The 136,644-nt window shown below is 51.4% G+C and overlaps 4 protein-coding genes, 2 long non-coding RNA genes and 2 other non-coding genes across 14 annotated transcripts in view; 4 read left to right on the forward strand and 4 right to left on the reverse strand.

Annotated features, from left to right (window-relative positions):
* Window positions 1–2,220: 2,220 nt before the first annotated feature.
* Window positions 2,221–25,288, forward strand: LOC118706384. The gene is made up of 4 exons (XR_004984007.2): window positions 2,221–2,382; window positions 18,532–18,538; window positions 23,573–23,579; window positions 25,277–25,288. It is a non-coding gene; the product is annotated as an uncharacterized LOC118706384 (long non-coding RNA).
* AP3B2 (adaptor related protein complex 3 subunit beta 2) lies at window positions 2,976–32,934 on the reverse strand. Of its 2 annotated transcripts, none has more exons than XM_036415634.2 (26): window positions 32,639–32,934; window positions 23,310–23,385; window positions 22,058–22,132; window positions 21,683–21,778; window positions 20,592–20,752; window positions 19,420–19,486; window positions 19,131–19,313; window positions 18,769–19,052; window positions 18,230–18,284; window positions 17,830–17,901; window positions 16,618–16,680; window positions 16,203–16,335; window positions 15,908–16,017; window positions 13,825–14,001; window positions 12,010–12,196; window positions 10,690–10,808; window positions 9,675–9,783; window positions 9,194–9,317; window positions 8,605–8,788; window positions 7,368–7,428; window positions 6,124–6,230; window positions 5,712–5,940; window positions 4,750–4,834; window positions 4,405–4,502; window positions 3,458–3,596; window positions 2,976–3,350 (listed from the first exon to the last, which is right to left on the reverse strand). In XM_036415634.2, exons 1-26 carry the CDS (start codon window positions 32,749–32,751, stop codon window positions 3,200–3,202), a joined length of 3,258 nt encoding a protein of 1,085 aa, XP_036271527.1. In that variant the 5' UTR covers window positions 32,752–32,934; the 3' UTR covers window positions 2,976–3,199. The 2 variants fall into 2 exon arrangements, with proteins under 2 accessions (XP_036271527.1, XP_045429418.1); XM_045573462.1 differs by lacking the exon at window positions 32,639–32,934 and adding an exon at window positions 25,866–26,128.
* A 5,299-nt stretch (window positions 32,935–38,233) lies between these two features.
* Window positions 38,234–41,488, forward strand: LOC118706382. Of its 4 annotated transcripts, XR_006740131.1 has the most exons (4): window positions 38,345–38,378; window positions 38,721–38,804; window positions 40,950–41,067; window positions 41,324–41,488. It is a non-coding gene; the product is annotated as an uncharacterized LOC118706382 (long non-coding RNA). The 4 variants fall into 4 exon arrangements; XR_006740129.1 differs by lacking the exon at window positions 38,721–38,804 and having other exon boundaries at window positions 38,234–38,373; XR_004984005.2 differs by lacking the exon at window positions 38,345–38,378 and having other exon boundaries at window positions 38,423–38,811.
* Window positions 39,928–40,054, forward strand: LOC118706393. The gene has a single exon (XR_004984016.1). It is a non-coding gene; the product is annotated as a small Cajal body-specific RNA 15 (non-coding RNA).
* Window positions 41,489–42,916: 1,428 nt separating the features above from the next.
* FSD2 (fibronectin type III and SPRY domain containing 2) lies at window positions 42,917–60,720 on the reverse strand. The gene is made up of 13 exons (XM_036415640.2): window positions 60,447–60,720; window positions 56,020–56,683; window positions 55,545–55,640; window positions 54,198–54,428; window positions 51,743–51,765; window positions 50,273–50,394; window positions 49,624–49,779; window positions 48,836–48,970; window positions 47,824–47,974; window positions 46,807–46,940; window positions 45,820–45,952; window positions 44,161–44,337; window positions 42,917–43,326 (listed from the first exon to the last, which is right to left on the reverse strand). Exons 2-13 carry the CDS (start codon window positions 56,479–56,481, stop codon window positions 43,074–43,076), a joined length of 2,073 nt encoding a protein of 690 aa, XP_036271533.1. The 5' UTR covers window positions 56,482–56,683; window positions 60,447–60,720; the 3' UTR covers window positions 42,917–43,073.
* On the reverse strand, window positions 47,018–47,152 carry LOC118706391. Its single transcript, XR_004984014.1, has one exon. It is a non-coding gene; the product is annotated as a U4 spliceosomal RNA (small nuclear RNA).
* Window positions 60,721–61,953: 1,233 nt separating the features above from the next.
* WHAMM (WASP homolog associated with actin, golgi membranes and microtubules) lies at window positions 61,954–82,456 on the forward strand. 3 transcript variants are annotated; one of them, XM_045573464.1, is made up of 10 exons: window positions 61,955–62,737; window positions 63,903–64,076; window positions 66,039–66,189; window positions 67,527–67,696; window positions 69,615–69,780; window positions 72,961–73,148; window positions 74,898–74,984; window positions 75,164–75,259; window positions 78,543–79,032; window positions 81,774–82,456. In XM_045573464.1, the coding sequence occupies exons 1-10, from the start codon at window positions 62,159–62,161 to the stop codon at window positions 82,109–82,111; spliced, it is 2,439 nt and encodes an 812-aa protein (XP_045429420.1). In that variant the 5' UTR covers window positions 61,955–62,158; the 3' UTR covers window positions 82,112–82,456. The 3 variants fall into 3 exon arrangements, with proteins under 3 accessions (XP_036271532.1, XP_045429420.1, XP_036271531.1); XM_036415638.2 differs by having other exon boundaries at window positions 78,543–79,025; window positions 81,761–82,456; XM_036415639.2 differs by lacking the exon at window positions 74,898–74,984 and having other exon boundaries at window positions 61,954–62,737; window positions 78,543–79,025; window positions 81,761–82,456.
* A 17,012-nt stretch (window positions 82,457–99,468) lies between these two features.
* The window catches only part of HOMER2 (homer scaffold protein 2), a 63,409-nt gene continuing 26,233 nt past the window's right edge, over window positions 99,469–136,644 (reverse strand). Inside the window, 8 exon segments of the mRNA XM_036415660.2 lie at window positions 99,469–100,330; window positions 102,046–102,126; window positions 103,315–103,425; window positions 106,508–106,664; window positions 110,084–110,190; window positions 113,150–113,242; window positions 120,710–120,841; window positions 131,018–131,174. Of these exon segments, the coding sequence (XP_036271553.1) occupies window positions 100,142–100,330; window positions 102,046–102,126; window positions 103,315–103,425; window positions 106,508–106,664; window positions 110,084–110,190; window positions 113,150–113,242; window positions 120,710–120,841; window positions 131,018–131,174 (1,027 nt within the window). The 3' untranslated portion in view covers window positions 99,469–100,141.

The following is a 136,644-nucleotide window of genomic DNA, read 5'->3' on the forward strand; positions in this document are numbered from 1 at the left end:
CCGGTGTGGCTCAGTGGGTAGAGCATCAGTCTGCGGACTGAAAGGTCCCAGGTTTGATTCCGGTCAAGGGCATGTACCTTGGTTGCGGCCACATCCCCATTAGGGAGTGTGCAGGAGGCAGCTGATTGATGTTTCTAACTCTCTATCCCTCTCTCTTCCTCTCAATAAAACATATTTTTTTAAAAAGGAAATAAACTTGCTTTAATCCATGATTCCTTGATGTATTTGATCAGACTTTCTTTTTTTAAAAAGAACATAGGCTAGCCCTAGCTGGTTTTGCTCAGTGGATAGAGCATCAATCTGCAGAGTGAAGGGTCCTGGGTTCGATGCCAGTCAAGGGCATGTACCTGGTACCTCAGTTGCAGGCTCTTCCCTGGCCCCTGATCTGGTCGGGCTCATGCAAAAGACAACCAATCGATGTGCTTCTCTCACGCTGATATTTGTCTTTCCCTCTCTCTCTTCCATGTTCTACGAATCAATGGGAAAATATCCTCAGGTGAGGATGAAAATTTTTAAAAAATAAATAAAAGAGCCAAAACCGTTCGGCTCAGTGGATAGAGCATCAGCCTGCGGACTGAAAGGTCCCAGGTTCGATTCAGGTCAAGGGCATGTACGTTGGTTGCGGGCACATCCCCGGTACAGGGTGGGCAGGAGGCAGCTGGTCGATGTTTCTCTCTCATCGATGTTTCTAGCTCTCTATCTCTCTCCCTTCCTCTCTGTAAAATATCAATAAAATATATTACAAAAAATAATAAAAATAAAACAAAAGAACATGTGCTAACGGAACACCTCGTATACCTTTTGGAAACTGCTCAGGCGGCCTCTTTACTCACCGGGAAAGGAATCAGCAGGGCCCAGATCCTTATGGCCACCCCAGAAGCCTGTCCCAGGTGGAGGACTCTGTATCCTCCCTACTCGGTGTCTGTGGGGCAGCAGCGTTGATGGCTGGGACCTGTGAGAAATCCTGGACCTCGGGCCCCATCCCCACCTCCCGCTCTGAGTCTGTCCATCCCTGGGGGATGGGACAGTGTGAGCAGCTGTCCACACCTGCTGTTCCTCCCCCTCCCCAATGGCTGGCTGATCACCGCCCCACCAGGTGGGGGCTCCGGGCCTGTTTTAAACATGGTAATTTATTTTACTCAATTGTTTAAATCCATTATTTAAAAATGTTCAAAAGGCACTTTAAAAAAACATATTTAAAAACACATTTCTCTGACTTATCGGTGATCACTTAAAATAAGCAAGTCACCAGACAGCATTAAACCATTCATGACACTATTACCTTACATAGTTTAAAAATTCCAAAACACATGCCGAAACCTGTTTGGCTCAGTGGATAGAACGTCGGCCTGCAGACTGGAAGGTCCCAGGTTCGATTCCGGTCAAGGGCATATACCTTGGTTGCGGGCACATCCCCAGTAGGAGGCAGCTGATCAATGATTCTCTCTCATCGATGTTTCTAACTCTCTATCCCTCTTTCTTCCTCTCTGTAAAATATCAATTAAAAAATAAATAAAAATTCCAAAACACAAACATTCACTGTAATATAGCACACTGCTTAGCAGTGAGATTAGCTTCCCCTCTAGTAATATACTTCTATGAATTATTCATTTGCAGGGCCCCACAAAGTTATTTAAACTGAACTGATATAAACTGAAAACTAGAGAGGTAAAAAAGTTGAAATAGGACACCAGTGTTAGGTTGGTTTCTCTATAGAGAATTGGTAAAAATGTCTTACTGTAATCTGTATTAAAATTTCTATTTCAACATAAATACTTATATAAACAGAGTTTCGCACCTGATTGGAAAACTCCCCGTATCATGAATTCTCCTTACAGAGGACCCGTGAGGGGACTGGCCATCGGAGAGGACTCGCTTTTAGAGGCTCAGAGGAAGGACTGCGTGGCCTTTTGTTCCTGCTCGGATGGATGTCTCTTCCGCAGAGACGCCTGGGGACTCGGAGACCGTCCTCCCGGGGGCTCTGATCAGAGTCACCCCAGATTCAGTCCAGCCTCCCTGGTCATTCACAAGGGTCTAACGCAGTGGTTCTCAACCTTTCTATTGCCATGACCCTTTCATACAGTTCCTCATGCTGTGGTGACCCCCAGCCATAAAATTTCCATCGCTCCTTCATAACTGTCATTGTGCTACTGTTAATGAATCGTAATGTAAATATCTGTGTTTTTGATGGTCTCAGGTGACCCCTGTGAAAGGGGTCATGACCCACAGGTTGAGAACCGCTAGCAGGGTTGCCTGAGACCATCGGAAAACACAGATATTTACATGACGACTCATAACAGTAGCACAATGACAGTGATGAAGGAGCAACGAAAATGATTTCATGGCTGGGGGTCACCACAGCATGAGAAACTGTATTAAAGGGTGGCGGCAGCCGAAACCGGTGTGGCTCAGTGGATAGAGCGTCGGCCTGCGGACTGAAAGATGCCAGGTTCGATTCCAGTCAGGGGCATGTACCTTGGTTGCAGGCACATCCCTAGTGGGGTTGTGCAAGAGGCAGCTGGTTGATGTTTCTCTCTCATCGACATTTCTAGCTCTCTATCTCTCTCCCTTCCTCTCTGTAAAATATGAATAATATATATATATATATACACACACACACACACCGTATTTTTTGGCGTATAAGACGACTTTTGAAACGAAAAAAAGTCGGGGGCAAAAGACAAAAATTGCACAAAAATTACCTGCAGATCTTGACAGCAAAGTAAGTCTTTTCTTTGAAGTGGGGGGTAGTCTTATACAGCGAATATAGGCCTAAACCTATGTTTTAACTGTAAAATTAGGGGGTAGTCTTATACACCGGAAAATACGGGGTGTGTGTGTGTGTGTGTGTGTGTGTGTATTTTTTTTTTTTAAAGGGTAGCGGCATTAGGAAAATTGAGAACTGGTCTAACGGAACCCTTAGCCACTCCCCCAGCCCCTTAGAACCCGGGAGAAAGGAGAGGTGAGCTGGCCTCTAGAGAGAAGAGCTTTATTGAGAATTTGCTCCATAAATAACTACAGAACGCGGGAGTCAGGGGGGAGCTCTGAGTGCTGACATAAGGAATCTTATCTGAAAAAAGGAGGGGAGAGAGAGAGAGGGAGGGAGGGAGGGAGGGAGGGAGGGAGGGAGAGGAGGGTGCTAACAGCCCAGGTGTCATGAGGGAGAAACAAGTGGCAGAGCAGCCGGAGCACCGGGGGGTCACTGGGTCAGAGCCTGCACCACGTCCTTCACCAGCATGGTGCCGATCACCATCTTCTCGCTGTTGACCGTCAGCTGGGCCGGGCCAGGGGGCCGCGCGTCCAGCGTCAGCAGGACCAGGCTCCCGCTGGTCAGCGTCCTCCCTGCAAACCTGAGGGGGGCGGAGGGAGGGGCTCAGCCCCTGCTGCAGGGGGGCCCTCCTTCACACCAGGCTCAACAGCCCCTCTCTTTCCTGGGGGGGGGAAGGGGCCCCGGTACCTGTACTCATCAGCCGTCCCACAGGGGACACGGCCCAGGTTGGCCGTGGCGGTCACCTTCTGCACCACAGTGTGGTCGCCCCGGCAGCTGTCCGGCAGCGTGAGCTTCTCGGTGATCTCGTTCATGCCCGTCAGCTTTCCTGGGGGCAGAGGTCACAATGAGGGCAGAGGTCACGATGAGGTCAGAGGTCACAATGAGGTCAGAGGTCACGATGGGAACAGAGGTCACGATGAGGGCAGAGGCTGCACTGGGTTCACCGGGGTCTGCCCCCTGGAGCTGCCGACCAAGTTCTCGGCCTGGGCAGGCCCAGAGCCCTCTCGTCCTTGGGTAGGGGGACGTCCCTCTTGGGCCCTGCCCTTCCTCGGGAGACCTCAGGGGTCTCCCCACCCGCCACCCATGGCTCTGTCCATGTCACTGATCGGAGACTCGGTGGCCACTCCTGCTCCCGAGACCCCACACCCAACCAGGTTCAAATCCCTCCCCGGCTCCTGCGGCTGAGTCCTCGCAGAGGGCACTCACTGGTGGCTGCTGCCCTCCTGACCGAGGCCTGGTCCTCACCGGGCCGGCCAGGGTCCAGGCAGCCTCACAGGCGGACCCGAACCAGACCTGGCCAGGCGCTCACACCACCCGGGAACGCCTCACTCAGCGTGGCTGACCTCTCCGGCAGGCCAACTCACACGCTCTCCGGCAGCCGTAGGAGTCCCCTGTCCGCCCTCCTGCCCACCTTCTCTGCAGCCTCTGGAGTGCTGGCCCAGAATTCCCGGCCTGGCCAAGTGCCCGCTCTCTCCACAGCCTCGCTGAAGTGTCTCGGCCCCTGCGGAACCACTGAGGAGCCCCCGCGGCGACCCCCACCCCCACCCCCATGAGCTGAGCATCCACTGCGTGGCTGTGAGCTGGAGCTGACAACCCCAGAGGACGGCTCTGAGCCCCGCCCCGCCCACACTCACCCTGTTCCTTCTTAAACTCATTCTCACTCATGAACACCGGGGCCATCAGCTCCCCGACTGGCGGCTGAATGGAGACGTAGAACTGTCGCACTTGGGTGCTTGGTGCGGGGGAGGGGGGAGAAAAGAGGGGGAGGCAGTGAGGCCCATCTCTCCCCTCGCCTCCCACTTTGGGGGCAGCAGGAGTGGGAGGGGAGGCCGAGGGCCTGGGACGGCTCCCAGACCCTCTGGATCAGGACGTGCGCCCGTACCCCCCGCTGCCACCACCTCCAGCACCACTCCACTGGGACCCCACCACCTCTCCCCGCCCACCCTCTCCCTCACCCCCTCCACGGGGTGGGCACGCACCACAGCTGGAAGTTGGCTGCCTGGGTGGAGTCACAGAAGTTAATGCCCATGACAGCGGTGGCGGACTCTCCGGGGGCCAGGGACTCTGCAGGGGATGAGGCGGGAGGGGGAGAGGGAGAGAGACCGTCACCAGACCGGTCTGCATCCATCCCAGACCCATCCTCCCTCCTCTGCCAGAGCCGACCACCCCCCAGCTGCCCGCCCTGGGGAGACTGTTCCTGGTTTTCTCCTGAAATCTAAACACTCCCCACCCTCCCCACACACACACTTATCCTCTGAAATCAGTCAGTCTTTTCGTTTGTTTTGTTAATCCTCACCTGAGCTTGTTTTCCCATTGATTTTTAAAAAAATATATTTTATTGATTTTTTACAGAGAGGAAGATAGAAGGATAGAGAGTTAGGAACATCGATGAGAGAGAATCATCGATCAGCTGCCTCCTGCACACCCCCTACTGGGGATGTGCCCGGAACCAAGGTACATGCCCTTGACCGGAATCGAACCTGGGACCCTTCAGTCCGCAGACCGACGCTCTATCCACTGAGCCACACCGGTTTCGGCTTTCCCAATGATTTTTAAAGAGAGTAAAAAAGAAAGGGAAAAACAGAGAGAAATACATGGATTGGTTGCCTCCTGAGCCAACCAGGGCTCAGGCTCGGGGAGGAGCCTGCAGCCGAGGTACCTGCCCTGGACCGGAATCGAACCCGGGACCCTTCGGTCCCCAGGCCGAGGCTCTATCCGCTGAGCCACATGGGCTAGGGCTGAAGCTAGTCTTGAAGTGACCGAGCCCAAGCGCCCCCTGCCCTGATGGGGACCCACTCGCTTCCTAGTCTGTCTTGCCCACCACCACCAGGCATGGATCACGCTAGACGCCCGCCCTCTCTGTGCCCCCAGGGCCTGGCCCCCGGCCTGCCAGGGAGGGGGCATCAGCAAGCTGCAGAGAGTGACCGCCCGGGAGCCGCACCGATTTCGGGGAACGCCTGGATGCTGATGCCCGCGGGCAGTTTGGGGGTGCCCACGCGCAGGCCCTTGATGGGGTTGTCGGAGCTGTTGGAGAAGTGGATGTGCAGAGACACCATGTGGGGGTCCCCGGGGAAGGGCTGGCGGCTGAAGGCGTAGTCCACGGCCAGGCCCTCGCCCGCCACGCGGTGCAGCAGCTCCTGCCGCCCCACGCCCGACACTGGGCTCAGCAGCTGGACGGGAGGGAGGAAGGGACGGGGGGGGGGGGGGGTGAGCGAGCAGCAGCCGGCCCAGCCCTGTGTCCCCCTACCCAGGGTCACAGCCACAGGGGCTCAGCGCTGTCCCTTCCATCACCCCCACACACAGACCCACACCCCAGGGCCCAGCACGGAACTGGGGGGTCCCATCCCACTCACCGAGGGCACCAGCGGGGAGTCCGTGAGGGTCAGGCCCTCCAGGTCTGCGGCCAGACTGCTGGACACGACCGTGGGGGGAGACACAGGCTGGGCGCTGGGAGGGGTGACTGTGGATAGATAAGGAAGACTATGAGGCGGGGAGGGGAAGTGGAACTGGCCGGAACTGAGCGGGGCTCCGGGAGCAGACGTTTCAGCACCATGGACAGCGGGGGCAGGTGGCAGCCTGGTGGCTCTAACCACTCTCCACCCCAGCCCCACACCTAGTGCTCTCTCAGGCTTGAAGATGTGCCCTTTTTTATTTTTATTTTTTAATATATTTTATTGATTTTGAACAGAGAGGAAGGGAGAGAGATACAGAGTTAGAAACATCGATGAGAGAGAGTCATCGATCAGCTGCCTCTTGCACACCCCCTACTGGGGATGTGCCCGCAACCCAGGCACATGCCCTTGACGGGAATCGAACCTGGGACCCTTCAGTCCCCAAGCCGACGCTCTATCCATTGAGCCAAACTGGTCTCGGCGATGTTCCCTTTTTTTAAAAAAATATATATTTTATTGATTTTTTACAGAGAGGAAGGGAGAAGGATAGAGAGTCAGAAACATCAATGAGAGAGAAACATTGACCAGGGGATGTGCCCGCAACCAAGGCACATGCCCTTGACCGGAATCAAACCTGGGACCCTTCAGTCCGCAGGTTGATGCTCTATCCACTGAGCAACACCAGCTAGGGCGATGTGTTCTTTTTAAGCATATACATATACATACATATATATATATATATATATATATATATATATATATGTTCTTTTTAAGCATATACATATATAAGCATATACACATATATAAGCATATACATATATATAAGCATATACATGTGTGTGTATATATACATATACATATATATATACATATATATATACATATATATATATACATATATATATATTGTTGATTTCAGAGAGAAAGGGAGGAGAGAGATAGAAACATCAATGTTGAAAGAGAATCATGGATCAGCTGCCTCCTGCATGCCCCCTACTAGGGATCGAGCCTGCAACCCACGCCTGTGCCTTGACCGGGAATCAAACCGTGACCTCCTGGTTCATGGGTGGATGCTCAACCACTGAGCCACACTGGCCAGGCTGTCTGCTCCCCCCACGTCCAAGCCCTGAGGACCCTAACCCAGAGCTCCCTCAGAGTCCCACCCCACAGGCCTCCTTCCCTGTGACCTCTCCCCCGACACTCACAGTCCTCGAGATCCAGCAGGGAGACCTCCTTGGCTGCGGGGGCGCTTTTGCTGCTGGGAGGCTGCAAGAGAATATGGGGAGATGCAAATCAAAACAATAACGCAGTACCATCTCACACCTGTCAGAATGGCCAACATCAACAAATCAACAAACGACAAGTGCTGGCGAGGATGCGGAGAAAAAGGCACCCTCGTTGCACTGCTGGTGGGAATGCAGCCACTGTGGGGAACAGTATGGAGCTTCCTCAAAAAACTGAAAATGGAACTCCCATTTGACCCAGTAATCCCACTTCTAGGAATATATCCTAAGAAACTAGAAACACCCATCAGAAAGGAAATATGCACCCCTATGCTCATAGCAGCAGAATTTATAATAGTAGCTAGATTTGGAAACAGCCTAGGTGCCCGTCAGCAGATGATTGGATCAAAAAATGATGGTACATCTACACAATGGAATACTATGCTGCCATAGAAAAAGAAGGAATTCTTATCATGTGTAGCAACCTGGATGGAATTGGAGAACATCATGCTGAGTGAAATAGCGTGTCAATGAAAGAGAAACACCACATGACCTCACTCATTTATGGATAATAAAGAACATTATAAGCTGATGAACCAAAAGATAGATATGGAGACAGTAAAGCAACAAGCAGACTGTCAAATGACAGCGGGGAGGGTAGAGAGATCTGGGGGAGATAAGAGATCAACTGAAGGATTTGCATGCATGCATATAAGCATAACCAATGGACACAAAACCCTGGGGAGAGAGGGTATGTATGGGAGGTGGGGGGGCAATGATAAGATATGTACACAGATAATAATTTAATAATAATAATAAAAAAGGGGTGTTGCCAAAACCAGCTTAGCTCAGTGGACAGAGCGTCGGTCTGTGAACTGAACGGTCCCAGGTTTGATTCCGGTCAAGGGCATGTACATTGGTTGCGGGCACATCCCCAGTAGGGGGTGTACAGGAGGCAGCTGGTCGATATTTCTCTCACATCAATATTTCCAGCTCTCTATCCCTCTCCCTTCCTCTCTGTAAAAAACCAATAAAATATTTAAAAAAAAAAAAAAAAAAAAGGAGGGGAGTGTTGGACTTTGAAAGAAAAAAAAAGAGAGAGAGAGAACATGGGGTGTGGGCACCAGAGGGAGTGCCGGGGTACAAGGACACGTTGAATGTTCCGGAAGGTGGGAGGGTCCTGTCCCTGAGCCCACCCCCTTCAACCCCAGACCCTCACCGTCTTCTTCCTCCAAGATGCGGGTTCTGCCCGCTCCTCCTCGCTCTCCGACGACGCCTCGGACCCCGAGGAGCTGCTGCTGGAATCGCTGCCCTCCTCCGAGGACGAGCCGTCTGCTCGTCCCTCCGTCGCCTTCTTCCTCTTCTTCCTCTTGCTCTTCTCACCTTCCTCCTCACTCTGGTCACTGCAGGATGGGGGGCGGGGGCAGAGGGTACTCAGGCCCAGCCTGGGATCCCACGCTTGCCTCCCAGAAGCGTTGGGGAAGCCCTGAAAAGTGGGGGTGAGGTGGGGAGCCTGGGCCAAGTGGGGTCCTGGGCCAGCCCGATTGCTTCTCCGTGCTGCATCCTTGGGACCTCCTGCGGCTCTTAAGGGCAGCCTCGCAGGAGCCGGCTGGGGGGTCTGCAGAAGCTGGCTGGGGACTGGGGGTCTGTGAGAGCTGGCTGGGAGTCTGTGGGAGCTGGCTGGGGGGGCGGGTCTTCAGCCCCCCGCCCCCAGCTCACCAGGCTCAGGGGCTCTTAGGAGACTGCCCTGGGCTGTGTGGTTAGCCCATCTTTTCCATAAGAGACCCCAAGCCCCACCCTTCTCTTACCTCTCGCTGCTCCTCCCCTTCTCCTCCTCCTCCTCCTGGTCTTCGTTGTCAGACTCGCTGCTCGACTCCCCAGAGCCGCTCTCGCTGCTGCTGTTGCTGTCCGGCTCGCTCTCGGACTCGGGCTCTGCGGAGGAACCATCTCGGGCTCTTCCCACCTGCCCCCCACCCTCACCCCCCCCCCCCCAGTGCGGGCCTCCCAGGCCCCAGCAGGTGCCCTGGGCTCGAGGCTTCAGATTCAGCTCTGACGCTGCAATCCTCCCCCGACCTGGTGCCACCCAGACCAACGGGACAGAGACCTGCACACACACACACCCGGGACCTGCCATCCCGCAGGTGAGTGAACACACAGGCAGGTGCACACCCCCTTGGATACACAACCAGGTCTCACACACACACACACACACACACACACACACACACACGGGCCTCAGGCAGCACACGTGTGGGCAGCAGCACGGGGCCCGGCTCTCCATCTCCTCACCGCTGTCTGCGGACTCCGTGGGGCCCGACTCGCCCTCCGAGTCCGAGTAGAAGGGTTTCTCCTTCTCCTTCCTCTTCTCCCGGTTTGAGCTCTTGGTCCATTCAGGTACCTGGAGATGGGGGGTGGAGGGGGGTGGCGGGTAAGAGAGTTATTAAACTGGCTGGTGGGGTGGGAATGGAAGCACAGAGCCTCCTGATCCTTCACCCCACCTCTTCCGGGGCCCTGGTCCTGTCCCCCGAGGAGCTACTGTGTTTCCCCGAAAATAAGACATCCTCCGAAAATAAGACCTACTTACAGGTTTCCTTCTGAGTGAAAGTATAAGGCATCCCCCCGAAAATAAGCGTGTGTCCCCCCGCCCCAGCTAACCATGAGAGATGTGGTCCACTGATTCTGAAAGAAATGGAGTCACAAGAAATTCACCAGAAAATTCAGGAATTGGATTGTTAGGATGATGCTCCAGAAGATGATGCCATGATTGTCACTGAATAAATGAGTACATTCTTGATGCTGTAGGATTCACAGTGTGTCTGGTTTGTGTTGACAACGACCGTACTGCCGTACCGTATACAGGGAATAAATTTCCTTTCTTTTCATTTAACAATAAATGTGTGTACCGTATTCTTCTTCATGGAAAAATAAGACATCCCCTGAACATAAGACCTAGCGCATCTTTGGGAGCAAAAATTAATAGAAGACACTGTCTTATGTTCGGGGAAACAGGGTAGTGAGGGGGAGCTGCCCGCAGAGGGGGGCACCGACAAACCGAGGGAGAGAGGGGGGGGGGACAGAGCACTGCAGGCCGAGCAGAGGGCACACGGCACACGGGCGTGGGGACCTCAGTATATTCGCCCAGCAGGCCCACGTGGGTCTCAATAAGGGAGAGATCTTCTTCCTGTGTGCGTGCGGGGAGGGTGTCAGGAGGGCGTGGCCGGCACCCGAGACACCAGGCTCCCTGCCGGCATCGTCGTCGTCTGTCCCTCCACCTGCGCGACTCAACCCCCAACCCCCTGCTCACCTCCACGTTGCGCACGGAGGGGTCTGGGGCCTCCTCGGGCCAGTCCGGGAGCTCCTGGTAGCCCGTGGCCTTGGCATTGAGCAGGTGGGACAGCGAGCCCAGCTGGAAGTGGTCGCGGTCTGGGGGACAGGGTGGGAGGTCAGCCTGAGAGTTGTTTCCTAGGGGCTGGTGTGGATCCTGAATTGGGGGGAGGTGCCCTAGCTGGGTAGATGAAAGGGTGGATGTGCACCCCCCCCCTTTTTTTTTTTAAATATATTTTATTGCCGGGACCGGTTTGGCTCAGTGGATAGAGCGTCGGCCTGCGGACTGAAAGGTCCCGGGTTCGATTCCGGTCAAGGGCATGGGCCTTGGTTGCGGGCACATCCTCAGTGGGGGGGGGGTGTGCAAGAGGCAGCTGGTCGATGTTTCTCTCTCATCGACGTTTCTAACTCTCTGTCCCTCTCAATTCCTCTCTGTGTAAAATCAATAAAAAAAATATATTTTAAAAATAAATAAAATAAAATAAAATGTATTTTATTGATTTTTTTTACAGAGAGGAAGGGAGAGAGATAGAGAGCTAGAAACATCGATCAGCTGCACTCCTGCACACCCCCTATTGGGGATGTGCCAGCAACCAAGGTATATATGCCCTTGACCGGAATCAAACCTGGGACCTCTCAGTCCACAGGCCGACGCTCTGTCCACTGACCCAAACCGGTTTCGGATGGATATGGCCCTTAATCGCTCTTCCACCCCGACCGTCAGGCCCACACGCTAGAGCACATGTGTCAAACACAAGGCCCGCGGGCCAAATCCGTCCCGCCAGGCCTTGCAATGTGGCCCGCACCGCGCTGTCATCACTGCACTCCGCTGCGTTTCCATCACAATGACAGTTTATGACTGTTCAGTAAACCATTCGGCTCGCGATTAGGCTGGATTTTAGATTTTGGCCCCTTCTCTGATTGAGTTCGACACCCCTACGCTAGAGGGAAGGTGGTCTGGCCTGACCAGAGCAGGCTGAGGGGTGGAGGCAGGTGGGGGCAGAGGAGGGTGCGGGCCCCCGGGCGCTGCTGGCCTGTCTGCTTGGGTCTGGCCCTGGGTGGTGGGAATGAAGAGTCTCGTCTCTTCCGGGGGGGGGGGGAAGCAGTAGGGGCTGGGTGCTTGGTACTCAGTACTGGGTGCTCAGTACTGCCAGGCTCCACATGGAGGCACCGGAGGGGATGAGCGCAGAGACGGGGAATGAGAGGCTGGCCTGGCTGGGTCAGGGCCCGGAGGGGAGAGAGGAGATTTTTCCCATCTGCCCCTTCCCTCCGATGGGGGGGTCCCCACGTCGGCTCCCACCTTTGAAGGATGACTCCAGGACGGGGGCGGGCTTGGGCGCCAGGAAGAGCTTCTTGGCGTGGCGGCTGAGGGCCCCGCCCTGCTCGGAGGGCACGATGAGCTGCCGGGTGAAGCGGGCGCGGTCCCGGATGTCGTAGTTCTGGTCGTACTTGGCCAGGCTCAGCACGTACTGGGTCAGCAGCTTGGTCTGGGGGTGGGGGGGGGGGCGAGAGAGGGTCGGCACCCGTCAGAGTGGGTGGGGAGGGGCACGGGAGGTCCCGGGCCAGGCTCTGAACGACACCTCTGCATGGGGCTGCCCTCCCTCTTAGACCACTGCCTTCCCTCCCTCCATCCCAGTCCTTCCCACAGCCTTTGTGTCCCCTCACCTCCCTGACTCTGGACCCCAACTTTTTTTTTTTTTTTTTTTTTAATATATATTTTATTGATTTTTTTTTTACAGCGAGGAAGGGAGAGGGATAGAGAGTTAGAAACATCGATGGGAGCCGAAACCGGTTTGGCTCAATGGATAGAGCGTCGGCTTGGGGACTGAAAGGTCCCGGGTTTGATTCTGGTCAAGGACATGTACTTTAGTTGTGGGAACATCCGCAGTAGGGGGTGTGCAAGAGGCAGCTGATCGATGACTCTCTATCATCGATGTTTTTAACTCTCTATCTCTCTCCCTTCTTCTCTGTATAAAAAATCAATAAAATATATATTAAAAAAAAAAAAAGAAACATCGATGAGAGAGAGTCATCAATTGGCTGCCTCCTGCACACCCCCTACTGGGGATGTGCCTGCAACCAAGATTTATGCCCTGAACAGAATCGAACCCGGGACCCTTGAGTCTGCAGGTCATCGCTCTATCCACTGAGCCACACTGGTTAGGGCCCAACTTTTTTTTTTTTTTTTTTTTTTTAATCCTCACCCGAGGATATTTTTTTCCCATGATTTTTGGAGAGAGTGGAAGAGAGGAGGGAGAGACAGAGAGAAGCATTGATGTGAGAGAAACGCATTGATTAGTTGCCTTCCTGCATGTGCCACGACCAAGAGGGAGGAGCCTGCAACCAAGGTACGTGCCATTGACTGGAATTAAACCCAGAACCCCTCAGTCCACAGGGCAATGCTCTATCCACTGAGCTACACCGCCTAGGGCCTGACCCCAACTTTGACAGCTGCCTGTTGGGCCTTGGACTCCATTCATTCGTCCTCAGACTTGTGGTCCCAGGTCGGTGGTCTCCACGGCCATGGTCCTCCCCGGAAAGGCTCTGCTGAGAGCACAGCCAGCTGCAGAGCCTCTGCCGTGGGCTTGCTGAGGCCCCAGACCCCCACCTCTCCATCTCTCCATTTCTGCCCGATCCCTGCCTAGTCTACCTGTCTTTTTCTTTTCCTTTTTTAAATATATTTTTATCGACTTCGGAGAGGAAGGAAGAGGGAGAAATAGAAATATCACTGATGAGCCGAAACCGGTCTGGCTCAGTGGATAGAGCGTCGGCCTGCAGACTAAAGGGTCCCGGGTTCGATTCCGGTCAAGGGCATGGACCTTGGTTGCGGGCACATTCCCTAGTAGGGCGTGTGCAGGAGGCAGCTGGTCGATGTTTCTCTCTCAACGATGTTTCTAACTCTCTATCCTTCTCCCTTCCTCTCGGTAAAAATTAATAAGATACATATTTTTAAAAACAAAGTGATTGTGTATCATAATTTTTTTTAAAAAAATTTAAAAAATCAATGGAGCCGGGACCGGTTTGGCTCAATGGATAGAGCGTCGGCTTGGGGACTGAAAGGTCCCAGGTTCGATTCCGGTCAAGGGCATGTACCTTGGCACCCCTCGATCTGTACCTGCTTCGAGTTGGTCAGGTAGAGCTTGGCCGCCAGGTTGATGACCTGCAGCTTGACGATGTCCTCCTCGGCCGTGAAGGACTTGGCCATCTTCCGGAGGACGTCGGGGGCGATCTTGGGGACGTGCTCGCAGTACTCGCCGATGAGCCACAGGATGCTGGCGCGGGCCATGGGCACCTGCGGCGGCGGAGGGAGAGGCGTCGGGACCTCGGGGAAACAGGGCACAGGGGCAGGCACAGAGCCTGCCAGGGTATCGGCGTCCTCCCATCTGCACCGGCCGAGGTGTGATGGGCTCCTCCGGAAACGAGAGTGGGGGCAGCGGGAGAGGTATTAAAAGGTGGGCAGCCTTGCCAAAACCGGTTTGGCTCAGTGTGTTGGCCTGCGGACTGAAAGGTCTTAGGTTCGATTCCGGTCAAGGGCATGTAAGTTGGTTGTGAGCACATCCCCGATAGGGGGCGTGCCAGGGGCAGCTGGTTGATGTTTCTCTCTCATCGACATTTCTAGCTCTCTCTCCCTCTCCTTTCCTCTCTGTGGAAAATCAATAAAATAAAATAATAAAATAAAATAAATAAAATAAATAAATAAAATAAAATAAAATAATAAAATAAAATAAAATAAATAAAATTAAAATAAAATAAAATAAATGAAATGAAATAAAATAATAAAATTAAAATAAAATAAAATAATAAAATAAAAGGTGGGCAGTCCGATTGATGTAGCTCAGTGGCTGAGCATCCACCTTGGGAGTTTGCGGTTCGATTCCTGGTCAAGGGCACATGCCTGGGTTGTGGCTCGATCCCCAGGGTGGGGTGTGCAGGAGACAGCCAATCAATGACTCTCTCATCATTGTTGTTTCTGTCTCCCTCTCCCTTCTCTGAAATCAATAAAATTATATATGTTTTTTAAAAGGTGGGCGTTTCCCGGGCAGCACAGCCCTTCTTCCCTGGGGTTCCACTGGCTTCTTTTCTTTTTAAAATACATTTTTATTGATTTCAGAGAGGAAGGGAAAGAGGGAGAGAGATAGAAACAACAATGATGAGTGAGAATCATGGATCGGCTGCCTCCTACACGCCCCACACTGGGGATCGAGCCTGCAAGCCGGGCAGGTGCCCTGACTGGGGAATTGAACCTGGGACCCTTCAGTCCTAAGGATGATGCTCTATACACTGAACCATACTGGTCAGGTTCACTGGCTTCTTCAAGCCCTAATGTCAGTCCAGGTTTTAAAGACTGATTTCCTGGATCCGCTATGTCCTCAATGCTTTTGCTCCGTGTCACTCTTCCTGAATCTCCAGGAACACCTCGTTTCAAAGTTTCAACTTGCCAGGAAAACACAGGACCTGTCAACCAGCCACCCCTGGCGAGAGGGTTGGAGAAAACACAAAAGGGGTGCTCAGTGAGGGATCCCCAAGGGGAAGGTGAATCTTGGGCAGTAAGGTCAGAGCCACATGACCCCAGCTTTCCCATGGGGGGGGGGGAAGGAGAGAGAGAGAGAGAGAGAGAGAGAGAGAGAGAGGCAGAAAGAAAGAAAGGAAGGAAGGAAGGAAGGAAGGAAGGAAGGAAGGAAGGAAGGAAGGAAGGAAGTGCCGAAACCGGTTTGGCTCAGTGGTAGAGCGTCGGTCTGCAGACTGAAAGGTCCCAGGTTCGATTCCAATCAAGGGCATGTACCTTGGTTGCGGGCACATCCCCGGTAGGGGGTGTGCAGGAGGCAGCTGGTCGATGTTTCTCTCTCATCGACATTTCTAGCTCTCTATCTCTCTCCCTTTCTCTCTGTAAAAAAAAAAAAAAAATCAATAAAATATATTTTCAAAAAAAAAAGAAAGAAAGAAAGAAAGAAAGGGGAGAAAGAGAGAAAGAGAAAGGAAGGAAGGAAGGAAGGAAGGAAGGAAGGAAGGAAGGAAGGAAGGAAGAGGGAGGGGGAGAATGAGAGGAAGGAAGGAAGGAAGGAAGGAAGGACCTATTAGAGCCAGTGTGGGAGGACTGGAGGTTGATTTTGTTAATTCTAGGGGCTTGGGATCAGGGAAGGACGCAGGGGTGGGTAAGGTGGGGAGCGGAGGGGGCGCGGCGTCACTGCGGTCCGCACCTGGATGTTGTCCGTGAGCTTCGCCAGGTGCTTGATGATCTCCCCGTGCTGCGCCGGCTGCATCTGCAGCAGCTTCTTAATGACGACCACCGACTCCGCCACCACCAGCTCTGCGGGACGGGAGAGCCGGATGGACAGGTGGACGGACCCTGCAGCGCCCCAGACCCCGGCTCTCTTCTCCTCACCCCCTGCACTCCTCCGGGGGCCCTGAGAGACGCAGGGACACCTGGAGTGAGGCGGACAGACGGACGGGCACGCCTGGTCATAAACGTAGGACGCCCGGACCAGCACTGACCGTCGCGGTTGGACAGCAGCTGCACCAGGCCGTTGAGGCAGGTGTCTCGGACCCGGCCGATGTTGGTGGCGCAGCGTCCGATGGCCTGGATCGTGGCCGCCACGAAGTCCTTGTCCATGCTGCGGATGTAGGTCTGCGGGACATCGGCGACGGGGTGACCCCTCAGGGGCCCTGTCGCTCCTCGTTCAGTGACTCCTCGCGCCGGAGACTGAATTCCGGGAGGGGAAGTGGCACCCTCACCCGCTGCCCAGGGATTCCCTGGTCTCATCGGGAAAGAACCTAAGATACAGTAACCACCGTTTCTCCACTCGGGCCCCTTAAGAGACAGACGGTCGGCCCACAGGGCGACTCTCGCTGCACGGGAGCTGCGGGCTGCTCACCGGGCACCCTGGATGGGACCGGCCCCAGCCCGTACCTGGAATTCCCGCAGGACCGTGGGAATGTTGGTCTCATTGGCCAGGTTGGTCAGCACTTCCAGCTGCAGGAAAGGCAGAGAGCGGGCAGGTCCTGTGCTGTCACACCAGACACATCCTACACACCAGCAAACCCTCCTCAGGCAGCCCCTGGCCAGGGAGCTGACAGGTCAGAAGCCTGTCCTCGCCGAAACCGGTGTGGCTCAATGGATAGAGCATCGGCTTGGAGACTGAAAGGTCCCGGGTTCGATTCCGGTCAAGGGCGTGTACCTTGGTTGCGGGCACATCCCCAGTAGGGGGTGTGCAAGAGGCAGCTGATCGATGACTCTCTCTCATCGATGTTTCTAACTCTCTATCCCTCTCCCTTCCACTCTGTACAAAATCAATAAAATATATTAAAAAAAAAAAAAAAAAAAGCCTGTCCTCACCGCATGAGGACCTTTTTTGCCTCTTAAATGGATTCCCCGACAGATGCACTGACAGCCTGAGCATGTCACCTCGCCCCCATCCATTGAAAACGGAAAGCCTGCCCTAGCCGGTGTGGCTCAGTGGATAGAGCGGTCCCGGGTGTGATTCTGGTCAAGGGCACGTACTTCGGTTGCAGGCTCCTCCCCGGCCAGGGCCCTGGTCAGGATGTGTGCAGGAGGCAACCGATGGATGTGTTTCTCTCACGTTGATGTTTCTCTCTGTTTTTCCCCTCTCTCTTCCAGTCTCTCTAAAAATCAATGGAAAAAAATATCCTCAGGTAAGGATTGAAATAATAATAATAATATTAATAAAGAAAACATAAAGCCCCGGCTGGTTTGGCTCAGTGGATGGAGCGTTGGCCAGCAGATTGAAGGGTCCCACGTTCAGTTCCGGTCAGGGGCGTGGGTGCCTTGGTTGCGGGCACATCCCCGGTAGGGGGTGTGCAAGAGGCAGCTGGTTGATGTTTCTCTCTCATCGACGTTTCTAGCTCTCTAGCTCTCTCCCTTCCTCTCTGTAAAAAAGCAATAAAATATATTTAAAACAAACAAACAAACAAAAAAAAAACGGGCAGGTATAGAACAGGTCGAGGCAACAGGTCGAGGCAAAGGTCAGTTCCCTTCCCCATCGCCCCCCACCCCCCACACACATGGGCAGGCGCCCAGGGGGCCACTGTGAATACCTGAGTGGGTCTGTGGGGACGAGGGGCGTGGCCAGAGAGGCCACACCCACTTCGGTACGTCACTCACCTTCAGGATCTTGATCTGGGTGGGGTCGGTGGACCGGATGTAGAAGCTCTTCAGGTAGGGCTCGAACATACCCTGGCACGGGAGAGGCAGCCAGGGAGTCAGTCCCCCACAGCCTCTCTTCCAGGGCCCCCTCCCCCTGCTCCCCACTGCCCCTCACTCCTCAGTTTCCCCCTCCTCCCTCTGGATCTGACCGGTCTTTCTTCATGGCCTTTCCTTCCTAAGTGGCCCCCAGGATCCTGCATTTGGGGTCTCCCCTCCCCCACGCCGCACTGCCAAAGCCCTCTCCCAGCCTGCTTCTCCCCGGAAGCCCTGGCGCCATGAGCTCATGGTGCCACCGAAGCCACCCTTGGACTGGACGGGGGGGACGGACGGGGAGGGCAGTCCTTGGTCACTTGCTCACCCGGCGCTTGATGGACATGGTGGCCACGTTCTGGAGCACCACGTACTGCACCTCACTGCGGAGGAGGGTCAGAGGTTAAGCGGGGCCCTCGCTGGGGTAAGAGGCAGCCGTGGGGGGAAGGAAAGTGGACCAAGTGTAGGAAGGAGGAGGGGACCGGTGTGGCCAGGGCACCAGTAAAGAGGAGATGTGCTGGTGTGGGCAGGTAGGAGGTTATGATGGGGCTCAAGGCCCAGAAATGGGATGGTCCAGGGCAGGGTTGGCCAGGCGAGTGGGAGGGGCCAGGGCCAGTTGGATGGGACCAGGGCCAGTGTGGGCGTGGCCAGGAAGTGGACGGGACCATGGCTGGCGTGGGCGTGGCCAGGGCGGGAGTGGCCAGTGGGCGGGGTGGGCGTGGCCAGGGAGAGGAATGTGGGTGTGACAGGGCTTGTGTGGGGCGTGGCCAGGGCAGGTATGGGCGGGGCCAGGGCGAGGAATGTGGGCAGGGGCCAGGGCTGGGGTGGGCGGGACCAGGACCGGTGTGGGCGGGGCCAGGGCCGCACCTGTGGCTGCGCAGCAGGCGCACCAGCGCCTTGGCGATGACGCCCACCTCGGCCTTGGGCGCCAAGTGGAAGTAGAGCTGCGCCACGGCCATGACCACGGCGGCGCTGCGGCTCTGCAGCAGCGGCTTCGTGTTGCGCAGCAGCAGCCGGTGGTCGGGATCCATGACATAGGGCTTCCGGGCGGGCAGCGCCGCGGTGGCCGCCTCCTCGGACCCTGCGCCCTTGGCCTCGTCCTCCTCCGAGCCATAGAAGGCTTTCTCGGGGTTCTCCTCCAGCAGGGATTCCTGCAGGGAAGACAGGGGAGTGGAAGGGGTGCAGGCAGCGGGCGTGGGTGGGGTTGGGGGGATGGGGCGGGCACTCACGTTCTGCGTGGGGCTCAGGAACTGCGTGCGCGCGTAGCGGGTGAGCATGCTGATGATGACCACCTGGCCCCACTCCTCCACGTCGATGAGCAGGTTGCAGAGCTTCCGGTAGTTCTTGTGGATCAGGTCGATGCGCTCCGGGCACACCTCCTCGAAGGCCATCACCACGCTGCCCGCCACCAGCTGAGGAGCGAGAGGGTCATGGGGAGGGTGGAGGGAGGGAGGGCCGAAGGGCCTCCTGTCAGGCTCCTTCCCGCCGCCCAGCCAGCCTGTGCAACCCTGGACGCACCGTGGTCTTGTCGGCCAGGAGCTTCTCAATGACCTCGATCAGTTGGTCCTTCTGGTCGGAATCCAAACTGCGGGAGGAAGTGGTGAGAGGGCCCTGCCCCACCCTTCTCCATCCTTCTCAGCTGCCCCTGCCTCCTCCATCCTTGCCAGCTGCCCCTCCCTTCTCCATCCTTCCCAGCGTCAGCCCAGGTTGTGCTCACCTCCCTCACCCCAACCCTGGTAGGAGCGTGCTCCACGGTCCCCCATCTGTCAGTTCCCAACACAGGGCCTGCAACCTGGGCATCTGCCCTTGACCTGAATCGAAGCTGGGACCCTTCAGTCCTCAGGCAGACTGAGCCAAACGGGCTAGGGCCCCAAACTGTCTTAAACCAGCTGAAGAGTAAAAAAAAAAAAAAAAAAAGAAGAAGGGTATGCCTGACCGGTTTGGCTCAGTGAATAGAGCGTCGGCCTGCGGACTCAAGGGTCCCAGGTTCGATTCCGGTCAGGCGCATGTACCTTGGTTGCGGGCACATCCCCAGTAGGGGGTGTGCAGGAGGCAGCTGGTCAATGTTTCTCTCTCAATGATGTTTCTAGCTTTCTATCCCTCTCTCTTCCTCTCTGTAAAATACCAATAAAATATATTTTTTTAAAAAGGAGGGTATGTCTGACCAGCATGGCTCAGTGGTTGAGCATGGACCTATAAACCAGGAGGTCACAGTTCGATCCCCTTGGGGACACATGCATCCCCAGTGGGGGGCGTGCAGGAGGCAGCCGATCCATGATTCTCTCTTATCCCACTGATGTTTCTATTTCTCCTTCTCCCTTCCTCTCTGAAATCAATAAAATAAAATAGAAATACATTTAAGCCAAAACCGGTTTGGCTCAGTGGATAGAGCGTCGGCTTGGGGACTGAAGGGTCCCGGGTTCGATTCTGGTTGAGGGCACGTACCTTGGTTGCAGGCACATCCCCAGTGGGAGGTGTGCAGGAGGCAGCTGACAGATGTTTCTCTCTCATCAACCTTTCTAGCTCTCTATCTCTCTCCCTTCCTCTCTGTAAAAAATCAATAAAATATATTTTTTAAAAAATACATTTAGAAAAAAAGCAAAGCAGCATGCAAGACCTGGGACAGGCCAGGGGTGGGCTGGGGACTTGGGGAACCCCCCCCCAGGAGTGGGGGCGGGGCGGGGGCACACCTGTAGAGCTTGGGGATAGCGTGGGCAGCCGTTTTCCGCACGTAGGGCGACATGTCCGAGGCAGCCTCCTTGATGGCCAGCATCATGATGGGCACGATGATGGGCACGCGGATGCTGGAGAGGACGCGGAGGGCGCTGGCGCGGATCAGCTGGTTGGGGTCCTGAGGGCAGAGGGGGGGGCAGCGCCCTGAGAGGCCACCCCCGAGGACTGCACTGCCCCTGGCTACCCCCAGCTCTGGCTTCCTTGCCCCGTTCTGACCCTGGAGGATGTGCCAGGGGTGGGTACCCGGGTGGGGGGCGGGGGCACTGCTTGAAGGCATGGACTCTTGGCCCTGGCTGCACAAATCGGACATCTAAGCGGGTGTGGCACTGGGCTGCTTTGTTTTTAGGAAGAGGGGAGAACTCTCGGAGCACCTAACGTTCCTACCCGGTTTCCCCGAAAATAAGACAGTGTCTTACATTAATTTTTGCTCCCAAAGATACGCTAGGTCTTATTTTCAGGGGATGTCTTATTGTTCCATGAAGAAGAATACGGTACACATTTATTGCTAAATGAAAATAAAGGAAATTTATTCCCTGTATACGGTACGGTAGTACGGTAGTTGTCAATAGAAACCAGACACACTGTGAATCCTACAGTATCAAGAACTTACTCATTTATTCAATGACAATCATGTCATCATCTTCTGGAACATCATCCTCACAATCCAATTCCTGAATTTCCTGGTGAATTTCTTGTGACTCCATTTCTTTCAGAATCAGTGGACCAAATCTCTCATGTTTAGCAATAGCATTCTGAGACAGAGCCTGGGGGGGGGGGGCTTATTTTCGGGGGGGTGCCTTATATTTCACTCAGAAGGAAACCTGTAAGTAGGTCTTATTTTCGGAGGATGTCTTATTTTCGGGGAAACACTGTACACGGCCCCTGTTCCTCAGTTCCCTTGTGCTCATGCATAGGCCGCTCCCAGCAAATGCAAGCTGCTCTCCCTTCTAAGAGTCCGTCCTTCCATGCCTCTCCCCAACGAACCTCTCCTCCAACACAGCACCATCGGGGCCCCGCCCCATGGAAGCACACGCACCCAGGCACTGACCTTGAGGCCGCGCTGAAAGGTGGAGATGGACAGCAGGGCCAGGTCTTGCTGCTCCTCGGCGTAACGCACCAGGTACACGTACACCAGCTTCTTCACCTGAGGGGGGGGAGGTGAGTTTCCAGCGGGGACCGGTGCCCCCTCCCCATGGATGTCCTCAGCCCGGCGGGCTGCGGTCCTCGGGGACAGACCCCCCCGGTGGGGAAGAGCATCCCTTGGGTGCTGCCCACCCACCTTCCCTCTGACCCACATCCAGTTCAGGGGCAGGTGGACAGGACCGGGGACATTTCCGAGCCGGGCAGGCCCCCCCGGGGAGGGGCTGGAGGCCCCCTCCCTCACCCCGGACCGGCAGGAGGCCCCTCGCCGGGGAGCGCTCACCTCGATGTTCTTACAGGCCACGTTCTTCACCACCGCGGGAAACAGGTCTGAGGCGTTCTTTCCCCGGGCGATCATCTGGATGGGGAGGTCAAGGTCAGGAGGAGAGGAGGAGATGGAGGAGATGGAGGAGATGGAGGAGGAGGAGATGGAGGAGGAGGAGGAGGAGGAGGAGGAGGAGGAGATGGAGGAGATGGAGGAGGAGGAGATGGAGGAGGAGAAGGAGGAGGGGGAGGAGGAGAAGGAGGAGGAGGAGGAGGAGGAGGAGGAGAAGGAGGAGGAGGAGGAGAAGGAGGAGGAGGAAGAGGAGAAGGAGGAGGAGAAGGAGGAGGAGGAAGAGGAGAAGGAGGAGGAGGAAGAGGAGAAGGAGGAGGAGAAGGAGGCGGAGAAGGTGAGGAGAAGGAGGAGGAGAAGGAGAGAGGAGGAGGTGGATAGAGAGATGGAGGGGGAGGAGATGGAGGCGGGAGGAGGAGAAATGGAGGAGATGGAGGAGGAGGAGATGGAGGAGGAGAAGGAGGAGGAGGGGGAGGAGGAGAAGGAGGAGGGAGGAGGAGGGAGGAGGAGAAGATACGGAGGAGGCAGGAGGAGAAGGAGGAGGAGGAAGAGGAGAAGGAGGAGGAGAAGGAGGAGGAGGAAGAGGAGAAGGAGGAGGAGGAAGAGGAGAAGGAGGAGGAGAAGGAGGAGGACGTGGAGGAGGAGGAGGACGTGGAGGAGGAGATGGAGGAGATGGAGGAGGAGGAGGAGATGGAGGAGGAGGAGGAGGAGGAGGAGGAGGAGGAGGAGATGAAGGAGGAGGAGGAGGAGATGGAGGAGATGGAGGAGGAGGAGGAGGAGGGGGAGGAAGAGAAGGAGGAGGAGGAGGAGGAGAAGGAGGAGGAAAAGGAAGAGGAGGAGGAAAAGGGAGAGGAGGAGGTGCAAGAAGAGAAGGAGGAGGAGGAGGAGAAGAGGAGGAGGAGGTGGAGGAGGAGGAGGAAGAGGTGGAAAAGAAGGTGGAAGAGAAGGAGGAGGAAGAGGAGAAGGAAGAGGTGGAAGAGGAGAAGGAAGAGGAGGAAAAGGAGGAGGAGGAGGAGGAGGAGGAGGAGGAAGAGGAGAAAGAGTAGGAAGAGGAGAAGGAAGAAGTGGAAAAGAGAAGGAGGAGGAGGGAGGAGGCCAGCACTTAAACGAAGATGGTCCGGAGATGGACATGCTCTTTGACCCCAGGCCCCTTCCCCAAGGAAGACCCCCTTTTTTTCTCCCCCTCCCCCGCCACCCTTACCGCCACGATCCTCTTCATGGCCTCCAGCTTGAGGGAATCCTTGTTGCTGTCCAGCATCTCCTTCAGGTCATCGTGCCTGGCGGGAGGCACAGGGAGTCAGCGGAGGCCACAGGGTGGGGGTGGGGCTGTTAATCCGGAGGGTCCACACAGAAAGAAGGGGTGTGGGTGGGGCTGGCTCAGGCAGGACCCCGTCAGAGGGGGAGGGGAAGACATGTGAGTCAGACAGCGATATGGGTTGGACTGTGTCCCACTCCAAAAAAGAGATGTTGAGTCCTAGCCAGTGTGGCTCAGTGGATAGAGTGCCAACCTGTGGACCAAAGGATCCCGGGTTCGATTCCGTCAGGGGCATGTACGTTGGCTTCAGGTTCTTCCCTGGCCCGGGCCCTGGTCGGGCTCATGCGGGAGGCAACCAATCAGTGTGTTTCTCTCACATCGATGTTTCCCTCTGTCTTTCCCTCTCTCTTCCATTCTCCCTAAATGTCAGATATTCGAGAGAGGATTAACAACAAACAAAAACAGACATGCTGAAGTCGTAATTCCTGAGCCCCAGAAGGTGACTTTATTTGCCGTTTTAACTAGTAGTTAGGATGAGGTCATACTGGAGTAGGGTGGGACCAGTGTTCTTATAATAAGACTAGAGGCCCAGTGCATGAAATTTGTGCATGGAGCGGGGTGTGTGTGTGTGTGTGTGTGTGTGTGTCTCCCTCAGCCCAGCCTGTACCCTCTCCAACCCAGGACTCTGGAATTGGGCCTAAACCGGAAGTCAAACATCCCTCTCACAATCTGGGACCGCTGGCTCACCTGCCTGCCTGATCGCCTCTAACCGCCCCCGCTGCCAGCCTGGCTGCCCCAACTGCTCTCCCCTGCTGGCCTGGTCGCCCCATGCAGCCTACTGTTTGGTCATCCGTCTGGTTGTTTCGGTGGTAACGGCCCCTGGCTTTTTATATATTAGGATGACCCAGGTGGGGGAGGAGCCTGCAACCGAGGTACATGCCCTTGACCAGAATCAAACCCAGGACCCTTCAGTCCGCAGGCTGATTCTCTATTTCCCGGGAGACAAACCCGCTAGGGCTTTATTAACATTCTTAACTTCAAAAAGAAGCAGTAAGAACTTATTCATTCATTCATTCACTCACCATTCAACAAATACTTTGTTGCTAGGCTGCCCTGTGAGCATAGAGACTGAAACCTGGGGCTCTGATCCACAGGCCGACTCTCTAACCACTGAGCCAAACCGGCTAGGGCCTATTTGAGATTCCTGATGATGCATTTTAGGCTTCTAAGTTCAGCTGCATCAGCCTCAAGAGATCCTGGGCCCTCCTGGGGAGCCAGGTGGGTGCCCTCGCTGATAGATCCTCCCGTCCTCCAGTTGATGGACAGACATAAACCCCACCTGTGGCCAGACATTCCTGAGCTCTGAACCACCAATCAGCACCTGCCAAATACCCTAAGCCCCCCCCCCCCATTCCTAAGTCCCTAGGTCCCTAATCACCAATCAGTGTGTGTGCTGAGTGCCCTAAGCCCCGCCCCCTATCCTTAAAGATGCTTGTACGCCCACCTCGCCCCGTTGCTGGCTCTCTTCCGCCCCTCTCCTTGGAAGCAGCCGGCAGGGGTACCCTTCCCTCCAATAAAGCCTGTGTGGGTCCTGCCATCCCGGTCTCTGGCTACCTTCTCTATCTAATCTATCACTTGCTTGTCACTCCTGGGAGTAGGGAGGTTGGAGATTTCTTTAAAACTGGGTGTTCTCTATAGAGCAGAGCGCTCCTCACACCCAGGTGTCCTCGCCGCACCCACAGATGCCACAGGCACTTGTCAGAGGCACCCCCCCCCCCCCGGCCCCAGGCCTGCGCTAGGGCACCCACACCACTCCCACCCACCCAGCTTGCTGCACACACTCCAGGCCCCTGAAGGTCCCAGGCCCTGGGCCACGGAGAACTAAAGGGGGGGGGAGGGGAGGGGGAAGGCAGGAACCACTGGGTGTAGGCAGGAGCGCAGGCAGGCAGGACTGTCAGATGCCACCAACATACACAGACCGCCTGGGGCCCCTCATCCTCACTCTCACCAGCGACTGCTCCCCAGAGGGAGGGGACGGGAGGAGCACAGCGGCTCCGAGGCCTTGAAACCTTACTCTCCGAGGTCAGATCCCCTTACATCGCTCCCTGACCTGACCCCTTGTCTGGCCGGAGGGACTCTCTGGGGTGAAGCGAGCATCTGAGGCCAGTCATGCTCCCTGCTCACCCACACGTTCCAATTCACAAGCCGGGAAAGGCTGGCCAGACTCTGTCTGAGCTTTATCCTGTCCCTAAACCTCACCTACAGCTCGTTCCAACCAAGGCCTGGGGGAGGGAAAAGGTCAGTATGGGACCTCAACCCTCCATCATTTTACTACCCTCCTCCCCCCGCTCAGAATTCTGGGGATTTACGCTCCCGGTCACTTCCTCATATTCAGGCCCCGTGTCCCACCTGGACCCTAAATGCCAGCCCAGTCCTCCTCCCTCTGAGCAGGTGGGACCATCCCTGGCCTTCCCAGGTGTGGTCCCCGGGCTTCCTCTGTACCGTAGTGGCTGGCTCGGACTCTGGCCTTGGCCGGGCTCAGGGCTTGGTCCTTCCTGGGATGCCTCTGGGGTCGTGTCCTCCTCTGGGGCCTGCAGCCAGCGGAGCTCCTCGGGCTGCAGGGCCTGGTACCATGGCGCAGGCCCGCCCTCTGGGGCCAGCACGGGGCTGGCAGCCTCCTGGTCGGCCCCGCCGGCCCCCCGGACCCCTGTCCTGGCCACGGCCGCCGGGAGCTGCAGGAGCCGCTGCATCGGGACCAGATCCTGCCCTGGGACGGGATGAGCTGGCCGGGGAGGTGGGGACGCCTGTCGCTGCACCAGACGGCCCGCCCCCGAAACTCAGAAACCGGACACTGGCGGGGGGAGAGAGGCTCTTGTTTCCTCTCTGCGGCTCGGAGACAAGGACCGAGGGGAGGGGAGGAGACTGGGCACCGAGCCAGCCTCAATCTCTGAGCTGGAGGCCAGAGGTCCGGGGAGCTGGTGCGGAGGGAGGTGGAGGGGTGCCCTCCTCACCTCCACTCACACCCCAGGGGGGACCTCTGCCCCCTCAGGACTGCTCTTCTCTATCTCCTCCCCTTCTTACTCTGATCCAACTTTTTTTTGTTAATCCTCACTCGAGGATATTTCCCCACTGATTTTTAGAGAGAGTGGAAAGGAGGGGAGGAGCTAGAGAGAAACATCGATGTGCGAGAGACACAACGACTGGTTGCCTCCTGCATGCACCCCCACCAGGGCTGGGGATTAAACCTGCCACCGAGGTACATGCCTTTGACCAGAATCAAATCGGGACCTTTTAGTCTGCAGGCCAATGCTCTATGGTAGGGGTGTCGAACTCAATCAGAGAAGGGGCCAAAATCTAAAATCCAGCCTAAATCGCGGGCCGAATGGTTTACTGAACAGTCATAAACTGTCATTCTGATGGAAACGCAGCGGAGTGCAGTGATGACAGCGCGGTGCGGGCCACATTGCAAGGCCTGGCGGGACGGATTTGGCCCGCGGGCCTTGTGTTTGACACGTGCTCTATGGACTGAGCCAAACCGGCTAGAGCTTCTTGCCTCTTCTTTTTTTTTTTTTTTTTAATTTTATTTAATATATTTTGTTGATTTTTTACAGAGAGGAAGAGAGAGGGATAGAGAGAAACATCCATGAGAGAGGAGAATCATCAATCAGCTGCCTCCTGCACACCCCCTACTGGGGATGTGCCCGCAACCAAGGTCCATGCCCTTGACTGGAATCGAACCTGGGACCTTTCGGTCCGCAGGCCGACGCTCTATCCACTGAGCTAAGTCGGTTTCGGCTTCTTGCCTCTTCTTATCTCACCTCCTGCCCTACCTGGCCGAGGCCTCCCAGGTCATCCCTCCGCCTGCTCACTCAAACCTCGCCCTCTGGTCCTCGCTGTCTCTACCCTGGCTTTATTCACTGTTAATTAATGTCAAATGCCCTTAACCTTCCTCAAGTTCCCACCCTCACCTCTGCTTTTGATAAAATCCCTCGCGGCTCCCAACATCTATGCTCTCCTCTCCCCCCCCTCTCTGCCAGGAAGAGCTGATCTGCCTTAAAGCCAGGCCACTCCTCCCACTCAGCTCTAGAAACACATCCCCCCACCCCCTCCATCACCTAAGTACCCTGTTTCCCCGAAAATAAGACAGTGTCTTGTATTAATTTTTGCTCCCAAAGATGCGCTAGGTCTTATTTTTCAGGGGATGTCTTATTTTTCCATGAAGAAGAATACGGTACACACATTTATTGTTAAATGAAAATAAAGGAAATGTATTATCTGTATACGGTACGGTAGTGCGGTAGTTGTCAACACAAAGCAGACAAACTGTGAATCCTACAGTATCAAGAATTTACTCATTTATTCAATGACAATCATGTCATCATCTTCTGGAACATCATCCTAACAATCCAATTCCTGAATTTCCTGGTGAATTTCTTGTGACTCCATTTCTTTCAGAATCAGTGGATCAAATCTCTCATGTTTAGCCTAGGGGGGGGGCCTTATTTTTGGGTGGGATGCCTTATATTTCACTCAGAAGGAAACCAGTAAGTAGGTCTTATTTTCGGAGAATGTCTTATTTTCGGGGAAACACGGTATTTGTGCCTCCTTCCATTCCCTTCAGCTTCTCCCACTTTCCTGGCCCTTTCCCACCTGCAGCTAAACTTGCTCTAGGCACTCCCATCCTAATAAACAAACAAAACAAAAATAAAACAGACTATGGAAAACAGTATGGAGTTTCCTCAAAAAAGTAAGAATGGAACTTCTGTTTGACCCAGCGATCCCACTTCTGGGAATATATGCTAAAAAGCCCAAATCACCAGTCAGAAAGAATGTATGCACCCCTATGCTCATAGCAGCGTTATGTACGATAGCTAAGATTTGGAAATGGCCCAGTGCCCATCAGCAGACCAATAGATAAAAAAGCTGTGGGACATTGGCACTGTGAAACTATGCAGCTGTAAAAAAAAAAAAGAGGGCTCTCACAGAAACCAGTTTGGCTCAGTGGATAGAGTGTCGGCCTGCAGACTGAAGGGACCCAGGTTTGAATCCGGCCAAGGTCATGCACCTTGGTTGCAGGCACATCGCTGGTGGGGGGTGTGCAGGAGGCAGCTGGTCGATGTCTCTCTCTCATCCATGTTTCTAGCTCTCTATCCCTCTCTCTTCCTCTCTGTAAAAAATCAATGAAATATATTTAAAAAAAAGAGGGCTCTCTTACCCTTTGGGACAGCATGGAGGGACCTAGAAAACATTACGCTAAGTGAAATAAACCAAACTGAGAAAGCCACATATCACATGACTTCACTTATTCGTGGGATCTAATGGACAAAACGAACTGACCAACAGCTCTTCAGCTCTTAAAGGTGTACCGGTTAATAATGAGGATTATTTTTTTTCAATATATGGAGTTACACATATGTTAATATATGTTCAATTTGATATGTATGTTAACACAACAAAATTGATGGCAAGTTTCAAAACTTCATATGTCAAGTTTTCTGAAGGTGTTAACATCATAAATAATTTGATGCTTAAAAATGTCAAATTTCACCGAAACCAGTTTGGCTCAGTGGATAGAGCATTGGTCTTCGGACTGAAGGGTCCCAGGTTCGATTCCGGTCAAGGGCATGGACCTTGGTTGCGAGCACATCCCCAGTGGGGGGTGTGCAAGAGGCAGCTGGTCAATGTTTCTCTCTCATCGACGTTTCTAGCACTCTATCTCTCTCCCTTCCTCTCTGTAAAAAATCAATAAAATATATTTATAAAAAAAAGAAAGAAAGAAAAGACCTGGAGGAATGGGTAGAGGCTGGGAGAAGGGAGAAAATGGGGGGGGGGGGGGAGGCGGGGAAGAGAATGGGAGACATCAGTAATATTATCAACAATAAAAAATACATTAAAAAATAAAGGATAAACTTCCCTGAACCTGCGTTCTTCTCCAGAAACTCTTTTCCTCCTTCTCCTTTCCACTCAAACTTCTTTTTATAAAAAATAAAAAATAAATTAAAAAATTACATTTTTATTGATTTCAGAGAGGAAGGGGAGAAAGAGAGAAAGGGAGAAACATCAATGATGAGAATCACTGATGGGCTGCCTCCTGCATGCCCCCTACTGGGGATCGAGCCCACAACCCAGGCATGTGCCTGACCAGGCATCAAACCATAACTTCCTGATTCACAGTTCGATGCTCAACCACAGAGCCATGCCGGCCACACCATTCAAACTTCTTGAGAGCAAAGTTCCCATTCACTGTCATTCACTGTGTTTTATTCATTCAGCTGCTATTCACTTATCTATCACTTTAATCTGGCTTTAGATGCTGATTAGAAGTTAGGACTGAGCCGAAACCGGTTTGGCTCCTGCGGACTGAAAGGTCCCGGGTTCGATTCCAGTCAAGGGCATGTACCTTGGTTGCGGGCACATCCCCGGTAGGGGGTGTGCAAGAGGCAGCTGATCGATGATTCTCTCTCATCGATGTTTCTAACTCTCTATCCCTCTCTCTTCCCCTCTATGAAAAATCAATAAAATATATTTTTTTTAAAAACAGAAGAAGAAGTTAGGACTGAGAAGTCATGATGTCTGCAGCTTTCGTGATTCAGCTAAAAACCAGTATGACTAGGTGGCTGGACAACATGAATATGGCCCAATGTCAACTATGGTTGAATCGAGGTGAAGGGTGTACACATTCCTGCATTACTCATTCAGCTTATCAGTAGGTTTAAAATGTTCATAATAGGGTGTTGGGGAGGGGAGAGAGGAACGATCTAGCTCTTCCTCTGACTTTGCCAGAACTGGTCTCCCATGGCAGGAGGTGCGGAGTGAAGCAAGGAGGGGTTGACCTGCTCTTTGTCAAATCAAGGGTCACACATCTCTTGCCTTGTCTGACTTGACCTCAATGGGCACTGACCATACTGGTCACTTCCCTCTTCTTGCTTTATTTTCCTCCCACCTTACAGAGAGGAAGGAAGAGGGATAGAGAGCTAGAAACATCGATGAGAGAGAAACATCGATCTGCTGCCTCCTACATACTTCCTACTGGGGATGTGCCCACAACCAAGGTACGTGCCCTTGACCGGAATCGAACCCGGGACCCTTCAGTCCCCAGGCCGACACTCTATCCACTGAGCCAAACCGATTAGGGCCTTCCTACTTTTTTAAAAATATATATATTTTTTCATTGTCTTCAGAGAGGAAGGGAAAGGGAGAGAGAGATAGAGACATCAATGATGAGAGAGAATCATTGATCGGCTGCCTCCTGCACATCCCACCCTGGGGATTGAGCCTGCATGTGCCCTGACAGGGAATCCCACAGTGACCTCCTGGTTCATAGGTTGACACTCAACCACTGAGCCACGCCAGCTGGGCCCTCCTGCTTTTTGGTTTACTTTCTGTTATTTTGAAACACTCCGCTGCTCTCTGGTCACTCCCAATATCGGTGCCCTAGCTGAACTTATATACCCTCCCTGAGTTAATCTTTACTTCCTTCTGTGGCCACAACACACACACACCCCTCCTGGAATGCAAATCCTAATATCCACCTACCAACGCGACTCAATGTCTTCCGTTTACAACGTCAGCTTGTCCCCAACCGGGCTCAGCACTGCTTATAACATCTTTACTTCCAGCCACACGGAATAGCGCCAACATCTCTCTGGCTGGCCACACCAGTAACCCAAGTATCATCCTTATCTTCTCCCAGCGCCTTCCTCTCACCTCTTTCCAAATTAACCATCGGGTCCTGGCTTCTGCCTCCTCAGGAGCCCTCAGATCCTCTGTCCCTCATCTCATATCCTCCTCCCTACTTCAACCCCCGCCCCCCCGCATACACACATACTTATCTCTGAACCAACCCAGCACACCCTTCAATCTCATCTCTACAGTCCAGCCTGGGATCCTTCTAAAATGCAAATCTGATATCAGTAGCGCCCCCATCACCCCCCAAAAACCTTGGCATCTCCCCACCCTCATTTCTCCCTTCCTCTCTGTAAAAACTACAATGGTTTTCATGGTGGTTTGCATGGGGATTCTGGCCCCACTGTACCTGCACCTGCAAAACCTGTGACCTGACTCTCCTTCACCTCCCCACCTTTAAAAAAAAAAAAAATATATATATATATATATATATATATATATATATATATATATATATATTTTATTGATTTTTTTACAGAGAGGAAGAGAGTTAGAAACATCGATGAGAGAGAAACATTGATCAGCTGCCTCCTGCACACCTCTTACTGGGGATGTGCCTGCAACCAAGGTACCTACCCTTGACCGGAATTGAACCTGGGACTTTTAGGTCTGCCGGCTGACCCTCTATCCACTGAGCCAAACCGGTTTCGGCACCTCCCCACGTTTCTATAAGCTCTTTGGTAGCCATGAAGCATCCCTCAGTCTCCACCCTCCAGGCCAGGGACCAGCTCCTCCTCCGGCCCTTCCCTCTGCCCGCACTACACTGAACTTCCTCATTGCTCCCCTCCAGACTCCACACAGTGAGCCCTTATACATGCTTGTTACAGAATTCACAGATAAATGGAGAAAGGAATGAGGAGGGGAGGGGCAGAGGGAAGTTGAGGTGGGGCTGAACGACAGGAGCAGCACACCAGGTAAGAGATGAGGATGAGAACCTGGGGGGGGGGGGGGGTGGAAGGCTGAGAATGAGGGAACTTGGCTTTGTAGCAGGAGCCAGGCCTGGAAGGCTCAGAGTCTACACCCATCAGCTTTCCTCGCCACCTGGGACTCCTCCAGAGTTCTTTTGGAACCAGCCTGACTTGTGGGGGGTGGGGGGGGAAAGGTAGGAAACCTGGCCGAAACCGGTGTGGCTCAGTGGATAGAGCGTCGGCCTGTGGACTGAGGGGGTCCCAGGTTCGATTCAGGTCAAGGGCATGTGCCTTGGTTGCGGGCACATCCTCAGGAGCAGGAGTGCAGGAGGCAGCTGATGGATGTTTCTCTCTCATCAATGTTTCTGGCTCTCTGTCCCTCTCCCTTCCTCTCTGTAAAAAAACCAATAAAATATATTAAATTTTTTAAAAAGGTAGGGAACCTGCAATCCACAAAGCAGGGCCCCAGGTCCGCCCCTGGGTGGGGACTGGGGCGCAGCAGACAGGACCTGCGGGCTTAGGCTCAGCCCGGTCGCCAGGGTGGGGCCTGGTGCACGCACGGTCGCTGTCCATGGTGCTGGCGCGTCCGCGGGGAGGCCAGGCGCAGGCGCAGGCGCAGACCCCGGGGGAGGCCCCAGCCCCTGCCCATGCCCCTGCCCACCCTCCTGCGGGTCCCCTCACCGCTTGTAATCGGAGGAGAAGATGCCGCCGCTGGCCGGGTCGTGGCCGTACTCGGGCTCCCCTGGGCCCGCGGAGCCACCCTTGTCCTCATTGTAGGCGGGGGCCACCGACATGGGGTCGCAGCAGAGAGACGGGGCGCGGCGGGCGGGAGGACAGGCGAGGTCTGTGGCTGCGGCTTGGGGTGCCGCGCCCTGCGGGGTGCTGAGGCTCGGGGTGCTGTGCGCTGCTGCAGAGGCCCGGTCCCTGAGGCGCAGCGAGCGAGCGATTTATCAATCAGGGCCCCGGCGGAGGTTCTTAAAGGCGCAGGAGCCCGGCCGCGGGAGGGAGGCGTGTCCACGGAGGCTCGGCCCCGCCCGGACGCTCCGCAAAGCCCGCCCTCCCGAGAGGAGGGTGAGCGCCCTGGGTGGGGGAATGGCTCTCCAGTTCTGCCAGAGGGTTCAGGCTGCTGAACTGAGGATGCGATTATGGCCGAAACCAGTTGGCTAAGTGGATAGAGCGTCTGCCTGCGGACTGAAGGGTCCCGGGTTCAATTCCGATCAAGGGCATGGACCTTGGTTGTGGGCACATCCCCAGTGGGGGGTGTGCAGGAGGCGGCTGATCCGATGATCCTCTCTCATCGATGTTTCTAACTCTCTGTCCCTCTCCTTTCCTCTCTGTAAAAAAAATATCAATAATATATATATATATATATTTTTTTTTTAAAAAAGGATGCAACTGCGTTCTGGGGGTGCAGGCCGCCACCTTCGCCTGCCCTCCCCCCCACAGCTGGCCCTGGGGACCGGCCTCTAGGGGATCACCTGAAGGCTGGGGGTGAGGGTGGGGACCGGGTGGGGTAGACCAAGGTCCCAGAGACTGACCACAGAGACCAAAGACGCAGGGGAAAGAGATGAAGGCAAAATAGAAGGGTGGTGAACCCAGATTTCACCTTTGGAGAATCGTTTCATGACCATTCCTTTTTTCCTTTTAAAAAAAATATATATTTTATTGATTTTTCACAGAGAGGAAGGGAAAGGGATAGAGAGCTAGAAACATCGATGAGAGAGAAACATCCATCAGCCGTCTCCTGCACCCCCCCCCCCCCCCACTGGGGATGTGCCCGCAACCAAAGTACAAGCCCCTGACCGGAATCGAACCCGGGACCCTTCAGTCCGCAGGCCGACCGACGCTCTATCCACTGAGCCAAACTGGTTTCGGCAGGATCCTCCACTTATTACTGGGTGAGTCTCATGTTCCCACACGGCCGCTGTGGGAGATCAGGTGACCTACTCCTCCCAGGTGGCCTTGGGACTTTCCAGGTTTTACAGGAGAAAAGTCCCACATCCCGGGAATCCAGGAAAACCCGGATGGTAGCTCACCCAAGGCTCCGGTTTCCTCGCGTCCATCTGCCCTTGACCTCAGGAGGCCACGGGGAGGACCAGGTCGGTGCAGGCCTGTGGCCATGCTCTTCTGCACTCCGCCTCGGTTCCTGCTTCCCAGTCCCCCCCCTCCCCCTGCACCGTGCCCACTGGGTGAAGCAGCAGGCAGAGCTGTGGGAGCGGGTGAACTGTCTGTCCTGGCACCCGTGGGGGCAGCGGGCACCCCCTACCTGGGCAGAAGACAAGCTGAGGACGTCTGGTCCACTTTCCCGGGAGGAGAAGCTCATCTGGAGAGGAAAGAACAACAGCTGTCACATCTGGCTGCGCTGGAGTGAGGTCCGGGCCGCACCCCGCCCGCCCCTCCCCTCAGGCTGGGACGTCGGCGCGGCTGTGCGTGTATTACGCCGGAGAGTCTGTGCTGCAATACTGGACGCAGGACCCGTAGACCTCGTCCTGGTAAGGCACTTCCTATCTAATAAAAGAGTAATATGCAAATTGACCATCACTCCAACACACAAGATGGCTGCCCCCATGTGGACACAAGATGGCCACCGCAAGAGGGAGGGCAGTTGGGGGTGACCAGGCCAGCAGAGGAAGGAAGTTGGAGGCAAATGGGCTTGCAGGGGAGGGCAATTAAGGGCAATCAGGACAGTGGGGGAGCAGTTAGGCGTTGATCAGGCCGGCAGGGGAGGGCAGTTAGGGGCAAACAGGTTGGCAGGGGAGCAGTTAGACATCAATCAGGCTGGCAGAGGAGTAGTTAGGGGGTGATCGGGCTGGCAGGCAGAAGTGATTAGGGGCAACCAGGAAGGCAGGCAGGCGAGCAGCTGGGAGCCAGCAGTCCTGTATTGTGAGAGGGATGTTCCAGATTGGAGAGGGTGCAGGCTGGGCTGAGGGACACCCCCCCCCCCCAGACCCCCATGCACAAGTTTTGTGCACTGGGTCTCTAGTTTTTAATATAAGACATCTTGTTCCCTCTGGGCCTCAGCTTCCTCATCTGTGCACTGGGGATAATAAGCCTCTTTGTGAGCTGGACAAGGGGAAACAGGCCAGGTTTGTTTGCCTGTGGTTTGCTCCTGAGGGTGCAGAGTTGGGCGTCAGGGGAGGAAGTGGGGAGAGGAGAACAATGGGCCCTCCGAGCCGGCTGCCTCCCTGCGACCCCGGCCCCAGAGTCTCAGGGAATCAGCCAGCTGGGAAGGCCCTGGCTCTCCCGCTGCTAGTTCCCAGTGGGAGAGGGGGGACCGGGGGGATGGGGGCAGAAAAAGGGGAGCTACTCCGGCCAGCAGCAGCCGGGCCCCTGGACTCAGTCAGGGTCTGGGTGAGAAGATGCCCATTCAGATAGTGGATCTAGGTCCGATGTGTTGTTGCTCTATTCATAACGATGACATTTATTTATTTTTTATTTTTAAAAATATATATTTTATTGATTTTTTTACAGAGAGGAAAGGAGAGGGATAGAGAGTTAGAAACATCGATGAGAGAGAATCATCCATCAGCTGCCTCTTGCACATCCTCCTACTGGGGATGTGCCCGAAACCAAGGTACATGCCCTTGACCGGAATCGAACCTGGGACCTTTGAGTCCTCAGGCTGAGGCTCTATCCACGGAGCCAAACCGGTTTCGGCAATAACGATATTTACTGCCAGATACTGCGCTACAACCCATTTATCCCTAACAACAACGTCATGAAAGATACTGTTGTTGTCATTCCCGCTTTCCACGTGGGGAAACTGAGGCAGGCAAAGGCTGCCGATGTTATAAAACTAGTAAGTGGAGGAACCAGGTTTCGGGTTCAGGCAGCCTGGCTCCAGTGCCCATGATCCTAACCTAACCATTGCCCAGAACTGCCTTTTCCTGCTGCCAGCCAGTGAGTGCTGCCCTTCCCCAGACCCCATCGCCGGGAGGGCCTGGCCCCTGTGCCCTCCCTGCCCTGGGTAAACCTTTCCCTTGGCTTTCAGCGACAGGAAAAGGATCAAGGCCAGGAGCTATGGCAAGAACCCACGGACAGCCGAAACCGGTGTGGCTCAGTGGATAGAGCGTCGGTGTGTGGACTGAAGGGTCCAGGGTTCGATTCGGGTCAAGGGCATGTACATTGGTACCAGTAGGGGGTGTGCAAGAGGCAGCTGAGCGATGATTCTCTCTCATCGATGTTTCTAACTCTCTATCCTTCTCCCTTCCTCTCCGTAAAAAAATCAATAAAATATATTAAAAAAAAAAAAAAAGAACTCAGGGACAGACATCCCCATCTCTGGCACCGCCTGAGAATGCTGCCCACCTATCAGGGCCCCTTGCTAGAGGCCCGAGTGCTTTCTCCTCGCCCTGAATGGTTGAGTGGCCCTGAGATTGGGGGTGGGGGTGGGGGTGGCAGGCAGTCCCTGGGATCCAGGACCCTCTCTTTCCTCCAGAGGCCTCTGCAGGACCTCAACGCAGTGGGGTCCTGTCACTGACATGTCTTGTGGGCCTTTCGTGTCAGCCCTGGGCTCTGTGGCTGTGCTCTGACCCGGATTCCAGCCCCTCCCGCCCCATTTCAGTCTCATCCTGGACAAAGGGCTCCTGTGTGAGAGGCAAGGTTTTGGGGTCAGTGCTCCCTGCTGGCAGCCTGGCCGGCCACCTTCAGTTAGAAAAAGGGCTGGGGCCGAAACCGGTGTGGCTCAGTGGATAGAGCATCGGCCTGCGGACTGATTTGATTCCAGGTTTGATTCCGGTCAAGGGCATGTACCTTGGTTGCGGGCATATCCCCCGTAGGGGATTTTTTTACAGGGAGAGGAAGGGAGAGAAATAGAGTTAGAAACATCGATTAGAGAGAAACATTGATCAGCTGCTTCCTGCACGCCCCCTACTGGGCCTGCAACCAAGGTACATGCCCTTGACTAGAATCGAACCTGGGACCCTTCAGTCTGCAGGCTGATGCCCTATCCACTGAGCCACACCGGTTATGGCTAGACTGTGCTTTCTTTAATCAGAACAGAACCATCACGATTAACAGGGCATGTTTAATATATTTTTAAAAATAAATAACAGAGGCCTGGTGCACAAAATTTGTGCACTGGGAGGGATGTCTCTCAGCCGGGAGCCCTCTTGCAGTCCGGGAGCCATCAGTCAGACATCCTTAGGGCTGCTTAGTTCCCAGCCTCCACTCCATGCTCACCAGCCCTGGGGAGCTGGCTGGGCGGTGCTCCCCTCATGGGAGCGCACTGACTACACCAGAGGCAGCTCTTGCATCGAGCGGTCTGCCCCCTGGTGGGCAGTGTGCATCATAGCCACCAGTCATTCCCTTCTGCCCATTTGCATATTAGCCATTTATTATGTAGGAGGGAGGATAGCTAGTCCCCAATATTCTATTTCTGCCCCTGACATATTCAGTCCCTCCCTTGGCAAAGGGACGAGCGAGCCACCAGCAGTTAAGAGTCCAGAACACGCCGAAACCAGTTTGGCTCAGTGGTAGAGCGTTGGTCTGAGGACTGAAGGGTCCCAGGTTCGATTTCAGTCAAGGGCATGCACCTTGGTTGTGGGCACATCCCCAGTAGGGAACGTGCAAGAGGCAGCTGATCAATGATTCTCTCTCATTGATGTTTCTAACTCTCTATCCCTCTGTAAAAAATCAATAATATATATATATTTTTTTTTCTTTTTTTTTTCTTAAGAATCCAGAACAACCTGGTGCTTAGGGGCGCCTGCTGACACCATGCACAGGCAACGGTAAGTGATGGACATTCTTTTTTTTTTTCCTCACCCAAATTGATTCCTTCCATTAATTCTGAGAGAGTGGGAAGGGGCGGGGGGAGAGAAAGAAACATCCACGTTGAGACACATCAGATGGGTTGCCTGCCACACGCGCCCCAACCAGGGTCTGCAACCTGCAACCCAGGCAGGTAGGTGCCCTTTGACCCGGAACCCAACCCGCGGCCCCTTAGGTGCGCGGGCCGGCGGCGTTCTCACCACTGAGCTCACTGGCCAGCGGTGGGCATTCCTCCAGCAGCACCTGGGGCGACACGATACCCCAAACACAGAGAACCCAAAAGCGAGGGGCCGCCGAGGGGAAGGGGTAGCCCCGAGAGACCGAGGGCGTTTTTTTGAGGTGACGGAGTCTCCGAGCCTCTCCGCCAGGCCCCGCGGAATGGCTCCGGCCCTCTCCCCACGCCTCGCACCCGGCGACATGACCTCCTGTCCGGCTGTCCCTCTGTCCGAGCCTCGGGGGGTGACACTGGGTGACACTGGCGCGCCTCAGGAGGAGCGCCGCCTGCTCCTCCCATCTGAGTTCCCGCGCGCCCGCGTCGTCCTCTACGTCATCACGCTGTGGCGTGGGGGACGGGACTTCCGCCCCACGACCCGGAAGCGGGGAGGACTCTTTTCCGTCGTAAAGAAACTGGACTCGTGGTGGAGGTCAGGTACGGGGAGTAAGGCCGCTGTCTGGCCACTCGGCGGGGCGGGTGACAGCGGGTTTCAGGGGGTGCGGCGGGGACCCCGAGTTTAGGGGGAGCGGTTGGCGACACCAGCGAGCCTCCTAACTCATCCTAACTCCCATGGCGCTCAGCCGGCTCGCCCTCTTTTGAAAAAAAGGGCGGGTAGCGGTGGTGGGGAGAGACGTGGAAGGGAGAAGGGCACGGAGTCAAGTTTAATTTTAAAAACTCAGTCGATGGGCTTCATATCAGGGATTCCCTGTGTCGCATAAGGGATGTAACGGGAGGGCCTGCAGGGACCCGGATCTTCTGAATCTGTGACTTCTCCAGGCGTCAGCATCTGCTGCATTCGTTTGGACGAGGAAGAGGAGGGCCATCTGGGTGCCTAGGGAGTCTGTGGCCGGTTTCTGAACTGTAAGTTGTACATAAGACGGTGTCCGGTGTCTTATACCTTTCTCCTTAGCTCTGAGCTTACTTACTTTCGGATGGTGCTTCTCGTGTGTGTGTGTTTTAAATCTCACCGTCCCTCTCCCCCTTAACTGGATGGGATATGAAAGGAAGTGCGAGGGTAGGAATCTTTCTCAGTGGCAGAGTGGTAGGACAGATTTACCAAGAAGTAATGTGTATACTCAGTAAGTCTGCCTCCCCGAAAAACTAAGTTCCTGCTTTGTTAGAAAGCACTCCTGGGGTGCCCGGCTGGCATGGCTCGTTGACATATGAACCAGGAGGTCAGGGTTCGATTCCTGGTCAGGGCGCATGCCCGGGTTGTAGGCTCGATCCCTAGTGTGGGTGTGCAGGAGGCAGCCGATCCATGATTCTCTATCATTGATGTTTCTCTCTCTCTCCCTCTCCTTTCCTCGCTGAAATATAAAACACACACACACACACACACACACACACACTGGGGTCTAGCTGGTTTGGCTCAATGGATAAAGCGTCAGCCTGTGGACTGAAGGGTCCCGGGTTCAATTCCAGTCAGGGCACATGCCTGGGTTTTGGGGCTCGATCCCCAGTAGGGGGCGTGCAGGAGGCAGCCAATCAATGATTCTCTCTCATTATTGATGTTTCTAGCTCTCTCCCCCTCTCCCTTCCTCTCTGAAATCAATTAATATATATATGGAAAAAATATATATATGTGTGTGTATATATTTTTTAAAGCACACTGGGGAAACCTCAAATTTGTTTGGTGGATGCATTATATTCTTGCCTCCAATCCAGTCTGTTTGAATCTAACAGCATCTCCTACGCTCCTTTTAAAGAAGAGACTCCCATCTGGGCTTAGGAATGAGCACGAGGGGCAGCAAGATGAGGGTCCACGCTCATACTACAAAGAAACGATGCTACCTGGCTGGAATTTTCTTTCCAAATCCTAAATTCTTTATCTTGCATTTAGATTCATTAACCACTGATTGCAGCGAAGCAGGCATATATAAGAGTTCAGGCCTCTTAAATAAGCTTGAACAGAATAGATGGCCATTCCATTAAAATCTTGACATGCCAGAAGTGTGTTTTAAAAGCTGGACTTGGTGGTGTTCTTCTGGAGACTAAGAAAACAGAGTCCTTGAAGTCAAGCTGACTCACCTTTTAGCCTCCTAAATTGAAAGGTAGATAGAACAGGTCTTGTTTGCAAAGTAAATTCGAGACCTACTGATCTACCAACAGCAATTATGCACTTTCCATTGCCTTACCATAAGACAGCAATGGTGCCCTAATCAGTTTGTCTCAGTGGATAGTCAGCCTACGACTAAAGGGTCCCAGGTTCGATTCAGGTCAAGGGCATGTGTCTTGGTTGCAGGCACATCCCCAGTGGGGGTGTGCAAGAGGCAGCTGATAGATGTTTCTCCCTCATTGATGTTTCTGACTCTCTATCCCTCTCCCTTCCTCTCTGTAAAAAAGTAATGTTTTTTTGTTTTTTTTTTAAAAAGATAGCAATGGTAAGTTTATAGATTAGAAAGGGTGGTAAAGACAGGCTGAACCCAGGAGAATCTACTGTACTCATTGATAGGAAGTGATCAGAAATTGGAGACATTTAAGAAAGGGGGAGAGGACCTTTCCTGTAATGTAGTATTGAGTGTGTCCAGGAAGTTTTCTGGCAGCTAAACCTCCCTGGACAGAGACCCACATGTCCATGCAGTTGCTCTGCTTCAGAAGTATTTTATTGGATGTGCACAAGTGATTACATATCATTTGAACCTGCAGGAAGTCACTATTAAGCATCCACTTTTCCAAATAAAAGGTAATTTAATTATACCAGAAACCAGTGTCATTTTATGTGCCAAGTCTAACTTTCCAATCCCAGGTAATAGGGTGCCGTACATTCTGAATCACCAAGCCCACGTTAGTTTATAACCAAGATTCTGTGCTTTTCCCCACATTCTTTCTCTTTTGTTGATGGAAGCCAAAGCTTATGTTAATAAACTACTCAGGAGTTATAAAGTGACAAAGGGAAAGCCAAGAAAAGAACAGATTTTGATGTCTTTTATTTTAACTACCCAGTGTCAGGAATTGTGGCTACAGTGGTCTGGCTTTTTTTAAATCTTTTTTTTTTTTTTTTAACAGGTTGCAGGTGAACATGGCCTTGAGGTAAATCCTGCCCCTTGTTGAAGTCTAGTCTCAGCAGATTATTCCTGGCTAACACGGAATTGGAATATTTTACAAGAAACTAAAGTTTTTTTTTGTTTGTTTTTTTTTGTTTTTTAAATATATTTTTATTGATTTTGTACAGAGAGGAAGGGAGAGAGATAGAGAGCTAGAAACATCGATGAGAGAGAGTCATCGATCAGCTGCCTCTTGCACACCCCCCACTTGGGATATGCCCGCAACCAAGGTACATGCCCTTGACCGGAATCGAACCCGGGACCTCTCAGTCCCCAAGCCGACGCTCTATCCATTGAGCCAAACCGGTTTCGGCAAGAAACTAAAGTTTTATTTAGCTTCTGTCCTAGACTTAATTTTCCTTCTTGTAGAAGATGAGAAACAGTTTAAACAAATATTTTTTGTGGTAAAATAATTATGATGCTTAAATTAAATGGATTTTAAGTGTCAAAGCCACTTGTAGATGGTTTTATTCTTGGTCAAATAAAATTTTACAAAATTCTGGGTGTTAAGGTTTTATCCTTTTTAACCATGTTCGCATTGTTTGTGAAGTACACCATAAAACCTACAAGAACCCTGAATTCCACCGACCTTATCTGTGATGTCCTACTTCCTACTCCATAGTTTTTGTTGCAGTAGCTAAGAACATTTTTCAGTATACACATTATACAGACACACACACACACACACACACACACACACACACACACACTGGTTAAAAGGCTAAGCGAATGGCCAGTCAGCCAGTAGGTATGATGTGCACTGACCACCAGGGGGCAGACGCTGAACGCAGGAACTGCTGAGTGGCAGCAACTTTGCAGAGTGCCCTCTCGCACTCCCCTCGGAGGATGTTGGGAGGGCTGGTTTCACCTGAACCCTACAGGTCAGGCCATGGGACCCCACCTGCTGGAGGGGGGCCCCCTCGCCCCCACACAAACACACACACACTCCTCAGACATCCTTCGAACGGTGCCACAGCCCCAAGTGTGGCCGGCCAGGGAGGGACCACTGGCCATGGGAGGTTGGCTCCAGGGCGTGTCCAGCCTGTCTCACCCTGCCCTGCTGGCCACCTTCATTAATTTCCTTTCCGTGTGCATGAATCTGTGCACCGGGCCACTAGTTATAATTATTGACAGCTTGAAGCATCTCGGTGCCTTCCATGATTTAGGACAGGACAGGTGTGTGTGTGTGTATAAAGGTGAGTTGTTCATTTAGAAATCTGAGCTGCTGTTTATAACAAGGCAGAGTTGAGATAGATGAGACTTGGAGCGAGCTGGAAAACACGAATGGTCTGGCTCAATGGACAGAGTGAAGTCATGCAGTCTGAAGGGTCCCCTGTTCAATTCCGGTCAAGGGCACATGCTCGGTTGCAGGATCGATCCCCACTCTTATCATTGATGTTTCTCCTCCTCCCTTCTCGAAATAAATTTAAAAATATATTTAAAAATTAAAATAAGAGTGTAGTTTGGAGAAACTGCAAACACAGCGCTGCTAACTACTGGGAAAATGAGAGGACACACGGCTTCCGGTTCTCTGTGGACGCCTGCCTTCTCAGGTCTTTTTATTTAAATATATTTTATTGATTTTTTACAGAGAGGAAGGGAGAGAGATAGCTAGAAACGTCGATGAGAGAGAAACATTGACCAGCTGCCTCTTGCACACCCCCTACCGGGGATGTGCCTGCAACCAAGGTACATGCCCTTGACCGGAATCGAACCCGGGACCCTTCAGTCCGCAGACCGACGCTCTACCACTGAGCCAAACCAGTTTCGGCCTTCTCAGGTCTATTCTTGGCTGGCTAATGAGATGTCACGCGTGAGCAGGGGCTGCTGCTGGCCACGGACACTCCTGCGTCTCTCCCCCAGACCGCCAAGCTCTGTAGGCCTTGGGGACTCAGATACTTTGCCTGAACGCAAACAAACCAACACAAGTTGACCAACTAAAGAACTGCTGAGTTTATTTAGCCTGAGCCCTCGCTTCACAGCCGGGCCTGGTAATGACTAACAGCACGAATCCAAGCTGTGCTGGGTGCCCGGTGCTTGAGTGCTGAGGCGGGAGTGGCTGGGGGAGGGTGGGCACCAGCACTTCCTAGTAGAGAGCCACGTGCTTTGGCACCGGAATGCCATTGTGTATCTTTAGACGCCCCGGCTTTTCCAGAGAAAGACAGGGGTGCACAAACTGGGGAAGCTGACAGCTAAAGGTGTAGAGGTGCTGAGAAATGTCCACGTTGAAAAAGGATAATGTGGAGTTTTCATAGTCTAACAGAATGCCAATCTTCTTAGGGGGGACTGTGATTCTTATATCTGGGGTCGTCTTGTTGTGCAGAAATTCATACTTGTGCCTAAAATGCATACAAACAGATTTTCAGAAATCCTGTAGATGAGCTGATTTCAGAACATTTTATGTAGCTTTATTTAAATACTCCTATGGCCCTAACTGGTTTGGCTCAATGGATAGAGGGTCGGCCTGCGGACTGAAAGGTCCCGGGTTCGATTCCAGTGGGGAGTGTGTAAGAGGCAGCTGAATCGATGTTTCTCTCTCATTGATGTTACTAACTCTCTATCCCTCTCCTTTCCTCTTTGTTAAAAAAAATCAATAAAATAGCCCAAACCGGTTTGGCTCAATGGATAGAGTGTCGGCCTGCAGACTGAAAGGTCCCGGGTTCGATTCTGGTCAAGGGCATGGACCTTGGTTGCGGGCACATCCCCAGTAGGGGGTGTGCAAGAGGCAGCTGATCGATGCTTCTCTCTCATCGATGTTTCTAGCTCTCTATCCCTCTCTCTTCCTCTCTGTAAAAAATCAATAAAATATATATATATTAAAAAAAAAACAAAACAAAAAAAAACAGGACATCTGGGGCCTGTCACCGGTCAGCGTGACACAGCTCCAGCTGTGTCCTGTGGACTTTGAAACCGGCTGAAACCAAGACCAAGCACAGGAACCCCCTAACCCTGCCACCAGCAGACCTTTGAAGAGCTGTGTACCAACATGCTGGTCCATGCGACTGGGAGGGGACGCTCAGAGTACAACCCAGACGTGTCAGCGGGCTGGAAGCGAGCCCTGCAATGTCTGAGGCTTTTATAACATGCACTGCAGGCCTCACTCTGTGTGCGGAGACCTCTCCCTCTATCCGTCCAGAGCCAAGGCCGGCCGCGGGCATCCGGCTGCGCTTTACCTGGGTGCCGCCCACGTGTGCCTCATGCACCAGGACAGGCGGTTCGCTCCCAGGTCCTCCTGCTTGGGGACGTCTTCAGAGGCCACGCCCACCGTGTAGTCCGACCGCTCGTCCACCTCCACCTCCCAGTAGTGGCGCCCTCGGACCGGGATCAGGTTGCCCATGACAGCCACGCACCTGCATGTGCAAAGCAGAGATATTTACCACCATGTGCCCACCACCCAGAACTGAAATACCATGGCTGACGTGTACACAGAAGGAACTGTTTGACATTGAAATCGGGTCTCAAAAGAACTGGTGGCCCAGAAAGAAACTCACTACAGACTGATTCATATGCCTCTCAGCATAATCATTATTGCTTGTCTCATTTTTTTATTCTTATATTTCCAGTAGGACATGATCTCACTCATCCAGGGGAAATGGTGAACAACATAGACGGATGAACAAGAACAGACCCAGAGAGAAGGAGCCATGGGTCAGACTGTCGGACCTCAGAGGGAGGGTGGGGATAAAAGGGAGAGATCAGCCAAAGGGATTGTGTGCACACATATGAGCCTAACCAGAGGTCAGGGACAATAGGGGGTTGGGGGATTGGAATGGGGGGTTGAGAACAAATATGTGATTCCTTAATCAATAAAAAAATTTTTTTTAAAAGTGGATACACATGGGATTTGAGGTGGTCCCAGCCTGGCCGTGTGGGTGGGTGACATGACCGTCGGGTGAGCCAGCAGCTGGTCTATGCAAGTGGAGGCGGTGTGAACTCCTCGCCCGTACAGCGGACACCCTGAGCTCTCCAGCCTGGCTGATGCTAGAGGTGGTTCCTTTCTCCCCCTGCCTGACAGCGTGACCCTCATGCCAGAACTTGGTGGGTGGCCTCCTCCAGGTGAAAGGGCAGAGCAAGGCTATTGAACAGAGCTTCCCTTTTTGTTGAAGAGCCAGCCCTATGTGCACTAAGCGGTTATCTCGATGCTGGCCTTGAAAACAACCCAGTTCTATCCAATTGAAAAGTGCACCTAGCATGGCATTGAGATGATGGGCACATCTAGTCTATAGCCTTCAAGGTCACACAGCTGAGTTTATCTTCAAACAGGCTAACGCAGGCTAGAAAGCAAACATTTTTTAAACAGGTTTTGTTTTTTTTGTTTTTTTTACAAAACAGTTCCAGCTGCCTAACACACCCTTAAATCAGCCAATAGGAATGCAGAAGGCCAAATCAGCTAACTGCATCCAGCCACCTGTGTGACTGGCCCCTGGCCCTCACCCACCACCCAACCCTAAGCCCTACAGAGAAGCTGTACTTCGGAGCTCGGGGCGCTGTGCATCCTGCCGCTGTGTCGGGAGAGGCGGAGAGACCGGGCTTGGGCTTGAATAAAGGCTCTTTGCTTTTGCATCGCACTCGGCTCCCTGGTGTTCTTTGGGGATCTCGAAATCCGGGCATAGCACAGGTCCTGCAGCCCAGGGCAGGACCTCCGAGGCCACGACAGGTCTCTGCTGCCCCCACCAGCCTCGCCGCCTCACCACCAGCCCCACTAGTCCCTGTCTCCGGGGTTTCCTTCCCCCTTCAAGGTGGCCTCTGCCTTAATCCAGTTTTCCTGAGTTAACAGCGCAGACTGGGGAGGTTCACAGCGCACTCCGGTGAGCGGTGGAAACAGGACCCACCTGGAAAAGCGGGTGCTTCTGGGGGGCGGCTCCCTCGTGGGGGCCTTCCTCTCGCTCCGGACGGCCGTCAGCCCGTCTTCGGAAATGGCCAGCCAGGGGTGGCAGGTCTGCTCGTCCAGGCGGAAGTAGCTGCCTGGAGGGGAGCAAACCCAGGGTGGGAGGGTGTCAGCAGCCGGTCACTCCTTTCTCTGCATCACCGCCACCCGATGAGCTCCCCGCACATCGCCCACTTAGCTTCCGGGGCGTTCCCTCCCCTGGACCTCATGTGACCACCCTTGTGCTCATAGGAATGGCAGAGGTGCCTCGTTAATGCAGTAGGTGCCAGTCTCCTGATGGGGATGGCAGCTCCCTGCTTCTGCTTCTCACGGGCGCGTGACCAACCGCCTGAGCTGGACCTGCCCGGGGAGGGACGTGCAAAGCTCAGCACCAGAGCCACGGCGGCGAGGGACAGCCAGAGCGCAGAACGTCTCCGACGCCGTCCCTGCCGACTCAAGACTTGGACGTGAGATGTGACAATCTGACGACACGATGGTGGCAAGTGAGAAGGGGGAGGAGCTGGACGTGGGGATGTGGGCCCCCAACGGGGCCCGAGAGGGCCTGGGAGGAGGTGGATGGCCAGGTCTCAGGGGGCCTGAGGGTGGGGAGATGACCCACAGCAAAGGGCTCCTCCTGGAATGTCAGACAGACCTGCCCTGGGGTGGGGTGGGGTGCTCAGGCTGTGAGACAGGTGGTGTCTGGGCCACCCAGGTCCAGAGTGACAAGGCCCTAGTCCACCTGAGGAGCGTGGGGGAAAACCTGGAGTTCTAATGCTCGCTCCGGCAAGACCTGCCGTGCGACTCAGGCCTCAGTCTCCCCACCTGTACAGTGAGGCTGCCCTGACCGGGTCTGGGCCCCTCCCAGCCTGGCTAGCCACGTGTTCCCGTCTGCGAGCCTGTGCTTATTCTCGCGCGAAGCCTGGGCAGCACTGGCTGTCGGCGGGGCGCGGACCTGTGGTGTGCACCGTGGCGGGCTCGCTCCTGGCGCTGGGGCCCCCCACGTTGAGGGCGCGCACGTAGATGGCGTAGCTCTGCCGGGGCTGCAGCTGCACCAGGGCCTCGCAGGTGGGGACGCCCACGACGGACCTGGGCGGGGAAGCAGAGCGGCGTCACCGCGAGCCCACGCACCGGCCTCCCCTTCTTGTCGTGTTTTTTCTCTCAGTCTCCACGGAGACGTCAAAAATTGCCGGTGCCGACGGTATGTCAAGCCGTCACGGCGGGCACTGGGAAAAGGTTTGTTAGCAGTGATCGCGCCTCCGAAAACCTCTCTGGCCGCGATACCGCCCCTGCGCAGAGCTCAGGCCCCCTTTCAACCCGGGGGATCCCCGGTTCCCGCACAGCCCCCCCCCCGGCGCGGACACCTGGACACTGCGCTCCAGCCCGAGTCTGCCTCATGCCGTCCTCCTCCCCGCTTTCCGCCCAGCAGGGTGGGTTTTAGCTCCGCCTCACACCGAGCCATACCGTCCTCACACCCATGGTTCTCAGACCCCAGTCCCTCCCCTCCCTCAGGTCTCAGCTTAATCATCTGCTGGATCCTGAGGCGTTTTCCACCTTCACCCCAGTCCTGTGTCACTATATTCCTTTCTCATCAGAGACCAACGTATGCACTTGTTTTTATTTCTTGTCTGCTTTCCCCCCTCAACTGCCAGATCCTGAAGGGGGCAGGGCCCTGGCACCACCAGGGCCCGTGTACTTGTTGAACGAATGAATGAATGAATGAATGAATGAAAAATCTTTGGGCTCCAATAGCAAACCTGAGGCTCAACGACTTATTCACTTAGCGCTCACTCATCGTTCACCTCCGGAAACGCATTCCCGCTACTTCTCACTGAGCACATCCTGAGGGGCACCGGTTCTGACCTCCACTGCAGCCCCCACACACTTTCCGGGCGGCCGTGTCTCCGTGTGTCGGTCGGGGTGAGGCCTCTCGTGCCCAGGAGGTGCCCCCGCCTCCCCCCATGGGACTCACTCCGTCACGCCCGCGGCTCCCGGCGCCTCCGCCTGGGTCAGCTCCACCGTGTAGGAGTCCACGGGGTTCAGGTTGCCGGACTCCCAGCGGATCAGCGCCGCCTCCTCGCAGCTCCGCACCTCCTTGCTCTTTATGACGGGGGGAGATGGGGCTAGAGGCGAGGAGAGGGGGGGAGGTGAGCCGCCGTTCTGTCCACACCCGGCCTCGCCACCACACTTTCCACAAGATAGTCGGGACAATTGCATGCGAGACTGTGTGTACTGCCGGGACCGGTGTGGCTCAGTGGATAGAGCGTCGGCCTGCGGACTGGAAGGTCCCGGGTTCGATTACGGGCAAGGGCATGGACCTTGGTTGCGGGCACATCCCAGGTAGGGGGTGTGCAAGAGGCAGCTGATCGATGATTCTCTCTCATCGATGTTTCTAACTCTCTAACCCTCTCTCTTCTACTCTGTGAAAAATCAATAAAATATATTAAAAAAAAAAAAAAAAAAAAAAGACTGTGTGTACCCCACAAACTCCTATGCTGAGACCTCCCCAGCATGTGGAGTCTTGGGGGGAAGGGGTGATCATGAGGTTCGAGGGGATTATTTTTTTTAATATAATTTAATGATTTTTAAAAATATATATATTTTATTGATTTTTTTTTTTTTACAGAGAGGAAGGGAGAGGGATAGAGAGCTAGAAACATCGATGAGAGAGAAACATCAACCAGCTGCTTCCTGCACGCTCCTTACTGGGGATGTGGCAGCAACCAAGCTACATGCCCCCGACCAGAATCGAACCTGGGACCCTTCAGTCTGCAGGCTGACGCTCTATCCACTGAGTCAAACTGGTTTCAGCAGGAGCAGTGTTTTTGACCTTTTGAGACCAACTACAAGGTGTCGGGCATGCGGATTTGGTGTACGGGATAAAAGGAAAGAAATACACAGCTACTCCCGTCCATCCCAAAGCCATCGAGATCGCCCGCACTAAGGAAGCCGCGACCGTGTGCTGGAAGGAACGGGGCCGGTACCTGTCATGTACACCGCACGCTCGCTGGCGGGGCTGAGGCCGGCCCTGTTCTGAGCCGTGACCCGGAACTCGTACTGCGTGTTTGGCTCAAGGTTTGCCACCGAGCAGTATGTTTCTTTGACGGTCACTGTAGACTCTGGAGAGAAGAGAAACAAGGATTCAACCCTCAGACAGGCCGAGCGATTCCTGTTCACTGTGCCCTCCCGCCTCCCTGCTGAAACCCACTCTTACTTTCCCGATGCTGGGCAGAACCCTGCTCGCCGTCAGCACTCGGACCCTTTTCTGCGTGGCCTGGCGCAGTGGCCAGGGCTCTGGGCGGGAGCCTGTGGACCCGATTCTCATCCTGGTGCCACTGTAATGCACGCTGTCTCCATGGACAGCTCATTTCTCTCTCTCTCTCTCTCTCTCTTAAAATATTTTATTGATTTTTCACAGAGAGGAAGGGAGAGGGATAGAGAGTTAGAAACATCGATGAGAGAGAAACATCCATCAGCTGCCTCCTGCATGGCCACCACTGGGGATGTGCCCGCAACCAAGGCACATGCCCTTGACCGGAATCGAACCCGGGACCCTTCAGTCTGCGGGTCGACGCTCTATCCACTGAGCCACACCGGCTTTGGCCCAAATTGCCTTTAGAGCCCCCTTCTACCCGCTCTACTTGCCGGCCTCACATCGTCTGGGTAGTTCCCAGGCGGCGACCGCTCCAAGGCCTGGGTGGGCAGTCATCCCATCCCATCCCCGGCTCCGGCCGCCAGGGGGGGCCCCTGATGGCTCCCGGCGGGGCCTCACCTGTGTGGTCCGTCCCGGGCGAGCCGTCCCGCACCGGCCGGTAGGACAGCTGGTAGCTCTCCACGGTGTCGTCGGAGAACAAGCTCCAGCACACGCGGACCGAGGAGCCCGTGGCTGAGCTGGGGGCCTGCGGGTTTATCACCGGGGCAGAGGGAGCTAGGAAAGGAGGCGGGAGGAAGAGGAACGGTGACGAGGGGGCTTACGGAGATGGGATTGGGGGGGGGGGCCCTCTCGCTGATCCCCCAGTGCGCCCATGGACTCGGGAAATGGAGAGGGACCCAGGGTGGACAAGGATAGAGGCCAAACCTCCCAACCACATGTTTTCTTTTCTTTTTTTTAAAAATATATTTTATTGATTTTTCTCAGAGAGGAACGGAGAGGGATAGAGAGCTAGAAATGTCGATGAGAGAGAAACATCGACCAGCTGCCTCCTGCACACCCCCTACTGGGGACGTGCCCGCAACCAAGGTACGTGCCCTTGACCGGAATCGAACCAGGGGCCTTTCAGTCCGCAGACTGACGCTCTATCCACTGAGCCACAGGTTTTCTAAATCTTTTGTGTTATTTCTAGCCATCCACGTTTCTACCTCGACGCTCAGGGAGACCGGATGTGCCGTGACGGTGCGACGCCCCGCCCACAGATGGGCACCTGGGATGGTGTTGATGGAGCCCAGCAGCTGCTCCACGTCGGAGAAGTCCAAGGTCTGGTCCTCCAAGGCCGGCTGGGCGGCGAGCTCCACGTCTGTTTTCGTCTCCAGGAACTTCCTGAGTCTGTGGGCATTAAAGGACACACGAGTCGCCGAAACCGGTGTGGCTCAGTGGATAGAGCGTCGGCCTGCGGACCGAAGGGTCCCGGGTTCCATTCCGGTCAAGGGCACATGCCCAGGTTTCGGGCTCAGTCCTCCGTAGGGGGTATGCAGGGAGGCAGCTGATGGATGTTTCTCTCTCATCGATGTTTCTAGCTATCTGTCCCTCTTTGTAGAAACATCAATAAAATATAGCGTGCTGGGCCGCTAGTGACACACGATGAGGGTTCGCTGCTTTGGCGGCTGACCTGGCAGGCCACCAGTGGGGATGGGTGGTCTGGTGTGCGCATGACAGCAGAGGAGACGGGAGACACGCACTGAGCCCCAGGCCCGCACCCTCCGAAGGCCCCTCCGGGGCTGACCTGGGCGCTCCCTGCCCACACCGCCCTGGGCCCGAGATGGACACACGCCTGGGGGTTCCTCTCCACGGGCCATGCGCCCTCGGCGTGCCCGCCGTGCGGGGGGCTCTGCGTCTTCTGTACGCCTGCTTCCTGGCAGCCACAGGCTTTGAGTGCCAGGGGCAGAACTGAAACCAGATCTGTCTTTTTTTTTAATATATTTTATTGATATTTTACAGAGAGGAAGGGAGAGAGATAGAGAGCTAGAAAACGTCGAAACCGGTTTTGGCCAGATCTGTCTTTTTTGCCTGTACTCATGCTATTAACTCTTACACCACTAGGCTTTACCGTTCGTGTTGTTTTTATTTTTATTTATTTATTTTTTTAATATATATTTTATTGATGTTGTACAGAGAGGAAGGGAGAGAGATAGAGAGTTAGAAACATCGATGAGAGAGAGTCATCGATCAGCTGCCTCTTGCACATCCCCTACTGGGGATATGCTCGCAACCAAGGTACATGCCCTTAACCGGAATCGAACCCGGGACCCTTCAGTCCCCAAGCCGACGCTCTATCCATTGAGCCAAACCGGTTTCGGCTCATGTTGTTTTTAAGACACTGCCTCTTTGAACTCCCACAAAACCACCTGTATAAGGAAGGTGGGTCCTAGGCTGGTCGGACCCGCGAGGGCACAGGGAGCGGGAGTGCACGCCTGTCTGACTCTATGCCTGTGTCTGGGTCCTGACAGGCTGGGGACACTCTCTGGATCTCCGTCCCTCCAGGGGTTTGCTGGCTGAGCCTTACTACACACTCCCTTCCTGCCCTGAGAGTCTGAGATTCGGTGCCAGAGGGTCCTGTGACCCCACACCATTGTGCTATTATTTAATCTTCGGGGTTCACACAAAAGCTGAGACTGCGAGTACACAAACAAGGAACAGAAGGAAAAAAAAATACACATGAGAACAAATGCATTACCTGTCGGCCATAGCCACAGCATCCTAAAAAGGAGGAGAAAAGAAGACAATATAAACATATTGAAAAACAGGGAAATTAGCCCTGGCCAGTGTGGCTCACTGGATAGAGCGTCAGCCTGTGGACTGAAGGGTCCCAGTTTGATTCTGGTCAAGGGCGTGTACCTTGGTAGCGGGCATATCCCTAGTAGGTGGTGTGCAGGAGGCAGCTGATCAATAATTCTCTCTCATTGATGTTTCTAACTCTATCCCTCTCCCTTCTTCTCTGAAACCAATAAAAATATATATATATACCTGAAAATTAATAAAAAGAAAAAAAACAGCCATATTCCACTCTCTAACAGTCACTCTAACGCAGCCTGTATAGTTTCTTCCATGTAGCCTTTTTTAAAAATATATATTTTATTGATTTTTTACAGAGAAGGGAGAGAGTTAGGAACATCGATGAGTCATCGATCAGCTGCCTCTTACACGCCCCCCACTGGGGATGTGCCTGCAACCAAGGTACATGCCCTTGACTGGAATCGAACCCGGGACCCTTCAGTCCACAGGCTGACACTCTATTCACTGAGCCAAACCGGTTTCGGCTTCCACGTGACCTTTTCCACATTAACGTTACGCAAGCACTTCCCATGCGATGAATGGTCTCCGGACCATGGCTCTGAGGACTTCACACCAGTTCACTGAACGGGAACTGCACCGTGGATCTCACCGCTCTCCTGCCGGCCACTCTGGCTGGCTCCCATTTCTCTCCATCACACACGGCAGTGGGAAGGGCCGCCTCTCGCGTCTCTCTCTCTCCACCTTCTGGATTACGTCTGGAGACGCAGGGGATTGTGGGGCGAGGGGCCGCTGGTTCGGGTCTGAGCACTGAGGTCACAGGGCCCTCGCCCCCAGCATGGCCAGCAGGAGGCGCTGTGGGGCCGGGCGAAGCAAGGGGACCGATTTGGACTGAGAGGAAATTCCCGCAGCCCAACGGCATCGGGGCGTGGCATCAGATGTAGCTTTCAAGGAAATTAAGAAATGGATTTTTTATATATTTTTTTGGCATGTCTGAGTTCACGAGTTAAGAATTATTTATAATTGCTGCACTTGTGACCAGGACACTGGAGGTGACTTTCCATTTGTTTGGTTTTGTTAATCCTTACCCGAGGATATTTTTCTTTTTTTTTTTTAATGTTAAACTTTAATTAACAAATATGAATGATACTGTACACATAGATCTAGGGCTTAGTAACTTCATAACATGTTTTATTTGTTTATCCTCACCTGAGGATATCTTTCCATTGATCATTTAGAGAGAGTGGGAGCGAGGGAGAGACAGAGAGAAACATCGATGTGAGAGAAACACATCGATTGGTTGCCTCCTGCAGGGCCTGGGCTGGGGAGGAGCCTGCAACCAAGGTACATCCCCTCGACTGGAATCGCACCTGGTCTGCTGGCTGACACTCTACCCACTGAGCCACACCGGCTAGGGCTGGAGGGGACTGTTTAGAACCTGAGAGCCTTCTTCCCAGAACCCCAAAGGATGGCCAGGAAACTCAGAGCACTGCTCTGGCTCAGCCCAAGGAAGAGGGGGTGGGGGACGGAAGGAGGTGGGGGACAGAAGGGGTGGGGAACAGGGGGGGGGGTGACAGAAGAGGGGGTGGCACACACCAGGCGGCCAGGACAGAGGCACGGGGGCCCTGGTGTCACCTGAGCAATGGCGGATGGAAAGCAACAGCTGTGCGTGAGCCCACCTGGCCCCTCGCGGGTGACAACCCCCTGCCACGAACAGCCAGAACGTATGCACCCCTGTGTTCATAGCAGCACAATCTACCATCGCTAGGATTTGGAAACAGCCTAGGTGCCCGTTAGCAGATAACTGGATCAGAAAACTATGGCACATCTACACAATGGAATACTACGCTACCATAAAAAAAGAGGGAATTCTTATCATTTGCAGCAACCTGAATGGAATTGGAGAACATCATGCTGAGTGAAATAAGCCAGTCAATGAAAGAGAAATACCACATGACCTCAAGCATTTATGGATAATAAGGAACATTATAAACCGATGAACAAAAAGAAAGATACAGAGACAGTAAAGCAACAAGCAGACTGTCCAATGACAGCGGGGAGGGGAGGGAAAGGGGGGAGAGATAAGAGATGAACCGAAGGACTTGTGTGCATGCATATAAGCATAACCAATGGACGCAAAACTCTGGGGAGGGAGGGCATGTATGAGAGTGGGGGGGGGGAGCAATGGTAAGATATGTACACAGATACCTTAATTTAAAAATGGAAAAAATAATAAATTAAAATTAAAAAAAATTTTAAAAAAAGAACAGCCAGAACAATCAAACGGGTGCTGACAGCCAAAGTCGATTCCAACACCTCCCGCGGAGAGGGGACCATCTAACCTAACCCCGCCCGCACTGTCATGTCAGCGCACTATTTCATCTCACTTCCCGACTGACCTTTATGAAGTCAACCTTCTCCTCGTGGCAGATCTCCTCGACCGTTTCCATCAGTTCCTTGCAGGTGTCCAGGTTCTCTCCGCAGCTGACCAGCTGACCATACAAGGCTTCCAGCTTCTCCTTCTTCTTCTCCCCCAGAGCGAGTATTTTCTCTTCGTATTTCTGAGCGAGCGTCTCCAAGATCTCGTTGTAGTGGGACTCGAAGTTCTGCTCCTGTCTTCCAAAATTCTCCTGCGGCACAATGGACCCCGGCCGTCATTCCGGTGCATCAGCCATCATTTGGGGCATAAACATGTATGTACCCTAAGGTGACCAGATGTCCCGCTTTTGGCAGGACAGTCCTGATTTTTAACAAACCTTTCCAAAAATCGGGACTTTTTTTAAAACGCTGTGGGACGCGGGACAAGTTGTTAAAAATCGAGACTGTCCCGCCAAAAGCGGGACGTCTGGTCATCTTAACCTATGAGCACCCCCTGGCTCTGAGTGAGTGATTGGGGACAGACATGGAAACTTACTGATCTTTTTTTTTTAAATATATATATATATATTTTTAAAAATATATTTTATTGATTTTTTACAGAGAGGAAGGGAGAGAGATAGAGAGCTAGAAACGTCGATGAGAGAGAAACATCGACCAGTTGCCTCTTGCACACTCCCTACCGGGGATGTGCCCGCAACCAATGTACATGCCCTTGACCAGAATCGAACCTGGGACCTTTCAGTCTGCAGACCGACGCTCTACCACTGAGCCAAACCAGCTTCGGTATTTTTAAAAATATATATATTTTATTGATTTTGTACAGAGAGGAAGGGAGAGAGATAGAGAGCTAGAAACGTCGATGAGAGAGAATCATCGATCAGCTGCCTCTTGCACGCCCCCTACTGGGGATGTGCCCGCAACCAAGGTACATGCCCTTGAGCGGAATCGAACCCGGGACTTTTCAGTCCCCAAGCTGATGCTCTATCCACTGAGCCAAACCGGTTTCGGCGGAAACTTACTGATCTTATGGGAAACGGGTAACAGCTGAGAAAAGGAGCACGAATCAATGACAGGATGGGAGTCTGCAAGACCTTGTCACAGTGGGCCCAGGCAAGAGTCCCGCCTTGTAGCCAAACCGGAGCTAGAAAGAGGCAGGAGACACAGCCTCCCTGCTGAGAGCTTACCTTTCTGTAGGGAGGCTGTCACGTGATGGCTTCCAGGAGGCTGCCGTGGGAACGCAGGGTCAAGGGCAACAGTGACAGCACGTGCTCTAAGGACAGGACTCTCCCCCTCATCCGGGAGCCGCCGCCCCAGACGGTGCTGGGCGCCGCGACGTGTGCCCGACGGGCTCGGCTGCTTGCGCTTACCTCCACCGTGATGAAGACCTCCTCGAGGTGACAGGCAAAGTTCTCCATCTCAATGATCTGCTTTTCCAGTCTGCACATGTTCTTGTGAATTTCATCCTGTCGAACAGAGGAGCGCAAGCCGTTAATGACACATCCTTCCTCTCCCTTACTCCTTGCCTGATTGCTTGAGCAGATGCAGTTATCAAAAGAAAGAAGAGGCACGTTTGCCAAAACCGGTGTGGCTCAGTGGATAGATAGGGCGTCGTCGGCCTGCAGACTGAAGGGGTCCCAGGTTCGATTCCGGTCGAGGGCATGTATGTACCTTGGTTGCGGGCACATCCCCGGTAGGGGGCATGCAAGAGGCAGCTGATCGGTGATTCTCTCTCATCGATGTTTCTAGCTCTCTATCCCTCTCTCTTCCTCTCTGTAAAAAAAAAAAAAAATCAATATATTAAGAGAGAGAGAGAGAGAGAGAGAATGAGGGAGAGCTGCTTACCTTGGCGCTCTCCAGGGCTTTACTGAGCGGGGTCACCTCATGCCCTTTGTGCTCTTCCAGAACCTTCTCCAGCGCTCTTAGGGGAAGCTTGCAGGTGGCGCAGAAGACGTCGGGGGCCTCCTCCTCGTCCTCCTCCTCCGGGATGACGTAGCACTCGTACTCCTCGCTGGCCCGGCCGTGCGCGTACCGGTAGGCCTCCCGCAGGTCCTGGCACTGGCCCTCGGAGCCCCAGCCCCCGAAGCCCAGGTCCTCGGCCTCCGCTGCCTCCCCGCTGAGCCTCCAGTCTCTCTGCTCCGCGGCGGGGTACTCCGAAACCTCTATCCGGGGCATGGTTTCGTCCGCAAACTCGTCCCCTAGCTCGTCGTCGTCCTCGAGGCCGTATAGATGGACGAGCTCGTCCGCGTCCTCCTCGAGGTCTCTCTGGGACGTCCCTCTTGCTGCCCCTCTGGGCGCGCTGGTCATTGCAGCTCGGATGGCTTCTCACCAGACTGTGTCCTGGGAAGATCTGGGGTCTGTCTCCAGAGTCAATGCGAACCTACGGGATGTGGCCGGTCCCGTGCTGGTACCCTCCCCGGCTCCCTCCTCCGTTGCCCGGGCAACCCTGGGCAGCACCGATGCGCGACAAGGATGCTTCCTGGACCGGGAGTAGTGGGTACCCGGGGTCCTAGAACACAAGAGAGAGAGAGAACACTCGTTTCTGAGAAGATAGGTGCAAGGAAGAGGTGGTCATGAGACTGGGCTCATCTCATTCACAATCTGTAAAAACCTTCTGAGCAGCTCAGTTGTGGATTTACTTAGAACCATATGTGGCCCTAACCGGTGTGGCTCAGTGGATAGAGCGTCAGCCTGCAGACTGAAGAGTCCCAGGTTCGATTCCGGTCAAGGGCATGTACCTTGGTTGCGGGCACATCCCCAAGTGGGGAGTGTGCAGGAGGCGGCTGATGGATGTTTCTCTCTCATTGATGTTTCTAGCTCTCTCTCTCTCTCTCCCTTCCTCTCTGTAAAAAAGTAATAAAATATTTTTTTTAAAAAAAAAGATGTGCTTTCTACTGGAGGACTTTTGAATAATGTACACGTTGTAAGGGTGTGCACAAGCAAAAAGTGTTTGAAGACCATTGATCCATGCACCCAGAAAGAATGACCCCTTTTGCCGAAACCGGTTTGGTTCTGTGGATAGAGCGTCAGTCAGCCTGCGGACTGAAAGGTCCCGGGTTCAATTCCGGTCAAGGGCATGGACCTTGGTTGCCAGCACATCCCCAGTTGGGGGTGTGCAGGAGGTAGCTGATAGATGTTTCTCTCTCATCGATATTTCTAATTATCTCTCTCCCTTCCTCTCTGTAAAAAATCAATAAAATAAAAAAAAAAAGAATTACCTCTTTTGTTTAGAGAAGCAGGCTTTCCCCCATTTAACTGAATGTCACAAACAGGGATAGCTAACGGGCAGATATTGGCCGAAATTTCCATCCACCGTATCTGTAACTAACCCGCACAAATATTTTATCAATAACATATTCCTACATAAAACTAGGAATTATGTGAGCTGCTAACTTTATTCCCTGATATTTTTAAAAGCTGACTTTATTGAAATATAATTTACACGCCATCAAATTTACCTGTTTTAAGTGCAAAGTTCAATATCTTTCAGTAAATACCCCCAAGTTACGCAAACATTATCACAATCCAGCTCCTAAGGCCCCCTTTTAAAATACTGTGGTAAACCCAATGGCTTAAAAAAAAACACACACTAATATTATTAAACCACTCCAACATGACATAAATGAAATAGGTTTCGGAGGAAAATAACAACAGGAAAAATAATTTCTAAGATACAGCTTAGCACTTTCTCCCCCTAGCCGTAACTTTTATGCCCAAATAGCTTCTTAGCTAAATATTCAGAAAAAGGAAAAAAGGGAGGAAAAGGAACATTAATAATAAAACGGCATTTTATAAACGGTGATACTGGGACTTAGAGAAATGAAGTAATAAATCACAGTCTATAATGAATATATTGGCTAGATAAACTTCTACTCTCTGTCATAAGCTCCAGTTAAAAATAAAAAGACTTTTGCAAGTCTCCTATGGAAGGTGGGTCTCTGTGCTTTAACCCCAAAAAATGTGGGGGTTTTTTTGTTTTTTTCTTACTTTTTATGGGTCATGATGCCTCTGAGAAGCCACTAAAAGCTGTGAATTCTCTCCCCTGAAGGGAGCCCATAAGGGCACAAACAGTTTTGCTATCTTTTTATTTATTTATTTTTTAAAATATATTTTATTGATTTTTTTTACAGAGAGGAAGGGAGAGGGATAGAGAGCTAGAAAACATCGACGAGAGAGAAACATGGGCCAGCTGCCTCCTGCACACCCCCCACCGGGGATGTACCCGCAACCAAGGCATATGCCCTTGACAGGAATCGAACCTGGGACCCTTCAGTGCACTGGCCGACGCTCTACCCACTGTACCACACCGGTTTTGGCTGTTTTTTGTTATCTCTTTTCGAAGCTCAGCCGTATAACCCGGAGCAATTCCCCAGCCACAGCTACAGACACCTGCTCCGGAGCGTTGCCTGAACCGTGACACAAAATGGTTCAAATCAAGCTTGACAGGCGTAGTAGTCCGAGCCGAGCGCCTTCCATGGGAGGAGGGGGCCTGCGCGGCAGTGAGGCGCGATGACAGTGCTTTTTCTCAGTTGAACCGGAGCAGCGGTGGCGCTGCGCTTTGTCAGCATGTCCACGCAGGGTTCCAAGCTGTTCTAGCGCGCGGACCCCGGCACTAAAAATACCCCCAGGCCGCCTGGCAAGAGAAGCCCCAGCATCCGAGCTGTGGGGGCGGGTCCCTGCCGCGAGAAGGCGCAAAGCATTCACCCCTTCTTGCCGCTCACCCGTCTGCGATGCCCACCCGGCACGATCGCTCCCCACACACACACACACACACAAAAAGGAAATAACGTTGCATGAACACGGTGGCCTTACATTAGTGGGTTTTAATAATGCGATTAGCATTGGCACAGCGCCACCCCCAAACTTGCCTGGGACGTTAAGGGTCCATGAACGCTTCGTGTGGGTGCCGGCACCCGGGGTTCGGCGGTGACCTCTGCGCGCCCGCGGGCCGCCCCTGCCCGTCACACCGGGCTCTGCGAGGGGCCAGCGAGGGCGCCGGCGGCACCAGCTGGCTCCTCCGGCTGCAAATAGCAACCGGCCCGCGGCGAGGGAGGGAGGGAAAAAGGGAGGGAGGGAGGAAGAGCCCAAATATAGCCGTGCCCGGGCGGCCCTGCCACTTCTGCTCGTGTGTCACCGGGAGGGGTCACGTGGGGACCCGGTGGCTGCCGCTCACCGTGGGGATGGGAGGCCCGCGGCTCCACCACGGGACTCGGGCGGCGGCTCACGTGCGGCCACGCGCACGGCTGCTGAGACCCTCGTGCTTTGCACCGTGCACCTGGGCTGAGGGTTTTTTTTTTTTTTTTTTTCTCAAAGCGTTTTGAACAAGCAAGGCTCGAAAGGCAATCGATCAAACGCAACTTGATCTTTCCCTCCGCTGTTCCTTTAACATCTGGTCAGGGTGCGACCGTGTTCCCCACTCTGGATAAAAAAAAAAATCCAGGCAAAACCGGTGTGGCTCAGTGGATAGAGCATCGGCTTGGGGACTGAAGGGTCCCGGGTTCGATTCCGGTCAAGGGCATGTACCTTGGTTGCGGGCACATCCCCGGTGGGGGATGTGCAGGAGGCAGCTGATCGATGACTCTCTCTCATCGATGTTTCTAACTCTCTAACTCTCTCCCTTCCTCTCTGTATAAAATCAATATATATGTAATTTTTAAAAATCACAGGTTTAGCCAGCATCAAAATCTCCCTTCCCCGGGGGGCGTCTCTGGCTGTAACTCTGCCCTAGGAAAGGAGGGATGCGGTGGCCTCTTCTCTCACCCCTCCACCCAGAGCTGCTGGTTTGGAGGTCTGGGCAGAGGCGCTAAGGTGATAAGACAGCTCCTATTTGAGCGGTTGTCACACTGGTGCAGCTGCAGGCTCTGTGGGGCTGGCCGATGCTTAGAGTTCTTTTTTTTTATTTTTAAAAGATATTTTATTGATTTTCTACAGAGAGGAAGGGAGAGGGATAGAGAGTTAGAAACATCCATGAGAGAGAATCATCCATCAGCTGCCTCTTGCACACCCCCCTACCGGGGATGCGCCCGCAACCAAGGTACGTGCCCTTGACCGGAATCGAACCCGGGACCTTTCAGTCTGCAGGCCGACGCTCTATCCACTGAGCCACACCGGTTTGGGCTAGAGTTCTTAAACTTTTTCCCTTTCACGAGGAGCAGCTGTACTTCTCTGGGGTTTCCCACTGCGGACACCTTTCCCCTGACGTTCCCACAGCCGGGCTGACAAACCCTCTATCCCAGGAGGTCCCTGGCGGCCCCCCCGTGAGGTCTGCTCACCCACGCAGCCGGTCCTCTTAGGCAGGACGTTGGTGAGTCCTTTGCTGGCTCTGGCTTCCTGCTGGCCCACGTCTGGAGCTCGGGAAGCGGGCCCATCCTCGGTCCCGGCAAACTCTGGGAAGCAGGTGTCCCGGTGCAGCCACCTCCCCTGGTTCTGCCACGGAGGCAGCCAGTCCTCCAGCCTCGGGCCCCCACTGGCCCACCTGCGGGAAAGACAAGTGAGCTCTCTGAAGACCCCTCACTGAGCTTAGGGGTCAAGGGTGGGTCTTCCGCCCGGCTGGTGTGGCTCAGTGGTTTAGCAGCGACCTAGGAACCAGGAGGTCATAGTTCCATTCCGGGCTTGATTCCCCAGTAGGGGGCGTGAAGGAGGCAGCTGATTAATGATTCACTCTCATCATTGATGTTTCTTTTTTCTTTTTTTAATATATTTTATTGATTTTTTTTTTTTTTTTTTTTTTTTTTTTTTTTTTTTTTACAGAGAGGAGGAGAGAGGGACAGAGAGCTAGAAACATCGATAAGAGAGATACATCGACCAACTGACTCTTGCACACCCCTAATGGGAATGTGCCCACAACCTTGTCCTTGACCGGAATCGAACCTGGGACCTTTTAGTCCGCAGGCCGACGCTCTATCCACTGAGCCAAACCGGTTTCCACTCATCATTGATGTTTCTCTCTCTCGCCCCCTATCCTTTCATCTCTGAAATCAATTGAAAAAATATATTTTTTTTAAAGGGTGGGACTTTCAACTCTCCCTCTCAGCCCAACAACAGCTCTTTTCAGAGAAATTGCTCCACTAATCTCTTGGCTTTTAAAAAAATATATATATATATTATTGATTTTTTTTTTTTTACAGGGAGGAAGAGAGAGAGATAGAGAGAGAAAGAAACATCGATCAGCTGCCTCCTGCACACCTCCTACTGGGGATGTGCCCACAACCAAGGTAATGCCCTTGACCGGAATCGAACCCGGGACCTTTCAATCCACAGGCCAAGGCTCTATCCACTGAGCCAAACCACTTAGGGCACAAGGTTATCTTTTCAGATGGCCCCTGTGCCCCAACCCAAAACACCTAGGTACCCAGCACCCCCTCCCTCCCCAATAGCCCGCTTGAATTGATAACAATAAATCTGTGGCTCGCATCCAGTGGCTGGCGCTCAATAAATAACTCACAGCCGAAACCGGTGTGGCTCAGATTCTCTCTCATCGATGTTTCTAACTCTCTATCCCTTTCTCTTCCTCTCTGTAAAAAAGTCAATAAAATATATTAAAAAAAAAAATAACTCACGTTTAATTTAAGGCTTGGTCTTTCCGGGAAAGCCTGCACCTTTCTTGGGAGCAGCCACTGAAACCTCGAACTTTGAAAAGTTCGCAGTAACTCCGTTCACCTTTGACAGATTCCTTTCCCGTGACGTCAGCGTGTACCAAGGTGTGGAAGGTGCAGCCTGGAGGGAATTCCCCGGCTCCCGACGAGGTTACGTCACAGCCTTCTCATTGGCTGCCGCGGACCCGCCCACTGGGAACCGGCCAATCCCGGACGCCGCTGGAAGCCTCTCAGCCGGCCCACAGCCATTCAGAAGAAGCGCAGGAGGCGGGGCGGAGGGGGGAGGAGGGCGCTGACGCGATGACGGCCGAGCGAAAAATGTCGCTGCGCGGACGGTCCCGTCGTCGAGGGGCTGACAGGCGGCCGGGCCTCTGACCGTCGCGCGCGCCATGGACGACGAGCAGCCCGACAGCCTGGAGGGATGGGTCCCGGTCCGCGAGGCCCTGTTCGCCGAGCCCGAGCGGCACCACCAGCTGCGCTTCCTCGTGGCCTGGAACGACGCGGAGGGCAAGTTCGCCGTGACCTGCCACGACCGTACGGCGCAGCGGCAGCGGCAGCGGCGGCGCGAGGGGAGCGCTCGGCCGGAGGGGTCTCCGCCCAGCTGGGCCGGCCTGCTCTCGGCCGCCGGGCTCCGCGGCGCGCACCGGCAGCTGGCGGCGCTGTGGCCGCCGCTCGAGGGCTGCTTCCCGCCGCTGCCCCCGGAGCTGGAGGCGGCCGGCGGCGGCGCCTGGGGCCTGTGGACGCTCGTGTGGCCGGCGCGCCCGGGCCCCGGCGAGGCGGCGCTGCAGGAGCTGTGCGCGCGGCTGGAGCGCTACCTGGGCCTGGCGGCCGAGGGCTGCGGCGGCGCGGCCGTGCGTGACGCCCTACTTCCGGCCGACGGCGGCGCGCCCGACTGCGAGAGCCCGCGCGCCTTCCGGGAGCGCGCCCTGCGCGCGCGGCTGGCGGAGGCGGGCGCGCGGCTGCAGCAGGTACGCCCGGCGCGCCCCCCTCCGCCCCTCCATCCCCGTTAGTGTCCCTGGACCATTGGAGGGCGACAAGGGGGAGAGGGGGGTGTCTTCCCAGGGACCCGGGCTGCGGAGGAGCAAGTTCATGGTCCGATGTGGGGAACGGGGCGCGGGGTCACCTGCCCCGAGCAGCCAGGGGGAGTCCGCGGGGCGCGATGGAGGTTCAGAGAGAGGGCGCGTGAAGTTAAACGGGAGCGCAGTTTATTTTCTAACCGGTGTCGGGAGAAGCGCTCTCCAACATAGGAAAAAGCCCACACTCAGCTGCAGGCTTGGTGGCACTGTTTTATATATATATATATGTGTGTGTGTATGTGTGTGTTTGTGTGTGTGTGTGTATGTATATATGTATGTATATATGTATGTATATATACGTATATATGTATATGTATGTATATATATATGTATGTATGTATATATAATTGATTTCAGAGAGAAAGAGAAAGGGAGATAGAAACATCAATGATGAGAGACATCAATCTGCTGCCTCCTGCCTGCTCCCTTACTGGGGATTGAGCCTGGCACTCCGGCATGTGCCCAGGAAGTGAATGGAACCTGGGACCCTTTAGTTCGCAGGCCGTCCGTCACTCTAGCCATTGAGCCACACTAGCTAGGGTTAGTGGCACTTTTTAAAATATATATATTTTATTTTTTTTTACAGAGAGGAAGGGAGAGAGATAGTTAGAAACATCCATCAGTTGTCTCCTGCACACTCACCACTGGAGATGTGCCTGCAACCAAGGCACATGCCCTTGACTGGCAGGCGCTCCATCCACTGAGCCACACCAGCTAAGGCTTGGTGGCACTTTTCACCGGAAGAACTGAGAAAATTTATGCACCAGAGAGTTAGCTGGAGGCACCTCTATAATTGTAGCTTCACAAAACCTTTATCATCAGAAAAGCAGCGAAGAAACATCATCCACAATCCACACCCCAGCGATCACCCCTTCATATCTGATGAGTCTTTGGTGTCCTCTTCTCTGAGTATTTTGTGCGCAGTTAAGATAAAATTGTGGACTCTGCTTTCCCCCTGATCTGTCGGGTTTAGAACATTGAGGTGTGTTTAGAATTCTTTGTTTGGCCTGACCTCATCCTGTCCACACCTGAGCTTTCCCTGCACTTTGCCTTCCAGATTCTTCAAGGCCATGAAAGAGCCAACACCATGGTGGCGCTAATGGACGTCTACGGAGAAGAAGATGAGGTGTACCAGGAGCTTGTTACCGTGGCAACCATGTTCTTCCAGTATTTACTGAAGCCGTTCAGAGATATGCGAGAAGTTGCAACTTCATGTAAGCGTGATATTTTGGTATGTTTTCTTTATGTTTTTACTTTATCTGACTTACTGTTTGTCACATATTATTATATTTATTTAGTCACATTTAAGATTCCATCTGTGTTGGCCTATTAAGTTCACCCTTATGTTTGTTTTTTTTCAAATATATTTTTATTGATTTTAGAGAGGAAGGGAGAGGGATAGAGAGCTAGAAACATCGATGAGAGAGAAACATCCATCAGCTGCCTCCTGCACCCCCCACCCTGGGGATGTGTCCACAACCAAGGTACATGCCCTTGACCGGAATCGAATCTGGGACCCTTGAGTCCGAAGGTCAACGCTCTATCCACTGAGCCAAACCAGCTAGGCCTGAACTTCATTTCTTTGTATTGCCAAATAATATTCACTATAAGGAAATACAACTTATCTATTTAACAGTTGATGGACTTTTGGGTTTCCATCTTTGGGCTATTGTAAATAATGCTGTTATGAACATGTGTGTACAAGTTTCTATGTAGATATGTATTTTCATTTCTCTTGCCTAGGAATTCTGGTGTCATATGGTAACTCTGTGCTTAACCTTTGAAGCCAACTGCCAGACTGTTTACCAAAACCAGTGCCCCATTTTACATTCCCAACAGCAGTAAATGAGGTTTCCAATTTGTCCACGTCATTGCCAATACTTGGCATTATGTCATGTTTATTATATATAGCCGTCTGAGTGGATCTGAAGGGGTAGATCATTGTAGTTTTGACTTGTATTTCTCTGATGGCTCACCTGAGTATATTTCTTTACATTATGTAATGTATATTTCTTACATTACTACCGTTGCACGTCATTGCCAATACTTGGCATTATGTCATGTTTATTATATATAGCCGTCTGAGTGGATCTGAAGGGGTAGATCATTGTAGTTTTGACTTGTATTTCTCTGATGGCTCACCTGAGTATATTTCTTACGTTACTACCGTTGCAGGAGAATTGGATTATGTATGACAGAATACATGCCATAATCATGAATGTATAGATTTTACTATCTTTTGGGTTATTTTTTAAATTTATATATATTTTTTATTTCAAAGAGGAAGGGAAAGGGAGATAGAAACATCAGTGATGAGAGAGAATCATTGACTAGCTGCCTCTGCATGCTCCACTCTGGGGATTGAGCACGCAACCTAGGCATGTGCCCGGACCGGGAATCGAAGCGTGACTTCCTGGTTCGTGGGTCAGTGACACAACCACTGAGCCATGCCAGCTGGGCTCTGTTGGGTCATTGTATTATTTTTTCCCTTTAGAAAATAATCATCCTATTGAAAAGCTTCATGTTCCTAAAAGAAACCATAGCAACAGCTACCACTTGAGTGCTGTGTACCAGGCCCATGTTGAGTGCTTAACACAGATCTCATTCAAACTGTGTATTATTATTATTAACAGAGAAACATAACTTGACTGCATTTCTCTTTAGAAAAAAATTATATATTTGAATAATGCAAAGTAAAAGTAAGGTTTTGTGTTCTTTTTTCCTTTATGTCCTAGAGAATCGCTTTGACTTCCAGCCACCTTAAAGCCTGATCATTCTTTTTTAATTTTTTATTTTATTTATTTATTTATTTTTTAAAATATATTTTATTGATTTTGTACAGAGAGGAAGGGAGAGAGATAGTTAGAAACATCGATGAGAGAGAGTCATCGATCAGCTGCCTCCTGCACACCCCTCACTGGGGATGTGCCCGCAACCAAGGTCCATGCCCTTGACCGTAATCGAACCTGGGACCTTTCAGTCCACAGGCCGACGCTCTATCCACTGAGCCAAACCGGTTTCGACAAGCCTTATCATTCTCAATAAGGACTTGCTGAATTGATAAAACTCTATTGGCAGAGTAATAGCAATAAATGTAGTTGAAATAATCCATGCGACCAGTTTCCTTTCACTTTCCCGAAGTCCGCACATGGCTATTCTTTCTTACTTGTGCGATTTCCCGTTCTTTCTACAGAAATCCTTGGAGGAGGACGAGCTGGGTCCTAAGAGGATAGTGGCTCTGCAGAAGGAAGCCCAGGAGTGGGCCAGCCAGGCTGACGAAGCCATAGTCTCTATTCAGGACATCACAGTGAATTATTTTCAAGAAACAGTGAACGCATTAGCAGGTAATCGTTTAACATGCTACACTAACATAGATGCAATTTTCATTTTATTAAAAACAAAACATCTGAGTGTCTCTTTAGTACCAGACACTAGGTCCTGGGGGTCCAACATAAGGCTGCATATTATTTTCTTTATATATATATATATATGTGTGTGTGTGTGTGTATACACACACATATATAAATATAAAAGATATTGACTCTGTAAATATAAATATATATTTATATATATATTGAAATATATATTTACAGAGTCAATATATTTTATTGACTATTTTTTTACAGAGTCAATAAAATATAAAGCATATATTTTATTGACTCTGTAAAAAGTCAATAAAATATGTTTTATTGACTTTTTACAGAGAGGAAGGGAGAGGGATAGAGAGTTAGAAACATCAATGGGAGAGAATCATCAATCAGCTGCCTCTTGCACACCCCTTACTGAGGATGTGCCCGCAACCAAGGTCCATGCCCTTGACCGGAATCGAACGTGGGACCCTTCAGTCTGCAGGCCGACGCTCTATGCACTGAGCCACACCGGTTTCGGCTATTATTTTCTATATGAACAACTGTAAAGCTGCCCCCACCCTACACTGTGGGGTTTTCTTGTTTAGACTATCTCTATCACCTTGTCTGTCTAGAGTAGGGGTGTCGAACTCAATCAGAGAAGGGGCCAAAATCTAAAATCCAGCCTAAATCGCGGGCCGAATGGTTTACTGAACAGTCATAAACTGTCATTGTGATGGAAACGCAGCGGAGTGCGGTGATGACAGCGCGGTGCGGGCCACATTGCAAGGCCTGGTGGGACGGATTTGGCCCGCGGGCCTTGTGTTTGACACATGTGGTCTAGAGGTATATGCACCAAAATGTAAGAAGCAATTACAAGAAGGTGAGATTTGTGATTACTTGCCTTGTTTTTGAAAAACGATCAGATATCTGAAATTTCATACCAAGGACCATGTATTATCTGTGTGATAAAAAAGTCATTCAGCCGAAACCCATTTGGCTCAGTGGATAGAGCGGATTGAAAGGTCCCAGGTTCGATTCCGCTCAAGGGCATGTACCTTGGTTTAGGGGATGTGCAAGAGGCAGCTGATCAATGATTCTCTCTCATCGATGTTTCTAACTCTCTGTCTCTCTCTCTTCCTCTCTGTAAAAAAAAAAAATCAATAAAATATATTAAAAAATATATATTTTTAAAAAGTCATTAAAATAAACTTTCTTTTTAAAAGGATGTTTTGCAGGTAAGATGAGAGGGAATAAAGAATTAGCTCGGACTAAAACTTGCACTTTGTCGTGAGCCGCAGTTAAGTTTCCTTTTCTTCGTTGTGCTCCGCCAGGGATGCAGAAACAGATGGAGCAGGATGAGAAGAGGTTTGGCCAGGCTGCCTGGGCCACGGCAACTCCCAGGCTGGAAAGACTCAAGCTCATGTTAGCTCGGGAGACGCTGCAGCTCATGAGGGCCAGAGAGCTGTGTTTGGATCGCAGAAGAGCCGAGATCCAGGGGAAGGTAAGACCCAGAAAGGTGGCTTTGTTTTAGAAAGAGACACTTCTTTTATTATTTTAAAATAGATATTTCACTGAAACTGGTTTGGCCCAATGGATAGAGCGTCGGCTTGGGGACCGAAGGGACCCGGGTTCGATTCCGGTCAAGGGCATGTACCTTGGTTGCAGGCATATCCCCAGTAGGGGGTGTGCAAGAGGTAGCTAATCGATGACTTTCTCTCATTAATGTTTCTAACTCTCTATCCCTCTCCCTTCCTCTCTGTACAAAATCAATGAAATATATTTAAAAAAATATATATATATTTTTTTTATTAAAAAGAAAATATATATATATATATTTTTTTTTACTAGAGGCCTGGTGTACCATATTTGTGCACCGGGGGTGGGGGGTTCCCCAGCCCAGCCTGTGCCCTCTTGCTCCTTACTGCCTGCCTGCTTGCTGCCTCTTTCACACTGGCGGGAAGGAGAGGGGGTATTTAAAATTAAAGTCTTGCCCTAGCTGGTTCAGTTCCGAGACTGGAGAGGCTCCTGCGCCCGCTGTGCTCGCCAGCTGTGAGCCCAGCTTCTAGCTGAGCGGCACTGCTCCTGTGGGAGCGCACTGACCACCAGGGGGCAGCTCTTGCGTTGAGCGTCTGCCCCCTGGTGGTCAGTGTGTGTCATAGCAACCAGTCAGATTGCTCATCAGTCAATTTGCATATTAGGGTTTTATTATATATATAAGTGGCCCGGTGCATGAAATCTGTGCACGGAGTGGGGGGTTCCTCAGCCCGGCCTGCACCCTCTCCAATCTGGGACCCCTCGGGGGATGTCCAATTGCCGGTTTAAATTGGCAGTCGGTCATCCCTCTCACAATCTGGGACTGCTGGCTTCCAACCGCTTACCTGCCTGCCAGCCTGATCACCCCGCCCCTAACCACTCCCTGCCAGCCTGATCGATGCCTAGCTGCTCCCCTGCTGGCCCGATTGCCCCCAACTACCCTCCCCTGCCAACCTGATCACCCCTAACTGCCCTCCCCTGCTGGCCTGATCACCCACAACTACTGTCCCCTGCCAGCCATCTTGTGGCAGCCATCTTTGACCACATAGGAGGGGTAGCCATCTTGTGCAAGGGCATGAGGGTCAATTTGCATATTACCTCTTTATTATATAGGTTAATGATTGATTCCAGAGAGAAAGGGAGAGGGAGAGAGAAATAGAAACATCAACAATGAGAGAGAATCATGGGTCAGCTGCCTCCTGCATGCCCCCTACTGGGGATCGAACCCACAACCAGGGCATGTGCCCTTGATCAGAATTGAACCCAGGACCGTCCAGTCCGCAGGCCAACGCTCTGTCCACAGAACCGAACCAGCTAGGGCGAGACTTTTAATTTTAGATATCCCCTTTCCTTCCGGCCACTATGAAAGTTTCCTTTCGTATTCCAACACCGTCTTTTGGTTGATGAGAATTTCAGGACCAGGGAAAGATGGCCATCGAGTTTCCCATTGCTCAGATGGTTTTGAAATGCTATGTTGTAAGATTCACTTGATGATAGCATTGAGCTCAGTACTGAAGCAGGCAATATACTTTAAAATGAACATTCTTTTCAGCGCGACTTTAGAATAATCAGAGGTGCTTCATTCCAAGATCATAGTCACTTACGTTTCTTCCCGCGATGTTTGGATGTTAAAGCAGAAAACACTGTAAAGAATTCACTGCCATTTTTCTCAAAACCTGAATGTTTCGTATGTTTCAAGGATGAGGTGAAGAATTGGTAAAAATGTTTAATGGGGCTTTTTTTGTTCCATTAAATGGAATGCAGGAGTGTTTCCTTTCAATTTGCTTTTTCCTATTTGGTACTGAGCCAGGAAGAGAAAGTAGCTCAAATGCTTTCAGTACACTAAATACTTTATCTTGTTCTTATTCTTTTTTCATGTAAACAAGTTGGAAGACCTTCCAGAACAAGAAAGAAATATAAATGTGGTAGACGAACTAGAAATAAAATATCATGAAGTTCAATTAGAACTATATGAGATTCAACTTGAGATACTAAAATATGAAGAAATACTACTGGTTACACAGTTGGACTCTATTAAAAGACTTATAAAAGGTAAAACTTATATTTAAAATATATATATTAAAATGTCTAATAAATTGCACATTCAAGGAAATACCATGTTATCAGTTCTTGTAAATTGTATAAAATATCTGCTGAAATTTCCTAGTTTCCCTTCAGTATTTTTATCATTCAAATAGTAAATAGTATAGTCATTGTTAAAAATACAGCAAAACAAAGAAAGAAAAACCATTATTACCCCAGTTCCATCAGCTAGAAATACTTAATGGTAACAATTTGTTGACTGGCTTGGTAGCCTGATGTATATAAATATCAGTTTTTAAACGACAACTATATATCCTGTTCAGTATTCTCCTTTTTCTTTTAACATATAATCATCGTCATTCCATCTCAGTAGGCAATAAAAATCTTCAAAAATTTTAATGGCTGCATAGTATTCCATTACATGGATATACCAGCTGTGATGTTCAATGTTTCACTGTTGTGAACAGCACAGTAGTGAAGAACCGTTATTTAAACATGTGTTTGTGTTTGTGCCTGTGTATAGGACAGATTATTTCCTTGGAATAAATGTCTAAAGATGTAGTCACTGGGTCAAGGACAATGCAAAATTTCCATTTGACAAATGTGTCAAAACAACACAACAGTCATGTGATATATATTTTTCCTCACCTCTGTTATTTTCCAATTTCTAAATTTCATACTACGTTATGGTCCTCTAGATAGGCTGTACAAAATGACACTCCCATCAGCAGATTATAAAAATACCCTATACTTTCACAATTCGTTTAAATTCTTGCCTAATGGATAGAAAAAAAAAATGGCATGTTCTAATTTTTTAAAAAAATATGTATTTATTGATTTATTTCAGAGAGGAAGGGAGAGGGGGAGAGAGAAAGAAACATCAATGTTGAGAGAGAATCATTGGTCAGCTGCTTCCTACATGCCCACTACGCAGGTATGTGCCGTGACCTCCTGGTTCATAGGTCGATGCTCAACCACTGAGTCATGCCAGCCGGGCATTCTGATTTTCATTTATTCCAGTTACAAGTGCCATTCAATGCAATTTTGTATGTTAACTGATAATATATATATATATATATATATATATATATATATATATATATATATATTATGAAGTGTCTATTCATAGTCTTTGCTAATTTATCTTTGTGTTTCCTTTACATATTAAGGCTATTCCTCTTATGATTTGTCATATATGTTGCAAGTACTCCCTGTTGTTTGCTTTTTCTTGCCTTGCAGAAATATTTAATTTTTACGAAGTCCCATCTATTTATCTTTCTGCTTTTGGCAAATAAACCTATGGTTTCTGCCTTCGGTAGTAGGCCTGGCAAAGTCCTCCTCATCTTGAAATTGTGTCACATTTTACTTATTTTTTTTCTTACAGTATTTTTATGAATTTTAAAGGGACATTTAGCTCTTTAATCCAGATGAAATTCATTATATATATATATATATATATATATATATATATATATATATATATATATTGTTGATTTTTTACAGAGAGGAAGAGAGAGAGATAGAGAGTTAGAAACATCGATGAGAGAGAAACATCGACCAGCTGTCTCCTGCACAGCCCCTACTGGGGATGTGCCCATAACCAAGGCACATGCCCATGTCCGGAATCAAACCTGGGACCCTTCAGTTCGCAGGCCAATGCTCCATTCACTGAGCCAAACTGGTCAGGGCCAGTTTTGAGGTGGGGCAGGAATCTAATGTTCCCCTCCTAAGTTGTTAGCAGTCGCAATCACTGATTTTGAAAACATTTTCCCCTACTGCTTTGACTTGCTGCCTGTTTCATCTAGAATCGTTACCTTCATATTGATCTATTTATAAATTAATTTCCTTCATTGATTTGTGAGTGGCTCTGGTGCTGGCTCCAGACTTCCGGTTGCATCTTGGAGGTCCATTTCGGTGCTTGGTGAAGCACATCCCTGCCTTGTTCCTCTGCTGCTCCACACGTTTTCTGACTGTTCTCCTTTATTCCTCCAGATGAACTTTAGACTCATTTTCACAAGGTCCCAACAAAAAAGGCAAAACACTTGGAATTTTTATTGGGATTGTGCTTAACATTAGAGATTAAATTGGGGAGAATTGTCGCCTTTGCAATTTTGAGTCTTCCCATCCACGAACATGGTATGTCTCTCCATTTACTTAAGTCTTTTTCTCCCTAAAGTTCTTCCAAGTTTTTTCATTTGTTTTTGCATATAGATCCTGAACATTTAATTTAACCCTAGGTATTTAAAAAAAAAAAAAAACCACTTTATAATAGTTTCAGGTTCTAAGCATTTTACACATTTAGGAAAAATTTTTATTTTAAAAAAAAGTTGATCTGGAAGGATGCATGCCAAATTGTGTTTTCCTCTTGGAGGTTGGGAAAGGAAGAAGAAAATTACACTTTTTATTTTATGTACTTCTGTAGGGTTTGATTCTGTTAACAGCATGCATATATTATTTAAAAATCAACAGGTAATCAAGATTGTCTATCATTAAGGCTCCTCAATAATATACTGCTGCCAAAACCGGTTTGGCTCAGTGGATAGAGCATCAGCCTGCGGACTGAAAGGTCCCGGGTTTGATTCTGGTCAAGGGCATGTACATTGGTTGCAGGCACATCCCCAGTAGGGGCTGTGCAAGAGGCAGCTGATCGATGTTTCTCTCTCATCGATGTTTCTAGCTCTCTATCCCTCTCTCTTCCTCTCTGTAATATATTAAAATAATAATAATGATAATAATAATGATAATAATAATAATATACTGCTGCTAGAATGTAAGCTGCCTTTCTGGAGGTCAATTTGACGATAGTTATCAAGAATCTTAAATATTCATCTGCCAGGGAATTAATAAATGGACACAAAGATCTATACTCAGAGATGTTCATCACAGTGAAATTGCCAACAACTGAACATTCTAACAACAGAGACTGTTCAAATTAGAGAATACTGTGTTGCCATTAAAATGATATTTCCATCACATGGAAAATGTTCTTTTAGAGCTGTTTATTGATATGTGTAGCTATGTAACTGATGTGTGTGTGTGTGTGTGTGTGTGTGTGTGTGTGTGTGTGTGTTTCTCCCTGGGTGCTGGGATTACACGTGATCTTTACTTCCCTTACATGTAAAAGATTTTATGCATCATTTTTTATAATAAAACATGTCTTTAATAAATCACTAAATGTGTTTTTTTTAGATAAACAGGATGAAGTTGTCTATTACGACCCGTGTGAGAGTCCAGAGGAACTGAAAGTCACTGACCCTATGAAGGGGCTGCAGGACCATGGGAATGTGGAGATGCAGGAGCTCAGCAGGCAGTGTCGGCAGCTGGAGTGCAAGCGGGGCCGCATCTGCGCCCGGAGGGCCCGTCTCAGGAACAGAAAGGTGGGCACCGCGCCGAAACCGGTGTGGCTCAGTGGGTAGAGCGTCGGGCTGCGGACTGAAAGGTCCCGGGTTCGATTCCAGTCAAGGGCATGTACCTTGGTTGCGGGCACATCCCCAGCAGGAGGCAGCTGATCGATGATTCTCTCTCATCGATGTTTCTCGCTCTCTGTCCCTCTCTCTTCCTCTCTAAAAAAAAAAAAATCAGTTAAATATATCTTAAAAAAATATTGAAGAAAGGTGAGCGCCGGGCGACCTGCTTCCTTTCCCTCCCGGCATTTCTCTGCCACGAAAGATAAAGCGATGGGAAATAAGGCTTTTCCCTGATTTGTGTGTGTGTTGATCTGGATGCCAGTAGCTGTAATTCCAATATGTTTGTGAGTTTTTCTTTTTCTTTTTTTTTCTTTTTTGTGTGAGTTTTTCTTAAAATGATTTTTTTGTTTCTTTGGGGATGTAAGCATTTATCATAATCTCTAGATTTTTAATTCACTCAGCAGCTGTTTGAGTGCCTATTACATACACTGTTTTTTTGGGGTTTTTTTTGTCACAATAAGTAAAAATTCCTAATAAAATTTAGTGTAAATTGTTGATTATAAAATCAGAGATAATATTTAGCTCATTTCAGTCGTCATATTCAGTGATTTTTTTTCTGCATTTAAAAAAACTCCATCCTATATAATAAAAGGCTAATATGCAAATCGATCCAAGGGTAGGATGACTGGTCACTCGGACATGCACTGACCACCAGGGGGCAGACGCTCAGCGCAAGAGCTGCCCCCTGATGGTCAGTGAGCGTAGGTTCACGGCTAGCGAGCGCACAGGAGCACTAAAGATGTCCAACTGATGGCTCAGGCCCGCTCCCCAAGACTGTGAGAGGGTGCAGGCTGGGCTGAGGGACACCCCCGAGTGCACGGATCTCGTGCACCAGGCCTCTAGCAATTGTGTAAAAAGGTAACATGCCAGGAATGGCTAAACATCACTGAAATGTCGTTTTTAATATGATTTTTCAGGTATTTGTAGGTTGCATATGCTTATGTAGGTATGTTTGGAAGTATAATTGCTATTTGTAAAACATGATGGGGAAATGTGCTTTAAACAGCAGAAGTGAAACAGATTCTTGGGGCACATCCCATTTAAGAATGGGGGACCCTTGCATATCCTCTCCTTCTCCCTGGGTTGGAGAATCCCATTTTTCGTCTCTTAAAGCACTAAATCTGTGGCCCTTCTGATCGGGCACCACTGATTCCTGCAAGCGCCCATCAGCTCCTGTCCCAGGGCGGCGGAGGCAGCAGTATCATTGAGCCTCTCCCAAAACTCTTACTCATGAATGAACGCCTTACATGGCAGCCCAAATGCAATGCTTTTTTCTTTTCTTTAAAAAAAAAAAAAATATATATATATATATATGTATATATATATATATATATATATATATATATATATATATATATTTTTTGTTGTTTGTTGTTGTTATTTTTTACAGAGAAGAAAGGAGAGGGATAGAGAGTAAGAAACATCGATGAGAGAGAAACATCGACCAGCTGCCTCTTGCACAACCCCTACTGGAGATATGCCCGCAACCAAGGTACATGCCCTTGACCGGAATCGAACCTGGGACCCTTCAGTCCGCAGACCGACGCTCTATCCACTGAGCCACACCGGTTTTGGCAATGCTTTTTTCTTTTTAACCTTTTATGCTCCAGCCCATGGTGATAGTAAAAACCATGTATGTGATTTGTATTGTCCCACCAGGATCAGTGCAAAGAGCACCATCGGCTCCGACTGCAACAGGCTGAAGAGAGCATCAGATATTTCCATCAGCACCACAGTATTCAGGTGGTGAGTAGTGAAAGAAAAAGGTTTTAGATTTGCATAACGTGACACACTCGCTTCAGTCCGGGGGCGACTCTAGCCCAGTGGTGGTTGGAGGGGAAGATGGTAATGTCGGGTTATGGCCCCTTTCTCTCTCAGGACTTTTATTTTGAGGAATTTACAAATACATCCTTGTTTAAATACAGAAAAGAGACAAGATGAAAGAACAGGAGCAAAAGAAAAAAGAATGGATAAGCCAAGAACGCCAGAAGACGCTCCAACGATTGAGAGCATTTAAAGAGGTAAGTTTCGTGCCGAAACCGGTGTGGCTCAGTGGGTAGAGCGTCGGCCTGCAGACTGAAGGGTCCCGGGTTCGATTCCGGTCAAGGGCATGTGCCTGGGTTGTGGGCACATCCTCAGTGGGGGTTTGCAGGAGGCAGCGATTGATGTTTCTAGCTCTCTATCCCTCTCCCTTCCTCTCTGTAAAAAATCAATAGAATATATATTTTTTTTAAATTAAAAAAAATAAAGAGGTAAGTTTCAGAAACAATCGCCTTGCCTGCATCTTCTGGAGAAATAATTCCAGACCTGTCCTCGGAGAAAAGGATGAAGCACGAACAGAGTTCTCCCCACATGCCATTATTTTCCGTGTACAAACAAAAGCCGACAATATTAGAATATCGCGATGTTTTGACATTGCCACGTGCTCTCCCCTCCTGATGTTATCAGCAGGGAAAACTGAAAAAGTTAAATAACCCTCAACGTTAGCTGGCCTTTCCTCATTTGCAATAAAGAATTCTCTAAAACGCAATCCAGGAAACTGGGTGTCGTGAGCATAGCTAAGAGCTCTATTGCCCTAGTTGTTTGCTCAGTGGTTAGCGCATCAGCCTTTGAACTGAAGGGTCACAGGTTCGATTCCGGTCAAGGCACGTACCTTGGTTGCAAGCTTGATCCCTGGCCCCAGTTGGGGTACGTGGGGGGAGACAACCGATTTTGATGCATCTCTCTCACAAATCAATAAACATATCCTCAGGAGAGGCAGAGAGAGTTAGAAACATCGATGAGAAAGAAACATCGATCAGCTGCCTCCTGCACACCCCGCACTGGGGATGTGCCCGCAACCAAGGTACATGCCCTCGACCGGAATCAAACCTGGGACCCTTCAGTCCACAGGCCAATGCTCTAACCACTGAGCAACACCAGTCTCGGCAAATCGGTATAAGTTTTAGGTGTTTTGGCCCCAAAATAACTTGTCCGGGGTGTGGTGGGAAGGAGTGTGTGTGACTCAGTGGAGGGGAAAGAGCCTTGAGAACCGAGCTGCTTTCGGTTGCATGTGAATCGCTCGGGATGAAGCTGCAGAAAATCTCGCGAGTGTAGGGAGAACAGTGGCACCCTTTGTGGACGGAACGCTGTGTGTACCAAGAAGTGCCACAAGCGGAGGGGACAGAGCCTGGCACACTGAGCCTGAAGCGGGAACAGGACGACCCGTGAATGCATGTGATGTGGCACTTGTGCAGCCAAACCGGTTTTGGCTGCTGCTTGTTTTGAAACGCTTTAGAACAACGTGGGAGAGTCACAAATACTCTGGGCTTCTCATGAATTGTGATTTTGTGTGTGTTTTAAGTTTACAAAATCAGAGTATTTGTGACTCTGATCACAAATACACACACAGAGTATTTGTGACTCTCCCACGTTGTTCTAAAGCACATGTGTCAAACACAAGGCCCGCGGGCCAAATCCGTCCCGCCAGGCCTTGCAATGTGGCCCGCACCGCGCTGTCATCACTGCACTCCGCCGCGTTTCCATCACAATGACAGTTTATGACTGTTCAGTAAACCATTCGACCCGCGATTTAGGCTGGATTTTAGATTTTGGCCCCTTCTCTGATTGAGTTCGACACCCCTATTCTAAAGCGTTTCAAAACACTGTTATAAATAAGGTGTGTATGTTTTTTTAAGTACATTTTTATTGATTTCAGGGAGGAAGGGAAAGGGGGAGAAACATCAATGATGAGAAAGAATCGCTGATTGGCTGCCTCCTGCCTGCCCCGTACTAGGGATTGAGCCCACAACCTGGACATGTGCCCTTGTCCAGATGGAACCGGGACCTTCAGTCCACAGGCCGACACTCTATCCACTGAGCCAACTCAGCTCAGGCTGTTTTTTGTTTAAGTTTATAATAATAGTATCCTGTTGTATACGTCCTAGTTCATTGTAATGGCCTACAGTATTAATATCCTATGTTTGTTTGTTTTTTAAATATATTTTATTGTTTTTTTTTTTTTTTTTTTTTTACAGAGAGGAAGAGAGAGTGACAGAGAGTCAGGAACATCGATGAGAGAAAGTCATCGATCAGCTGCCTCTTGCACACCCCCTACCGGGGATGGGCCTGCAACCAAGGTACATGCCCTTGACCGGAATCGAACCTGGGACCTTTCAGTCCGCAGGCCGACGCTCTATCCACTGAGCCAAACTGGTTTCAGCCTAATATCCTATGTTTTATTGGCTGATCAGTGTCCTCATTAGGGACCTACACCCCTCCAGATTAGTTCTTTGTAAGGTTAGGTTTTTCTTTATCAAATGAACACCTGAGGGGCCAGAATTTCTAAAATTCATATTTTTAAATTGCAAAGTTTAAGCCTAAATATTAGAGAAAAGAAACATCCATAATTCCTGTTATAACTATCATTTTGAGATCCCCTCTACTGGTATTTTTCATAGGTGTGTTTTTTATATGGCTATAAATTTAATAGTGCGTCATCTGTATTTTTCCAGGCTATTTCACAGACTTGGCACTCTTTATGAATTTTGTGTGGCTGCCTAATATTTTAAATTAATTCACCATAATTTTTTCAGCTAACTTCCTATGGTTCATTATTTAGTTTCTGATTTTTCAAGCTAAAAATATTAGGATGAATATTATATGTATCCTCCCATATCTATTTTATTACAGAGAAAGCATTATATGAAAGTATATACATGCTTATTCCTTTTTAAAAATTTTTTTAAAAATTGATTTCAAAGAAGAAGGGAGATGGAGAGAGAAACATCAATGATGAGAGAGAATCACTGATCGGCTGCCTCCTGCACGCCCCACACTGGGGATCAAGCCTGCAACCTGGGCATGTGCCCTGACTGGGAATCAAACTGTGACCTCCTGGTTCATAGGTCGGTACCCAACCACTGAACCACACCAGCTGGGCAAATGCTTATTCTTTAATAGACTTAGTGGTCGCCCAAGTGGGAAGGAGCCGCTTTGTGAACTAGAACAATCCATGCCTAGGAACTCTTCGTGTTCAATGTGGTCGGCAAACCGCGGCTCTCGAGCCACAGGCGGCTCTTCGGCCCCTTGAGTGTGGCTCTTCCACAAAATACCCCGGACCTGGTTGAGTCTATGTTGAAGAAGTGGCGTTAGAAGAAGTTTAAGTTTAAAAAATGTGGCTCTCCAAAGACATTTTAATCGTTGTACTGCTGATATTTGGCTCTGTGGACTCATGAGTTTCCGACCACTGGACTGTAGACAGAGTCCCGGCATGTTGATGGTTTGCATTGGTGGCAAGTTTCTCACCACGGTTTTCACTTCCAGAGGTGCCCCGGTCGGTCTGCACCCAAAACCCCTCGCCCGGAACCCGAGGCTCCACACCTGCCCCCGCCGACCCCATCCCCGGCCTCCCAGGGAAAGGCGCTCGTCCATCCGTCCTCCAGGAAAACCAGAAGTGCTCCCTCCCGCCAAGCTAGCAACGTTCAAACCCCCAAGTGCAGAGACTGTCCCGGGACCGTCCCCGTCCAGATGGCTGTCCCAGCTGGTGACCAAACCCACTCCAAACCCAGCGAGGAGCCGTCCCTGCCGCCCCCACCTCCTCCCCCGCCGCCTCCCCCTCCTCCCCCGCCTCCCCCTCCTCCCCCTCCGCCTCCGCCAGCACCTCCGCTCCCGGCTCCGTCCTTTTCTCCTCCGTCCGGGAATCATCGGAGTTCACAGCTCAGGACCCCAGCGCAGGATGACCAGCCGCTCCCTCTGGTGTGTGACTCTCCTGCTGAGAGGCGGCCGGACCCCTCAGGCCCTTTCCAAGGCCCAGGTAACTACCCTCGGGAGCTCTGCGCCCGCGCCCGGGGCCTGGCTGAGCGGCTGGCCATTCTGGCTGAGCAGCCATCGTCTTCAAGTCAAACTCTTTTCCTGAATTCTCCGAGATCTTAAAATAGTCCGGAGCTTGCTGCCTTAAAGGTTACCTGTTTTGGGGGAAATTAGCATAGCCTAAATCAGTTTGATAAACGCTACCTCACCTGGAACAAACATACTACGCTTAATGGTCACATGACTTGGGATCTCTGTGGCAATTTAAAAAATATATATATATATTTTATTTTATTTTTTTTACAGAGAGGAAAGGAGAGGGATAGAGAACTAGAAACATCGATGAGAAAGAATCATCCATCAGCTGCCTCCTGCACACCCCTCACCGGAGATGTGCCCGCAGCCAATGTACATGCCCTTGACCGGAATTGAACCGGGGACCCTTGAGTCCGCAGGCCCGACGCTCTATCCACTGAGCCACACCGGTTTCAGCCATTTCCGGTTTCTTAAAACTTCAGTGTGTGTGTGATTTCTGCTACTTGCCCATTATTCACGTTGCTTTGAATCACACACACTGTTGCCCCCCGGAAGCCTTTACAGAATAGACTGTGGCATCTTTTTTTAAAAAAAATATATATCCATTGATTCTATGGAGGGAGGGAGAGGGATAGAGAGAGAGAAACATCAGTGATGAGAGAGAGCCATGCACGCCCCACACTGGGCATCGAGCCGCAACCCTGGTATGAGCCCTGCCCAGGAACGGAACCGAAACCTCCTGGTTCCTAGGCCGACGCTCAAACCACTGAGCAACACCAGCCGGGCGCAGCAACATCGTTTAAATGGGGACGGCACGCGTGCCGGCGCCTCGCCTGGAGTCTGGCTGTGGGCGCCTCATTCCAGCCTGGGTGCAAGGCACACAGTTATCTGTTCAAGTATCATTATTTTTTTAATCCTCACCTGAGGATATTTTTCCATTTGGTTTTTAGAGAGAGAGAGAGAGGAAGAGAGAGGGAAAGACAAGAGATATTGATGTGCAAGAAACACATTGATTGGTTGCCTCCTGTATAAGCCCCGACTAGGGCCCTGGCCAGGGAGGAACCTGCCACCGAGATACATGCCTCTTGACCGGAATCGAACCCGGGGCCCTTCGTTCCGCAGGCTGATTGCGCTACCCACTGAGCAACCCGGCCAGGGCGAAATAGCATTCTTTTTAGCCATCCCTCGGCCTCAGTCCTGAACTAGAAACGACTCTTCATCTTGAAGCCTTCCAGGAGGGGCCCTGCAGGGTGGCCCCAGGCGGCCCCTCTCCCCAGCAGGTGGTCAGGGACCTCCCCAGCGCCCAGGGTCCCACGGGGCCAGAATAAAAAATAAAAAAAAAGCTTCCACTCCCCAAGGCTCTGGAACTCTGATCTAATCTGTATTTTGACAGCACGTCACGCCCTCGAGAACGGAGCGTGTATAAGCTACCTCGGGGTGACGCGGGTGGGTTAGAGACGCCGGGCTCATTGAGCTGCTGATGAAAGCTTTCCTTCCAGCCTTTCCTTGTGTGAAAACCTACCCGCTTCACCGTCACCCTGACTCCTTAGTCATCGCTGACTAACAACCAGAACCCAAGTGAGAGAATCAGAGCAGGGCTCGTTTTTTTAAAAAAATAGATTTCTCTCCAGGTGAGAAGGCAGAGGGAGGAAGGAGGTGGAGGTGCAGAAGTATCTAAGTCACTGCCCGTGGGATCCGATGGTTTTCCCCCAGCAACCATCCGAAACCCCTAGTAGGGGTGTCGACCTCAATCAGAGAAGGGGCCAAAATCTAAAATCCAGCCTAAATCGCGGGCCGAATGGTTTACTGAACAGTCATAAACTGTCATTGTGATGGAAACGCAGCGGAGTGCAGTGATGACAGCGCGGTGCGGGCCACATTGCAAGGCCTGGCGGGACGGATTTGGCCCGCGGGCCTTGTGTTTGACACATGTGCCCTAAGGATTGCACGCCGGTGTCACAGCCTCCGTTCGCACCAAAGGCGTGCGCGGCGGGGCTGTGAGCTGTCAGTGGTGCTCACGATAAAGCATCGAGCGATCGAGCCAAAACCGGTGTGGCTCAGTGGATAGAGCGTCGGCCTGGGGACTGAAAGGTCCCGGGTTCGATTCCGGTCAAGGACATGTACCTTGGTTGCGGGCACATCCCCAGTGGGGGGGGCGGGGTGCAAGAGGCAGCTGGTCGATGATTCTCTCTCATCGATGTTTCTAACTCTCTATCCCTCTTTCTTCCTCTCTGTAAGAAAATCAATAAAATATATATTAAATTAAAAAAAAAAAAAAGCATCAGCGATCGAACTATCCCCGATTCACGCAGGGAGAGCACTACTGCTTACAGGGAAGGGTGATCGTCCGTATGAGCCATGGCGTTAACTGTGTGTGACCTGGCACCTTTAACACATCCAGAAACGCCTTGGCAGCTCGGGGGAGAGAATGGCTTCCTTTTTTAAAAAAAATAATATATTTAATGGATTTTTTAACAGAGAGGAAGAGAGAGGGACAGAGAGCTAGAAACATCGATGAGAGAGAATCATCGATCAGCTGCCTCTTGCACACCCCCCACTGGGGACGTGTCCGCAACCAAGGTACATGCCGTTGACCGGAATCGAACCCGGGACCCTTCAGTCCGCAGGCCGACGCTCTGTCCACTGAGCCACACCGGTTTCGGCAGAGAATGACCCCTGACGCCGCCCGCTCTGTCTGCCCCGTTGCAGGGTCCATGGACGAGGTGCTGGCCGACCTGAGGCGCGGCAGAGCCCCGCTCCGCAAGACGGAAGTGCCCGCCCGGGCCCCTCCCCGCACCTCCCTCAACGAGCACATCCTGGCGGCCATAAGGCAGGGCGTCCGGCTGAGGAAGGTCCACCCGGACCGCGGCCCCGGCCCCAGCAGCAAGCCGGCCAGCGACCTGGAGGACAGCATCAAGGCCGCGCTGCAGAGGATCCAGAGAGTGTCTGCCGACTCCGAGGAGGAGGAGGAGGAGGAGGAGGAGGAGGAGGGGGAGGACGGGAGGGAGGAGGGGGAGGAGGGCAGCCCTGGAGAGTGGGACCACTAGCTCTTCTCCAGGCCGAGGATCGGAGTGAGGCCACGGCGCCAGGCCTGCTGCTGACCAGCACGTAGACAGGGACGCGTGGCCGGGGGACACGAGGCCTGCAGGGCCGGCTGTGGCTTCTGGAATCCAGGCAGCGGGGAGGCGGCTGCCGCACACACCGGACCCGGGTCGGGATCTGAGGACCCGTAGTGAGTGTCGCCGCCGGCAGCGAAGGACGGGAGCACGACTGTTCACCGCTTTGCGGATGTTCTAGATCACATGTGTCAAACACAAGGCCCGCGGGCCAAATCCGTCCCGCCAGGCCTTGCCATGTGGCCCGCACCGCGCTGTCATCACTGCACTCCGCTGCGTTTCCATCACAATGACAGTTTATGACTGTTCAGTAAACCATTCGGCCCGCGATGTAGGCTGGATTTTAGGTTTTGGCCCCTTCTCTGATTGAGTTCGACACCCCTATTCTAGATCGTTCCCTCGTTGGAGAACCGTTCACACGACGGCGGTGTGCAGTGAGCAGCACTAACAGACCACTGACCGAGTCCTGGGCGCGCGCCGAGTGCTGTCCTCAGATCCAGAGGTTGAATGTGAGCATTATTTCAGCAATAATCAATAAATGGCTTGTACTTAGGGAATATTTTCTCAGTGAAATGTATTTTACGTATCGAGCACTCCATAAACTCGTAATAAAGGACTATTTATAATGTATCATGTCACTCATAGGATTGAAAACAGCTAGCGTGGCCCAGTGGCTGAGCATCGACCCGTGAACCGGGGGGTCAGGGCACGTGCGTGGTTGTGGGTTCGATACCCAGTAGGGGGCGTGCAGGAGGCAGCCGATCCATGCTTCTCTCTCATCATGGATGTTTCTCTCTCTCCCCCTCTCCTTTGCTCTCTCAAATCAGTACACACGTTTTTGTGTTTTTTTTTAAATGAAAACAGGAATTCGTAACACATGAGAAGCACAGCCTTCCATGTGAGTGTGGTCGAGTGTTGCTATTAAAGTTTTTTAATAAGATTTCAGTAAATACTAAGGGGGGGGGTGTTATTCCCTCAAAACTGAAAACTCATGCTGGAATCCTTCTCCCTGCTTTGTGTTAAAATTGGGGGAGGGGCTCTAACCGGTGTGGCTCAGTGGATAGAGCGTCGGCCTGCGGACTGAAGGGTCCCGGGTTCGATTCCGGTCAAGGGCATGGACCTTGCTTGCGGGCACATCCCCAGTGGGGGGTGTGCAAGAGGCAGTGGATCGATGATTCTCTCTCATCCATGTTTCTAACTCTATCCCTCTCACTTCCTCTCTGTAAAAAGCAATAAAATATATATATATAAAATAAGGGAAACTTATCTTTCAAAAAAAAAGGGGGGGGGTGGGCTCTTTTCAAACATTCTCCCAATTAAACTTTCTGACCCCATGTGTCGGGAACCAGAGCCAAGGAGAGGGGACAGCCGGTCACCTGTTGCCTAGCTCTAGGCCCCTCCTCTCACCCTCCACATGCTGTCCATCAAACTCCGCCCCTCCTGTCTTGGGGTCCCTCCTGCCTGCCCCTAAGGCCCTGCGGACTCGAGTCCCTAGGAGGCCCTCTGCCTGCAGATCCCGGCACCCCCACACCATCCTTCAGTCTGAACCCCATGCTTTCCCGCTGTCCGGAGTCCCCCCCCGCCCCCTCGTTCTCCTCCACGACCACCTTGTCCTGGACTCCGGTCACGCTGCCTCCCCACCCACAGCCCTGGCTACGGGGGGGGGGGGCAGGCAGCTGGCACAGCCAGTGTTACCCCCTGGGTCTGCCCCTGGGAGAACTCGCCCATGGCTGCCAGCATCACATCGATCCGGGCCACTGGAGTCACGTTCTCGCTTGTTCTCTCTCCGGAGGGGAACAAGGGAGGGGAGCGGGTGGCAGCACATGCTAGGGACACGCGTGTCTCATGAATGGCCTCCCGTCGCGTACACTGCGTCGTTCAGGGAATGCGTACAACGCGTTTCCGGCGTGTCAGCTCACGTGAGGTGTGTGTGTGTGTGTTCCTTTTCTATCGCCGCCACCACAAAATCACAGGCTCAAAACCACACCGGTGGCCCACCATCCAGAACTGAAACACCACGGCTGACATGTACACAGAAGGAACTGTTTGACATGGAAATGGGGTCTCAAAACTGTTGGCCCAGAAAGAAACTCACTACACACTGATTCATATGCTTCTCAGCATAACCATTACTGCTTGTCTCATTTTTGGTTCTTATATTTCCAGTAGGACATGATCTCACGCATCTGGGGCAAATGGCGAACAACATAGACGGAGGGACAAGAACAGACCCAGGCCAAAACCGGTTTGGCTCAGTGGACAGAGCATCAGCCTGTGGACTGAAGGGTTCCGGGTTCGATTCCGGTCAAGGGCATGGACCTTGGTTGCGGGCACATCCCCAGTAGGGGGTGTGCAAGAGGCAGCTGATCGATGACACTCTCCCATCAATGTTTCTAACTCTCTATCTCTCTCCCTTCCTCTCTATACAAAATCAACAATATATATATATATATATATATATATATATATATATAAAAAAAAAAAAAAAAAAAAAAAAAGAACAGACCCAGAGACAAGGAGCTGTGGGTCAGACTCTCGGATCCCAGAGGGAGGGTGGGGATAAAAGGGAGAGATCAGCCGGGACCAGTTTGGCTCAATGGATGGAGCGTCGGCCTGGGGACTGAAGGGCCCCAGGTTCGATTCCGGTCAAGGGCATGTACCTTGGTTGCGGGCACATCCCCGGTGAGGGGTGTGCGGGAGGCAGCTGATCAATGACTCTCTCTCATTGATATTTCTAGCTCTCTATCTCTCTCCCTTCCTCTCTGTACAAAAATCAATAAAATATATATATAAAAAAAAAAAAAGGGAGAGATCAGCCAAAGGACGTATGTGCACACATATGAGCCTAACCAGTGCTCAGGGACAACAGGGGGGTGGGGGCATCCATGGGGGAGTGGGGGTGGGAATGGGGCATTGTGGACAAATATGTGATACCTTAATAAATTAAAAAAACAAAACAAAAACACACACATTGCTTTAGCATCCTACCTTTCTGCAGGTCCAAGGTCCGCGTGGGTCCCAGGGGCTGCTCTCCAGGGCTCGGCAGGGCTGCGTTCCTTCCGAAGGCTCCAGGGGGGGGGGGGGGGGGGCGCCGTTCTCTCGCCTTCCCTTTCCCGGGCTGCGAGGCCGCCTGCTTCCCTCGGCTTGTGGCCCCTTCCTCTGTCTTCCAAGCCGGCGACATCCCATCTCTCGGACTCTCCTTCCATCGTGTCCCTCTGGGACCCCCGTCGGGGAAGGTTCTGGGCCTTTAAGAACTTGTGCCATCAGACCGGGCCCGCTCGCGCAGGCGGATGCCCACCCGTCGGAGGGGCATAACCGTCCTCTCAGGCGAGGGCCCTTCTGCCAGGGGAGGCAACGGGTCCCAAGGTTTCAGGGATGATGGGGGGGGGGTCTGGGCATGTTGGAGGGGCCGTCGTCCTGTCTAGCACGAGGAGACTCTCTGACACTGCAAAGGTCTGCATCCAGGAGCTTTTTTCAGAGGTGGGCTGGAAACCGCCGCCCTGCAGACCATCCTCACAGCCCTGGCCGGTGCGGCTCAGTGGCTAGAGCTTCGGCCTGCGGACCAAAGGGTCCCGGGCTCGATTCCGGTCAAGGGCGTGGACCTTGGTTGCAGGTTCCCGGCCTCGGTCGGGGTGCGTGCAGGAGGCAACCAATCAGTGTATCTCTCTCACATCGATGTTTCTCTCCCTCCCTCCCTCCCTCCCTCTTCCACTCTCTCTAAAAATCAATGGAGCCGAGGCCGGTGTGGCTCAGTGGTTAGAGCATCAGCCTGGGGACTGAAAGGTCCCAGCTTTCATTCCGATCAGGGACATGGACCTTGGTTGCGGGCACATCCCCGGTAGGGGGTGTGTTCAGGAGGCAGCTGATGGATGTTTCTCTCCCATCGATGTTTCTAGCTCTCTGTCCCTCTCCCTTCCTCTCTGTAAAAAAAAAAAAAAAAAAAATCAATAAAATATATTTTTTTAAAAAAATAAATAAAAACCAATGGAAAAATATCCTCGGGGGAGGATTAAAAAAAAAAAAAAAAGAGCCGTGTATGTGTGTGTGTGTGTGTGTGTGTGTGAACTGAGCTACATAAGAAGCTGGAGAGAAGTCCTCTGGGCCTAACAAGAGGGATGAGCCCGGGACCCTGTGGTCCTCAGGCCGGTGCTCTATCCACTGAGCCACACTGGCCAGGGCTGTGAGGATGGTCTGCAGGGCGGCGGTTTCCGGGCTGTCTGGGTTTCCGGCCCACCTTTGGATGAGGTGGGAGCAGGCAAGGCTGTTGGGCAGTCGGGGAGGCAGGAGCTGGGAGCGACCCCAAAGGGGACGACCCCAAAGGCAGGCCTGGGGGTGGGGGTGGGGGGATGGGGAGGAGGTGAAGGACGGAAACACGGGGCTACAACCTGATCCGTTCCAAGCTTTGGGAAGAGGGACCGGAAGGTGGAGGAGATCCTGAGTGAGGGGACCAGGGGGAGGGAGGGGAGGATGATGGAGGGAAGAGAACGTGGCGCCCGGAGAGAGCAGCACAGGCTGTGGGACTCACCGTGCACAAGGCAAGTCAAACCGCCCTCCCCTGGAACCTCTGCTGCCCGGCGGCCAGGGATGGCTGGGGAGAGGCCGGGACCCCCGCACGGGGGGGGGGGGGGGGGACGACTCTGCGGCTCAGGAGCCTCTGAGGGCTCCGTTACTACGGAGCAGCAGGTGGAGGGGAGCAGCAGGGCCGGCTCAGCAGGCACAGCCCCTCCCCGACACCTTGGAAATAGATACGCTGCCCAGAAGCTTTGAGGACTCTCGCCTTTGGGGAAAAGGAAGGTGTGGAGGGTTCCAGAGCTGGGCTGAGACCCACTTGCATGAGGCTGATAGAAATGGGGGCTCAAAACAGACATGAACTTGAGTGACGGGAAAATAGAGAAACCCTGCAGACAGCCCTGGCCGGTGTGGCTCAGTGGCTAGAGCGCAGGCCACTCCGGAGCTGTGGGAGGGCTCTAGCGGCCGCTGCCTGCGCGGGTTTGGGAGGGGCTGGTCCTCTGCCCGACGCAGCCTCGGCCACGAGCATCCTCTGTCCCAGAGGGGGCTCTGGAAAGCTCTCTGTCCACGTTCCCGGGGTTAGCTTTTCCCTGGAGAGCCAGGAACGCAGGCACACGCAGGGAGAGGAGAAGGGCCTCCCGGGTGGAGAGAAGTTTTGGGGTTGTCCCCAAGGGGGGCAGAATGCTAGAGCTGAAGGACAGGTGCCCCCTAAGCTTCCCTGAGCCATGCCCAGCCCCAGTGCAGGAGGAGAAGGTACACACTCCAAACCCCATAGCGCAGGGGCCTCCGCCCACTCTGTGGCCCCGAGAACAGCCCCCCTGCCCCTGGGGAGACTCGGCTTTCAAAATATCCACTCAAGACACAAAGGCTTCTGCCCGGCCGGTGTGGCTCAGCGGTTGAGCATCGACCTAGGAACCAGGAGGTCACGGTTCCATTCCGGTCAGGGCACAGGCCCGGGTTGTGGGCTCCATCCCCAGCAGGGGGGGAGGGGGCGTGCAGGAGGCAGCTGATCAATGATTCTCTCTTATCATTGATGTTCCCATCTCTCTCCCCCTCCCTCCTTCTCTCTCTCTCTCTCTTCTTCTTTGAAATCAACAAAAATTTATTTATTCACTTATTTATTTATTATATATTTTATTGAATTTTTACAGAGAGGAAGGGAGAGGGATAGAGAGTTAGAAACATGGATGAGAGAGAATCATCGATCAGCTGCCTCTTGCACACCCCCGACTGGGGATGTGCCCGCAACCAAGGCACATGCCCTTGACTAGAATCGAACCCAGAACCTTTCAGTCTGCAGGTCGATACTCTATCCACTGAGCCGAACCGGTTTTGGTAAAAAATATATTAAAAAAAAAAAAAAAAAAAAGACACAAAGGCTTCTGAAAGATCGTTGTTGACTTTTTAAAAGACAAACCTTTTACCGAACTACATATTTGGACAAAAACAACTGTTCCAACAAAAGCAGGTAGAAATTCACAAAGGTACACAAGTCTTTAAAGGAAAACAATTTTTCCCTTCAATATGAAAAGAGAATTTGCCAAATAACAACATACTGAAACACAGAAAGTGAACAGGTAGAAACCAGAGAAATAGACAGAAATGCAATAGCAGTGGAGACTAACGTACAAAGATGCAAGAAGTAAAAGTGGAAGGTCCATGATGTCATAATAAGATCAAATTAATACATATAGTTTGAATTTTGTTCCCTTCAGAGACTATACTTTCTTTTGCAGTTTCCTGGGGACATTTATTAAAATAAACAATTTATTAGATCCTAAGAAAAAACATAAATAAACTCTAAAAGGCAGAAACTGTACAGGCCACACCCTCTTTGACAGCAAGGTAGTCAAACTAGACATTTCTAGCAACTGTCTGGACAGCAACAAATATCGAACTTGTCTGGAAATGAAAAAGTATAACTCCAAATAACTCTTCAGTAAAAAATAGAATCTCAAATTATTTATGACACCATACCTATAAATTTCAGGGATATGTGCCAAGAAGAAAAGCCATAACTGCAGCTATTATTACACAAGAAAAAAAGTAAAATGAGAAGGTAAAAAAATAATAATAATAAATAAGAGCAAAGACAAAAATCACAAAATGCTAAGACAGTACAGTAAGGTATAAAAACCTGGGCTGGTTCTTTGAAAAGACCAATAAAACAGACTAATTCTGGGAAAACACATTGGGATAAGGGAGAGCGTGACACCCAATATGAGAAATGAGAATAGGAAATACAACAACCTCATGCTAGCAAATCTGGAACCCTTAAGAGAATCATTATTTAGGACATTAAAATGGCCCCAAACATACAGAATAGGAAGAACACTTGGACAGACCAGTGAGCATGGAAAACATTGTCAAAGGTTTTTTTTTTTTCCTAAAAAGGCACTAGACTTGGACAATTTTATACAAAAACTCCAAGAAGCAAAAAATCCTAAATATTATTTATTATTTAAACTGTTCCAGGGCATAGAAAAAAGAGTGTTTTCCAAGTTTTTGTTTTTTTTTTTTTTTTTTTTAAGATGTTAACATAAACCTAACATCATATCTGTCAGAGACAGCAGGAAAAAAATTATATAATTACCCATCTGAATATATGAAAGAAATTAAAAAATAATATAAGCAAATCAAATCGGGAATGTTTTTATTTTAAAGCTCTTGTTTATATTATACAAGTAATATGTGAATATTGTAGAAAAATCAGAAAAGACAGATAAGAAGACAAAAATCTATCTTAAGCCAACCCACCCTAAATAACCACTGTTAACACTGAATGGAGAGATACATTAAAAGGATGATAGACCATGACTGAATCAAGTTTTCTAAAAATGCAGAGGGTTTATCATTAGCAAATCTATTAAAATAATTCATCTTAAGTCATGATAAAGAATAACCACTTGTCCAGCTGGTGTGGCTCGGTGGTTGAACCAGGAGGTCAGTTCGAATTCCTGGTCAGGGCACATGCCCAGGTTTCTGGTTCAATTGGTGGATAATTCTCTCTCATCATTGATGTTTATTTTTAAAAAATATATATTTTATTGATTTTTTTACAGAGAGGAAGGGAGAGGGATAGAAAGTTAGAAACATCGATGAGAGAGTAACATCGATCAGCTGCCTCCTGCACACTCCCTACCGGGGATGTGCCCGCAACCAAGGTCCATGCCCTTGACCGGAATCGAACCCGGGACCCTTGAGTTCACAGGCCGACGCTCTATCCATTGAGCCAAACCAGTTTCGGCTCATCATTGATGTTTCTATCTCTTTCTTTCCCTCTCCCCTTCCTCTCTGAAACCAATAAAAATAAATGTAAAAAAATAAATAAATAACCACTTGATCATCTTGATAGATTGTGAGGGGAAAGGCATTAATAAAATTCTAACATCATTATTAAAATTACTTTCAGCACACTAAAAATAGAAGGGTATAGCTTTAAGTATATAAATTCAAATATTAAGAAAATTAAGCAAATTTATACTTTTGGAGAAACACTAGAGGTAATCTCACTAAGTAAAAAAAAAAAAAAAACACACACACACACACACACACATATATAAAGAAGAGTGAATGATAGCAGCACAATTATATATGTTATTTCATGTCCTAAAAGTGCTGGCCGATGAGATAAGGAAGTGAAACAAGATTATTAAAAGTATGGAAGTAACATTATCACTACCCAGAACTACCCATCTAGCCATATAAGGCAAAAGAATAACAAAAATAACACCACAAAAACAATTAGCACAAAAGAGAATTCAGTAATTGGCTAATTACAAAATAAACATATACCGTGGACACAGACAATGGGGCCTGGGGCGGGAGGTGAGGGCGGGCTGGATGGGGTGGGGGGAAAGAGGGACATATGTAATACTTTCGACAATAAAGGATTATTTAAAAAACATGGCCGGCTACCACACACCACTCTGTGCAGAGCTGGGGAGGATGAGGTAGATGGCTTATGTACCAACACGGAAATGCCCACGATCCACTGCCAAGTGAAACACGCATGAGGCAGAAGGGTACTTGTATCACAGAGTCAAAAAACATGTTTTAGGGAAGAAGAAAAAGTGAACCCGAGCCGGCTGCTCAGTGGTTAGAGCATTGGCGCTCAGACTGAAGGGTCATGGGTTCAGTTCCGGTCCCAGGCGGGTACCCAGATGGCGGGCTCCATCCCCGGCCTCTCTCTCTCTCTGTCTCTCTCCCTCCCTTCCATTCTCTGAAAACCGATGGAAAAAATATCCTCGGGTGAGAATTCACAAAACAAAACAAAAAGTGAGGAATGTGTATCAATTGTTGATGGTTTATCTGAGGGTAAAAGGAATTTTAATCATGAGGGACTTTCCATTTCTGGATTCTGTTTTTTATCACGTTCACATTTGCAAATCAGAAAATCAATGGATTTACTTTTCCTTTAAAAAAAGTAGCGGTATGCCCTTACAGTTGGAGAGATCATTTACAACAGTAACCCCAACTACCAAAATTAACTACAGCAGGAAAAAATTCACCGAGGAACGTAACCCTTCATCAACTTACCGAAAGGTTAGATATTATAAAAACAGTAATTCTCTCCATAGGGACCTCTGCATCTTATTCAATCCCATTGCCAATTCGACACATTATAAAAGGATCCCAAGTTACTTTCAGAAATATTGACGTACAAAAACTACTGGGAAATGTTTGAAAAAGGGCTGTTAATTGGGACACGTAGTCTAAATCCGTGAAGATCAAACACTGTGGGGCAGAATTCGCACAACGGGCCACAACAGAAAAATGGGATTTCATATCAGTAGAGAAAGTCGGGGCAATTTAGAATATAAATTCCAGAAGACTCACAGATTTAATTGTGTGTTTTTTTAAAAAAAAAAAATAGCCCAGCTCGTATGGCTCAGTGGTTGAACATCGACCCATGAACCAAGAGGTCACGGTTCGATTCCCGGTCAGGGCACTGCCTGGGTTTCGGGCTCCATTCCCAGGATGGGGCGTGCAGGAGGCAGCTGATCGACGATTCTCTCTCCTCATTGATGTTTCTCTCTTCTCCCTCTCTCCCTTCCTCTCTCTGAAATCAATAAAGACATTTTTTTTTAACAATAACAGCACAAGAATAAAACACTGGTGTTTATACAATCTTGGAATTAAGACTAGGAAAGTTCTTTCTAGCATGGTGGCAAAGGTAGAAACCATAAAGGAAAAGACAGATTTGCCTAAAAAAGTGTTTTCCATGTCTGAAAATTTTTAAAAGCCATAAATATAATTTATTTATTTTTTTTTACCATATTCATGGAGGGGGAGAAAATCCTCTTAGAAATCAGAAAGATAGTTAAAAACCTTATAAGAAAATTAGCCAGAGGAGAGGAATAAACTATACAAAGAATATCATCCCATAAATATTTTGGCTAGTGAGAGTCTCATTTTAATAAAGAAAACGCAGATGAAACCAGCCTCCCAGCCCCATGGTAACACCAGTGTTAATGAGGGAGCCAGACATGGCTGGCGGGAGTATAATTTGGTGTCCTCTTTCTGGAAGGCAGTTTGAGGCAGTATCTGTTAAAAACCGTAAAAATGGCCCGGCCGGCATTGCTCAGTGGTTGAGCGTCCACTATGAACCAGGAGGTCACTGTTCCATTCCTGGTCGGGGCACCTGCCCGGGGTGTGGGCTCGATCCCCAGCAGGGGGCGTGCAGGAGGCAGCCGATCCATGATCCTCTCTCTCATCATGGATGTTTCTCTCTCTCTCCCTCTCCCTTCTTCTCTGAAATCATTAGACATATATTGTTCAAAATTGTAAAAATGTGCACACCTTCCTATCATTAGTCAGGATAGGGTATGTTATGCTGCAGGAACAATGAACCCCGAAATCCCAGTGGTGTCACATTGAAGATTATTCTCCTTTTTAAAAAACGTATTTTGTTGATATTTTACAGAAAGGAAGGGAGAGGGAGAGAAGAGTTAGAAACATCAATGAGAGAGAAACATCGACCAGCTGCCTCCTGCACACCCCCCGCTGGGGATGTGCCCGCAACCAAGGTACATGCCCTTGACCGGAATCGAACTTGGGACCCTTCAGTCCACAGGTCAGTGCTCTATCCACTGAGCCACACCGGCCAGGGCTGAAGGTTATTTTCAGTCAGTCACACTGCACGTCCATGCAGGTGGGCGAGCAGGCGGGCGGGTGTCTGGAGGCTGAAGGAGGGACTCAGGCTGACAGCCCGGGAGCAGAGACTGGAGAGCTGCCCGGGGCATCCCACCGTCAGGGCCTGCAGGTGCCACGCCTGACGCTCTGCCCAGGTTTCCCGGCCGGAATTGGTGGCGGGACCCTGAGGGACTGAAGGGCCGGAGGGTGGGGTGCCCTGTGTGCCCGGGAAGGAAAGGGGGCGGCATCGAGCGCTCGTACCGCCCGCCACACCTTGAGGCAGCAAGTCCGGCTTCAGGGAATTATCCCCATAATGCATCCTTGCCTACAACCGTGAGAAACTTGCCCTGGCCGGTGTGGCTCAGTGGATAGAGCGTCGGCCTCTGGACGGAAGGGTCCCGAGTTCGATTCCGGTCAAGGGCATGTACCTTGGTTGCGGGCACATCCCCAGTGCGGGGGGTGAAGGGGGGGAGGGAGGGGTGCAGGAGGCAGCTGATGGATGTTTCTCTCTCATCGATGTTTCTGACTCTCTATCCCTTTCATCTCTGTAAAAAATCAATAAAATATATTTTTTAAAATACAGTGAGAAACTGGAGAAGGTAGGTATCCACATACAGCCTACGTAGGTGCTAAAACGATGGCATTACATGCTGACTGATGCAGAAACACAGTCACCGGTAGCGCTAAGAGGACAGAGAGCAAGGGATGAGTCGGTGCGTAGGATTGCATTTGACGACATAAAGTAATAAAAGAAATAGGAAGGCGTAGAAAAAAAGCCATGAAAAGACACAGACCAACATGTTAACAGTGGTTATGTTATAATCCGATGGTGTAAAACATGTGATTTTTTTTTTCTTTTCGCTTATCTGTAGTTTCTTTAAAAAAAAAAAAAAAGTATTATTTATGTTCCAAAAAGGCATTAAAAAAGGGGGGGGGGAAACCTGGTACTCTTGGGAAAGTCTACTAAGTGGTTAAATTCTCACATTTGCTGCAGGAAGTGGCCGATGGCCTGCCACGTGGTCAGACGTCGCTACAACAATCCATCTAGAGTCGGGATTTTATGATGAAAAAGGGGTGAAAACAGTGACACGAACCCCGCGGCTGCAGATCGCCGGGCCTGCCAATCATGTGCCACCACGTCTCCCCCCCGCCCCCCGTGGGACTCGGCCGTGGCTTCTGCAGGTGCTCGGGGGCCTGCGTGGCCTGGGGACCACAGTGGATCTGCATCGTCAGAGAGAGTGGGCGCTGTCCGATTCCACGGGACACGCAGACCCACAAATGTGGCTCGTCCACAGGGGATAAGGTGACCAGATGTCCCGCTCTGGGACAAGTTGTTAAAAATCGGGACTGTCCCGCCAAAAGCGGGACGTCTGGTCAGCTTAACAACGGGCGAGTGAAGTCCCCTCTCAACTGTACACGGTTTTAATCGAAAACAGTGTTTCTTCTCCTTGCCCTTGCTGCTTAACACCCCGACACACACACACACACACACACACACACACACACACACTCCTAAAGCCACCAGCCCACTGGTCGGCAAACCCATCAGTCCACAGAGCCAAACATCAACAGGACGACGACTGACGTTTCTTTGGAGAGCCACATTTTTTTTAAACGTAAACGATACAGGTAGGTACACGGTTATTGACTCAGTGAGGGCACTCCTAATTTTGTGCGAGAGCCACACTCATAGGGCCCAAGAGCCGCACGTGGCTCGTGAGCAGCCGTTTGCCGACCACTGCCCTAGCCCGTTCCGTCCGGCTGTCTGACTCGGAAAGAGGAGCCAGTAGATCCATACCCTTAGGTCAGATGTGCGAAGAGAACGGTAGGGGGACACACATTTCTATACAGGATCGCCTCCCCATATACATATAGATCACATTTCTGTGGGAGAAACCAGGTGAGCAGAAATGACGATCCGCTTACACCGAGCATATCATTATCATGTAAAAATCTACCTGGACATGGATTCGCAAGTTTCTAGTTTAAACCGTCAGCGCTTCAAACTCCAGGGACGATGTTTCGTGGGAACAAGAGGATGGTAACTTCCAGAGGGAGGGAGGGAGGGAGGAAGGAAAGGAGGGAGGGAGGGAGGGAGGGTGCAAACAGCCCGCCGGGCGGGCGGAGTCACATCCCGCTGCCCTCCCCTGAGCATGCACCTGGCCGTGACCTTCTGAGAGGTCGCCCTGTGAGCCGTGGCTCGGCCTCAGGCTGGCTCTAGAGGGCAGGCTTTTCTACAAAATTTACTTTATCTACTTATCATCTATCTATCTATCATCTATCTATTATTTATTCCTCACCTGAGGATATTTTTCCATTGATTTTTAGGGAGCGTGGAAGAGAGAGGGAGAGACAGAGAGAAACATCGATGAGAGAGAAACACATCGATGGGTTGCCTCCTGCATGCACCCCGAGCAGGGCTCGGGCTGGGGAGAAACCTTCAAGCGAGGTACGTGCCCTTGACCAGAATTGAACCCGGGACCCTTCGGTCCGTAGGCTGGTGCTCTATCCACTTGGCCACACTGGCCCGGGGCAAAAAAGCACTCTTTCTAAAAGGGCTGATGGGCAGCACGTTATGGCTCTGTCCCACCCCTGACGTCGTGGTGTTTCACGTCCAGTGACTGCACACCAGCCAGGGCTCAGCAGACCGCCCCCTAGAGGCCGTACTGCGGTCTGCGAGGAGGCAGCAGGCCGGCTGCCCGCTGTGGACGGTGCCCCTGGGGTGGCACGCCCTGCTCGCCCTGCTCTCCCCACCGGGCGGCTCCTCCCTGCACAGGGCGGGCTCCTGCCTGGAGAGGGGGTGGGCAGTGCCTGGCAACTCCCCAGGCCTGGATTCTGTGGTCTCGGGGCCTCCATGAAAGCCATCAACTAAGACACATGTGTCAAACACAAGGCCCGCCGGCCAAATGCGTCCCGCCAGGCCTTGCAATGTGGCCCGCACCGCGCTGTCATCACTGCACTCCGCTGCGTTTCCATCACAATGACAGTTTATGACTGTTCAGTAAACCATTCGGCTCTCGATTTAGGCTGGATTTTAGATTTTGGCCCCTTCTCTGATTGAGTTCGACACCCCTAAACTAAGAGCTCAGAGGGAGTCTGCCCCAGGCCTGGCCTCTCAGGGCGCCTGCTACCAACACCCCCCCCACCCCCTCCCCGGGAGAGGTCTCTGAAAAACCGGAACCCTTCCGTTCCGGTCCTCTCACGGGTACGCTGCCACTGGCTGTGGACAGATGCTAAAACAGCGTATCTGGCCAAAACCGGTGTGGCTCAGTGGATAGAGCGTCAGCCTGCGGACTGATGGGTCCCGGGTTCGGTTCCGGTCAAAGGCATGACCTTGGTGGCGGGCATATCCCCAGGAGGGGGTGTGCAAGAGGCAGCTGATTGATGACTCTCTCTCATCGATGTTTCTAACTCTATCTCTCTCCCTTTCTCTCTGCATAAAATCAATAAAATACATTTAAAAAAAAACAGCATATCTGCAGCGTGTGCTCTTACCAGAATACGAGAGAAATGTTTCTGCCCTGGCCGGTGTTGCTCAGTGGATAGAGCATCGGCTTGTGGTCCCGGGTTCGATTGCAGGTTCCTCCCCGGCCTGGGCCCTGGTCAGAGCACATGCAGGAGGCAACCCATCGATGTCTCTCTCTCTCTTCCATTCTTCCTATAAATCAATGGGGAAAATACCCTCGGGTGAGGATTAAAGAAAAAGAGAAAGAGAATTGTTTTTCTTGGCCTCGGGATGAGCAAAGGGAGAACGGCGTAGGGCTCACGGAGGGGCACACGGCCAAGGTCAGGAGACCTGGACGCGAAGCTCACGCGCTGCTCGCTCCCTGGCACCTGGGCATGTCGCCCGCTGGCTCGGCCTCCCGTCCATGCGACAGGGGCACTGGGCTCCGCTCCGGCCTCCCCAGCTGGGCCTGAGGGGACAGCACACAGGTGAGCGTGGCAGCGGGGTACCTGCCACACGAGGGTCACGTCTCGGGGGCACTGGTGCTCTGTCACGTCGAGGCCTAACCACTGCCCCACCCTGTCTCTCGGAGGGGGGGGGGGAGGGAAGGTGTCCATCCCTGGACACTAGGAGGGGTTCATCTCCACTTGCCACTCAACAATAAGGTGACCAGATGTCCCGCTTTAAAAAACTGGGACTTGCCGAAACCGGTGTGGCTCAGTGGATAGAGCGTCGGCCTGCAGACTGAAAGGTCCCGGGTTCGATTCCGGTCAAGGGCATGTGCCTTGGTTGCGGGCACATCCCCAGTAAAGGGGGGTGGGGGTGTGTGTGCAGGAGGCAGCTGATGGATGTTTCTCTCTCATCGATGTTTCTGACTCTCTATCCTTCTCTCTGTAAAATATCAATAAAATATATATATATATATATTTTTTTTTTTTTTTTTATTTTGGGACTTTTTCAAAACGCCGTGGGACACGGGACAAACTTAAAAATCGGGACTGTCCCGCCAAAAGCGGGACGTCTGGTCACCTTACATTAACATGGCGATGCACCCCGCCTGGCCTTGACTGGAACGGAAGTCATCGTTAAGGCTCGTTAGGAATGAGGGGCCCCCGGGTGTACGTGGCTTCGCTTAGGCCCCGGGTTCCATGGGGCGGAAAGATTCTAACCAGGGCCGGGCCGCCTCGGGTGGAGACGCCACAGCCAGGAGGCGGCACCGGCCTCGCCCCTCCCAGCAGCTCCTGGGGTGCTCCTGGGGGACAGGTCTGTCCCGCCCGCTCCTGGCAGCCGACAGTGACCCCGAAGGGCATGGGGACGGTTAGCGGGCTCCCGGCAAACCGGGGGAAGTCAGGGTTGGTGCCATGCACGACCCTGAGCCGCCCGCTCGAAGCCACAGGCTGCCAGGCGGGGCCAGTCTCGGCTGCCGACCCGGCTCACTGCTCTTAAAAGGAAGTAAATGGCCGAAACCGGCCGGTGTGGCTCAGTGGATAGAGCGTCGGCCTGCGGACCGGTGGGGGGAGGGGGAGGGGGATTCCGGGTTCGATTCCGATCAAGGGCACGTACATTGGTTGCAGGCACATCCCCAGTGCAGGGGGAGGGGGTGCGGGAGGCGGCTGATGGATGTTTCTCTCTCATTGATGTTTCTAGCTCTCTGTCTCTCTCCCTTCCTCTCTGTAAAACAATCGATAAAATATATTTTTTTTAAAAAAGAAGTAAATAAAAAAAAATGTGACATTTTTAGAGAGGAACAGAGAACACAAGCCCAGGGCGTCATGACGCTGTGCTCTCCCTGCGAAGGGGCCCGTGGCTCGGGCTTGGGGCCTGGGCCACGTTAGCGCTGGCTGAGCCGCCGCCCGGGGTCTGAGCTCCTCCGAGCCCGTCAGGGACTGCGAGGGGGCGGATCCCGGGACGCAGCTGCCACCGTGGTAACAGCTCCGCCGCTTCGGGCGTTTGCTACAGTCACTGGTTAACAAGACCCGCGTGGAGCCCTGGCCGGTGCGGCTCAGTGGATAGAGCGCCGGCCGGTGGACCAAAGGGTCCCGGGTTCGGTTCTGGTCAAGGGCAGGGACCTCGGTTACAGGCTCCTCCCCAGGCTGGGCCCTTGTCAGGGCGCGTGCGGGAGGCAACCCATCGGAGTGTCTCTCTCCCATCGATGTTTCTCTCCGTCTCTCCCTCTCTCTTCCCCTCTCGCTGAAATCAATGGAAAAAATAGCCTCGCGTGAGGATGAACAACAGCAACACAAGGAAGACCCACGCAGAGGCTTTAGACCTGCTCCCGGGCAGCCCCACGTGCCCCGTCTGCCGCCAGGTGGGCTGAGCTGCCTGGGAAGATCTCTGTACCCACTGCCACCAGGCCAGGCCCAGCACAAGCCCCGCCGCCTGCAGCCGAGTCTCCAGCTCAGCCGGTGAGGAGCTGCCTCCTGGGCTCCGGGGGAGGGCGGGCCAGCTGCGCCCTGCATCTCCTGAGCGCTGTGCCCCAGGCCGCCGGCCCGCCCTCCTCCTCCCAGCTCCCTCCTCCCCTAAGCACGGGGCTCAGCTCCGCGGAGGGGGCGCCCGGGTCATGCCTTCCGGTGCCTGCGCTCCCTCGGGCTGTGTCAGCATTTGCCCCAACGCAGCAGGGAGAGACCCTGCCCACGTGGGAACGCCTTTCTGGAAGGGGAAGTTCTCTCAGTGGTTCACGGAGCAGGTAATGGCCAGGTAATGACTCAACCGCTGTGCCAGCCCGGCAGGCCCTGCCAGGGAAGGATGACCACTGAGAGGAGAGGCCGGTGGTGCCAGCCCCCAGGCCAAGGCCAGCCTCACCTTCCCCCTGGGCGGGTGTGACTCCTTCCTCGCCTGCCCACCCTCAACAGAGGACCCCACCCCGGGTCCCAGTGGGCACCCCAACCCCAGGGACAGCCCCTGGTCCTGGAATCCCAGCTACAGGCCCCACGACTGGAGAGTGATGGGGGAGGGGGGGGGGGTGTTCCGGAGTCAGAGACCCATCCAGAGGGCCGTGGATGGGGGCCTGGGGCGGGAGGGGCTCCGACCGGCTCCTGCTGCATCCACTGCCACCCTCCCAGCCACGGGGCCACGGGGCCAGGCCACGGGCTTGACCACGCAAGTGCATTCACGTCCGATGCTGAGCCAGGGCGCCAGGATGCCGGCCTGTCGGCAGGGACTCTGCCGGGGCTGGATTGAAACGCTCAATCCCGTGCGCGTGTTTCATCGAACGAGTGTTTATTAAGCACCTACTGTGTGCGAGGCGCCCCTCCCTGCGTGCTGCCGCGCCACGGCACAGCCATCTGCTCAGAGAATCAAACCAAGGAAAGGAGCGTGGTCGCAGCCTCACAACTGGGGCGGGGATGAGGGGGCAGAGGGGGCAGAAGGTCCCCGAGCTATGGGGAGGGAGCTTTTACCTCCACCGCGGCCACGCTCGGGCGCCTGGGGGACATCCCGATACCCCGAATGCCGTTCAAAAAAAAAAACAAAACAAAACAAAACAGGAGGTGTAAAGGGTACTCACATTTGGATTAGAAAACTCATTTCAGCTCATGGGGCTGCACAAACCCTTAAGAAAGATATAAACATCCCTGCCCTGACTGCGTAAACGTTTAAGGTAGACCTAGTCTGGATTCCTGAGTCAGAATCTTCCAGGGTGGCCCCGGCCTCGAAAAGGCCGGAGGAGCGGAGCGAGAGGAGCCCGCGATCCCGGAGGCGGCGGAGGCAGCGGGCGCGGAGGAGGGGGCTCGGCGGCGGCCTGGGACCCGCGCCCCGGCTGCGCCCGCGTGGACAGAGGCGACGCCGGCGGCCGGACCTGTCCGCGGCCCCGGCTGCCCGCGCGCACACACACACCTGCGGCTCCCGGGCCGGGGGCCGGGGGGCCGGGAGCCCTAGTTGTCGGTGCCCAGCTTGGAGAGGCCGCGGCGGAAGTCGTGCAGGTCGTCGATCTTGCCGTCCAGCACCTCCAGGAAGTTCTTCAGCTCCACCTTTAGGTGGCGCTGCCGGTACTTGCTCTCCTCAATGTCCATCTTCAGGGAGCGCACTTTGTCCTCCAGGTTCTGATTGTCTTTCTCGGCTGCCTGAAGCAAAAGCAAAGGAGAGGGGTCTGGGAAACGTGCGGGAGACGGGGCGGGAGGGGGGGGGGGGAGAGCCGCGGAGACCTGCTCCAGCTGCAGCCCAGACCCGTTAGTTCCTCAGCACACAGACCGGGGGCATCTCAGCGTGTCCTTCTTTCCTGCCTGTCTGTCCCTTTCACCAGCGCGAGGCATTGCCAGCCCCAGGCCCAGACGGTCAGCAGATGCCCACGCAGCTCCATTTTTTTAAAAAATATATTTTTTATTGATTTTTTTACAGAGAGGAAGGGAAAGAGATAGAGAGCTAGAAACGTCGATGAGAGAGAAACACCGACCAGCTGCCTCTTGCACACCCCCTACCGGGGATGTGCCCACAACCGATGCGCATGCCCCTTGACCAGAATCGAACCTGGGACCTTTCAGTCCGCAGACTGACGCTCTACCACTGAGCCAAACCGGTTTCGGCTACTCAGCTCCACTCTGATAACCCAACTAGGCCAGTGGTCGGGAAACTGCGGCTCGAGAGCCACGTGCGGTGTGCCGCTCTGCTGATGAATGAGTTTGCCGACCACTGACCTAGGCTCTCAATTCCAATGATTATGGGCTGTTGTTGTTCCTTGTGATGAAGGCCCTATTCCAGTGGTCGGCAAACCGCAGCTCGAGAGCCTTATGCGGCTCTTTGGCGACTGAAGAAGGAGTGCCCTAATTAAGCTAATAAATAATAATGTACTTACCTATATAGTTTAAGTTTTTTTTAAAAATATATATATATATATATTTTATTGATTTTTTACAGAGAGGACGGGAGAGGGATAGAGAGCTAGAAACATCAATAAGAGAGAAATATCGACCAGCTGCCTCCTGCACGCCCCCTACCGGGAATGTGCCTGCAACCAAGGTACATGCCCTTGACTGGAATCGAACCTGGGACCCTTCAGTCCGCAGGTCGACCCTCTCTCTATCCATTGAGCCAAAGCGATTTCAGCTATATAGCTTAAGTTTAAAAAATGTGGCTCTCAAAAGAAATTTCAGTCGTTGTCCTGTTGATATTTGGCTCTGTGGACTGAGTTTGCCGACCACTGACCTAACCCTAACCAGTTGCTAAAGCTGGGGCTGCCCACCTGAATATAGGGCTCCTGAAAGGGAGGAGGTAGAGGAGGAGGTTAAAAACCCTCCTTTTGTGACCAGAAACCTGAGGCCAGCCCGGCCAGTGTGGCTCAGTGGTTAAGCACTGACCTAGGAACCTGGCAGTTATGGCTTGATTCTGGTTAGGGCACAGGCCTGGGTTGCGGGCTCGATCCCCCATGTGGGGCGTGCAGGGGGCAACAGATAAATGATTCTCTCGCATCACTGATGTTTCTCTCTCTCTCTTTCTCCCTTCCTCTCTGAAATAAATTAAATTTTTTTAAAAATCTGAGGCCAGTGAGGGGGGGGGTCTACCCCAAGACAGCGTGTAAGTTCACGGCTGGAGAGTGGAGAGGGGGGCCAGCATCCGGGTCTTACGCCCTTAGCCCTTTCTCTGCCCCCACTCCTCACCCCTCCGGTTCTGCAGGGGCTTCTGTGGGCGGGAAACGGTTGGTTTGTGGCACAGGACACCTTCGTTAGGTGGAAAAGCCACAAGACAAACGCTGCTGAGCCTTCTTGGGGATGGGGGGGAGGGGGAACCCCCTCAGGAAGAGTCACATGACCAGCGCCTTCTCATCTGCGCCTCCTGCCCTTACCTCTAGCTTCTCAGAGACGTATTCACACTCCGACATGAGCTGAGGTATGATTTCGCTCTGTTTCCGGAGATCTTTCAACTCCTGTGGGAGAAAGAAGTTTGAAGAAGAATGTGAAGTCAAGTCAGATGAGAGGCATTCTTTTTTTAAAATATATATATATTTTATTGATTTTTTTACAGAGAGGAAGGGAGAGGGATAGGGAGCTAGAAACATCGATGAGAGAGAATCATTGACCAACTGACTCTTGCACACCCCCTAATGGGAATGTGCCCGCAACCAAGGTCCATGCCCTTGACCGGAATCGAACCTGGCACCCTTCAGTCCGCAGGTCGATGCTCTATCCACTGAGCCAATCCGGTTTTGGCAAGAGGCATTCTTGAACCCCCGCACCCGGGCCCCCACTTGGAGATCTCGGAATGGAAGCAGCTTCTGGAACCCATGCTGTTTGCACAGATAACAAAGGTGAGGACTAACACTGAGCCCCTCACATAGTCTAAGGGCGGAGGGCAGGACACGCACAATTGCACGAAGTCGGCGCATCACCATGGCAGACAGGTCTCCTTATGCTTCGTGCTTTGTCGGTGGGGAAACTGAGGCAGGGAACAGTTTGGCAGCCTGCCCGTGGACTCCAGCCTCTGTGTACTTAGCAGTCCAACCCCCCTTCCACTCCCCCCCTCCCCCGAAAACCAACGGCAACGATTGCTGGCTCTCACTGCACTCATCTGGCAGCAGAGTTCAGCTTCTGATGACAGTCTGTCTAAAAAGTTCCCAAGAAGCCGATGTGGCTAAGAGAATAGAGCGTCGGCCTGCGGATTGAAAGGTCCCAGGTTCGATTCCGGTCAAGGGCATGGACCTTGGTTGTGGGCACGTCCCCAGTGGGGGGTGTGCAGGAGGCAACTGATCGATGTTTCTCTCTCATCGATGTTTCTAACTCTCTATCCCTCTCCCTTCCTCTCTGTTAAAAAAAAAATATATAAAAAAAATCAATAAAATATATTTTAAAAAAAAATTTCCCAAGTGACTGGTACAAAGTTCAAAGTTCAGCTGCCTCTTGGATCGGGGTGGCTGACCACACAGCACACACAGTGAAGAGGCTGTAGTGTCTGCGCCCTGACGTGACTCTGGGCTCTGACTCTGCCCATGTCCAGGCAGCTGGTGGGGCCGTCACGTGCCCAGTCACCTGCCGTGCCCTCGGGGGGAGCTCGCCTGCAGGCCCAGAGGACACGGGGCGGGGGGTTGGGGGGGGGAAGCATCTGGGCTGTTACTCACCGAGTCCTTCTCTCGGAGCTCGGATTCCAGATCCTCGATCCTCCGCTTCAGCTGGATGTTCTTCTCCTTCTCTCTGTTGATCTCGCTGCACTGCTCTTCCAGCTCGTCAATCTGCGGGGAACGTCACGCGTGAGGCAGGGGAGCTAGTTTGCTTCGGTCATTAAATCAAAGAGCGAAACGGTGCTGTTTATGCTTCCTTCCTTTCTTTCTTTTTTTTAAAACATATTTTATTACTTTTTTTTACAGAGAGGGAGTGAGATAGTCAGAAACATCGATGATGAGAGAGAGTCATCCATCAGCTGCCTCTTGCACACCCCCCACTGGGGATGTGCCCGCAACCAAGGTCCATGCCCTTGACTGGAATCGAACCCGGGGCCCTTCAGTCCGCAGGCCCACGCTCTATCCATTGAGGCACGCCGGTTTCGGCTCATTTCTTTTATAAAAAATCTTTTATTGTTGAGATTATTACAGATGTCCCTCTTTTTCCCCTCCCCTAAAATAGAATCTTTCTTTTTTTTTCTTTCTGTTAATCCTCACCTGAGGATATTTTTCCATTGATTTTTTTTCAGAGAGAGGGAAAGAGAGAGGGAAAGACAGGAACATGGATTGGGTGCCTTCTGTATGTGTCCCAACCAGGACCCAGGTCAGGGAGGAGCCTGCAACCAAGGTATGTGCCCCTGACCGGAACTGAACCCAGGACCCTTTGGTCCGCAGGCCGATGCTCTATCCACTGAGCCACACCGGCTAGGCCTATGCTTTCTTTTAAAATAAACCTAAAACTAACCCACTTGTGTTTCTCAGAGGCTGCCCTTGAACTCCATGTGACTCCGGAGGGACTGCCGGTCCCTTTTGGCAGGAGGTGCCTCCTCACCCACCAGCAGCAGCGCCCACTGGCCTTCGGGTGCCCCGGGCTCCTGGCTGCTCTCGGGGCCACAGGACATGCACTGCAGGTTTGCTTTAAGGCACATGTGTCAAACACAAGGCCCGCGGGCCAAATCCGTCCCGCCAGGCCTTGCAATGTGGCCCGAACCGCGCTGTCATCACTGCACTCCGCTGCGTTTCCATCACAATGACAGTTTATGACTGTTCAGTAAACCATTCGGCCCGCGATTTAGGCTGGATTTTAGATTTTGGCCCCTTCTCTGATTGAGTTCGACACCCCTACTTTAAGGATTTGTCACGAGCAGGATCTACCGGCTTCTCCCCGGAATGGTTTTACATCCTTTTTTTTTTTTTAAATCAGCATAAAAATTCATTCCATTTCCAGTGATTTTTTACATCATTTTAATCACTTCCTAAATTATTCCGTTTCCTGGGTCTAAGCCAGCGGGGTGAACAGCAGAGCCCTGGGGGGCGGGGGCCACCAAGCGGGATGTGATGACATTTCAAACATTTTCACTCAGGTCGACCTTTCCCTCGCGGTGCACGCGGGAGCCTGGCCTGCAGGCCTCTTTCTGGAAGTGTGTGTGTGTGTGTGTGTGTGTGTGTGTGTGTGCGCGCGCGCGCGCGCGCACGCGCGCGCAGGGGGGGGAGGGGTTTGCAAATTCCCAGGGTGCACCTTTCTCTCCCTCCCCAGCCTGCTCTCTCAGAGCAACAGCCAAGGCCAAGGCCGGAGTGTGTGTGCAGAGTGAACAGCAAGAGCGGGACCCACGTGTAGCACAAAAGCGCCGAGTTGCCGAAACCGGTGTGGCTCAGTGGGTAGAGCGTCGGGCTGCGGACTGAAAGGTCCCGGGTTCGATTCCGGTCAAGGGCATGTACCTTGGTTGCGGGCACATCCCCGGTAGGGGTTGTGCAGGAGGCAGCTGATCAATGGTTCTCTCTTATCGATGTTTCTAGCTCTCTGTCCCTCTCTCTTCCTCTCTGTAAAAAATCAATAAAATATATTATTTAAAAAAAAAAAAGCGCTGCGGGGATGGGGTCCCCACAAGCGGGGGATGCGCTGTGAGAACTCTGCCTAAAGGCGGGGTGCACCCCAGCCAAGGGGCCCCCTAGCGAGCACTTCCTCCGCCCGCCCTGCCCTTGGGCGTGTACTCTCAGGCGCAGAGGGAAGCGGGCACTTTGCTTGGAAAAAGAGCGCGCGGGCCATCCATCAGCCAGTCTGGGAAGGGCCCATGCGGAGTCAGCACCTGGCCCGGTGCCCCTCGCTGTCAGCACTGTGGGCACCGAAATGAAAAAGCGACACCAGGCAGTGCCATCTGTGCCACGGAAGATGGTGAGACAGTGTCCTCCGCTGGCTCCCCGCAGGTCAGGGGGGCCGGGGAGAGTGAAGGCCAATGTCAAATGCTGCGTCCCCCTGTCGTGTCCACGGCCTGTAAACGTGCTGGCCGTTCAAACGTGGTCAGGCCGAAACCGGTTTGGCTCAGTGAATAGAGTGTCCGCCTGTGGACCAAAGAGTCCCAGGTTCGATTCCGGTCAAGGGCATGGACCTTGGTTGCGGGCACATTCCCGGTGGGGGGTGTGCAGGAGGCAGCTGGTCGATGTTTCTCTCTCATCGATGTTTCTAACTCTCTCTCCCTCTCCCTTCCTCTCTGTAAAAAGTCAATAAAATATATTAAAAACACACACACACACACACACAAATATGGTCAGCCCGGCCGGTGTGGTTCAGTGGTTGAGCATTGACCTATGAACCAGGAGGTCAAGGTTCGACTCCCTGTCAAGGGCACAGGCCCAGGTTGTGGGCTCGATCCCCAGTGGGGGGGGCGTGCAGGGGCAGCTGATCAATGATTCTCTTATCATTGATGTTTCCATCTCTTTCTCCCTCTTCCTTCCTCTCTGAAATCAATAAAAATATCTTTATAAAAAAATAAGGTAATAGTTGAAACCAGTTTGGCTCAGTGGATAGAGCGTCGGCCTGCGGACCGAGGGGTCCCATGTTCGATTCCCGTCAAGGGCATGTGCTTGGGTTGCCGGCACATCCCCAGTAGGGGATGTGCAACAGGCAGCTGATTGATGATTCTCTCTCATCGATGTTTCTAGCTCTCTATCCCTCTCTCTTCCTCTCTGTAAAAAAATCAATAAAATATATATCTTTTAAAAATCTTTATTAAAAAATAAGGTAATAAATCAGTGATCGAAGCAGAGGGAGGTTCAGAGAGGGAGGCAGCCAGTCTCCCTGCTGGGGAGAAGGGACCCCGGCCGCCCTCCCGCAGGCTGTGCCCCCCAGACCCTCCCGTCCGCCCCCTGGGCCCACCTTGTGCCGCAGCCGGTCGTTCTCGTCCCGGCAGATGGAGAACTGCCGCTTCCACTGCTCCACGCTGGTGGCGGACTCCTGCAGCGCCGTGGTCAGCCGCGCGTTGCTCTCCCGCAGGGTCTGCAGCTCGATCTCCCATTTCTTCACGTTGGCGGCGCTGCAAGGCGGGGGCCGGGGGGTGACCGGGAGGGCGGGTGCCAGAGGGACCGGCCTGTCTTGTATGGACCCATCCCCTTGCTGGGCTGTTTTCCTAAAAGAGTCCCTTTAGAGTCCCGGCCAGGGTGGCCCAGTGGATAGCGCGCCCGCCGGCCTGTGGCCCAAAGGGTCCCGGGTTCGATTCCGGTCAAGGGCATGGACCTCGGATGCAGGCTCCTCCCCAGCCAGGCCCTGGTCGGGGCTCATGCAGGAGGCAACCAATTGATGTGTTTCTCTTACACTGATGTTTCTCTCTCTCTCTTCCACTCTCTCAAAACTCAGTGGATAATAATAATAATAATAATAATAATAATGCTTTTTTAAAAAGGAATTAAAAATCAATGAAAAAATAGCCTCAGATAAGGATTTAAAAAAAAAAGAATCACTTTAGAAATGAACAGAATTCTTAGAGAAGGAGTCAAGCTCAGAGGCAGATCCCGCCCCTCCTGGCCCCAGCGGAGCCCTCACGCAGAGGGAGAGCCGCTTCCTCCCTGGAATGAGCCTCCTTTTAGGAAGTTCGGACGTCCTGGGCCGCCGGGGCCTCAGAGAACCTCACGAAAGCTCCTGGGCCCTTTCAACAAGTTCCTGACACCTATTTTGGAGCCAACACACACACACACACACACACACACACACACACTCACACACACACACACTCACACACACACACACAGAGACACACATTCTCACACACACACACACACATTCTCACACACACACAACTCACAAACACACACACACACACTCACACACATGGACACACGCACACAGAGACACATGCACACACACAGACACAGTCACACACATGGACACACGCACACAGAGACACATGCACACACACACAGAGACACACGGAGACACATAGAGACACACACGGACACACACATACAGACACACACAGAGACAGACACATACACTCACACACAGACACACACACAGAGACACACACACATACACACACCCCCCAGATTTAAAAGCAAATAGGTGATAACGGTCCCACTCTCACTGGTCCCTCCTTAAGGCCTCTGAAGCAGGTGGGCAGCATAGTAAGCCCAGGAAACCATCAGGCTTGGACTCCAAATTCAATAGATCCAGGAGCTTTTTTCATAGCAACATAAACTTACCTGCAGTGAATTCTATGAAGCGAACGAGGCTATAAATATCCCAACGGCTCTTGGCAGAAAAAGGGTCCCCCAGCCCTGGCATCGAAAGGAATCCAGATCTGAGAGGACGAGGGCAAGGAGACCAAGACTGGGACTCCGCTGAGGGCAGGAGAGGGCGTCTAACCACAGGCCTGAGGGACCCCTCTCCGGTACCACATAAACCCCGAGTTCAACTTTTTCTTTTTGTTGTTGTTGTTGTTAATCCTCACCCCAGGATATTTTTCCATTGATTTTTTAGGGAGCGTGGAAGAGAGAGGGAGAGACAGAGAGAAACATCGATGTGAGAGAAACACATCGATGGGTTTGCCTCCTGCACGAGCCCCAATCAGGGGCTGCCATTGACCAGAATGGAACCCAGGACCCCTTGGTCCGCAGGCGGATGCTCTACCCACTGAGCCACACTGGCCAGGCCCACGTTTATCTTTGACCCTACGCTTTCGGGGAAGAAATTTCAGAAAACAAACTTGAGTCGGGCTCCCCAAAGAGGCTGGTTGGTTTGCAGGCTCCCTGGTTTCCCTGCTCACAGCCCCGGAATCTGTGGTCTGAACATCTTGGGTGATAGGCAGATGTTCTTGCACCCCGAGTTGTCAGAGTCTGGGCTCCGGCTTAGCGGCCCCTGGCTGAGGGGAGTGCTGCGTCTAACAGCTTTTTATTTTTTATTTTATTTTTTTAAAAATATATTTTATTGATTTTTTACAGAGAGGAAGAGAGAGGGATAGAGAGTTAGAAACATCGATGAGAGAGAATCATGGATCAGCTGCCTCCTGCACACCCCCCACTGGCGATGTGCCCGCAACCAAGGTACATGCCCTTGACCGGAATCGAACCCGGGACCTTTCAGCCCGCAGGCGGATGCTCTGTCCACTGAGCAACACCGGTTTTGGCCTAACAGCTTTTTAAACAATAAATGCAGCTGTGTCTGGATAATCTGCATTCTCTTTCATCCCACAGCCTCAAGGACCCAGGAGTGTGGTAGGAAAATACACACTTCCAGGTCAAACCATACGGATAGAAAAAAAAAATAGAAAGCATTATTATCTGATTCATTCCAGGCTGATGATGGAAAACTTAAGCTGATTCGGGGAAACGACTCTTGCTCATTCCTATAATCCACTTCTCAACTAAATTAGGATTTCAAAACATTGATTTTTAGGGCTAAAATGTTTTCATTCAGGCAGCAAGCACCCTGTGACTTAAACAACCAAGAATAGACCCGGCCGGCATAGCTCAGTGGTTGAGCACTGACTAGGAACCAGGAGGTCCCGGTTCAATTCCCAATCAGGGCACCTGCCCGGGTTGCGAGCTTGATCCCCAGCAGGGGGCGTGATTCTCAATGATTTCCTCTCATCGTTGATGTGTGTGTGTGTCTCTCTCCGTCTCCCTTCCTCTCTGAAATCAATAAAAACATATTTAATCCGAAACTGGTTTGGCTCAGTAGATAGTGTCAGTCTGTGGACTGAAAGGTCCCAGGTTCAATTCCAGTCAAGGGCACGTACATTGGTTGCGGGCACATCCCCAGTGGGGGGTGTGCAAGAGGCAGCTGATGGATGATTCTCTCTCATCGATGTTTCTAGCTCTCTATTTCTCTCCCTTCCTTTCTGTAAAAAAAATCAATAAAATATATATATTTAAAAACAAAATGATTACACAACCAAGAATAGTCCTGATAGCTGTCTGATGAGAAAAAAATAAAAGAGTCTGGTCACGGCTCTGTCCTTTGATACCCTGACAAAGCCCACAATCCAAAACCGGGGAGGCTGGGTCTAAGGGTCACCGTTGCCTGGACTCATAGGCATTAACCTCTGAGAGCAGCCAAAACCGATGTGGCTCAGTGGATAGAACGTTGGCCTGCGGACTGAAAGGTCCCGAGTTCGATTCCGGTCAGGAGCATGGACCTTGGTTGCGGGCACATCCCCAGAGGGGGGTGTGCAGGAGGCAGCTGATGGATGATTCTCTCTCATCGATGTTTCTAACTCTCTATCCCTCTCTCTTCCTCTCTGTAAAAATCAATCAAATTAAAAAATAAAAAAGTGAACAGGCCGGGCCAGCGGATTAGAGAGAGTTGGCTGTCAGCAGGCGTGGCCAGCGTGTGTGATGCTGTGGCCAGGGAGGCGGAGAGCAGCCACAGGCCGGCTGACCGGCTTCCCCGGGCCAGGAGGGGAGACCGGCCCCGCCCCGCTCCGGAGCAGCGGCGTCCGGACGTCAGCCCCTCCCTTACCTCTGCGTCAGCGCGATCTTCAGCTTGTTGTTCTCGGACTTGAGGTGGGTTTCCACGGGGCCGGCGTGCGATGCCTTTTCGTCGTCGGTCCCGTTGACACTGGAGGCCTGCGCAGAAGACGGGGTTTCACACCCGGACCCCTGGCCAAAGCGAATCCCCTCGCACATCCCTGCGGGGCCTTCCGGGGGCAGCCAGTCGGGCATAACGGGACACCGTTTCTGAGGGTGGGAGCCGCTCACCCGACCCACTCGCAGCAGCAACGGATAAGTCAGGGACCGTCAAGAACCAAGGACAAGCCGGAACCGGTGTGGCTCAGTGGATAGAGCGTTGGCCTGCGGACTCAAGGGTCCCAGGTTCGATTCCGGTCAAGGGCATGGACCTTGGTTGTGGGCACATCCCCGGTGGGGGGTGTGCAGGAGGCAGCTGATCGATGTTTTTCGCTCATCGATGTTTCTAACTCTCTATCCCTCTCCCTTCCTCTCTGTAAGAAATCAATAAAAACAAACAAATAAACAAAAAAAACAAGGACAAGGCCCAGGAAGCCCCACAGTGAGCTCAGAGTCTGTGCACTTCACAGACCAGCGAGCACCTGGGGCCGCTATTCTGGGCCATTTTATTTTTTATTTTTTAAAAAATGTAATTTATTGATTTTTTTTTTTTTTTTTTTTTACAGAGAGGAAGGGAGAGGGATAGAGAGTTAGAAACATCGATGAGAGAGAATCCTCGATCAACTGCCTCCTGCACACCCCCCACGGGAGATGTGCCCACAACCAAGGTCCATGCCCTTGACCGGAATCGAACCTGGGACCCTTCAGTCTGCAGGCCGACGCTCTATCCACTGAGCCACACTGGTTTCGGCTATTCTGGGCCATTTTACTCTTCCTCTGCACATAAACCTAACACACCTAGATACCTGGTCTCCTTAAATAACACCGACAGAAGCCACCAATTAAAAGAGGAGGAATGACTTATAGCGAGGAGAGAAAAAAACCGTTACAAGCCGAGACAGCTTAAGCATCCTGGGGCTGCAAGAGGAAGATCCACAGTCATTAAAGCAACGGGGACCGGCTCCGGCTGGCTGTGGTCTCCATGACTATTTAGCGTGTTATGAATATTCTGAGATGTTTTCTGTAATAAGTCATCCCACATGGTGGTGAAATCTCATCTGCTCTTGGATAAGATCTCAGCAGGCTCTTATTTAGCTCCCAATATGCATAATGGCAAAGGAAGGAGCCATGGAGGGAAGGATGTATAAATCTGAACTAACTTTACATTCCTACCTTGCAAAAAAAAAAAAAAAATGCCATAAACAAAATTAAAAGGCAAATAAAAGTGTGGGGAGCCTGGCTAGTGTGGCTCAGTGGTTGAGCATCAACCTACTGACCTGGACCAGGAGGTCAAGGTTCGATTCCCAGTCAGGGGCACATGCCCGGGGGACGTGCAAGAAGCAGCCGATCAATGATTCTTATCATTGATGTTTCTATCTCTTTCTCCCTTTCTCTCTGAAAACAATAAAAATACATTAAAACAAAACCTCCGGGAAATATCTGCTGTTAAATGTTTGCAGATACTAAAGGCAAAATGTTAATACTGTCAAGCCGTGGGTGTCAGTCTTGACTGCTCCAGGTGCCCAAGCTTCCTGGTTTCCCCACCACCACCACCGGCTGTCTTTGACATTTATCCTTCCTCTTTACCTTGCACCTGCCCTGCCAGGCCATCCTCCACCCCACGGCCTCCTTGCGACCCTCTGTGGCACCCTGACTTCCTTACCACTCACTGGTGACCCTCATGCAAATTCCAGATCAACAGTCATAAAACACCCCCGATGTCTGTCAACTACTCAATGAGAAATAATCTATAATAATAAAAGCATAATATGCTAGTTAGACGGGACAGCTGAATGACCTTCTGGACATCATTCTGGATGTCCTTCTGGATGAAGCTGTGGCAGTGGGAGCTGAGGAAGAGGTGGTTAGGGGTGATCATGCAGGCAGGCAAGTGGTTAGGGGCGATGAGGCAAGCAGGCAGAGTGGTTAGGGGCAATCAAGCAGGCAGGCAAGTGGTTAGGGGCGATTAGGCAGGCAGGCAGACAGAGTGACGAGGGGTGATCAGGCAGGCATGCAGGTGAGCAGTTAGGAGCCAGTGGTCCCGGACTGCGAGAGGGTGCAGACTGGGCTGAGGGACCCACCCACTGTGCACAAATTTCGTGCACTGGCCTCTAGTGAAATTAACAATAAACTATCTGCTCGTGAAGAATTCCAGGTCTTTTCCAGTATCTGCAAGTGCATGGCTGTCCCTCCCACAGGGCACCTCACTCCCAGCCCCACTGGGGCCTGCCTGGCCGTCTTGCTGTTACACCTACTTAATCCCAAACCCACATCTTTGCTCCTGATGTTGCCTTTCCCTGTCTCCCTCCAGACAACCTTGTCACTGGATCAAGCCTTCCGTCCACCGCTACATACACCAATCTAGACATCAGGAATGCAGGCATTTTTATCTCAGGTCACAACAGTTTCCTCTCTTTTGTTGTTGTTAGTCCTCAGCTGAGGACATTTTTCTGTTGATTTCCAGAGAGAGAGTGTACAGGACAGGCAGAGACAGAGACAGAGAAACAGCAATGGAAGAGAGACACATCGATTGGTTGTCTCCTACATGCAACCAGGCCTGGAGATCAAACCTGCAACCAACGTAAATGCCCTTGACCGGAGCCAAACCCAGGACCCTTCAGCCCGAGGGCCGACATTCTAACCACTGAGCCAAACCAGCTAGGGAAACAGGTCCTTCTTAGTCAACCATCACCCTGTTGAGTAAAGAGGCCCCTGCAGCTACATGTATATAACTCACAGACAGACGATAGTGTGGTGGAGGCCTGGGGTGGGGAGGGGACGAGAAGGGGTCCATGGGGAAGCAAAGGGGACACATGTAATACTTTCAACAATGAAGATTTTTTTAAAGAGTAAGGAACCCCATGGGGAACAGAATGCCCAGCTGCTAAATCCCGTTTCCGGTCCAAGTGACAAGGGACAGAGTCTCAGTCCCAGCTTTACTCTGTGACAAGCTACTCACCTGGGAATGGTTACTGGACGTCTCGATTTTCTCCTGCGACTTGTCTCTGGCAAGCCTGGCAGCTTCTTTCACCTCCTGGAATTTCTCTGCGAACTGAATGTGAAGAACAGTTAGGACGGTGTTTCGTGGCTGATGTTCAGCATGCAGCTTTATTGGCTTGCATCCCTTTTAGGCCAATACGCTCGGTACCAATCCTGAAGGAGGATTTCACTTGAGATTAAAAAAAAAAGAAATGGGTAGAAGGAATGCTTCTTCCAATAAACACTATTGGCCAAAGTCTGATCCGGGTCAATTCCTCAGCCAGCGTGATGATGAAGGACTGAAACAAACATCCCCGGTTAACGGTAACTCATACCAAGACAAGAAAAGAAATTCGGTTGTATCACAGAGGGAATCTGTGGAAAACTACATCATGTCTAAGGAAAGATCCAAGAACTCTTACAAGTCAATGCAATAAAATAAAAAAAATAAATAAATAAAGTTAGGGAGAAGACACTGTTCTAGATTTTATTTTTTTAACTTTTTATTTTTATTTTTATTATTTTAAAAATATATTTTATTGATTTTTCACAGAGAGAAAGGGAGAGGGATAGAGAGTTAGAAACATCAAAGAGAGAGAAACATTGACCAGCTGCCTCTTGCACACCCCCCACTGGGGATGTGCCTGCAACCAAGGTGTATGCCCCTGACCAGAATTGAACCCAGGACCCTTCAGTCTGCAGGCTGACGCTCTATCCACTGAGCCACACCGGTTTCGACTAGATTTTAAAAGCATGATATAAAATACCAAAATGCCAAATAGCGAAATGCACACGTGTTCTATGACTGAACCCTGTTTTGAATAAACCACCTATACACAACAGGTGAAATGTGACCGTGGACTGGCTGAGACCACAAAGAAGAATTACTATTAATTTTATTACAAGTGTTGCCCTGCCTGGCTAGTGTGGCTCAGTAGATGAACATCAACCCAGGAACCAAGAGGTCACTGGTTTGATTCTTGATCAGGGCCACTGACCCCCAATAGGGGGCATGCAGGAGGCAGCAGATTGATGATGTTTCTCATTGATGTTTCTATCTCTCTATTCCTCCTCTTCCTTTCTCTCTAAAAATCAATACAAACATTACCAAAAAAAAGTGTTGCCCTGGTTTTCTCAGTGGTTTGAGCATCAGCCCATTGACCAAACGGTTACAGGTTCGATTCCTGGTCAAGGGCATATAGCTTGGTTATAGGTTTCCCAACCCTGGTAGGGGCAACCAATCGATGTGTCTCTCTCACATCCATGTTTCTCTCACTCTCCCCCTCTTCCCTCCTTCTAGAAACCAGTGGAAGAAATATCCTTGGTTAAAGATTTTTTTTCCAGTGCTAATGGCGTTATGGTTAGGTTGAAAAATGTCATTTTCTAAGAAATAAATTCTGAAATTTTTAGGTGTAAAACGCTTCCTTTGATGTCTGTTAATTTAACGTACTTCAGCTACAACAAAACAGATGAAGAAATGTGGCAAATGTCAACAGCGAGGGGATGTGCACGCAGGTGCTTATTATACCATAACTCTTTCTCAACGTTTAAAAAAAATGTTTTAACGTTTTCATAACAAAAGAAAAAAATTTTCTTAAAAAATCACGCCAATCATGATTTACAGTCACTGACAAGGCCACTGATTTTAATTAGCAAGTACGTTGTCGGAGCAGAGAACATTCGGTGACAGGCAGAGACAGAGGACAAGAGCAGAATGTCGTTGCTGAGAAACAAAACAGCGAGCCAGTCAAGGACAACGCTGTGGCTTTTTATTTATTTATTCATTTATTTTTATATTGATATTTTACAGAGAGGAAGAGAGAGGGATGGAGAGCTAGAAACATCGATGAGAGAGAATCATCCATCAGCTGCCTCTTGCACACACCCTACTGGGGATGTGCCCACAACCAAGGTACATGCCCTTGACCGGAATCGAACCCGGGACCTTTCAGTCCGCAGACCGACGCTCTATCCACTGAGCCAAACCGGTTTCGGCAACGCTGTGGCTTTTGCTGAGAGCTCACAGACCTCCGGGCCTAGGCCACCCTCTGAGCGCGTTCACGCAGCCGGCAATGGTGGTCTCCTTGCCAGACGGGCAATGCTGGTAAACCGAGCACCTGGTCCAAGCCGAAAAGGTCAGCCTTGCTGCTCTGGCCCATGTGGCCCCTGCAGGCCCATCAGTAAAAGCCATAGCCTCCTGGCCGGTGCGGCTCAGTGGTTGAGTGTCAACCCATGAACAATTTGATGCCTGGGTTGTGGGTTCGATTCCCAGTAGGGGTTGTGCAGGAGGCAGTTGACCAGTGATTTTCTCACATCATGGATGTCTATAGCCCTCTCTCTCCCTCTCTCTGTTATCAGTGAAAACGTATTTTTAAAAATTAAATTAAAAACAAACAAACACAAAGCCACAGCCATGGGACTTCATATCCCAAAAGTGACATCTTTTTTCTTTTTCTTTTTTTTTTATTGATTTTTTTATAGAGAAGAAGGGAGAGGGATAGAAAGTTAGAAACATCGATGAGAGAGAAACATCGATCAGCTACCTCCTGCACACCCCCCACTGGGGATGTGCCCGCAACCAAGGTACATGTCCTTGACCGGAATCGAACCTGGGACCCTTCAGTCTGCAGGCTGACGCTCTATCCACTGAGCCACACCGGTTTCAGCAAAAGTGATATCTTTTGATGACATAATAATGCAAAGTTTTTCAATATAAAAGTAAAAAGAGAAATCAGAAGGGAAATCAGTGCCTGGGGAACATATCAGAGCTAGGCTAGTCCAACAGCAAAGGGGCCATCATCTTTGGTAAAAAAAGAGTTTGTGCAAATTAAAAAAATATGTTTTTATTAATTTTAGAGAGGAAGGGAGAAGGACATAGAGAGAGGGAAACATCGATGAGAGAGACACAGCCATCGGCTGCCTCCTGCACGCCTCACACTGGGGATCGAGCCTGCAACCCAGGCCCATGCCCTGAATGGAATCGAACTGGGGACCTTTTGGCCCCTGGGTCCAGGCTCCACCACGGAACCATTCCAGCAGGGCTGCGCAAATTAAAAATAAAAATAAAAAAATAAAAATAAAAAATAAAAAATAAATATATATATATATGGGGTTTTTTTTGTTTTGTTTTTTTGTACAGAGAGGAAGAGAGAGGAATAGAGAGTTAGAAACATCGATGAGAGAGAAACATCCATCAGCTGCCTCCTGCACCCCCCCCGCTGGGGATGTGCCCGCAACCAAGGTACATGCCTTTGACCGGAATCCAACCTGAGACCTTTCAGTCCACAGGCCGATGCTCTATCCACTGAGCCAAACCGGCTTCGGCTGCACAAATTTTTTTAATAAGCGAGAGTTGATTTAGGAAGCCACAGAAGCAGGAGGCTGTTGGAGCTGAGGGGAGAGAAAGGTAATGCTCCTGGGGGAAGAAGAGGGGGCGGAAAGGCGAGGGGTGCTCCCAAGGGGGAGAGCAGTGAGTCTGTGCAAATTGAAAAGGGAATTATGAAAACCCCAACAGGGGAACGTCAAGACTCACAAATAAAAAATACAATAAAGCAAGCAACGCACACAAGAATGACTCCGCCTCGCTCAAGATGCAAATCAGAATAACGAGGTCCCACGCTCTGCCTGTTCAGTCACCGGACGCAAACACACAGTCCTAATGCCCGGTATTGGCAGTGCACTTCCAGGAGCGCTGGGCACTGGTGTGGCCCCCCGAGAAGCAATTTGGAGAAACGGAGCAGGAGCGGGGAAAAAATATTCATGCCCGCTGACTTCGGATAACACTCCTGGGAAACGGCTCCATGAAAATAATTGAGAATATGGAAAAATAAAAATAAAAAAGCCTTCGATAGATGAAGATCCCAGATTCATCAGGAATAATGAAATCTGGAAGCAATCCAGATGCCCTGAGAGCAAGCTGCACACACACACACACACACACCGGCAGCTGTCATGGAGAGAGGAGCCAGCTGGCTGTCCTTTGCTAAAACATCCCTCCTTCCAAGCCTTCAGGTTTATAATACCCTCCCCACATTGTAAAAAAGCACATGTGCTTATAAATTTAGAAAGCAGTTTAAAAAAAAATGTTAAACCTATACTCCCACCAGCCAGAGAGAAGCACTAACCACATGTTTTTCTGCTATTTTTCTATCTGTCTATATACATCTGTTATATATATTTTCATATATGTATATTTATTAATATTAAAGAGGAAGGGAGAAGAAGAGAAGGATAGAAATATCAGTAATGAGAGAGAATCAGGGGATGGAGCCTGCAGCCCGGGCAGGTGCCCTGACTGGGAATCGAACCCTGACCTCCTGGTTCCTAGGCCGACATGCAACCCTTGAGCCACACCCACCGGGCCCACGTATTTCTTTTCTAAAATGAAGTTATATTGTGTCTCACTTTATAGCTATTTTTGAAATTACTAAGATGACGTTAATATCTCTATGTAATTACATGATCTTCTATTATTTAACTAATTTCCTACTGGCATTTATCTAACTAATTTCCTACTGCTGGACATTTAGGTTGGACTGGTTTTTGTTTGCTTATTTTTACTGTTATAAACGATGCTCTAAGGAAAATCCTCATAGCTAAAACTCTGTACTCAGTTACAATAATTTCCTGCAAATAGATTCCTGTAAATAAAACCCATTAATCAAAGGCTAGTCAGACCACAAAGGTGTCTGAAAGATATGCCAAATTCTCATTCTTTACTTATCTGGACCATTTTCTGCAGCGGTAATGTGATAACTTTCTTCAGAATGAAAATCATCATCATTACCATCACAGAAAAACTAAAGACATTTATTTTATTTCATTTCTTCTGGCTTTTCTGGCCTTGGCAATTGAAGACACTGGCAGACAATACCTCGTTGCTCAATCTAAGGCCATTTCTATTTTTCCTTTAGCTTCACAGGCTCTCAAATTTGTCTGAGCAGGAAATGTCCTAGCCCAGTGGTCGGCAAACTCATTAGTCACCAGAGCCAAATGTCAGCAGCACGATTGAAATTTCTTTTGAGAACTAAACTTTTTAAACTTAAACTTCTTCTAATGCCACTTCTTCAAAATAGACTCGCCCAGGCCGTAGCATTTTGTGAAAGAGCCACACTCAAGGGGCCAAAGAGCCACATGTGGCTCGCGAGCCACACTTTGCAGACCACTGTCCTAGTTGATAAAGAATGGAACCGGCCCTTGCCGGCTTGGCTCAGTGAATAGAGAGTCGACCTCCGAACTGAAGGGTCCCAGGTTCGATTCTGGTCAAAGGCACCTGCCTGGGTTGTGGGCTCAGTCCTCAGCAGGGGGGCGTGAACGAGGCAGCTGATCAATGATTCTCTCTCATCATTGATGTTTCTATCTCTCTCTCCCTCTCTCTTCCTCTCTGAAATCAATTAAAATATATATATATATATTTAAATATATTTTATTGATTTTTTACAGAGAGGAAGGGAGACGGATAGAGAGTTAGAAACATCGATGAGAGAGAAACATCAACCAGCTGCCTCCTGCACGCCCCCCACTGGGGATGTGCCCGCAACCAAGGTCCATGCCCTTGACCGGAATCGAACCTGGGACCCTTCTGCCCGCAGACCGACACCCCATCCACGGAGCCAAACCGGTTTTGGCTGCAGCGTCTATTCTTTCTGGAAAGCCTATCTAAAGGGCAGAGAGTGGTGACGGGGCACAGCGGCCCTTATATGGAAGCAGTCAAGATCAAGGTACCTATTTTCTCTCGGCGGGGGGTGGGGGTGGGGGTAGTGTGCAGGCCGCATTTTTAAATGAGCGCCTCCAGCCGAAACCAGTTTGGCTCAGTGGTAGAGCCTGGGTCTGCGGAATGAAAGGTCCCGGGTTCGATTCCGGTCAGGGGCATGTACATTGGTTGCGGGCACATCCCCGGTGGGGGGTGTGCAAGAGGCAACTGGTCGATGTTTCTCTCTCATCGACGTTTCTAGCTCTCTATCTCTCTCCCTTCCTCTCTGTAAAAAACTCAATAAAATATATTTTAAAAATAATAATAATTAAAAAAAAATAAAAACAATAAATGAGGGCCTCCATGCGGGGGTCCCTTTATCCAGCCCGGTTATGGTGTTTGATCACCACGTCCCCCTCCGGGACTGTGGGGAGGGGCTCCGTGGGGTCGGGCACATCTGGCCACAGCTGCCCTCTCGAGCCCAAGCTCCTCTTTGCCAGCCAATTGCCACCTGCGAGACTGCCGGCTCACTTCCTGGTGACTTACCAGCGTGTGGTTAATCGTTCTCTTCGCAGAGAAGGGGGGGGGGGGTGGGCTGGTTTGAAATATCCTGAACAAAGGAGACCTCTGTGGGCCCATGTGGTGCGTCTCGGCGACAAAGGCAGGCGCAGTCTCAGAGCCGGGGCTCGGGAACGGCTCAGGACCAGGACTCCTCCTTGAGGACAGGACGCGGCCTCCTGTCGGGGGGAATCACACTCAGTGGTTGAGTGTGTTGACCTATGAACCAGGAGGTCATGGTTTGATTCCTGGTCAGGGCACGTGCCCGGATTGCAGGCTCGATCCCCAGAGGGGGGCATGCAGAAAGCAGCCGATGAATGATTCTCTCTCATTGTTGATGTTTCTATCTCTCTCCCTCTCCCTTCCTCTCTGAAATCAATAAAAATATATTTTTAAAAATCGTATCCAGTTCTAGCTTGTTTGGCTCAGTGGATAGAGCATCAGCCTGTGGACTGAAGGGTCCAGGGTTCGATTCCAGTCAAGGGCATGTACTTGGTTGCAGACTCCTCCCTGGCCCAGGCCCTGGTTGGATCTCCTGCAGGAGGCAACCAATCGATGTGTTTCTCTCACATCGATGTTTCCCTCTTTCTCTCCCTCTCCCTTCCACTCTCTCTAAACATCAATGAAAAAAATATCCTCGGGTGAGGATTAACAAAAAAACAAAACAAAAACCAAGAAACAAAAAGAACTGCTGTTAGGTATCACCTCTTTCTCCGACCAGAGCTCCAACTAGAGGGTCAAGGTTGCTGCTGACACCGCCCAGGGAGCAGGGCGGACATGCGGGTGGATGGACGGACAGATGGCAGGCAGGCCGCCTCCCGGTGCTGCGAGCTCGGGCTCTGAAGCAGCGTGTGTGTGGGACATGCTTTCCTTTCCCGAGTGACATCTCTATTTCAAGGAGCCTGGCATGTCTCAAAGGTCACCTGAGCCGAAAACGGTGTGGCTCAGTGGATAGAGCGTCAGCCTGCGGACTGAAAGGTCCCGGGTTCGATTCCAGTCAAGGGCATGTACTTTGGTTGCGGGCACAAACCCAGTGGGGGGTGTGAGGAAGGCAGCTGGTCAATGATAATCTCTCATCGACGTGTCTAACTCTCTATCCCTCTCCCTTCCTCTCTGTAAAAAATCAGTAAATATATAAAAGGTGACCTGGTCTGGCAGCCCTGGGGGCCAGAAGGGGCAGAGCCGCAGGCAGAGCGTCCTGCTCACCACGGGGCACTGCCGGCTGGCCCTGCCACGCACGGCCTGGCGGGGATTAGGGGGAGAGAGAGAGAGGCGGGGGGGCCACGTTACCTTCGTCAGCTGCAGCTCCGACGAAAACCCCAAACCAAACACCGTGTTGGCTCTGCTGTCGGCCCACTGCCCGAACTTCTGCGACGTTTTGGTGAAGGTCATGTTGGGTGTGATTGTGCTGTTGATGATCACCTGCGGGAAGACGGCGGGAGAGCGGAGGCGTGAACCCCGAGTCCGACGCCACAGCGACTCCGTCTCTGCGGGTGACGCCAGGACCTGGCCCCCACCCTCCCCGACTTCTCGCGCTTCTGGCACCTCCCATGCTGAGTCAGGTGCACAGCCACAATGAGGGGCAATGCCAGAGGCTTAAGAACAGACTCTCAGCCTGAAATAAGAGCTTTTACAAATTTTTAAAAAATATATATTTTATTGATTTTTGTACAGAGAGGAAAGGAGAGAGATAGATGAGTTAGAAACATCAATGAGAGAGAGTCATCGATCAGCTGCCTCTTGCACACCCCCTACTGGGAATGTGCCCGAAACCAAGGTACATGCCCTTGACCGGAATCGAACCCAGGGCCCTTCAGTCCCCAAGCCGACGCTCTACCCATTGAGCCACACCGGTCCCGGCAGCTTTTACAAATTACCAGTGGGAGAAAGTGTCTCCTAAGCACAGTTTCCAGAATGGCTCTTTCTTTGCCCAAATAAAGACCAGACACTCAACTGCCCTCAATGGCCAGCCAGGCCACATTTGGCCGAAGAATGTCATGTCGTATGATTTTTTAATATATTTTATTGATACTTTACAGAGAGAAAGGGAGAGGGACAGAGAGCTAGAAACATCGATGAGAGAAAAGTATCGACCAGCTGCCTCCTGCACACACCCCACCACGAATGTGCTCACAACCAAGGTATGTGCCCTTGACCGGAATCGAGTCAAACAAGCTGGAACTGGATATGAGTTTTAAAATATATATCTATATATTTATATATCTATATATCTATATCTATATCTATATCTATATCTATATCTATATCTATATCTATATCTATATCTATATCTATAACTATATCTATATATATTAACCTGTGGACTGAAGGGTCCCAAGTTCGATTCTAGTCAAGGGCACATGCCCGGGTTGTGGGCTCCATCCCCAGTAGGGGGTGTGCAGGAAGGAGCCGATCAATGATTCTCATCACTGGTGTTTCTTTCTCTCTCTCCCTCTCCCTTCCTCTCTGAAATATATATATATATATATATATATATATATATATATATATATATATATTTTTTTTTTTTTTTTTTTTTTTTTTTTTTTTAAGAGGCTTTAGGACGTGGGAGGAGGGAGTCATGGAGAGCAGGCTGTTGTGAAAAGAGAGGTGACCTTCTGGTGAAGACACACCAGCAAAGCAAACACCCTTGACCCCTGGCCTCTGACCTGCCACCGGCCAAACCAAGCAGAAGCCAGAGGCCCTGCAGGTCAGTCAGCCTTTCCGGCCGGAAGAGGGCAGAGGATGGATCGGGAGGGGGGGGGGAGGACTATTCATTCTTTTGGTGCAGCTTCCTGCCTTCCCTGGATGCCAGGCACGCTGCCAGCGCAGGCACAGTGATGGATGAGTCCCGATTCCTGCTCTTCACCTCGCAGGGGGCCGGAAGAGGGCAGAGACGGGAATACAAATGCTCACCCGAGAACCGATGTGTTCTAAAGTATCAATTTCTCCCTCCGACAGAAATCCTTGGAAGCCCTAAGCCTCTAAGAAGCGCTCAAAGAAAAACGCCCTTGGAGATCAGGGATTCTTGGACGTCTACTAAGCAGCATAAAACGAGAGCTAGTCGAAACCGGTGTGGTTCAGTGGATAGAGCATCAGCCTGCGGACTCAAGGGTCCCAGGTTGGATTCCGGTCAAGGGCATGTGCCTTGGTTGTGGGCACATCCCCAGTGGGGGGTGTGCAGGGGGCTGCTGGTGGATGTTTCTCTCTCATCGATGTTTCTAGCTCTTTATCCCTCTCCCTTCCTCTGCGTAGAAAATCAATAAAACAATAAATAAATAAATGAGTGCTAAGCCTCCCTCAGTCCCCAGGTCCCACCGCCTCACCCCCATCCCCGGGGTCCCTCCCACCCTCACAGCTGCATGGGGCCCTCACCACTGGGGCAGACCGAGGCCCCTCGCTCAGGGAACACACATTGCTACGCTGGCATGTTTTGGCGGGAGTGCCTCTGCCCCCTTGTTCCCTACTCACAGGCCTGCTTCCAGGGACAGGAGGATACTTTGGTCCCGGGTCAGCACAGTACCTCTCATTCATTCATTCATTCATTCATTCTGTCATCAGCATCAAGGAGGCCAAGCATTTCCCAAGCACAGCCTATACAGTAAGGTGACCAGACGTCCCGCTTCTGGCGGGACAGTCCCGATTTTTAACCATTTTTGGGGACTTTTTTAAAACGCCGAGGAACGCGGGACAGACACCTTGTTAGAAAGCGGGACGTCTGGTCACCTTAGCCTACAGGGTCGCCCGTGCTGGAGGTCGGCCAAGAAGGCAAAGGAAGCCACTTCTCCCACCGCCTGCTCTTGCCACCTGCAGGCTTGGCAAAGCCCTGGCAAAGCCCTGGCTCTCGGCCAGCTCACCAAAGCCTCTGGGGCTTTTGGGACCTCCTGGGTCCACGCGGGAGGCGGGAGGGAGGGAGGAGGGGGGAGGAAAGGGGAGGAAAGCCCTCATTTTCTCCCACACGATCCTTTACATTCAACAGCCTCTCCGCCCTCACCGTAAGCCCTCGGCTGCAATTAGCGAGCCGACTGCTGGCCGCTGGCCCAGGCAACCCAGCGCGCTGACCTTCTCAGAGCAGCCGGCCGACAGCGGGAGCGGCCGCGCTGCCAGAACGGCCAGCCAGGCCCTCCTCCCTTCTCTGCCCATAACGGCCTGGGCTCCACGTGGCTCGGGCACCGGGACAAGGCCTCCCGCAGAGCTGGACAGACAGCACCTCGGGATCCGCTCCTTCCGGGCAGGGACCTCTCTGTCCTCCGGGCCCTGCTCGCGCCTGGAGGCCACCTCAGTGGCCGGTGCTGCTTGGAGCCTCTGCCTCATTTCTGACTCCCCCCTCTGCTCTGCAGGGATGAGGAGGGGAGGGAAAGCGGACACCCATGAAAGGTGCCCATGTTTTGTTTTGTAATATATTGTATTGATTTTTTCCAGAGAGGAAGAAAGAGAGATAGAGAGCTAGAAATGTCAGTGAGAGAGAAACATGGACCAGCTGCCTCTTGCACACCCTTTACTAGGGATGTGCCCGCAACCAAGGTACATGCCCTTGACCGGAATCGAACCTGGGACCCTTCAGTCCGCAGACTGACGCAATATCCGCTGAACCAAACCGGTTTCAGCACCCATGTTTTTTTGTTTTTTTGTTTGTATTTATTTATTTATTTTTTTATTTTAATATATTTTATTGATTTTTTTTGCTCCCCCCCCTCCCTCCCACACATCCCCTCCCTCCCTGCATGTTTTTTTGTTTGTTTGTTTTAATATATTTTATGGATTTTTTTTTTTTACGGAGAGAAAGTGAGAGAGATAGAGTTAGAAACATCGATGAGAGAAAGTCATCGATCAGCTGCCTCTTGCACACCCCCTACTGGGGATGTGCCCGCAACCAAGGTACATGCCCTTGACTGGAATCGAACCTGGGACCCTTCAGTCCATAGACTCTACCCACTGAGCCACACCGGTTTCAGCGCCCATGTTTTATACACAGTGATTATGCTGCTTAGCAGACGTCCAAGGCTTGGTTCGGGAAGATGCATGGGCCCCCTCTCGTTACGCTGGAGAGGACAAGGATGTAAGCCAGGGGTCCTCAAACTTTTTAAAGTGGGGGCCAGATCACGGTCCCTCAGAGAGCTGGAGGGCCGGACTATATGAACTACTAATTCCTACTGTAACACCTCGGCTGCGCTCACTGCCCAAAAAACCTGGCGGGCCGGATCAGACTCCTCTGCGGGCCGCATGTGGCCCGCGGGCCGTAGTTTGAAGACGCCTGGAAGCCATCAGCTCAGCTTCACTAGGAATGTGGCAACTGCATCACCATTGTTTGCCGTGGTTAATCCTCACCAGAGGATATTGATACATTGATTTTTAGAGAGTGGAAGGGAGAGGGAGAGGCAGAGAGAAACATCGACGTGAGAGAGACACACCGATTGGTTGCCTCCTGCACGTACCCTGACCAGCGCCAGGGGACCTGCCCTTGACCGGAATCAAACCCGGGGCCTTTCGGTCCTTGGGCCAATGCTCTATCCACTGAGCCACACCGGCTCGGGTGAAACTATTATTGCCATTCCATTGAAGTATGTCTGCTGATACGAAGCAAGGGTCAGGCGGGGGTGTGGGGCAACAGGAGCTCACGGACTGGGAAAACCCCTGTGGCTTCCTCGGGTCACGTTAAAAAGGCCACTCCCACCACATGGCAATCCCAGTCCTCGGTGTACACCTGAGAAGAAGCTCCGTGTGGGTAAAGCAGGGGAAACGGGCAGTTATTCACAGTAGCAGCGTTTGCAGAAAGCATGTCCAGCCGAAGCTGGTTTGGCTCAGTGGATAGAGCGTCGGCCTGCGGACTGAAGGGTCCCGGGTTCGATTCCGGTCAAGGGCATGTGCCTTGGTTGCGAGCACATCCCCATTGGGGGGTGTGCAGGAGGCAGTTGGTCGATGTTTCTCTCTCATTGATGTTTCTAGCTCTCTATCTCTCTCCCTTCCTCTCTGTAAAAAAATCAATAAAATATATTTTTTTAAAAAAACAAAAAAAAACAGGGAGCCGGTGTTTCTGCGCCAAACCACCTCTGATCAGAGCTCTGGGAAGCTGGGTCTGCCAGATGCACGCACGGGGCTCCCTGCTGTCCACGCGCAGGGCCGACCTGGTGACAGTCGGAAGCTCTGATCCTGGTGCCCTCTAAGCAGTGACCCTCGCCCTGCCCGCTGCCCTCCTGCGGCCAAGGCACAGCTAGCCAAGCCTGGAGAGCACGCGGCCAGCTTGACCTCATCGCCTGCTAACTCCCCCCCCCCCGCCCCTGGCATTGCCCACACCAGCTGGGGGCCGGGACGCCAAAGCCAAGCCAGAGGCCTGCTCCCCGATCCTCAAGGAGGGCATCGCATGCCCAGAAGGGGATCGGGTCCCGGCACGCCTGCCTCGCGGAGTCTTCAGCAGCAGCCGGGACTAACACGTGCCATGGCGTCTCCGAGGAGAAGCAGCATCTGAGGAGAAGCGTTTCGGGAAGATGAACCACGGGTCTGAGCACAGATCCGCCCCAGGATGAGCCCGCCAAGGGCTCTCTGGGGGAGGAGAGAGCTTCACGCATCCTTTCTGGAGTAAACACGGTGCAGGGCTGGCCCGAGCAAGGAGCCTGCAGTGCCCTGCGTGGAGCGACAGCTGCTGTGGCGGACGGCGGCCCCTCCTCCCGGCACCGGCCTGTGCGCGGTGGGCTGCCTGTGGCTGACTCAGCAGCTCAGGTGCTGTGACCTCTGCTCGCAACGACCTCCAAGGCCCTTCCTCGCCAGCAGCTTGCACTGGGGATGGCAGCTGGCCTGGTAGCAGCGGGCAGAGGCCAAGGGTCATGGGCAGAACCTGGGCCCCAGACCTGCCCAAGGCAGAGAGCGGTGCAGCCGGAGGGCCAGGTCACGGCCGCCCCCAAAGGCTAAAAGCATCTGTCACCTCAGTTCAGATTAACATTAGGGATCAAAGGCCTAAAAGAAGGGTGTTGTCCCGATGTGGTACTGGGGTGGGGTGGGGTGGGGGAGTGGGCAAGGGCAGCAAACCAGATTCCTGTCAAGCCAAAACCGGTGTGGCTCAGTGGATAGAGCGTCGGGCTGCGGACTGAAAGGTCCCGGGTTCGATTCCGGTCAAGGGCATGGACCTTGGTTGCGGGCACATCCCCGGTGGGGTGTGTGCAAGAGGCAGCTGATGGATGATTCTCTCCCATCGATGTATCTAACTCTCTATCCCTCTCTCTTCCTCTCTGTAAAAAATCAATAAAATGTATTTAAAAAAAAAAGATTCCTGTCAATGCATCACTGGGGATGCTGGCCCCTATTCCTGTCCCCAGGAAGGAAGGAGGTCCCGCTGGCTTATGCAGGCAGGGCGGAGGCTGGGGCTGCGGGGTTGGGAACTTGGGGGCGGGGAGAGGAAGGAGGGGAGGCCGAAGATACTAGACAGTGACAGGTGCTGCCACCCTGCGGGGTCTCCATGCTGGGCTCCTCTCCACTCCCCGTACCCCGGCTGGGCTTACGGCCACTGCAGGCACAGGGTCCAATCTAGGCCTAGGCTGCTGGTTTTATTTTATTTTTTATTTTTTAATATATTTTATTGATTTTTTTACAGAAAGGAAGAGAGAGGGATAAAGAGTTAGAAACATCGATGAGAGAGAAAAACATCGATCGGCTGCCTCTTGCACACCCCCCACCGGGGATGTACCCGCAACCAAGGTACATGCCCTTGGCCAGAATAGAACCCGGGACCTTTCAGTCCGCAGGAGGACGCTCTATCTACTGAGCCAAACCGGTTTCGGCTAGACTGCTGGTTTTACGTAAAGGTCCAGCGGGCTGAGGTGGTGCTGGGACCACAGTCCAGTGCTCTGTTCCAGTCCTCAAGGCAGGACCCTTGCTCCCCATCCTTGGCCCCAAGGGGCAACCACAGTAATGAAATGACTGAGACCCATCCATCCCCGCCTTCCCACAATCCCCTGGGCCTTGGCTGCCACATAAAATGCCCCCATTTGCAGAATGCGGCCCTGTCATGGATCTTGTGCCTGGAACTCTGGGTGGGATCCGGGAAGGGAAGGCAGCAGGTGCCATAGGAGCCGTGGGCTCCCTCTCTGAATTCCCGGGGGGAGAGGGGGGGCATGGTGTGGGTTTCCAATGCCCACTTTTTTAAAAAAATACATATATATATATATATATATATATATATTTATTTTTTTTTTTACAGAGAGGAAGAGAGAGGGATAAAGAGTCAGAAACATCGATGTGAGAGAATCATCAATCAGCTGCCTCCTGCACAACCCCTACTCGGGATGTGCCCACAACCAAGGCACATGCCCTTGACTGGAATAGAACCTGGGACCTTTCAGTCTGCAGGCTGATGCTCTATCCATTGAGCAACACCAGTTTCAGCAGTAATTCAATGCCCACTTTTTAGGTGACTCTGGGACTTGACCGATCCCCAATACTGAGTCTAAATTAGCCTCATTTTGCAGCGTGGGGTCAGCCCGCCCTCCTACGCCCCTTTGATTGCTCACAGCCGGTGCGTCCGGCAGGGGCCCAGCGGGCTGTCACAGCCTTCAGAGCCCGCAGTGCCACGGCTGACACTTTGACAGATGACTAAAAGCCCAGCTAATCGGACAGAAGCACTTCCCCTAAGCAAGTCCCTTTATCTGTATTTAAGCTCCATCTATCCTTGGATAACTCAACTGACAACGGTGCCAGCCCCTCTGAGGGATGGCGGATGAAGTGACACAATCGATGGATAAAAGAAAGCCAGGGATTCTGACTCACCGCCCCCATCAGAACATCCCGGCAGAGGCCGGAGATGCCAGCTCAAAAGCCCAGAGCAAGCCGAAACCGGTGTGGCTCAGTGGATAAGAGCGTCAGCTATGGACTGAAGGGTTCCAGATTCGATTGCGGTCAAGGGCATGTGCCTTGGTTGCGGGCACATCCCCAGTGGGAGGCGTGCAGGAGGCAGCTGATGGATGTTTCTCTCTCATCGATGTTTCTAGCTCTCTATCCCTCTCCCTTCCTCTCTGTAAAAAAATCAATAAAATATATATTTTTAAAAATCAATTCCTACGCCTAAGAACATCAAAACCAGACTAACTACAATATCCAGTGCTGCCAAGGGTGCACTAAACTGGCATTCTCACATACGCTGGAAGAAAGGCCTCTTTGGGGAGCAAGTTGGCAACATCCATCAAGAGCTATAACATGCCAAAACCAGTGTGGCTCAGTGGGTAGAGCGTCAGCCTGCGGACTGAAGGATCCGGGTTTCGATTCCGGTCAAGGGCATGTACCTTGGTTGCGGGCACATCCCTTGTAGGGGTGTACAAGAGGCAGCTGATCGATGATTCTCTCTCATTGATGCTTCTAACTCTCTATCCCTCTCTCTTCCTCTCTGTAAAAAATTAATAAAATATATATATTTTTTAAAAGTGCTATAACAAGTGGAATAGATATTTCTCCAAAGGACATACGGAAGGCCAAGAGACACATGAAAAAAATGTTCAAAGTCACTAATCATCAGAGAAATGCAAATTAAAACCCCATTGAGACATCCCCTCACGCCTGTCAGAATGGCTGTCACCAACAAATCAACAAACGACAAGTGCCGGCGAGGATGCGGAGAGAAGGGAGCTCTCGTGCACGGCTGGTGGGAATGCAGACTGGTGCAGCCGCTGTGGAGAACAGTATGGAGTTTTCCTCAAAAAATTAAAAGTGGAACTGCTGTTTGACCCAGCGATCCCACTTCCGGGAACATATCCTAGAAATCCCAAAAACACCTATCAGAAAGAATACATGCACCCCTACGTTCATAGCATTATGTACAATAGCTAAGATTTGGAAACAGCCCAAGTGCCCATCAGTAGATGTGTAGATAAAAATACTGTGGGACATTTACACTGTGGAATACTGTGCAGCAGTAAAAAAAAAAAAAAAAAAGAGGGCTCTCTTACCCTTTGGGACAGCGTCGAGGGACCTGGAAAATATTATACTAAGTGAAAATATTATACTAAGCCAAACTGAGAAAGACAAGTGTCACATGACCTCATTCATTTGTGGAATCTAATGAACAAAATGAATTGACCAACAAAATAAGATCTGAAGCAGAGAGGCCCGGAACAGACTGGCATGTGGAGTTCGGGGACAAGAAGACATAATCCAGAGAATTATATACCTCCTGGAGGCCCGGTGAGTGAAGATTCGTGCAAGAATGGGCCTTCCTTCCCTTGGCTGCCTGTCAGCACCGCCTTCACTCTGGCCAGAGCCCCCGTTTTGCTCCAGCCCAGAGCTCCCTTTCTGCCTTCCCACACTGCCCAGAGGCCCTGAGCAGCTGGGGCAACACACAACACCCCATCCCAGCCAACAGGAGCCTGCATATGCAAATTAACCTGCCATCTCTGTTGGGTTCATTTGCATACTCTCTCCTGATTGGCTGGTGGGTGTTGTGAAGGTATGGTTAATTTGCATCTTACTCATTTATTAGTGTACATATGTATAGCCCATGGACACAGAAAATAAAGACCTGGGGGTGGATGGGAAAGAGCAAGGAAAGGGAAAAGGAAATGGGAGATATCTGTAACACATCAACAATAAAAAAATACATTTAAAAATAACTATAAAGTGTTAATATATTATTTCCAGCAATGTGTCCTAAGGAAATGTCCAAAAGAAAGCAATAGGTCTGTTCGATGATCAATTGAGGTCATTGGTTGCATGGAAGATGCTCACTATCTATAGTAGCAAAAAACTGGGAGCCACTTAAATATCTAACCATAAAGGGAGAGATTAAGGACATTATAGAGCGTTGGTGGGATGATCACACAGACATTGAAATGCGAGTTATAAAGATAATGTGGTACCAGGGAAATATTTTTTCTTCATTTGCCATCATTTTAATGAAAAACAAACAAACAAAACAAAAAAAAAAACAGCTCTATCTGGTTTGGCTCACTGGACAGAACATCAGCCTGAAGACTGAAGGGTCCCAGGTTCAATTCCAGTCAGTGCATGTACCTTGGTTGTGGGCACATCCCCAGTGTGAGGTGTTCAGGAGGCAGCTGATCGATGTTTCTCTCTCATGTTTCTAACTCTCTATCCCTCTCCCTTCCTCTCTGCAAAAAAATCAACTATATATATATATATATATATATATATATATATATATATATATATATATATATATTTTATTTATTTTTTTTTTTTTTAAAGGCAGGAGCCGAAACCGGTTTGGCTCAGTGGTAGAGCGTCGTCTGTGGACTGAAAGGTCCCAGGTTCGATTCCCGTCAGGGGCATGTACCTTGGCTGCGGGCACATCCCCGGTGCGAGGTGTGCAAGAGGCAGCTGGTTGATGTTTCTCTCTCATCGACGTTTCTAGCTCTCCATCTCTCTCCCTTCCTCTCTGTAAAATATCAATAAAAAAAAAAATATATATATATATATATAGTATATATATATATAAAGGCAGGATATATGATTATAAGACATTAATTCTCACAATAACACCTGTGGGGAGGTGGCAGGATCGGGGGTGCATCCTTTTCCCGCCACTTCCCAACTCCATCACCTGGCTTTGGATGAAACACATGTGACCGTGAACGCTAAAACCGGCCCGCGGGGCGGTACCTTGGCTCCATCCACGCTGATGATCCGGTAGCTGTTCCTGATGACATCGTAGAAGTAGGACACGGTGACGGCCTGCTTGCTCGCAGGCACCCAGTTCTTCTTGGTGGTGGGGTCGATCTGGAAGACGTGCGCCCGTGTGGTGAATATGGGCTGTTCTCTGCAAGGCGAGAGACGGGCGCGTGAGTGGATGTACCATTTATTATTTATAAGCCGCCTACCGTTCCCGGCGATTTTAATATAGCTTATAAGGAGAGATCCATATGCATGAGGACAATTAAAATAAGAAAAGGGAAGCCGAAACCGGTTTGGCTCAGTGGATAGAGCGTCGGTCTGCGGACTGAAAGGTCCCGGGTTCGATTCCGGTCGGGGGCATGTATGTTGGCTGCGGGCACATCCCCTGGTAGGGGGTGTGCAAGAGGCAGCTGGTCGATGTTTCTCTCTCATCGACGTTTCTAGCTCTCTATCTCTCTCCCTTCCTCTCTGTAAAAAATCAGTAAAATATATTTTAAAAAATAATTAATAAGAAAAGGGAAGAGAGGAGAGACACCAGAGACGTAGTTTATGGAAACCTAACATCCTGAGGTTGTGGGGAAACTGGCATAATAATCAATTTGCTTAAAATGCAGCTCCTGCCGAAACCAGTTTGGCTCAGCGGATAGAGCATCGGCCTGTGGACTGGAAGGTCCCAGGTTCAATTCCGGTCAAGGGCATGTACCTTGGTTGTAGACACGTTCCCAGAGGGGGTGTACAGGAGGCAGCTGATTAATGTTTCTCTCTCATCGGTGTTTCTAACTTTCTATCCCTTTCCCTTCCTCTCTGTAAAAAAATCAATAATATATATTAAAAAAAAAAATTTTTTTTTAAATGCAGCTCCTGGTCCAGTGAGTTTGTGCACCCCATTAACTGTCCTTTTTTTTTTTTTTTTTTTTTTTCTTTCTCACATCCTGTTGGCATTTTTAGGAATTTGCAACGAATTTATTGTGGGAGATTCTACAATAATGTTAGGATTTTGCTAACCATTTGTAACCTCACAGTCTATTTCTGTTAAGTACTTCTCAAATCCAAAGCATTTTATTAATGATGCACTCATTCATAACTGTCCGACCCTTAAAGTTTTATGTTTCCAACTTATGAACCCTTTTGAGTTTTATGTAAAATTCATCAGATCTTTCTCTAGCTAATCTTTTTTTATTTTTAATATATTTTATCGATTTTCTTTCGTGTTTTTTTTTTGAAGAGAGGAAGGGAGAGGGATAGAGAGCTAGAAACATCAATGAGAGAGAATCATCGACCAGCTGCCTCCTGTACACCCCCCACTGGGATGTGCCCGAAACCAGGGTATATGCTCTTGGCCAGAATCAAACTTGGGACCTTTCAGTCCGCAGGCCGACGCTCTATCCACTGAGCCAAACTGGTTTCAGCTCTTTGGCTAATCTTGCCTCTACTTTGCTGCTTTTTCATTCCACACACCTGTAAATTCTTCATGTGATTATTAACTGTTAGCATATTATCTATTTTTCTGTTGAGTGGCGAATTAGTTAGATCTTGACAATGAGCATTAAGAAATAAGGCAAGCGAAACCGGTTTGGCTCAGTGAATAGAGCATCATCAGCCTGCAGACTGAAGGGTCCTGGGTTCGATTCCAGACAAAGGCATGTACCTTGGTTGCGGGCACATTCCCCAGTAGGGGGTGTGCAGGAGGCAGCTGATGGATGTTTCTCTCTCATCGATGTTTCTAGCTCTCTGTCCCTCTCTCTTCCTATCTGTAAAAAAATCAATATTTATTTATTTATTTATTTATTTATTTATTTTTAAAGAAGAGGAAGAAGCAGCGCCTCTGGGAGTGTGGACTACCTGGTCATCTCTCTTCTCTCAACAGCGACCGAGTTCACCCACTCACTCAGCCCGGGGTGAGTGCTGTGAAAACAAAAGGAATGTTCTCGCTGCAGCTGTCGCATCTGGCGCCCAGGGCAGGCTGGGCGGCGAGCGTGCGCCTGAACACGGTCTGCCACCCAGGCCCATGCGGGCAGGCTGACATCTGGAGGCCCAGCTGTGCTGCCGCCACCCAGGTGACATGTTCTGCTAATCGTCTGAGTCCCCCACCACAGGGCATAACACTTGCTCAAGCGGGATGAAAGAAGGGGGCCGTGGGATGGGTAGCAGGAGTTTTTATTTTTATTTATTTTTATTTTTTATTTTTTATTTTTTATTTTATTGATTTTTTTTTACAGAGAGGAAGGGAGAGGGGTAGAGAGTTAGAAACATCGATGAGAGAGACTCATCGATCAGCCGCCTCCTGCACCCCTCCCCCCCCCCCACTGGGGATGTGCCCGCAACCAAGGTATGTGCCCTTGACTGGACTTGAACCTGGGACCTTTCAGTCCGCAGGCCGATGCTCTATCCACTGAGCCACACGGGTTTCGGCGGGAGTAGAGGTTTTTAAAGGACTGGATTGTGCTAAAACCCTGCCTCCCTTGTGCAGGGCACCAACAAGTTGGGCAGAGTCCCCCTCCTCTTCAGGGTTTCCAGACCTTCCCTCGTGCCCTCCACACTGAGGGAGAGAGATCGGGTCTGGGTTTCAGCGCCTCAGACCTCTGACAGCAGTGAGCTGAGCACTTCACCTGCAAATACAGGTGTCCCTGCCCCAGCCTCGCCCCTGGCAACCTGTCTCTCCGGGGCAGGGAGGGGGCTGAAGGTTTATTCTTTTTTATTAAATATATATATTTTTATTGATTTTTTACAGAGAGGAAGAGAGAGGGATAGAGAGTTAGAAACATTGATGAGAGAGAAACAACCATCAGCTGCCTCCTGCACACCCCCTACTGGGGATGTGCCTGCAACCAAGGTACATGCCCTTGACTGGAATCGAACTTGGGATCCTTGAGTCCACAGGCCGACGCTCTATCCACTGAGCCAAACCGGTCAGGGCTAGATCTGGGATTTTAAAGTCAGTGCAAGTAGCATGGACAGCATCCCTCTTAATCATTATGCTGTTCCCTCTCCCTAAATTAAGGGTCTGTATCTGGCAGCTTATTTTTTTTTTAATATATTTTTATTGATTGCAGACAGGAAGGGAGAGGGAGGGAGGGAGAGGGAGAAAGAGAGAGAGAGAGAGAGAGAGAGAGAGAGAGAGAGAGAGAGAGAGAGAGAGAAAGAAACATCAGTGATGAGAGAGAATCATTGATCAACTGCCTCCTGCAGGGCCTTACTGAGGATCGAGCCTGGAACCTAAGCATGTGCTCTTGACCGGAATCAAACCCGGGACCCTTCAGTCCACAGGCGGACAACACTATCCACTGAGCCACACCGGTTAGGGCCTGGCAGCTTCTGATGACTTTCCCAATGGTACTCACCTCATGTACCCAGGGCCCTCTGAGCAGGGGTGGGATCTATGATTTGCTTTGAACCAAAAGAATATGTCAGAGGAGATGGGATGTCCCTTGTACAAGCAAGTTACGTAGGACTGTGACTTCTGTCTTGCTAGCAAAGTCTCTCCATGGAGTCCGTCTGGCTGGTGTTGATGAAGCCGGCTGCCATTGGTGGGGAGGCCCACATGGCAGGAACGGAGGGTAGCCTCCAGCCAACAGCCAGAGTGGAACTGAGGTCCTTCATCTAAACCACTCAAGTCCTAGGCAGTGTGGCTCAGTGGATAGAGCCTCAGCCTGCAGACTGAAGGGACCCAAGTTCAATTCCAATCAAGGGCATGTACTGCGGTTGCAAGCACCTGGTTTGGGTACATACAGAAGGCAACCAATCGATGTGTCTCTCTCACATCAGTGTTTGTCTCTTCCTCTTCCTCCCACTCTCTCTAAAAATCAATGGAAAAAATGTCCTCAGGTGAAGATTAAAAAAAAAAAGAAGAAGAAAAGAAGTTGAAACCAATTTGGCTCAGGGGATAGAGCGTCGGCCTGCAGACTGAAGGGTCCCAGGTTCGATTCCGGTCAAGGGCATGTACATTGGTTGCGGGCACATCCCCAGTGGGGTGTGTGCAAGAGGCAGCTGATCGATGGTTCTCTCTCATCGATGTTTCTAACTCTCTATCCCTCTCCCTTCCTCTCTATGAAAAATCAATAAAATATATTTAAAAAAAAAAAAAACTAACTTAGGGTCACCGTGACTTCAGGCGACCTGCACACACCCCTACATCTTCCTGGGCAAAGTCAGAGCGTGCCGCAGAACTCGCCCCAAAATCCCGAAAAGCGGACCCCAGCTCCGACGGGGCATCCTGCCTCACCCGAGAAAGTGGAAGGGACGGAACTAGGACACAGACGTCAGCTCCCGTAAAGTGTGCGAACCGGTATAAATAGAAAAATCCGAGGGAAGCAGAACTCTCCGGCCCAGGAGGCCACCTTGCCCGCCCAGCAGGGAAGAGCTGGAGAGAGTGCGTGTCAGAGAACAGAGACCCCCCCCCTTCAGATCCCATTTATCCTCCCCTCTTTGGTGTCCGCAGCATGGGGAGTCTGTTTCAAATAGACGCGCATTCCCCCTTCGGCACTTTAAATAGAAAGGAAGATGCTTCTGGATGGAGAAGTGTTTTTAAGGCAGACAATGCGACCGACTGTTCCCAGTCTTTTTAGAGCTGAATAAACACCGATTGCTGCTCGCTGAGCACATTTTGGAACCTGGCAGTAATTGTCCTCGAGAATAATTAAGACACTCTGTGCAAAACATGTATGTTTGGAACATGAGAACCGCTCGGCCGAGGGGCCACTCACTCTGGCTTAGGCCCGATTCTGGCCCCAGGTGAGAGGATTCTGCAAAGAATTGGCATGACTACTTTTTTCTTTTCCTGTTTTCTTTTCTTTCTAAATATATTTTATTGATTTTTCACAGAGAGGAAGAGAAAGGGATAGAGAGTTAGAAACATCGATGAGAGAGAAACATCGACCAGCTGCCTCCTGCACACCCCCTACCGGGGATGTGCCCGCAACCAAGGTCCATGCCCTTGACCGGAATCGAACCCTGGACCCTCCAGTCCGCAGGCCGACGCTCTATCCACTGAGCAAAACCGGTTTCGGTATGACTACTTTTATCAGAAAAATAATGTGTTCTTTTCTAATAGCCCCTCACTTGCGATGCTCAGCTCCTGGCTTTTTCTGCTAGGCACCTATAAAAACCTCACAGTTCTTACTCTCCCTATGTCTCCTTGACTTGAATTAAATCATTCATAGATTTTACAGCCTTTAAACAGTGCTTCCAAGTCTCCTGGATGCCCTCCCTGGTGTAGCTGCCCTGAGTCTTTTTTTTTTTTAAGAAATATTTTGATTTTTTTACGGAGAGGAAGGGAGAGGGATAAAAAGTCAGAAACATCGATGAGAGAGGAACATCCATCAGCTGCCTCCTGCACACTCCCCACTGGGCGTGTGCCCACAACCAAGGTACATGCCCTTGACCGGAATGGGGTTGGCTACGCCCCATGGTTAGCCACGCCCATGGGAAACCTGCACCTGCTGGCCCTGAGCCAGGAGTCTGTTTCCCTGCCAGGTCTGAACGCCTCCAAGTGGGTCACAACACACCCATTCTGTTCAAGTCACCGCCACCTGCCCCACACTGCCCGGCTGACTAAACCTGACAAGTGAGAGGTCTCGTCTAAGTTACATTTGTCACAAATCCTCCTCCTCCTCCTC

This window comes from Pipistrellus kuhlii, unplaced genomic scaffold, assembly GCF_014108245.1.
Source record: "Pipistrellus kuhlii isolate mPipKuh1 unplaced genomic scaffold, mPipKuh1.p scaffold_m20_p_50, whole genome shotgun sequence".
In the NCBI taxonomy this organism is placed as follows: Eukaryota; Metazoa; Chordata; class Mammalia; order Chiroptera; family Vespertilionidae; genus Pipistrellus; species Pipistrellus kuhlii.

What these genes read in the sequence shown, in the direction of transcription:
- AP3B2 (XM_045573462.1), bottom strand. Translation starts at nt 26,113, where the DNA reads ATGCAGCGGCTCCTGCAGCTCCCGGCGGCCGTGGCCAGGACAGGGGTC. An exon ending in CCATGAAGAGGATCGTGGCG is followed by an intron (nt 22,133 to 23,309) that starts GTAAGGGTGGCG and finishes CTCCCCATCCAG; the next exon opens with ATGATCGCCCGGGGAAAGAA. An exon ending in GCTATCCCCAAGCTCTACAG is followed by an intron (nt 19,487 to 20,591) that starts GTGTGCCCCCGC and finishes TTCCTCCCGCAG; the next exon opens with TTTGGATTCCGACCAGAAGG.
- FSD2 (XM_036415640.2), bottom strand. Translation starts at nt 56,481, where the DNA reads ATGACCAGCGCGCCCAGAGGGGCAGCAAGAGGGACGTCCCAGAGAGAC. An exon ending in CTCCATCAACACCATCCCAG is followed by an intron (nt 49,780 to 50,272) that starts GTGCCCATCTGT and finishes CTCCTTTCCTAG; the next exon opens with CTCCCTCTGCCCCGGTGATA. An exon ending in AGAAGCACCCGCTTTTCCAG is followed by an intron (nt 44,338 to 45,819) that starts GTGGGTCCTGTT and finishes TTGCACATGCAG; the next exon opens with GTGCGTGGCTGTCATGGGCA.
- WHAMM (XM_036415638.2), top strand. Translation starts at nt 62,159, where the DNA reads ATGGACGACGAGCAGCCCGACAGCCTGGAGGGATGGGTCCCGGTCCGC. An exon ending in GAGCCGAGATCCAGGGGAAG is followed by an intron (nt 67,697 to 69,614) that starts GTAAGACCCAGA and finishes CATGTAAACAAG; the next exon opens with TTGGAAGACCTTCCAGAACA. An exon ending in AGCACCACAGTATTCAGGTG is followed by an intron (nt 74,985 to 75,163) that starts GTGAGTAGTGAA and finishes GTTTAAATACAG; the next exon opens with AAAAGAGACAAGATGAAAGA.